Source organism: Amyelois transitella, chromosome 31 (assembly GCF_032362555.1).
Source record: "Amyelois transitella isolate CPQ chromosome 31, ilAmyTran1.1, whole genome shotgun sequence".
In the NCBI taxonomy this organism is placed as follows: domain Eukaryota; kingdom Metazoa; phylum Arthropoda; class Insecta; order Lepidoptera; family Pyralidae; genus Amyelois; species Amyelois transitella.
Window position 1 is genome coordinate 1,981,512 of NC_083534.1, and position 121,927 is coordinate 2,103,438.

Consider the following 121,927-nt stretch of genomic DNA (forward strand, 5'->3'; position numbering starts at 1 on the left):
GCTTAGACCTTAACAACGAGTTTTGATGTAGTTCTTTTTAATAGATAATGTGATTCAATAGGAAGGTTTTATTTATGTATAAATAAATACTGCCCGGGCGAAGCCCTGCGGGTCGCTAGTTGCAAATAAATGTAATACTTCAAATGTCTAAATTGCGCGCTCAAATTTTACGTACACGGTATAAATTGACGTCACAGCGTTTAGGAAATGTGTCATGGCAAGACTGTTAGACAATTGATTATGAAGTATTAGATCTTAAGATATACATATATATATATATATAGAAATACGTGTGTGAGAGCTGTTTTGTTGAAATTTTATCACTTGCACGATATGACAAATTGGTTAGTGAAACGTAGCGTAGGTACCGTCCACATAAAGTTGCGTTTAAAATTATGTATGTAAATATTTATTGTGACTAATTATGAGACAAATACGGCTACCCACAAAAGACAGTGCTAAAAAGTACGTGGGCTTAGTTGAAATTATTGTTTTGTCTATCAAATGGCATGCGGGCATGTTATTTTTTTGAAGATCACATTATAAGGTACTAAAGGCCGCCCGCGATGGATAGCCTATATGTTATTCTGGGTCTTCAGCTACCTACGTACCAAATTTCATAGTAATCAGTTCAGTAGTTTTTGCGTGAAAGAGTAACAAACATCCATACTGACATACTCACAAAATTTCGCATTTATAATATTAGTAGGATTTAGTAGAAGTAGCGAATCGGCGTGCCCTGCAAAAGGGTCAGAAGCTGTTTTACCGACGATCGTTTCGTCTAAAAACGGTTCAACGACGTAATTTTTCGTCATCGGAGATCGGGTGATATGACTTTTCATCTATGACCGATTCGTCGACGGGAAATTTGTAGCTCTTTTTATCGGCGAACTGTTCGAGAAGGGAAAAGTGTGTCGTCCAACCGTTTGTAGATTAATCGATCATGGTAAAACAGTTTCAGACATCTGCACTGTTTGGTGGCACGCAAGAAGTGTTATTTGTAAGTTTTGTACTGAATGAGAACCGCAGCTCTTTTCAAAATACAAGAGCACAAACAATTTTTTACTGATAAAAAGCTTTACTTTTGCAAATGTCGTACGTAAAAACAATTTCTTAGGCTGTCTGTGGTTTCACATTTGGTAAAATATATGAGTTTTCGTTTACATTGTTAGAACAGCTCTCCCCTCGTATAATTGGCACTTTTCCTAAAAGCGCTCTAGTGAATTACGTCTGCACGTCGCGAGGTATACCCGATTCGTTGCGTATGAGTTTAAACTATGTATTATAAAATAAATGGAAAATTTTAATGATAAAAACTTGTTTTTAATTTTTAATAGAGTGAAACTCTTTATGCGACGAAAGTTACCCTATTTTTAATACTCTTTGTGTAGAGGAAATTTCAAGAAGACGAAATTAAGAGAATATATACATTCCCCATAAGTTGAAATTGATAGTGAGTGTAAGGCTGGTTTTGCAAGCCCATCGCTTCAAGTCTTTTCTTTGATTGATTTGTAGCGGGAGCGATGATTCGGGAAATAGAACAGCTTCCAGATATTACTATCAGCGTTTGATCTATATACATACATTACAACTTTTTGATAATTCAACATTTTGAGAATACTCGTTCTGATACATACATACATAAAATCACGCCTCTTTCCCGGAGGGGTAGGCAGAGACTACCTCTTTCCACTTGCCACGATCTCTGCATACTTCTTTCGCTTCGTCCACATTCATAACTCTCTTCATACAAGCTCGGCGGTTTCGGGTACTTTTGACCTGACCCTTTACCAGGACGTCCTTAATTTGATCAAGACGTTCGTCTAGGTCTTCCCACTCCGACCTTTCCCTCCACACTCTCCTTGTATATCTGCTTAGTCAACCTGCTTTCATTCATCCTCTCCACATGACCGAACCATCTTAACATACCCTTTTCTATTCCTGTAACTACATCTTCTTTCACATCACAACATTCCCTTATCACGCTGTTCCTTATCCTGTCACTCAATTTCACACCCATCATACTCCTTAACGCTCTCATTTCCACTGCATTTATTCTGCTTTCATGCTTCTTTTGCCATACCCAACTTTCACTCCCATACATTAATGTCGGGACCAACACGCCCCTGTGCACAGCCAGTCGAGCCTTTTTGGATAGTTTCTGACTGCTCATAAAGGCATGCAAAGCTCCATTCACCATGTTCCCCGCGTTCACTCTCCTTTCAATATCACTATCATACTTGCCATCTGATGTAAACTTTGATCCTAGATATACAAACTCTTTCACTTGCTCCACTTTTTCTCCTCCAATCAAAATATTACATGCTGTCATTTCTTTCTCCATTTCAAAAACCAGTGTTTTAGTTTTACTTACGTTCACTTTCATTCCTTTCTCTTTTAAAGCTTCATGCATACAGTTTACCATCTCCTGTAACTCCTCCGCTGATGACGCCAGTATAACCTGATCGTCGGCATAGAGCAGACATTTGACGAGTAACTCATTCATCCTTAATCCACTTTTAGACTCTTTCAAATCTGTCAAACAGCTATCCATAAATAGGTTGAACAGCCACGGTGACGCAACACATCCTTGCCTAACGCCTTTCTCAATCTTAAACCACTCAGTGTGCGCTCCGTTTATCCTGACACAAGCACTCGAATCCTCATATAAGGATTTCAGTGCTCGTATTTAGAGACTGCTCACCCCATGCATAGAAAGTGCTGACCACAATTCATTCCTCTCAACTCTGTCATAGGCCTTTTCCAGATCTACGAATGTGCAATAGACTTTTTGACTCTTGGCCAAAAACTTTTCGGCTATGCACCGCAAGGAAAAGACCTGATCAGTACATCCCATTCCCTTTCGAAATCCCGCTTGAGCATCCCATATTTTGTCATCAGTTTCATTCCTGACTCTATTAATCAATACCTTAGCATACAATTTGCCGACGACGCTAAGCAGGCTTATACCACGATAATTTTTGCAGTCCAGCTGTGACCCTTTTCCTTTGTAAAGTGGCACGATAACAGCCTTACACCAATCTTTTGGTACTCGGCCGCTTCTCCAACACAAATTGAAAAGGCAGTACAACTGACTAGCCACTACGCCTTTTCCTGCTTTAAGCATCTCGACCGACACTCTATCACACCCAGCAGCCTTTCCCGCTTTCATACTCCCAAGTGCCTCCACAATTTCGAACATTTCAATTTCGCCTTCCATCTCATTCTCTTTTTCTTCGCTATAGCAGAAATCTCGTTCTGATAGTTCAACATTTTGCAAACTCAACATTATAAGCATTCAACTTTTCGGCCATACGAACTGAACAAGCTAAACGTGGTCTAGCAGTCTTCAAGACGCTCTAAACTTCAATGCTCTGTCTTCCCCGTAAGGGATATAGACGTGATTATATGTATATACTATGTATGTATCTATTGGCACACAAGAGGCCACGTTCAGCTGTTTGGCTCACTGATAGAATTGACATACATATGGTCACGTCTATATCCCTTGCGGGGTAGGCAGAGCCAACAGAGAATTGACATTCATATAAAGTGACAAGTGCTAGCCGGTCGCCTCTTCCCTATGGATGTCGTAAAAGCGACTTTTAAGACATCTAATGTAAGCTTCTATTTTGTCCAGACTGTACCAGCTGCTTCTCTACCCGTGTAGATTGTTAAAGTCGATCAATGAAAAGACTAAAAAAAACTTGCATTTTTAAGGCGATGAACTAGCAACGCGGACACTATTTGAGTCTCAAGCTCAACGTGACCTTTCAATATTTTTTAGACCTGACTCTATCTACCCCGTGAGGAAAACAGGCGTGATTATATGTATCTAAGTGGAAGCACATATTACGTTTTATCCATTACTAGCTGTGCCCGTGACTTCGCCCGCGTGGAATAGTTTTTTGGGCATAATTGAAACCCCACAAAGAATAATTTCCCCCGTTTTATTCCCCTCCTAATAGTTGCCGCGTGATGTTATAATATATAGCCAAAAGCCTTCCTCGATAAATGATCTATTCAACACAAAAATATTTCTTCAATTCGAACCAGTAGTTCCTGAGATAAGCGCGTTCAAACAAACTCTTTAGCTGTATAATATTAGTAATGGGGTAGCGTATGCAGGGCCAGCAGTCACAAACACTTTAAGGTCACGTTCAGCTGGACAGTAAACATAGCACTCCTTTTTTGAATTGGAGGTTAAAAACTTCGTTCAATTCTATTTAGTTTTTCGACCGGCTGATCCAAAATTTTCCGCTGTTCCACGGCCTCTTACAAAATGATTGGAAAAAAAAATGAAAAAGGTCGTCGGACAATAAGATGACGCAAGTTTCGATTTGAAAGTAATGTTTTTGCTGACGCCTTCAGGGCCGCGTTTTTTGTAAAGTCACAGCTGTAAAGCGACTACTCCAAAATAGTTGATAGTTCTCAACGTGTTCAAATTCAAAATTTTTATTCATTGTTATAGGATACTATATATCGCTTAACAATTGTTAAAACGTATGGTTTAACAACATTGGTTGACGTCAAATAAATTACTTAAAACTAAGTTTACTGCCGCTTCCAAGGCGTCAGTGCAGAAGAAGCGGTAACAAACATGAATATAAAATTTCGAAAATCACCAAGAGAGGATTTTACATACGTACATATAGTTACGTCTATTCCTTCCGCTGAGACAGAGCCAACAGTCTTAAAACCTGAAAGGCCGCGATCAGTTTTAGGGCTTAGGTAATGATAGAATCGAGATTCAAACAGTGACAGGTTGCTAGCCCATCGCATAAAAGAAGAATACCAAGTTTGTAAGCATATCCCTTAGTCGCCTTTTACGACATCCATGGGAAAGAGAAGAAGTGGTGCTATTCTTTTTTTTATTAGTGCCGGGGACCACGCGACACCGTTTTATAAACCGTTTCAGAACGTTTTATATAAAGACGGTTCGAATTTAAAGTAGCCAAGTAATACCTACGCAGTACAAAATTTCATTTTTTGCTCCATTACGTCAAAGCGCTAGCAATTTATCGTTTTTGAATTTCTATTCCGAAATAAAATTTGGTCAAAATTGCAGATAGGTTGGTACTTATCTAACCGATTTTATAAAAAAATTTATGCTATGTTTTATACAGTTAACATTATCACACACACACACAATCAGGTTTATATACCTTGCGGGATAGACAGAGCTTTTGACATTTATTGAAATGATTAGGTACCTGTACGAAAATTACATACAAAATTCAAAACGACCAAGCCTTCCATTCACCGTCACTAAATGCAGCTATATGCGAGGTAATGGCCGTCTAAAAATAGCATCAGAATTGAGAGAAGCTATTTATAGGCGTAACGGTAATGTTTGGAGTGAAAAAGTTTGGAAAAAAACGCAATCAAGAACTGGTTTTTGGCTGGTGGTTCTACAAAAAACGCATTGGGGCCGTACTACAAACTTGATTTGGTTTAGGTATAATGCGTCAAGCAGTATTGGACGCTACTTAAATAGAATAAAATTTAATTTGGCTTGACATTCGTATATGTCAATTTTGATTTGAACTTGAGATTTTACATTTAGGCGATGGATGTAGCTACTTTTAAGCTATTCGCTCTATCTACCCCGAAAAAAAATAAAGATGTGATATTGATATATTTATAGATATTCATAAATAATCATGCAATAAAACCACAGGATAGCTTGGACACGAATGACATGTATTTTCAAGATGCGCGCGCATGGGACGCCGCACCACAGATAAACAAGAACATAACAAGAAAGAGTTTGTATAACATTTCAAACTTCTTTGAACATATATATCATTCCTCCACACTTATTTTAAGAACCTGTTGAAAATTATGTACATTAATCATAATACTTATTAGATACATTTAAACTAAAAATAACAACTTGTTAAATTAGTAGATATTAATTACAAATACTTTCTGTAATCAACCCGTGGAACATTTCGTCTAGGGCGAGTGAGAGTTTCCGGCGGATCTACCACCGCTGCATCGCTACTGACGCCCTGCACTTGCTCAGAACTATGCTCGGCTGAGGAGTCATTTTGAATTTCAATGATTCTCTCACTTTCCTCCTCCTCACAATCTCTGCCAACTTCCCTGTCTCTATTATTTGTTACATGCTGAGGTTGTGAACTCATTTGAGTTTCATCACTTTGAGTTATCGCAGCCGGTTCTTGGGAAGAGACAGCAGTAACAGGACTCGAAAAAGAAACATCATCAAGCAGATGGCCATCAGCTACTTCATTCTCACCGCCGGTATAATTAAGCAGTTGATCAACATGTCTGATACAATATTCATCTAAACTATCTATAAAAATTTTGTACATTTTGTTACCTACTTTCTCTTTAATTATTCCTAGTTGCCAAGTTTCCATCCGCGCACTATACCATCGGCACCACACCTTGTCTCCTATACCAAACGATCGCCTACCCGGCACAGGCACTGAGCTGTGCTCTCTTTCCGATGGCAAAATAAGGTCGAGACGAGTGCGAAGTTTACGACCAAACATTAACTTGGCTGGCGTTTCTCCGGTGGTACAATGCACGGCATTTCTATAATTGAATAAATATCCTAAAAGATGTTCCTGAATTTCGCACAGACTTAAATTTTCTTTAAGTATACATTTTAACATCTTTTTACATGTTCTGACAGAGTTTTCGGCTTGTCCGTTACTAGGAGGGTGGTAAATAGGTGACGTCATATATTTGATACCATTTGCTGAGCAAAATGACCTAAATTCGAGAGAATTTATTTTCGTGTCGTTGTCAGATACTAAGACGTCTGGAATACCAAAAGTAGCAAATAATACTTTAAGCTTAGTAATTAAAGCGGTCGTTGAAGTTCCATTGTGCATATACAAACACTCCAACCATTTGCTATGTGAATCCACAACCACCAAGTATACCCTTTGCCCTATAGTCATATAGTCGATGTGTATGCGCTGCCACGGGCGGGCGGCGGCGGGCCAGGGCGCGGGCGGGTCGCGCGGCGGGGCCCCGCGCGCCGACACGCACGCCGCACACGCTCCCACCCAGCGCTCGATGTCACCATCGATGCCCGGCCACCACATTCTACTACGAGCATTACTTTTACTCTTGGTTATACCTAAGTGGGAATCGTGCAATTCCTGTAACATCTTATTTCTAAGCTTTGAAGGTATCACTATCCTATGTCCTCTCAAAAGACAACCATTTTCAAACTGCAAATCCGATTTACATTGGAAATACGGTAAAACAGACGTACAACTAATTTTTCTGGGCCAACCATATTGCAAATATTTTACTACAGTCATTATGGTTTCATCTTGTTGGGTCGCTAGTATGATATCTTTCAAGGCGGTAGCCGGTGACGCCGCGTCCAAAAATTTCAGGGCATAAAGACTGTCGACATCCTTACCATTTTCGTCGATTGACTTTACCTGTAAAGGAGCGCGTGAAAAAAAATCTGCTACTGCATTGTTTTCGCTAGATACATATTGTACTGTATAATTATAAGCCGATAATATAATCGCATACCTTTGCAAACGCAAGGCTGTAGTTATCGGTATACCGGACTTATTGTTAAATATCGATACTAGCGGCCTATGATCCGTTTTTAAAATGAAAGGATCATCACGGCCATAAAGATACTGGTGAAATCGCTTGACGCCAAATATAATGGCGGTCGCCTCTTTTTGAATTTGGCTGTAATTTCGTTCGCTAGCCGCTAGGGATCGCGATGCATATGCCAGGGGCCGCTCGGCGCCGTCAGCAGTCCGCTGAGCCAGCACCGCGCCGAGCCCGGCCGGGCCGGCGTCCACGCTCAGCACGAGCTGCGCGGCGGGGTCGAAGTGCGCCAGCACGCGCTCCGAGGCTAGCTCGCGGCGCACGGCCGCCATGCTGCGCCGTTGTCGCTCTCCCCACTCCCACGGAACATCACTTCGCAATAGCTCGTGAAGAGGGTTCAATAATGAAGACGCATTAGGGATAAAATTTCTATAATAGTTAACTACACCTAAGAACCTCTTTACCTCACTGACGTTAGTCGGGTCTGGCGCGTTTAGAATAGCCTTTACTTTATCGGGACAAGTTTGAAGTCCTTCCTTGCTAATAACATAACCTAAGTATTGTACGCTTTCCCTGAAAAACTCGCATTTTTCTTTTTGAAGTCTTAATCCAGCATCATTCAGCCTACTCAGAACTTCGTGCAGTCTCTTTAAATGAATATCCGAATCTGATCCGGTTATACAAATATCATCCAACCAGACACTTACCCCTTTAATGCCTGAAAGCAACGACTCCATTGACTTCTGAAAAATTGCCGGCGCGTTCGCCAAGCCGTAAACTAAACGAGTATATTTAAAAAGCCCTTTATGCGTATTAATTGTAGTGAGATCCTGAGACGATTCCTCTAATAAAAATTGATTGTAGGCATTTTTTAAGTCAATTTTACTATACCGTTCACCACCTCCAATTTTCGCGAACACTTCCTCTATACGAGGTAACGGATATTTATCAATAATAAGATCTTTGTTTAATGTAATTGAAAAATCACCAGCAATCTTGACTTGACCATCGCTTTTTAAAACGGGAACAATAGGTGTAGCGTAGTCAGAATGGTTAACGGGAACAAGAATACCTAACTTGACTAATCTATCAATTTCTTGTTCTACTTTTTCTCTGAGAGCAAAGGGTACACTACGTGGTTTAAAATATTTAGGATTGGAGTTATCCTTAAGCTGTAATTTAACTTTAAACTTATTAAACGCACCCAGCTCGTCACGCCACAAGTTCGAAAACTTTGCCAGTAATTGCTCTAACTCATTCTTATTTGTAACAGAGTATAAGCCGCTTGTTATCACTAAATTAAATGCAGACATAAAATCCCTACCTAATAGAGGAGGACCTCCATTTCTCACTACAAAAATCTTTAATTGCTTTTTTGTATTACTATAGAACACTTCAATAGTAAAATATCCTAAGGGAATTATTTTACTTCCATCATATAGGCACATTCTTAAATAACTCTGGTGCAATTTATAGGTTGAAAAATATTTTTCATACAATTTCTCGGAAATTACGCTATTACCAGAGCCTGAATCTAATTCCATGGAAATAATTTTACCACCTAAACAAACATCAATCAAAATTGGCTTATCGGTTACATACCTCAAATTAAAATTTTGACATTCCTCACAATTCAAGGCAATGTTTTCAGGGGCTTGATATTCCATTGTCGAATTGCAATGATGAATCTGATGGTCGGACGATTTTTTAGCCGCTGTACACACTTTCTTCAGATGGCCTTTGACACCACATTTCTGACATTTATAAGTCTTGTAGCGGCATTTCTCACTTGTGTGATTTTTTAATCCGCAAACCAAGCAACGACATGATATATCCGCTACGTCGCCGCGCGCCGCGCCGGGCCGCTGTTGATCGCCTCGGCCGGTTTGAAATTTTGCTCGCAGTATCGGCTCTTCCTTCAATATAGCAGATTCTTCTTTACACATGACTTTCGCCTGCTTAGCACAGGCCGCTTGCTCCGCTAACTCTATAGCCCTCGTCAACGTCAGCGTCGACGCATTTTGCTCAAACAACTTATCGCGTTCCGGGCCGGCGCCCAAGCCGAGGACGAAACGATCCCTCAGATTCGTTTCCAAAGCGGTGCCAAAGTCGCAATAGCTTGCCAGACCTCTCAGTCGCGCCGCCCAGTCTCCTAATTTCTCGCCTGGACTTCTACTAGCTCCGTAAAATTTCGCCTTGTCAACAAATGAGCCTTGTCTTGGTTTAAAATGACTATCGAGTAACTCAATTAATCTTGTGAAACCTAATGTGTCCAATTCCAAGGGATACGCTAAATTACGCAACAAGCGATATGATTCTTCATCAAGATGAGTTAAAAGAATACCGCTTTGGTTTTCTTCCTTAACGCTGTTGATCTTTATAAATTGCGTCAACTTACCCTTGAATATAAGCCATTCGCTTACTTTGTGATCAAAAATCGGTAAGTTCCCTAGGAATGCCATTTTCCTTCAATATTGTGGATAAATTGATCCCATTCGTCGCCAAATGATATATTTATAGATATTCATAAATAATCATGCAATAAAACCACAGGATAGCTTGGACACGAATGACATGTATTTTCAAGATGCGCGCGCATGGGACGCCGCACCACAGATAAACAAGAACATAACAAGAAAGAGTTTGTATAACATTTCAAACTTCTTTGAACATATATATCAGATATTTGTATGTATGTTGAGTCGAGATGGTGTCGAAAAATACCATTGTATATTACTAGTTTTTCTAAGTGGTTTCACAAGCGCGAATTTAGCGTCACCTTAAAGAATGCAGGTTTTTCGTAAGTCCCACGAGAACATTAATTTTTACTTTGATTCTCAATTCTATCATTAAGCCAAATAGCTGAACGTAGCCTATCATTATTTTCAAGGGGGCTCTGTCTACCCCATATGTATGTACCCATGTATGCTTTTGAAAAATGATGCAATACGTTTCAAAATTTCGTTATATTAAAACTATAAGCTATAATTCGTTTTTGTTGTAAAAGTTGAGAACGGAGTTCATTGAACCTTACTTTAACGGATGTAGCAACATTATAATATTAATATTTAAACTAGATTAACAACTTTTCTTGAGGCTTCCACCGCGTGTATTTAGTTTTAGTAAGAGTATATTTTGTTTGAGTCTTAACTTTTAACCACATCTCAAACTGAAATTTCCGTTTTTCCCGTTCTTGTGAGATTTTCGGAAATATGTGTCTATAAGTATGTTTATCCACGGATATTTAACTTTTTTCAGAGTTTCATTGAAATTGGGGCCTTGGGACCCCTTACGGGGTAGACAGAGCCAACAGTCTTGAAAAGACTTGTAGGCCACGTTCAATTGAGATTCAAATAGTTACAGGTTGTTAGCCCATTCGCCTAAAAAAAAGAATCGCAAGTTATAAGCCTATCCCTTAGTCGCCCTTTACAACATCCATGGGAAAGAGATGGAGTGGTCCTATTCATTTTTTGTATTGGTGCCACTACTTACTAAGTAAAATCTGGATGGAATCAGAATTGGAAAATCTTTTTCTAGTATTCTTCCTGTATTGAATGAATTCAGCCTTCAAAAGTAAAGAGCATTATTCCCAACATTTTCCAAATTTCAAATGACCTTAGAAAACCAGCTACAGTCATGCATAACGGAGATCTTTGTTCACTGGACAATATCGAGAAAATACCCATTATTCCTTGATCCCCAAGATGTAAGAGTTATCTTGAAAGCAAGTGTCAATGTAACTTGGACATTTAATTTGTAACCATGAAATTGTAACCAATTTATTAAGATCTTTAAATGTGTAATTACTATACAATTTTAAAGGTCAAGATACGGTAGTGGCTGTCGGATTGTTACTAAAAATAACTCCAGTACAGGTTTTTAATCTATTTTTGTATTAAGTGGAGGTTATAAATAATTAATTTCACTTTTTTTTTGGTGACTAACCTCATTTATGCTTCTTAAGAATAGTAAAATGCGATGGCTGACAATTCTGTTCTACAGTTTTTATCAGCGACTTATTTCGTGTTTAATAAAATATCTTATAAGCTAGAGACCCGCCCCGGCTTCGCACGGTTAGCATTTATAAATATAATCCTTCCTTAGAAATCCCTTTGATTGCCGTGTGGTTCCCGGCACCAATAGAAGAAATAATAAGATCACTCCATCTCTCTCACATGGATGTCGTTAAAAGGCGACTAAGGGATATGCTTATAAACTTGGGATTCTTCTTTAACGCGATGGGCTAGCAACATGTCAGTATTTGAATCTCAATTTTATCATTTAGCCAAATAGCTGAATGTGGCCTATTAGACTTTTCAAGACTGTTGGCTCTGTCTACCCCACAAGGGATATAAACGTGACCATATGTAAAACCCTTTTTCCAAGATGTCACACTCGGTTACCCTCATTTCACTGGAAAGGAACCCAGGGTTCGCTTGTGTTTACGACCTAAGTCAAGTTTTTACACGAAGCTCATCTGACCTCCGTAACTTTGCAGGAGAAGCCATAATGGATCATGGTAACATATCTTATAGTTGTAGCCTGAATGTCTTGATTTTCTCACGAAGTCACCGCAATAGCATCAGTTAGGTACCAATCAAACTAACATACGTTTCATAGAAAAGAGTTATTGGTAATGGCCGCGGTGGATTCGAATCTATGTACCTTGGAACGGGCACACTTTTTCGAGTCGTACACCTTTGCCATTCGACCACTATTAGTATAAATAAATAATAGCCTTCAAGTAAGTATGTATTTTAGGTTGGGGCCCACTTTCTAAAATTAGCATAAATTTATTGACTTTGTATTTATAAATAACGTAAAAAAAAACCCATGGGATTTTCCACTGTGAGTAAAAAATTTTTGTTCAACGTTAAAAGCGATTTCATAAGGTCCGTATTAATTATCTTATTATGAACTAGTCATTTATTTGTTTGTGCTGTAGTAACTTATAACTATGTGTTACGTTCGCGCCGTATGGTTTAAGGAATAATTAATCTTTACAAACTCAACCTGCAAGATGCTAGATAAATGTGCTCCTGTTGCCTTAGTCGCCTTTTACGACATAGATGAAGTGGTCCTATTCTTAAGAGCCGGTAACCACGCAATAGTCTAAATACACGTTATAAACTTGGGATACTTTAGCGCTAATACTTAATTAATCCAACCAGCTAAATGACCTTCGCTTCTTGTGCCTTACCTACTCTTTCTACCCCGTAAGGGATATGAAGACTTATGTGTGCGTTTGATATACGCAAGCGAAAACTACTCGTATACTAACAGTGAAAGCTATATAGCGCATTATATCAAACCTTGAGAACCTATGAAATTTTATATCAAAGTATCGATTCGAAAAAAAAATTCTATCTTCACGCAGACGCTGTGATATGAAATTTTTTACAACCTCCCCCCGCGCCCCTCCTTCGTCCCTCCGTCTCGAAAATCCTGGAGGGAGCGGCGAAAAAAGAAAACCGGAAAGTAAGCACGTAAAAATGGAGACGGGGATATAGGTATACCTTTATCTTCAGTCCGGGACATCGCACTTGTGAGAGTCTTACTAATATTATAAATGCGAAAGTTTGTGAGTATGTTAGGATGTCAGATGGATGTTTGTTACTATTTCACGAAAAAACTACTGAACCGATTACGATGAAATTTGGTATGTAGGTAGCTGAAGACCCATATAGGCTACTTTTTATCCCACAGTTCCCACGGGATTGATAAGGTTTCCATGCGGACGAAGTCGCGGGCGGCCTCTAGTTTCAAATATATTTGAGTAATGATGATTGCTGCATCTTTGCGATACAAATTAAAGTGATTTATAAAGAACCTAATCTATGTCTTTATAATAGGACCACTCCATATCTTTCTTCTTGTAGGCGATGGGCTAGCAACCTGTCACTATTTGAATCTAAATTCCAGGGAAAAATGGAACCAAATGTTGATGCATAAAAACTATGAATATTTCGGATCATCGGACAATCTTGTTTTTTTTTACAGTTGACATTGACCTGACATACATACATACATAAAATCACGCCCTTTTCCCGGGGGGAGTAGGCAGAGACTACATCTTTCTTTAGCTTCTTCCACATTCATAACTCTTCATGCAGGCTCGGCGGTTTCGGGTACTCTTGACCTGACATCCTGACGTATTCCACTTTGGGCACATCTTATGCCATAGTATCACTGACATGAATAATTACAAACATCAGTGACTAGAATAACTCTTCCACATTGGACACCATATCCACAGGTGCCCAATGTGGAAAAAAATTAAGATTTTTTTTTTATTCGCTTTTTCGGTCACTAATCGATTGATTTTTGAAATATTTTATACCAACAAGTGATATAAATATTAAAGTCAAGTGGTCAATGCATATTCCTACTGCATTCATTTCGATATTTCTAACCCACGCTAACAAACAATGGTGCTACAAATAAGTATATGCTAATGTGTGCGTCAATATTACAGTCGGTTAGTATGTAAACATACATACATATAATCACGTCCATTATCCCTTGCGGGGTAGACAGAGCCAACAGTCTTAAAAAGACTGATAGGTCACGTTCAGCTGTTTGGCTTGATAGAATTGAGAATGAAATAGTGACAGCTTGCTAGTCTGTCACCTAAATGAAGAATCCCAAGTTTATAAGCCTATACCTTAGTCGCCTTTTACGACATCCTTGGGAAAGAGATGGAGTGATCCTATTCTTTCTTTTCTAATGGTGTCGGATACCACACGGCACATGTAAACTTTTAAGTTTTTTATCTATATATTTTCTCCAATTTGCGGGGGACGGAGGCATCTAACTAAATAAGCGGGAAATTATGATACGAGTTTACGATATAATATCTTCCGTGTATCTGTTTTCCGTAATCGCAATCGTACACCACGTGGTCGTGACGTGTTATGCGAATGTATTGAAAATCGTTTGGTATTTGTAAGTATTATCAGCAAGGATCGTCCTCTAATAATAACTTTTACTTATGCTATTAATAAAAAAAAATTATTACTTATATTATTTCAAAGACATGTCTATTTAAAAAAATACTTACGTGATAAACTCCATTGCGATGCCATAATATTGATAAGAAAAAATCGCTCAAGACAGCCGTCGGCTGTAAACCGAAAACCTTCGGCTTGGGGAATAAAAAAGAAAAAATAAAAATGTCGTAAAAATGGCATCGAGGGGCAGAGGGGGTGGCAGGGTGCTCCTCAAACTTCCAAGCCAACAACGTTTCGAAAATCGATCACGCGCCTCGTCGTGTGTGTACAGTTTTGAATTTCGAAGAGAACTATATGAAAATTCCTATAAACTGCCCACGCAAGCCATTTGCGGCCATAGATACCTTGTAATAAAGGTGAAACTTGTCTGTTTTTGTTTTATTTGTGTGAGAAACACACACAGTTGCAGAGTTACCAAAATATTAATGGCGGCCTCGCCCGCTAAAATAGATTTTTTGTACGGCCCCTTATTTCGACAAAACGGAATTTGGGTTGGATCGTAAAAAAACCTTTTTCGGAACATTCTCGTATACATTTTTATGTTGTAAGCGAATTGGATATTTTCATCAGTTATAAGGTAGTAAGGGCGTCAATTTTCTTCATTCAGTTTTTCTTCAATCATTATGTACCTTGACACTTTTGGCTTCCCCAGAAGGTCGGGATGTTGACCATTTGCTTACTATTGTCTTGCCATTAGCTTCACACAGATATACATTGGAAACTCATCGAAGGTTCATGGGGTTCCCTCCCACTTCTTTTTTTCCTGATATCAATGACTTTGAGATTTTCAAGGCAAGAGTGAGTTACTTATTTAAATCATTTAACCATGCATGCACCACCTAAGACATCACCTTGCTTACATTCAGACAGATTGAGGCATTAATTATGCCTACTATCAGCCATACATACTCTTTACCTACTTCATTGTAAGTAATCCTAATATTATAAATGTAAAAGTTTGTAAGTAAATCTACCAACGTTATTTGAGGAAACAACACAAACGTATTTATAATACTTACAGATTATAAAACAGTTACAGAGATTCATAGTCCTAAGAATTCTAACTTACAATAGATACAATAATAAGATACATCAAATAAAAAGTATGCTACAATATACACGCGAGTGAAGCCGCGGACGTTAATGAATAATTCTTTTTCGTCAGTCGTGATTCCATGACAGATTTGATCGGAAAATCTTAACTTTTACAATTTGCGTGGAAAGGGAAGCAGATGGCACAGACAATGTATTTTTTTTCTTTTTTTTTAAGTTTTTTTTTATTTGTAGGCCAGCACGATACTTGACGGCACCACCCACCTATTTTAAAATATGATTAGGTAATAAACGACTTAGCAGTTAACCTGACTTGGTTTTGACGAGTCATTGAACGGTCACAATCTATTTTTAGAACATAGTTTCTTGAATATTTTAAGTTCAGGTTGGATTTTGGATTTGGATTTTGTATCTGTTACATTAAATTTTGTACTGTACTCGAATTCATAGTCTAACATTTAACATAGTAAAGCCAAGTTTAAATGAAAAGTTCTAGTAAATGCCTGACCATGACCATCAAGCACTCAATACCCGACGAGCTTGCATGGAAAGATTAATGACTGACAATAAAGCGAAATAAATATTATACGGCAAATCATGCTAATTTCTGTTCCCGCGGGAATTCCGGTAAATCATCTCTTAGTGCCTCCCTAGACCACATAAAGAACCTACACGCCAAATTTCATGTTTCTAGAGACTTTAGACCCAGCGGTTTTGGCCGCTGGTTGATATGTCAGTCAGTCATTCACTTTCTTCTTTTATATATTTAGATAAGTATTTGTTAATACTATTATTATTTGGGTTTAAAACTCAAACGGAGTCGTCAGTAAGTACACAAGTTTCCGGCCAAATCTCTTATCTTTGTTACATTGGAATTTTTGACCGATAACAAATAATGGTAATTGTTAAAATAATGCCAATAGCCAAAACTTACGTCCATTTTCCCATACGTACAATAATGATATACCTGCTATGCTTTACTTATTTTAAGTGCGAAAATTGGTCTGTTTGTTTTGTAAAACTTTCACGGCTGAATCGATTTTAATGAAACTTTTTTTTTACTACCTCTTCAGAGCATTCCATCTAACGTAAGTCAGACGATTGTAGGAATGATCAATTTTATCTAGTGCAACAAATAGTTGGTTCACGAGGTGATATTGCTGACTGGTTGATAGTTCGTGTCGTTTTCACCTATTTCCTGCCTATAGGATTGTGAACTCAACGTTGGTTGAACACCAGGAGGATGAGAATTACAGAAGGCACGACAATCTTTCTCGGCCATGATGGTAAGTAGATATGTAGTGTAATGTATACAAAGGATGTAAATGCATAACGTCTAATGAAGTATTTTATGTCAGTGAAAACTATCAAGTATAGCTAGGTACACATCAGCTACACATACAGGAAGCTGCGCATACATACACATTTTTATATAGAAAACGGCCGTTCACTAGCTTGCCTACCCTATCCTATACCTATAGTAAACATTATATAAAAACTTCAAAATAGTACGGCTTCTCACACTATGACGAGACATTATGCGATTATATAGCTGAAGTTGTATAAAGTAGAAAATACTATAAAGTCCAATATCGCCCGCACAGAATAGACGCCCGTCTCGTTCGCGCAACCGAATCGTTTCGAGTTTTCCCGTTCACGATCCAACTCAAAATACGCCAAAAATGACGTCGAGCCGAGCCAATGTTTCGAAAACAGTGTCTCGCGTTTCTTTCTACGGATACCGCGCGCCCACTCGCTATTTATTATTTGGAATTTTCCAAACGACTGATTACCGCTCGTAGTAAGTTTTACAAACAAATTCGTATCCGTTTCGTATTTTTCGCGATTAGCGCCAAATAGGAAAGACGTAAGTGGCCATGTCAATAGAGTATATTCTCGCTCAGCTGTACAGATTAACCGGCTATGAAGGGTGACCCCTTTTAGCAACTATTGTGTACGCGAACCTTGAATTTTCTATCAAGCCGGGTTGCGCATAGAAAATTCTGACAGCTCGGGACCGTCCACAAGAAATAATGTCGTTTTTATTACATTTTTTGATAAATTATTATTCTAGTTTCGATTCGGCGACGATCCAAAGGCCTTATCGATTTTCCTATTTAGCGCGCGATTGTATTTTGTACTTTTTCGAAAGGTCCACGGCGGGGAGTCTATGCGCTTTCGAAAAACATAAAAATTTTCACAGCAGGCGAACGTACGTGGAGCGCGCTGCCGTAAATTGCTAATAATTCAGTTGATTGCACAGTTACAGTGCCCGAATATGGGTTAGCGGCAAGGAATTCGAAGATCTAGCGACCATTGACTTCTGTGATATTTAAATTGTTTGTTTGTGTGTGTTTATATTTGTTTGTTTCATAGTTGTGTTGAGTGCATTCCGGCCGTGAAAGTGTGTGAAAAAATTGTGTTTTTGTGAAACTTATACGATGGAAATTTTCTTAGCTGAATGGATGTTAGGCGGTGGCCTTCCTGGCGCCGGTTACGGATGCTAATCTATCAGTCTTGTAAGTATTCTTAACTTTTCTAACATCTGTACTTCTAGGTCGACCTGTCAACACTACCCGAGGGGTATCAAACCATATAAATGAAATGCCAACAATCTAGTCTATTACACAAACTCTAATTTAAAAGGCCTTGAAGGGCACTCACATAGCTCAAAAGTAATATCACTTGTGAATGGAACACTACCACTTAAACGAATAAAAGAATTATTTTTTCACATCTACCCAATAACACTCTTATTGCTCCTTTGAATTATTATAGGGGTGATAATCTTTTAAACTCTTCCTCCTGGATTTACTAAATATTTTGTAAATGACCACACATTGTGTGAAATACTTCAAAAATAATTAAAAACAGCTGTTCTTAATATTTTGCTGCTAAGGGATTTATAATAGGGTAATGACTAATGTAGGAGATTGGAATGTCATATTAAAAATGTAAACAAACAAAATTTACCTACTTGAGCCATAATTCCTGTGGTAATTTAACCTTTTCCTGTGTCAAATTTCTTGATATTTAGTTTTAATATATTAACTTGATAGTTTAGTTTTTCATAGATAAAAATTATATTTTCTTTTTACCTAATTGGAATTTAGCCAGAGGTGTTGCTCCCATTGGTATTACATACATATAATCACGTCTATATCCCTTACTAGGGTAGACAGAGCCAACAATCTTGAAAACACTGAAAGGTCACGTTCAGCTGTATGGCTTAATGAAATTCAAATAGTGACAGCTTATAGTGACAGCTTGCTATCGCAACACTCACAAGAAGAATCCTTAGTTTTTCAACCATTCCCTTAGTCGACTTTTTAGAACATCCATGGGTAAGATACACAGTGGTCCTATTCTAAAATGCCAAGTAACACCCAGCAACCCTGGTAATTTCAGTGTAAGTTAAAAAGTCTAGGGTGGTAACATCTTTTACAATAGTTTTCTCAGCTTTCTAGTCAAATTCGACAAATTTATATTCAACTAAAGGCTTGACATCTGTGACAATTTCAAGATAAAAAGTGCCCTATGTGTTATTCCTGGTTATATTCTACCAGTGTACTTAATTTCATCAAATTCCGTGTAATAGGTTTTGCGTGAAATATTAACCTATGCACACACACCCTTGCAAACTTTTGCATTTTCAATATCTGTAGGACTAGATTTTGTTCATTGGTTTAGATGTGTTCATAGTTTGGTCATCTTCATTCTTAAAAGTGGTTAAGTTTTAGAATTCTATAGGTAGGTAAGAAAATTATTCATCATTGAGACCCTTCAATGATGCCCAAATCAACTATTCTACGTGGACAAAGTTGCGGGCACAGCTAGTAATAATTAAAAAAATATTGTTTTTTATGAATTCCCAATTTTAAATAGATTTATGTACAGTGTGTACTGAATTTTGATTTAGGTTCAAATCAAACTACAATTCATTACGAGGTTCCTGTGCCAAGCTCAAGCCATATGTTTTTATCATTCAGATAATTATCACTCCAATAATAAGCCTTCTCACGAAGTACTTTCTTTACATACTCTTTGAATTTTTGTTTAGGCTATCCATTGTAATTAACTTGATTAACATCACATTGTGTGCAAGTTGATAATACTTTTTTTTAATCAATCCAGTTCAGTAATTTGATCTTATGTTCTTTCTGATCATCATCTGATTGGCCCTGAATGGCGTGGCTTCGAATCTCGACAGTGATAGCATTTTGTCGTGTGGTTCCCGGCACCAATACAAAAAAGAATAGGACCACTCCAAATCTTTCCCATGGATGTCGTAAAAGGCGACTAAGGGATAGGCTTACAAACTTGGGATTCTTTTTTAGGCGACAGGGCTAGCAACATGTCACTATTTGATTCTCAATTCTATAATAAACTTATCACTACATATTATAAAGTAAAGCTCCCCCTATTTCCCTTTCTGTATGTACTTGCTAATCTCGGAAAGTTGTGGACGTATTTTGTTGCCTGAATGTGCAGGTTTCCTCACGATGTTTTCCTTCAACATCGCGAACACTATAAATTAAATAAATATATATTTGAACACTGCTTAATCGATTTTGATGTCCGACAAAATTCCATTGACATCCTGCATTGTTTCAGTTTTCATCAAAATCAGACTAACACAACGGTTCAAAAGTTATCGCGTTACAAACATACATACAAAAAAATTATTTTTGCTCCAAGTTCTTCACTACGTAGACTCATACTCGCTTGATCGTTTTGCTCGCTAGGTGGTGATTTTATTTCTTAATCCCACGAGCGAAGCCACGGGGCGCAACTAGTTTGAAATAATTGATACTTTTAGGTAATAATATTGCGGGATAACTTGCACATTCAGCCAAATAAATGTCTTAGAGACCCTGGACAGTACTCTAAAATTATCTTTTTAGGAACCACGATAATTGCATTTTTATGTATAAAAAATACGTAAAGCGTAATAATATTTGCATTTATATATCGTTGTACCTAGCTGAAATCTATTTTCGTCCAGTTTTAGAAAGTTTTTTTTTTAAATATTTAAATTAAACAGGTATTTAATTTATCGCAGACTATAAATGCCAATACACTCAAAAACTAGATTAGTACAAAAAATCATTCCTACGGGTGACGTAAAAGACGACTTTAGGATAGGCTTATAAACATGGTGTTTCTTCTTATAGGGGATCCGTTAGCAACCTGTCCCTATTCGAATCTCAACTCAATCATTAAGCCAAACAGCTGAACGTGGCTATTCAGTCTTTGTGAGACTGTTGACTCTGTCTACCCCGCATATATATGTATGTAACATTTCAGATGAACAAATTTAATTGATAACAATGTTTATTAGGCTTACGACCGTTATCGGAACAAAAATAAATAGTTAATCTAATGTGTGTATTCTCAAATACGTAGATAAACTTTATCTTTGACCGAATAGAAGAGCTACTTACGTTTTTCCAAATAGTTATTTATTTATTTTAACATTATTGTACAAAATACAATTAATGTATAGCAAAGGTCGGAGTGGGAAGGCCTAGACGAACGAATCTTGATCAAATCAAGGACGTCCTGGCAAAGGGTCAGGTCAAGAGTACCCGAAACCGCCGAGCTTGCATGATGAGAGTTATGAATGTGGACGAAGCGGAGGAAGTGTGCAGAGATCGTGGCAAGTGGAAAGATGTAGTCTCTCCCTACCACTCCGGGAAAGAGGCATGATTATGATATGTATGTATGTATAGCACTATTGGCGGACTTAATTAATGCTAGTAGCATTATCTGCCAGTAGTACCTACGTTCCATTAGTTACGTTTTAAAACAAGATTTTTGGTCATTAATTTTACATACTTATACATGTGATCGCGTTTATATCCCCTGCGGGGTAGACAGACTCTGGAGCAACACAGCTATAGTCATTGGTTGATATCAAATGAATTATTACTGGCTGTGCACAGGGGCGTGTTGGTCCCGACATTAATGTATGGGAGTGAAAGTTGGGTATGGCAAAAGAAGCATGAAAGCAGAATAAATGCAGTGGAAATGAGAGCGTTAAGGAGTATGATGGGTGTGAAATTGAGTGACAGGATAAGGAACAGCGTGATAAGGGAATGTTGTGATGTGAAAGAAGATGTAGTTACAGGAATAGAAAAGGGTATGTTAAGATGGTTCGGTCATGTGGAGAGGATGAATGAAAGCAGGTTGACTAAGCAGATATACAAGGAGAGTGTGGAGGGAAAGGTCGGAGTGGGAAGACCTAGACGAACGTATCTTGATCAAATTAATGACGTCCTGGTAAAGGGTCAGGTCAAAAGTACCCGAAACCGCCGAGCTTGTATGAAGAGAGTTATGAATGTGGACGAAGCGAAAGAAGTATGCAGAGATCGTGGCAAGTGGAAAGAGGTAGTCTCTGCCTACCCCTCCGGGAAAGAGGCGTGATTTTATGTATGTATGTATGTAATGAATTATTTTAAACTAAGTACACTGCCGCTTCCAAAGCGTCGGTGCAGAAGAAGCGCTAATAAACTGCACTGCAGCATTTTCTTCAATGACGTCAATTTCACAATTAAATAATAGAAATGTGGAGGAGAGAATACATTGTTATGATTAATTGAAATTGAAAATTTGAGTAACTACCTTTTAGCGCCATCTACAAAAATATACAGGTTTTTCGCAAATACCACGGGAACTATTTTTTTGTGGGTAAAGAACTTTATTTCTCAAAGAAATTTACATTTCGCTTACAGAGAAAACATTTAAAATAAATATGTACATTTGTTGGTGTGAGCATTCATATACATATTTTTAATAAAAATAAAAATAAGTGGGTAATTGCGTATATAGCCGCTCGCTGCTAACTTACTAAACACAAACACAAGACATTTTTTTACAGGATAATCTCTTATGTCCTTCTCCAGACTCATTCACCTTTTTGGCTTAATGATACAATTGAAATTCAAATAGTGACAGGTTGCTAGCCCATCATCTTAAAAGAAGAATGCCAAGTTTATATGTATACCTATCCCTTAGTCGCCTATTACGACATCCATGTTAGGAACCACACGGGCAGGAGTAACTTTAAAATAAAAAAAAGATTTTGATCACTGATAAGGCACTAAATTATTTGCATCTATTTTACACTAGCTGTGCCCGCGACTTCGTCCGCGTGGTATAGTTATTTTGGGCATCATTGAAGCCCTCAAGGATGAATAATTTCCCCGTTTTTTTCACTTATTCTATGGAATAAGTGCTCCTATCTTTGCTCCTTATAGTTGCAGCGTGATGTTATATAGCCCTTAAGCCTTCCTCGATTAATGGTTTATTCAACACCAAAAAGAATTTTTCAATTCGAACCACTAGTTCCTGAGATTAGCGCGTTCAAACAAACAAACTCTTCAGCTTTATAATATTAGTATAGATGCGATTTATTTTAATCGGCCGAAAATATAACTTAACAACCTATAGGTATTAGTTAGTCCACTGATGGACTAAGACCTCCCCAGAAATGAGGAGATTTTACTCATAGTCACCACTACTAGTATAGATGAGAGCGTGCTCAGAGTTACTTACCATTTTCTAATGTTTTTTTTTCTTTATTTCAATCGATCTTGTCTTGTATCACGTAAGTATGTATTACAACATTTATACAACAAAATCTATGCGTTTCTGCAACGACATCGCAATAACTGTGTGTGTATGTGCATAAAGAAAACGTAATTCTAAGAAATGCAATTGTCTGCGTTCGCTTGTGTGCGTACGGTGCGCGGTAAAAACGTACGCCGAAATAGACTAAGGGATAGTAGGCTTTTAAAAACAAAACGGTCGATATGAGCACCTCCTTTTTTGAATGACTCATTCGTATAGTCAAGTCTGTCAATCATCGCGAAGAAATTGACGCGCTCAACCAATAGCATCGATGAATCTAAATCGCGCAAACACTCATTGTTTGCGCGATTTAGATTCATCGACTTAGACTTTAGATTCACGGATTGGAGCATAAATACAAACTCCGACACATCATCGTCGGAGCCGCAGTTCCTCGGGCATCATTTAGCCTGGCGGAAGATCTTCCCTTTGGTGGCGGTCGAGCCGAATCATCGCTCCCGCTAGATATTAGTGTGGAACCATGATCACTAACACATAGTTACATGATCTCTGAAAGATGACACTCCGTTTTTGTTCAGAGTCATGTAACATCTAAAATTAAAACATGCTCTTAAGGAATTCGTACGGCGTGCCATTTCCAAAATTTAAGATTTTCACACACTAGCGTGAATTAAATATTAGTATGTTTAACTAAACTATAGTTATTTGTATAACATTTTGTGTACACATAAAAGGCCGCTCGTCCGAATAACGAATTTGTTGAAAATAACAGTTAACAGAAAAGGCGTCTGGAATATTATGAACTACTCTAGATTTCCCCCGCAGCTCGCATAAAAAGTACCTTATGTCCTTCTACGTCTCTCTCTCTCCCTCTCCCTCCCTCTCTCTCTCTCCCTCCCTCTCCCTCTCTCTCTCTATCTCTTTCTCTCTCTTTCATCTTTGTTAATTACCAGTTGTACTCTGTATAATGCTTCGGAGCCCGAGTTCCACTTTCCCACATTGATCTTTCGGTCTGCGGCGACTCCAGTTTTCAGAACTCTGGCTCTTATTCGTACTCTAAGCAATATGTGTATGCAAAATTTTATGTATATCGGTTCAGTGAAGTTCTTTTGATGTGAAAGACAGATAGACAAACACACTTACACCTTTATAATATTTCTGTGGGTAATTTTTTTAAAATAAAGTTAGCTTGTATACTACAAGGCACAAATGTACAAATGAAAACGTTTGGTAAAGAACGATTTAATAGAACCTACTCTTGATGAAATGGATATTTTGGTGGAAGGTCAGGTCAGAAGTACCCTAAACAGATGAGCTCGCATGAAAAGATTGATGAATGTAGTAGATGAACCAAAATTAGTATACATACAGATGTCGTAACAAATAGAACGATGTTGTTGTCTGTCAACTTCTTAGGGAGAGACATTTGATTTTATGCGTGTCACACCTCACCTGCTATTTTCTCAACCCGTCTGAGATAAATCAATTCGAAAAAATTATGTTTCTCATTTCGCTGTATGTTTTAATTGCTAATTAAAACGTTTGCGTCATTAATCGGTCAATTTTGATGACTTTTTTTTGGTTTCAAACTCTCAAATATGTTAGGAATGTTTACAGTTTATTTTTTTCGCACCTACATGTACATTGTTATTCCATTCCGCTGTCACAGTAATCTATACTAATATTATAAAGCTGAATAGTTTGTTTCTTTGAACGCGCTAATCTCAGGAACTATTGGTTCGAATTGAAAAATTCTTCTCGTTAATTAGAGCATTTATCGAAGAAGGCTTTAGGCTACACAACATCACGCTGCAACTATAAGGAGCAAAGATATAATGGAATATGTAAAAAAAATACGGGGAAAATTATTCATTCTTGAGGGCTTCAATGATGCCCCAAATAACTATTCCACGCGGACGGAGTCGCGGGCACAGCTAGTCAAGGTATATTTTACAGAGAATAGAATAGAATAGATTTATTTTCAAAATTGGATACAAGGTATCGCTTACTGACGTCACATAACTTAAATCTAATTATAACTACTACCACTTCCAAAGCGCATGTGTAGAAGAAGCGGCGGAACAAACTACACTGCAGCATTTTCATCGGACGTCAATTTACAAATATAGATCTCTTAAATCTAAATCGTGGACGAATGCACATTGTCTACATTAAAAAAACATGAACGAATGTAGAAAACATGAATGAATGTAGAGAAAAAAAAGTCTACCATCCCCTAGTCTATATCAGTTCACACGGACGGCACACTGCGGCGGGTGAAATTGAGATCGGCCGCGTATCTGTAATATAATGCCGCTCCCTTCGCGTTCAGTGTCTAGTTTTAACCGACTTTGGAATTAGCTGGTCTCTGGTTTAGCCGATTGCACCGAAAAAGATGGTTATCTATGCTATGTAGTTATACTAATATTATAAAGCTGAAGAGTTTTTTTGTTTGTTTGATCGCGCTTATTTCAGGAACTACTGGTTTGATTTGAAAAATTTTTTTTGTGTTGAATAGACCATTTATCGAGGAAGGCTTTAGGTTATATAATATCACGCTGCAACTATAAGGAGCAAAGAAATAATGGAATATATGAAAAAAAACGGGGCAAAGTAGTCTTCCTTGAGGGATTCAATAATGGCCTAAATAACTATGCCTCGCGGACGAAGTTGCGGGCACAGCTAGTAAAAAATAAAATCACGCGACGCTATCAGTCAAAAACAACGAAAAACCTGAATCGCGCAAGCAAAGATTTCACGGATTGGAGCTATATATATAACCTCCGACATAACATCGTCGGAGCCGCGGTTCCCCAGGCATGACACCTAGCCTGGCGGAAGATCTTCCCTTTGTTGTAACAGTATCTTTATAAAAAATTTAATTCCCTCCTCGAGTCTTCGTGTCTCAATATCAAGCAACAGATGGTTTTTCAAGGGATGGTAAAAAAAAAAAAATAGTTTCTAAGAATGTCTTCTAGTATTTTTCCACTCGATAAGAACCGAATTGCAAAACCACGAGAAATATCTGTGATGTCAGGTGGCGTTCGAGAAAACCGTCGTTTTGAAACACGCCCGGGCAAAAAGTGACAGCAAAAAACACTTGCGTATTGATGCAAATCTGAACGTTTTCCGACTTATGATGAGAGTTATTTTTCACGCTTAGAAAATTATTTCGTTTAATCACATCAAACAAAAATCGATGGATTTTTTTCTGTTTATTGTTGAATGGCATGTTAATGCAGATCTCAAACAGCTGGGTCTTTCTTCTTGGGAATTTGAAAATCTTCAGATTTGGAATTTGGCATGGTAGGTTCTTTTCATGGTCTATGCGTTACATGATTAAGGGATTTTCTCGAAATTACCTCGAGAACAGAAATTAACGAGATCCTTCATTTTACGCGGGTGAAGCTGCGAGGGTACTTGATTTTGGCATAAAATATTGTAAATAATGACATATACAGAAGTCTCAACTTATGTTGACGTTGTAAAAATGGGACCATCTGGGAAAAATATATTCTTTTGAACAGAAACATCATCAAAAACGGTCCATAATTTGCCAAGTAATGAGTTAAATAATACGTATCACATCGTTGTTCCTTCCAGGGTAGACAGAGCCATTAAGGAAAAGACTAAGGCCACGATCAGCTGCAGGGCTTTATGATGGAATTGAGATTCAAATAGTGGCAGATTGCTAGCGCATCGCCTACAAGAAGAAAGTTTATTAAACTTTATCTACATACATTCATACATATGGTCACGTCTATATCCCTTGCGGGCTAGACAGAGCCAATAGTCTTGAAAAGACTGAATGGCCACGTTCAGCTATTTGGCTTAACGATAGAATTGAGATTCAAATAGTGACAGGTTGCTAGCCCATCGCCTAAAAAAAGAATCCCAAGTTTGTAAGCCTATACCTACCTTAGTCGCCTTTTACGACATCCATGGGAAAGATATGTAGTGGTCCAATTGTTTTTTGTATTGGTGCCGGGAACCACACGGCACTTAAACTTTCTCTTGGTTGAATTAAACAATTACGAGTAACATAATGTTTATAGGTGCAAAAGAACGTAAGTACTCTTATTGTCAGGTTGGCTGGAAGAGATCCCACTTGGGGATAAGCCCGCCTTTATACTGTACTACTGTTTTATATTTGTAATGAACTCCTTTAGTGAACTATAGAGCATTTACTTACAGCAGATTTCAGTTCTCTTTTTTTTTGACAAATGCAGTAGTAGTTCAGGGTCAGTATAAAATTTGGGATAATATTATGGACATTTTTAGCAGTATTCATGAAGCTGTTGACTGAATACATGAATTCATACATTAATACACTAATCATGCATACAATACGATTCTTGATTTTTATTTTAGTGACAGCATTCTTTTTCCTCGTGTCGATGATTCAAATTTATAAACCTATAAAGGAGAAGGTTCTCAATTCGACTATACATATTATATATGTCTGTTGCACGATTACTCCTTTAATTATGAACCGATATGTAAAATTATTTTTTACGTTTATCTATACTAATATTATAAAGCTGAAGAGTTTGTTTGTTTGTTGAACGCGCTAATCTCTGGAACTGGTTCAAATTGCAAAATTATTTTTGGGTTTAACAGACCATTTATCGAGGAAGGCTTAAGGCTATATAACATCACGCTGCAACTATTAGGAGCGAAAAAATAATGGAGAATGTGAAAAAAACGGCGGAAATTATTCATCCTTGAGGGCTTCAATGATGCCCAAAATAACTATTCCAGGCGGACGAAGTCGCGGGTACAGCTAGTTTATATATATTAATTAATATATATTAAGATGAGAAATATATATTGTGTTAAAATTAAGGGAACCCTTTAAAATTTTAAACGCAAAAGTAGATTTATTGTTTAACTTGTTAAGCAATATGCACGTGATGGTGATCATTTTCAGTGGTGATAGAATAGAATCGGTAAGATGCCCGGTTAAAATTCGTGTGGCGCAAAAGTTCGGAGGTAATATTGCTCCAATCCGTTAAATATTTGTAATCGCGATTTAGATTCTTCACTGCTATTGGCTGAGCGCGTCATTTTCTTCGCTATGATTGACGGTTGTTGTGTGACATTTAGTGATGTCGCCATAATATCTCATGTTTATAAGCAATTCCCTTAGTCGAATTTTACGACATACGTGGGTGAAGGTATGGAGTGGTCTTATTGTATTTAGTGCCTGGAACCACACGGCTATATATACTCGTATTTTAATATAATTTCCAAAGCTATTCTCGTTATTGAAGGCGATTCAGGCGATGGGCTAGCAACCTGTCAATATTTGAATCTCAATTCTATCATCAAGCCAAACAGCTGAACGTGGCCTATCAGTCTTTTGAAGACTCATAAGCTCTGTCTACCCCGCAAGGGGTATAGACGTGACTATATGTATGTATGTCTAAGGCTATCTATGACCAACTATGGTAAAGGAATGTGCGTTGGATTTGTTCAAAATTGTAAACATTCATCTAAATCATGTCACAAACATTTTAACTGTTTTCTAGTTGGAAATGTGTGATAATCATATCTCGCTTACGTAATTTTGGAAACCGTGATAGCTGTGTCAGAGGTACAGGCTTATCAGCGGACATTCAAAATAGAGCGTCGCGGTCGCTGTGACAAATCGGACACTTTTAATAATGTCCGGTTTTTGCCGGTTGAAAAAAAAAAATTATGCCGTGCGGTTCCCGGCACTAATAGAAAAAAAAATAGGACCACTCCATAAATCTTTCTCATGGATGTCGTAAAAGGCGGCTGAGGGATAGGCGTATAAACTTGAGATTCTCCTTTTAGGCGATGGGCTAGCAACCTGTCACTGTTTGAATCTCAATTCTATCATCAAGCCAAACAGCTGAACGTGGCCTTTCAGACTTTTGATGACTGTTGGCTCTGTCTACCCCGCAAGGGATATAGACGTGACTATATATTATTTTTATGTTTTGCAAAAAAAAAGGTTCTAAGGAAATCGAAGGAGGCGTACGTCTAAAATTGGATAAATAAAGTAAATGAACATTTATATAAATAAGCGAAGGTGAAGAGAGTTATGAATGTGGATGAAGCGAAGGGAGTATGCAGAGATCGTGGCAAGTGGAAAGATGTAGTCTCTGCAAAGATACAATTCTGAAAAAGTAATGTATGTGTATGTAGTACACTAAAATTCCCAAGGCCAGTTGTAAACAGACAGTTAAATTTGACAGCCGACATTGTCAAACCTTTCATTGCTTGCCATGTAAGATATCAGTTAAGTTAGTCATTGGTACCTCAATCTCTGAAGCCAATAGTTGTATATATCGCCGTGTGATTTTCGGCACTTTGGAAATTAGAATTGAACCACTCCATATCTTTCCCATGTATGTCGTAAAAGACGACTTAGGGATATGCTTATAAACTTGAAATTGCTCTTGTAGACGATGGGGCTAGCAACCTGCCACTGTTTTGAGTTTCAATTCCATTGTTGAGCCTGAATGTGTAGCTGAATGTGGCTTTTCGGTCTTTTCGAGACTGTTGGCTATGTCTACCCTGCAGGGGATATAAACGTGACTATGAGTATGTAACATGTATGTAACTATCTATGCAAGTAGCTTTTTCGCAGGACTTCACTCCAGAGATAATTTTAGAAAAAAATTGTATTTGAGTAGCGTAATATATGAGTTACTAGAGGCCGCCCGCGATTTCGTCCGCATGGAAACCCCATCTATCCCGCGGGAACTCCGGGATAAAAAGTAGCTTATATGTTATTCTGGGTCTTCAGCTACCTACATACCAAATTTCATTGTAATAGGTTCAGTAGTTTTTGCCTGAAAGAGTAACAAACATCCATACAGACGTACTCACAAACTTTCGCATTTATAATACTAATAATAGGATTCTTAATATTCCTACGGGAACGGGTGTCAACGAGATTCAGTCGTTTTAAGGTCACAGACTAATTTAATTAGAATTATGGCACTGATGAATCAATTTAAAACGAACATATAAAAATAGTTCAATAACTGCATTGCGACTCTCGCTTCAAAATGGTGACCTAGTTTTCTTGGAACGTATTTGGAATTTCATTATTAATAACGGTGATTAATTAATTAATACCGCTCAAATTTAGACTTGCCTCATAATTGTATCATCACACCAAACACTTGAGGTGAGAATACAAACATCTTGAGGAAACCTGCACATCATGGCAACCACGTGTGACCACGATCCAATGAGAGTTGGGTTGCAAAGGTTGCGGAGGTCAGATGGCAGACGCTTCTTATAAAAACCTGACCTACCCAATACAGCATCATAGTCAAAATCGCACATCGAGTTTCTATCCAAAGAAATAATACTCCTTCTTCCTCCTGGCTTAAATCCCGGTTGTATCCTCACTTCCCTGAAGAGGAGCCCGGGGTATGCCTTTGACCATGGAACCAGGGTTAGATGAGTCAGGTTTTTATACGAAGCAACTCCCGTCCGATCTCCGCAACCTTTGCAGAGGAACCTCATCCGTATTGAATCGATTATGGTTACACATCCAGTTGCCTCAATGTGCAGGTTTCCTGACGTTTTCCCTCACAGTAAGAGCATCGGTTAGTATTCAAACTAATGTACATAACTTCGTAAATAGTCATTGGTACATTTACGAGGAACCCAATCCAAGATCCATGGTCAAAGGCTCACCCCGGGCTCCTCTCCAGAGAGGTGAGGATGCAACCGGGACTAAAGCCAGGAGTGAGACATACGAAGGTTTATCTTAAGATTGAGTTTCTTTTATATTTCTTGCTTTTTAAAGGGAACTTACATTTGTGTCGTGGTTATTTTATTTTTTTATTTTATTTCTTATTAATATTAGTTTGTACGTACCTATGGTAGTTGTAATACATCAGGAAGTTATGTTCTTTAAAAAAGTTCTATTTAAAATCGATTTTAAAATGATAGGTATGATATAAAAACTATGTAATACGATTGGCCGCTTTATAATAAAGTAATAAAAAACGTACATGTATGTAGTCACGTCTATATCCCTTTCGGAGTAGACGAAACCAACAGTCTTGAAAAGGCTGAAAGGCCACGTTTATGATGGAATTAAGATTCAAATAGTGACAGGTTGCGAGCCCATCGCCTACGAGAGGAATCCTAAGTTTGTAAGCCTATCCCTTAGTCTCCTTTTATGACATCAATGGGAAAGTTATGTAGTAGTATGAGTAGTCCTATACTTTTTTGTGCCGGGAACCACTCGGCGCAACGTAAAAAACGTAAGGAACATGTTTGCGGATATTCTAGTAAGAGCCAGTCTTTTCTTGAAATTTCCAGTTTGTCTGCGACACAACTATTTGTTGAAGCGGGAGGGTTTTTTGTATTGTTTGTCTTTTTTTTTTATTTGTTCATTGTAAAAATGTAATGATAACAACTGTATACGCCGTTGGATGAGGTACGTTTTTTTTTTTCAATATTAATTTCGAAAAAGGAAGAATTGTCGTACTTACTCGAATGTTTTTTTTTTTTTATTTGTTCTGTTGCATTGTTTTTGTGTTCGGATTCTAGGTCTAGATTAAATTCTTTGTACTTCGAACATTCTAAACGTATTTTTTTGTTTGTTTGTTTGTAAATACTTTGTTGTACACATAACAAATTTTTAGTAGTACATAGTATGATATTTAAAAAATCTACAATGGCGCGATTATCCCTATGAGGGATTTATTCCAGTCTACAAGGTATTTCAAAAATAATTTTTGTTCAGGTTTTTTTTACCGTGTTTCTCTCACCGATATTGTCGGTTTCAGCTTCAAACTATCTAGCGCCTTGTCCCTTGAAGCGACCAATTTTTTTTAAGGAACAGGTTTTACAATTTTACAGACACGTCTCATACAGAAAAATTATACTCAACGAAGCACTGTGGAATATGATAGAACAAACGCATATCAAAAATGACTTTTACCTCTGAAAAATATAAAGATACCTATGTACATAATTTAATAGTTCAAATGTTGAACTTCCTTATTATGTACCTTATTTTTTATTGCGTACATTATAAGTAAATGTTTTTTTATACCAAAGTTCAACTTTTATGCAGCTAAATATTTTACGTTCTTGATCTACCATTTTCAAATCCAAATAGCATTAAAATTTAAAGTGAAAGGTACAAAGTATTGTATATTTTTGGAAAGCTTGTCTATTGAAGATTTGAAAAAAATATATAATATTTATTATGTTATTCATACATATGAATATGAAAGTTTTAATCGTACCGTAGTAGAAAAAAGGTATCTTCGAATTTCGTCGAAGGTTTTAACACTTACCCACGTTTGCCCACGCTTTGAAAATGTTATTAAATTAAAGTACTAATACTTGTTTAAAACATACCTATATAAAAATTTGCTGCTACTTCCTGCTACTTACGAAGAAAATTAAAAATATCTACAAAGTACTCTTCGCGGGAACAAAATCAACAGTTGCGGTTTAATTGGTTGACGAGTCTTATCAATGCTTTGTATGTATATAGGTATACTTATCAACTGAATTTATTAAATTTGATAATTTTTGGTTTCATTTCCTTTGAGAAAATAGATATTTGAAATAATTCACACGGTACTAAATAGTATAAAAATAAAAGTAAAAAAAATATGTCTTCGTTACAAATTCAGTTTACGATTCGCTAAGTCCGGCAATTTTTTTATTATAAAATGCCACAGTTATAAAATTAATAAAATAAATAATATTTTATTTATTTTATATTATATAATATAAAATAATAAAATGCACATTCACAGTTTTCAGGTTACAAAGGTTTCCTTTTAAGAATACTTAAGTGATAGGAATAGAAAAGCCTTACAGGGTTTTGTCGTGTTATGTGTTGAGAGGTTTAATGAGAGCAAGGTCAAAAAATTTATTAAGAATTAAAAAAGAAAGCGGCATAAATTTCAGTTCCCTTTAAAAATTAAGAAATAATATTATGAAATTAATTCATTGCACAAAATACAAATGTATAGCACAATTGGCGGACTTAATGCTAGAAGCATTATCTACCAGTCAACCATTGGGTCTGATAGAGAACTTTATGTGGGGTCAAACTTAATAAATATATTTATACCTACACAAAATATAAGATAAAATAAATAATTATAATAAACATACATAAAATCTACAATACATAAACAATATACATAAATAAAAGTGCCGTGTGGTTCCCGGCACAAATAAAAAAAAAGAATAGGACCACTCCATCTCGTTCCCATGGATGTCGTAAAAGGCGATGGGCTAGCAACCTGTCACTATTTTTTAATCTCAATTCCATCAGAAAGCCAAACAGCTGAACGTGGCTTATCAATCTTTTCAAGACTGTTGACTCTGTCTACCCCGCAAAGGATATAGACGTGATTATATGTATGTATGTAATACCCTCGTGAATCAAGAGTCATCCAAATTGTTCCTCAAATAGTCTGCCGTTTTCCCCAAGACGTGGCCGTAAGACCAGCGCAGGCGGCTCCCCGTATCTCTTACTGATGTGGATTTGAACCTTGTTCCAGGTGAAAAGCGACGTGTGCCACCGGCCCACATTCAAGTACCAAACGCCCGATACCAAAGCCCTTGAAGGTGGACGTTATGAAAATGATGCCGCAGCAGTACTGCCTGCGATGGAAACACCACCACTCCAATGTGCAGAATATGTTCGCACAGCTGTTAGAGAAAGGTAATACTATATAGTGCCGTGTGGTTCCAGGAATCAATAAAAAAATTAAAAAAACTAAAATGTCTCCTAACTCCTCTTTCCCATTGATGATTTATTTAAAACTTTATCGCACCCAAAAAATGTACAAAGGGCGGACTTAATGCCGTTTGGCATTCTCTACCAGTCTTATGGTCACGTCTATATCCCTTGTGGGGTAGACAGAGCCAACAATCTTGAAATGACTGATAGGCCACGTTCAGCTATTGGGCTTAATGATAGAATAGAGATTCAAATAGTGACAGGTTGCTAGGCCATCGCCTTAAAAAAGAATCCCAAGTTTGTAAGCCTATCACTTAGTCGCCTTTTACGACATCCGTGGAAAAGAGATTGAGTGGTCCTTTTCTTTTTTGTATTGGTGCCGTGAACCACACGGCACTTCACCAGGTCGAACAAAACTGAACCGTAGGCTCCTCCTCGGAAAAACTACTAAAAACCAGTTTGAACCAATCACGAGCCGCGCCTATCGGTTTTGCACCAATCAGAGGACAGCTTTCCGTTTCGCTATCTACTTTCGTTTTGGCGAATTCGTACCATTGGGCCTCTCGTGGGAATTCGAATGCTGATTTTGAATGAGCCTGTTTGTTTCGCTAGCCGTAATTTGTCGATGTACGGTATTGGTTAAATTTGACATTAGTTTTGTAATTAGAAATTTTTTCTTTTTTTTTTTTAAATAATCTTACATATAATTAACGACCGTAGCGACTTAAATTGTTAACTTGTTAAGGTTAAGTAAGTTGAACCCTAGGTCTTACTTTACATACTTTATGCCTACTCTATCGGAAAACGATTGTATGTTTGCAAAAAAAGGAAAACAGAATTGGCTTTGGGTTTTACATATCTTTCTTTGCATATTGTATGGTCATGGCATACATACATACATATATAAATCTCGTCTCTTTCCCGGAGTTGGTGGTTTTAAAGGTAAACTGTTATATATTACGATATGTATTACGAATCTCAATTCTATCTTAAAGCCAAATAGCTGAACGTGGCCTATCGGTCTACAAGACTGTTAGCTCTGTCTACCTCGCAAGGGATATAGACGTGATTATATGTATGTATGTATTATGTGCCGTGTGGTTCCCGGCACCAATACAAAAAAGAATAGGATCACTCCATCTCTTTCCCATAGTGTCATAAAAGGCGACTAAGGGATGATAGGCTTACAAACTTGAGATTCTTTTTTTAGGCGATAGGCTAGCAACTTGTCACTATTCGAATCTTAATTCTATCTTAAAGCCAAATAGCTGAACGTGGCCTATCAGTCCGAGGACCGAGGACTGTTGGCTCTGTCTACCCCGCAAGGGATATAGACGTGATTATATGTATGTATGTATTACGATTAACGTAATACATACGACATACATACATACTTACAATCACGTTTTTCTCACCAAACGAGGTACCTAGACAGAGCTCTTTAAAAGACTGAAAGGAGAGTCCTAAGTTCATTAACTTTTTCTTGATTGACTTTTACAATCTGCACTTTAATCTGGTGGATGATAGAATTTTTAACTAGCCACGCTATTTTGTTATTAGCTGTGCCCGCGACTTCGTCCGCGTGGAATAGTTATTATGGGCATCATTGAAGCCCTGAAAAATGAATAATTTTTGACATTTTCCATTGTTTCTTTGCTCCTTTGCTAGTTGCAGCATGATGTTATATAGCCTTAAGCCTTCCTCGATAAAAGGATTGATTGAATTCTGGACTATGTTGTCGTATCAGCGTAGGAATTGACCTTGAAGTCCTAACTGTGGATGTAGGGAAGGAAGTTTGCAGAGATCGTGGCGTGGCAAGTGGCAAAATGTAGTCTTTGCCTACCCCTCCGGGAAAGAGGCGTGATTTTTATGTATGTGTGTATGTATCAGCGTAGGAGGCTTTGCTGCCCACCTCCCGCTTAATCCCCCAATCGCCTCTTACGATACCTACGAGAAGATAAGAGGTGGTGCTATTCTATGCTGTCGGCACCTGTTAATTTACTACCTTGCATAGTAGTGTAGGTGATTTTTTTTTCAATTTTCTAATTTTAGTCTCAATGCTAACTAAAAATAGACTCATTAGAATAATGTTTGAAGCCGTAAAATTGTATTTATTATAATACATTATCGTTTATGCATAAATTACTCGGTATGCCTAAAAGTTGATATGCATTTTTCTTATGTCAGGAAATTTTAAGGAAGTAAGTAGGTATGTTATAATAGAAAATAGGAGAAGAAAAAATCTTCGCAGTCTGAAAAAAAATCAGGTCATGTGCTACATGTCACAAAAATGTGCTAGCATACAATTTTATGGAGGTTCATTATAAGTACATACATATATTTTATAGCGTCCCTGAATAAAATGGTTGTGTCGTTCAGCTGTATAGCTTAATGAAACATTGAGATCCAAATTGTAACATGATTGTTAGTTAGAATTCCAATTTAATTAACAATATGTTATTGATACTTTATTTACTTTGAAGAGATTTGGAGATAGTGAGAATTTTTCATTTAGAACTTGTGATCTTTTACGACGTCCATGGCAACAGATGAATTTAAGTGTTTCAATCTGCCGACATGTCTGTTAATAAAATTGAATGCTATATATTATCGTCATTTTAAGAGTATTTCACACGTATATAAGTATTTTTAAATTGATCGTAGATTAATAAATAATCATCTGAGTTTGTTGCTAAGAAAGGGCTTATTTACAATTCTTCAATAAATATGTAATAATAGAATAAAATTTGAAGAAATAAATAAATATACGCGTATGTTTTCGGCAATTTTAAATAGAACCACTCCATATCTTTCCCATGGATCATATGTCATTGAAGATGTCATAAAAGGCGACTTAGGGGTAGGCTTAAAAACTTGGGATTCCTCTTGTAGGCGATGCGTTAGCAACCTGTCACTTGAATCCCAATTTCATTTTATCAGCTGAAAGTCTCCTTTCAGTCTTTTTAAGACTGTTGGCTCTGTCTAACCCACAAGGGGTATAGACTTGACTATATGTATGTATGTATTTTATTTTCCAGAAATCGTCTATCGCTTTAATATAAAATTAGTCTGGATAGCTCTTATTTCCTATTGACTTCCAGTAACACCGTTTAACACATAACCCATAAAGATTTTAGTAAGGCATTTGACCAAGTATAATGACTATTCATATGGTGTGTTTATTAATTTATTTATGTTTTTCTATTACAGAAAGGTTCTGCGACGTAACGTTGTACTGTTCCCCGAATTTTGCCACACAAGTGCCCAACAAAGATACTATAGACCCGCAAAACATACGCGGGGTGTCCCTCAGGGCACACAGGTGGGTCCGCTAATTATTATTAATTTTTTTATTGTAAACTTTTCTGTTGACTGAAATTTTGCGATTTGCTGTTGTAGAAACGAAATGTTTAAGATGATAGTATGGCGGACTTGATTAAATGATTTGGCCGGTAATGTTACCTAATTGGCAAAGATAATGTAAGTAGATTCCCTTGCACTGCGCCAAGGCTTTTTCAAAATATTTCTCGTACAAGTATTATCCTGTGTATCGTCCCCAGGGTGGTGTTGGCGGCATGCTCGGAGCTGCTCGGCGCGTTGCTCGGCGCGCACGAGGCGCACGGCGAACCGGTGCTCGTCATAGACGGAGCCGAGCCAAAGCATCTGAAAGCACTGCTGGATTACATGTATACAGGGGAGATGAACGTGCATCATGTGAGTGATTGATTCCATTGATTCTAATTATGATGTTATAAATGAGGGAGTAAGTTTAGATTCTAATTATGATGTTTTTAATACAGAAGTTTATTCGAATGTGTGTTTGTGTGCCGTGTGGTGCCCGGCAACAATTAAATAAATAATAGGACCACTCCATCTCTTTCCCATGGATGTCGTCAAAGGCGACTAAGGAGAGAAGGCTTATAACTAACTTGGGATTCTTTTTTTATGCGACACGCTAGCATTCTAACACTATTTGAATCTCAATTCTGTTATAAAGCCAAACAGCTGAACATGGCCTACCAGTCTTTTTAAGACTGTTGGCTCTGTCTACCCCACAAGGGATATAGACGTGACCATATATATGTATGTATGTATTTTCAAAATTGGTTACAAGGTATCACTTATTGACGTCACATCACTTAAATCTAATTATAACTACTACCGCTTCCAAAGCGCATGTGTAGAAGAAGTGGCAAAACAAACTACACTGCAGCATTTTCATCGGACGTCAGTTTACAACTATAGATCTCTTAAATCTAAATCGTGGACGATTGCACATTGTCTACATTAAAAAACATGAATGAATTTGATTCTAATTATGATATTATAAATAAGGGAGTAAGTTTATTTGATTGTTTGTGTGCCGTATGGTTCCCGGCACCAATAGAAAAAAGAATAGGAAAATACACACGGCAGATTTTCGCGTTGCATTATACTATTTATAAATAATGCAGGTATTAGACGCGCACGTAACACATTACCTTTATTTTATTCGGACACTAGCTTCCGCCCGTGACTCCGTCCGCGCGGATGTCGGTCTTCGCGTGGATGGTTTATTTCTCCATTTTGAGTAAATCTGACAATGACATCTTATTACGGCGCTGAATCTACTGCGGGTTAACGCAACGTGTGTTCGCGGTTCTACAGAACAACGTCTATGGATAAAACTGAAAAATTAAGATCTTTTTTTTTCTACGTATTTATTCAGGATATAATTTTTACCCAGGATAGTAAGATATAATTATACCAAGTTTCATCGAAATCGAACCGTTAGTTTTCACGTGATGCCTGAACATACAGACAGACAGACAGACAACAACCCTTGCTATTTATTTTTTCAATATTTTCAATGTACAGAATTGACTTGAATTGAATTTTATATGTATAGATTTCCAATCATGTTGATGACACATTCATGTTGGAATCACAACGATCCGTGGTCACCGAGCGACTTACCGGTGTCAGAGTTGAAGTTTACCGTCATCTTTTTGTTCCAGTCTCAGCTGGCTGGTCTTCTGAAGACAGCTGAGGAGCTAAGGATAAAGGGTCTCACCGACATTCGGTGGAACAATAAAGACGAACCGCCCGACTGCACCAGCGGTAAGTGACTTGATTCACACATGTAATGGACGCCAATATTCCAAGATTAAGTATCTTGATCAAATTAAGGACGTCCTGGTAAAGGGTCAGGTCAAAAGTACCCGAAACCGCCGAGCTTGTATGAAGAGCGTTATGAATGTGGATGAAGCGAAGGAAGTGTGCAGAGATCGTGGCAAGTGAAAAGAGGTAGTCTCTGCCTACCCCTTCGGGAAAGAGGCGTGATTTTATGTATGTATGTATTCCAAGATTGAAAGAAATGTGCCGTGCGGTTCCCGGCACCAATATAAAAAAGGATAGGACAACTCCATCTCTTTGTCATTGATGTCGTAAAAGGCTAATAAACTTGGGATTCTTCTTTTAGGCGATGGGTTAGCAACCTGTCGCTATTTGAATCTCAATTCGATTATTAAGCCAAACAGCTGAACGTGGACTGTCAGTCTGTTCAAGACTGTTGGCTCTGTCTACCCCACAAGGGATATAGACTTGATTATATGTATGTATGTGTGTTAAATGACGTGAAAAAGTGTGCATGCAACGACTTTCTGAATCTTTTATTTAAAATTCTCGTGTCACAATGTTCGTTCGCGTATTCCTCCGGCGAAACGGCTTGACCGAATCTCATGAAATTTTGCGAGCATATTGAGTAGGTCTGAGAATCGGCCAACGTCTATTTGTCATACCCCTTAGTGATAAGGGTTGTCCAGCCATAACATATTTTTTAACTAGAAATTACTTAAAAATCTTTACTAATATTATAAAACTTATTAACTTTGAGGTTGTTTGTTTGTTTGAACGCGCCAATCTCAGGAACTACTGGTTTGAATTGAAAAATTCTTGTGTTGAATAGACCATTCATCGAGGAAGGCTTTTAGAATGTGAAATAACGGGTAATATTATTCATCCTTGAGGGGATGCCCAAAATAACTATTCCACGCGGACGAATTCGCGGGCACAGCTAGTTATTTATATGGGAAAACAACGTTTGCCTAGACAAGCTAGAAAAATATAATTATTTTGATTTAATCCATTCGTAACTCAGGCGTGGTGACCGCAGTGCCTTCAGACGACAGGAGACCGCCGGAGAGTCAGCCGTCTCCGAAGCACGCTTCGCCCAGAGACAATAAAGAGCAGAGGAACGCCGAAGCAACTTCGGAGCTCAGGGCGTACGTCAAGAAGGATGGTGATGGTGATGATGTGAAGCCGGTAGAGAAGTGCAGTGTTAATGGTATGTTATAATGTTTGTTTGTTGTATTTGTTTGTGCCGTGTGATATCCTACTACTATTATAAAGGCGAAAGTTTGTATGGATGTATGGATGTTTGTTACTCTTTCACGCAAAAACTACTGAACCGATTACCATGAAATTTGGTATGTAGGTAGCTGAAGACCCAGAATAACACATAGGCTACTTTTTATCCCAGAGTTCCCGCGGGATTGATAGGGTTTCCATGCGGACGAAGTCGCGGGCGGCCTCTAGTATAATACGTATAAAAAATATAGACTCCCTACAATCTTTCAAAACCGAGTTACGTGACTATATTATTAAAAACTGCTCACTCTATGAGAATTAGTTTTTAGTATTTGTTTGTTCTTTGCTTTATTGTTTGTGCTTGTTATCGTTCAACCAAAAAACAAATTTATAATATACCCTAGATATTAATTACCCTTAATTAAATACAGGACTGCTGTTTAGTTTTAAGAACTTTTATCTCTTTTGTTCTCATGTAAGTGGATTTTTGTAATCTTTTTTGAGAATAATTTATTTATACCTGGTTCCCGCGGTGAAGTGCCCGGTTCGAATCTCACCTCGGCCATGTATTAATGACTGTTGTCGAAGTTGTGTACGTTAGTTTGAATACTAACCGATAATATTACGGTGAGGAGGGATAGGTGGCGCTAGTTTAGTCTCTTTTTTTAAAGATGGCGTTAAATTCGTCGCTTTTTGTAGATGGCGTTGCATGCGCCGCTTTCTAGATGGCGTTTATTCACGCGGGCGAAACTGCGGGTAAAATTTAGCGAATAATTAAAATTTGTGATAATTTCGTTTCATTATTTCCGTTTCGTTCACACGGATGTCGTAAAAGCCGGCCAAGGGATGAGCTTATAAACTTGGGATTCTTCTTTAAACCGATGGGCTAGCAACCTGTCACGGCGGGCTTTGTCTACCTCGCAAGAATTTTGACGTGATTATATGTAATTACATACATACTCGTACATAAAAATCACGCCTCTTTCCCGGAGGGATAGGCAGAGACTACCTCTTTCCACTTGCCACGATCTCTGCATACTTCCTTCGCATGAAGAGAGTTATGAATGTGGATTATATGTATTTATGTGTGATAAATTTATATATTTATATAAATAAATATATTCGTTTCACAGGAGGACCGCCGCCACTCATAAAACTACCGACTAAAGAGAAATTTTCGCCGCCGAAGAGGGACCATTCTGATTCGTAAGTTGTACGATGTGAATCGGAAAATCTCACTTTTTTTGTGTTCCCGCGGTAATTTCGGGAAATCTTATTTCTTACTGCACCCCATAAGGTGTGATGGGGGTGACCACATAAGGTCCAATTTTAGTACTTATCACTCAAACCAGCGGTTTTGGCTGTGTGATTATGTCAATGTTATGTATAAAATTTACATGTCACAATGTTTGTTCCCGTACTCCTCCGAAACGGCTGGACCGATTCTCATGAAACTTTGTGAACATATTGAGTAGGTCTGAGAATCGGCCGACCTCTATTTTTCATACCGCTTAGTGGTAAGGGTTGTCGAGTCTAACTTTTTTTTTTTAACTAGAAATTACTTAAGAATCTATACTAATATTATAAAGCTGAAGAGTTTGTTTTGTTTGTTTGTTTGTTTGTTTAAACGCGCTAATCTCAGAAACTACTGAACCGATTTGAATAATTCTTTCACTGTTAGATAGTCTATTTATCGAGGAAGGCTATAGGCTACATTTTATCCCGGATTTCCACGCGGACGAAGTCGCGGGCACAGCTAGTTATTTATATGGCAAAACATCTTTTGCCGGGACAGCTTATATATATTTGATATATATATATATAATATATATATCATAAGACACGTCTATATGCCTTGCGGGCCAGACAGAGCCAACAGTCTTAAAAAGAATGAAAGGCCACGTACAGTTGATAAAAAAAGTGACAGTTTGCTAGCTCAGCTGAATCACTGAACAGCGGTCTTTTCAAGACTGTTGGCTCTGTCTACCCCGCAAGGGATATAGACGTGACTATATGTATGTATGAACTTGTTGTTATATAATTTAAATATTGTTTCAGTGATACACCCAGCCCAAAACGACAACGGCTTATAAGCGCTACGGAGCATACTGACGACGAGTCGCTTTCACACAAATCGTGAGTCACACTAATAAATAATATTCATTGCATACATACATATGGTCACGTCTATATCCCTTGCGGGGTAGACAGAGCCAACAGTCTTGAAAAAATTGATGGGCCACGTTCAGCTGTTTGGCTTAATGATAGAATTGAGATTTAAATAGTGACAGGTTGCTGGCACATAGCCTTAAAAAGTATCCCAAGTTTGAAAGCCTATCCCTTAGTCGCCATTTACTACATCCATGGGAAAGAGATGGAGTAGTCCTTTTCTTGTTTTGGTATTGGTGCCGGGAACCACACGGCACATTCATTACAGAATCCTATTTTATTAAACTAGAAATGTTGGTATTTAGGTATATAATAAATATAAATAAGTGTATATTTCTTTTGTTTTACAATTTTTTAATATTTTTGTGACGTTCACCAATTGTTTGTGGTTTTTGTAACGTCTACCTTTTTTTTAAGAAAAACCATAAAAATATAAGTAATATTTTTATGGTTTTTCTTTGGTGTTTTTTTTTTTACTTTTAATGGTTACTCTGACATCCACCATGGGCCGCTCTGTCACCCAGGTACTTCGGAATAATAACAGAGGGGCCCGTACAACGTGTCACCGTGCCCAAGGGAACACTGCTCTTTCGCGTAATGTCCCCTGCTAGTAAAATGTCTCTTTCGCAGAATTACTCGTGCATATTGTAAAAGTCAATCAAGGGAAATGCTCATTAACTCTTACTTTAGACGATGAACTAGCAACAAATCCATCACTGAATTTAAATTTTATTATTAAGTCATCCAGCTAAGGCAAGCTTCCAGTCTTATTCAGTCAGTGACTATTTAGTGTTAGTCAATCAGTGACTATTTAGTCTGTGTATTCACAAAAAATTAATGTTAATTTTTTTTAGGGACAAAGACGGACAGGAATGGCAACACGGGAATTTGGTAAGTGCATTGTATTTATTATCTCGATCAAAATTTTTTTTTAACCTCTGCTAAAAAGGAATTTATGAGAATGATTTGACAAGTCCCATTATGTAAGTTAACAGATATCGCCTACTTTGACGTCAGAAGGTCTTCAAAATACAGATGTAAATCTAGTTCGGAGACCTCCAGCCCTTGGAATATGGTACGTGTGACGCTGTTTTGCTGTGCGGAAAAATATCTCTATTTCATTTTTTATTATGATATGAAACGGGACAGCGATAGTTTTTCGCGCGATATAAACGGCTTCGCGCGTCTAGTGATATATTTTAAATTAGCTTTTTCCCGCGACTTCATCTGCGTGGTGTCCATGCAAACATTCATCAGCTATTTCAATATCTTCTTCACCTTTTTTTGCAAAAAATCTACGGGTTTCTCCCTCACGGTTAACGCTGTCTCTGTTTCAAATTTCATCAAACTCGGTACAGTGGTTTAGGCGTGATAGCGTAACAGACAGACGGACAGAGTTACTTTCGCATTTATTGAATAGGGATTTTTAGGTGGCCAGTTTGCCGTTGCTACCTGTTTCAAAATAGTATAAATTTCAACAAAATGAATTGTTCCAGGACATATCGGCAGAACGCGTGGTGGGCTGGGGGGCCTCCCAGAGTGGGCGGTGGTCCTCCTGCTCCGACGAGGAGTGGGCCGACGCGCCCGCCGACATCGGATCCTTCCTCCACACCAGGCTGCGGGTGGGCGGCGACAGCGCGGGTGAGTGTTGTTGCTGTTGTACCAGGACGAGTGGTGGGCTGTGTCCACAAAGGTGGGCCGTGACCCACCTATTCGGACGAGGAGTGGGCCGAAGCGTACTATATCAGGATATACAGGGTGACTTTTAATTCAACTGCATAAATTTAACTGTTAAGTTTACACATCTAAAGGATATTAAAAAACGTTAAAAGAAAATTATCGGTTCATATTTCAGAAAGTACGAAAAAAATAAAAGTATCAAAATCCACGATCCTAAATACGTCATATCACCCCGGCCGGCGGAAAAGCGACGCGTAAGATTCAGAGGTCAACGACACAATGCATTCAGCTGAGCGATCTCGACAATTCTGTACATTACTTGATCTTGATACTAGAAAAATAATTTATTTTTCAGACATTTATTTAGATGTTTAGTTTTAATTTCTTTTTGTAGTATTGGTCTGTATTAAAGCGTGTGACGTATTTTTTGAGGGTTTTTTAAATGTGAAAATGACGACGTTTGATGATGATGAATGAAAAAAGGCTCAAACGGCTCAGAAGCATGGGTATAGTCTATGTTTAAAAGGATGCAGTTGTTTTAAATGTCACCCTGTATAGATAATGCTTTCATTTGAATAACTACACACAAAAATCTTAAGTTAATCCAAAAATCTTGCTCGGACTTAAATTAGTAGGTAAGTGTAAAACAAGCGGCGGAACCAACTACACTGCATCATTTGCACCGATTGTCAATTTGCAAATCATCTTTAACCATAAAAATACAAAGAAACTGTGTTCAATCAACATCTTTTGTGAAATTTAATTATATATATTTTTTTTTTTAGACGAAGAATCCAACGACAGCACGAACGCGGCCGTGCCGTCTGCGCCCGCGTCGTCCTCGTCCTCGGTGACGGCGGACGTCAAGATTGAAATAGCGCCGATGACTTTAACCAACGTCATTCACAAACGTGAGTTTCTCAGTGGATTTATAAGTTGATGTGTTATTTCTGAAAGTTTTGCATGCTAAATAATGTATTCGAAATTTTTACAGTAATTAATATTCGAGATTAAGAATTGACGATTTGGTGTTTTGTTTCCAGAGAAGTAGTTATGATTATAAAATGGCAACATTGAAAAATTATTTTTGTGTTGAATTGACCATTTATCGAGGAAGGCTGTATAACATCACGCTGCAACTATTACGAGCAAAGAAATAATGAAAAATGTGAAAAAAAAACGCGGAAAATAATTCATCCTTGAGGGCTTCAATAATGCTCGAAATAACTATTCCACGCGGACGAAGCGTCGCGGGCGACCCTTTACTAGTTTTGTATATCTACAAAATATCTCTATCTATATATAAATTGACATTGTTACAGCGACCATAGGCCCCAAATCGGGACCCACGGACCCTCGCTTCACGGACGTGATAAAACTGAGTGATTATCTGCAACACGGCCGCCGGCCGCAATTCTGGGAGGAGAATTATGTCAAAAGGGTGAGTATTTGAAGCTATACAAACTTTAAAAATCTCCAAGCATCAAAATTCATACGCATCAGCTTAATGAGCTGCTAGTGTGTTTAAAGTATATAATAATAGTAATAAAATAATGGAGTTTTTAAGAGTATTATTACAGGCTTATTAACTTGGGATTCTTCATTTAGGCGATGGGTTAGCAACCTGTCACTATTTGAATCTCAATTCTATAGTTAAGCCAAACGATTGAACGTGGCCCATCAGTTTTTTTAAAACTGTTGGCTCTGTCTACCCCGCAAGGGATACAAATTAATTTTTTTATGAATTATTATGTGACTCTTCATATCACTTAATAATTGTCAAATAAATTACTTAAAACTAAGCTTTCTGCCGCTTCTTCCAAAGCGTCAGTGCAGTAGTAGAAACGGTAACAAACTGCAATGCAGCATTTTCTTCATATGTACATAACTGTACATATGTATGTATGTATGTATGTAGCAGTTTGTTGTATGCTGCAGTGTAGTGTGTTCCACCGCTTCTTCTACACATGCGCTTTGGAAGCGGTAGTAGTTATAACAAAACAATCATGATTTGTTCAGGTGATGGAAGCGGTGCGCGTCAAGGAGTTGGAGATGAAACAAGCCGCCGAGATATTGGGAGTGAGCTACGGGACTCTGTACGGCCGTTACAGAGACGTGTACGGGTGTATCAACAGGCCTTACAGGTGAGATATAGTCCAATAAGTTAATGTTATATCTTTGATAATGATCCACACAATAGCTATCTATGCTAATATTATAAAGCTGAAGAGTTTGTTTGTTTGAACCCGCTAATCACAGGAACTAATGGTTCGAATTGAAAATTTGTTTTTGCGTTGAATAGGCCATTTATCGAGGAAGGCTTTAGGCTATATAACATCTCGCTGCAATTAGGAGCTATTAGGAGCGAAGATATAATGGAAAATGTGAAAAAAAACGGGGTAAATTATTGGCTTGATGGCTTCAATGATGCCCAAAATAACTATTCCACGCGGACGAAGTCGCGGGCACAGAATTAATTGTATGTATGGAGGTACATACAATCAATTCAAGTATGTAAAGGTCAAGGACAGGTGTACAGGTCACGTATGTAAAGGTTCACGGATAACAGCAGAATTGACCAAAAGATATCTTCGCTGTATATTTATACGTCATACATACCTGTACCTGGGCGACTGAACGGTGCTTAGTATTTTGTGTTTTTTGTTAAGTGTTTCAAATGACGTCAAAAAAAAAAGGACGAAAAATAGTAAAAACAAAGAAAAATTACTTATATTTCGTTGGGTATCGAACCTGGGACCTTTCAACTTGAAAGTGTTTTGTTTTTCCTCTCACTAATGTTATAATTATGGTTTACACAGTGCCGTGTGGCTCCCGGCAACAATAAAAAAAAAGAAAACGACCACGTGCCAGCCGTGTGGTTCCCGGCACCAATACAAGAAAGAATAGGACCACTCCATCTCTTTCCCAAGGATGTCGTAAAAGGCGACTAAGGGATAGGCTTACAAACTTGGGATTCTTCTCGTAGGCGATGTAGGCTAACGACCTGTCACTATTTGAATCTCAATTCTATCGTTAAGCCAAAAAGCTGAACGTGGCATATCAGTCTTTTCAAGACTGTTGGCTCTGTCTACCCTGCAAGACGCGATACAGACGTGATTATATGTATGTATGTATGTATGTATGTTTACACAGGACGGCCCGTGACTTCTGGCAAGCCAAGGGTCCATCGGAGGTGCTGGACCGGCTCCAGCGCGGCGACATCTCCCTGGATTCTGCCGCCATCTCGCTGGGAGTCAGCGTCGCCAACCTATCCTCCTACCTCGCCGACTTTCCCCTGGACAAAGGTGATGTTATATATATTACCAGAGGCCGCCCGCGACTTTGTCCGCATGGAAACCCTATCAATCCCGCGGGAACTCTGGGATAAAAAGTAGCCTATGTGTTATTCTGGGTCTTCAGCTACCTACATACCAAATTTCATGGTAATCGGTTCAGTAGTTTTTGCGTGAAAGAGTAACAAACATCCATACATCCATACAAACTTTCGCCTTTATAATAGTAGTAGGACTAGCGACCCGCCCCGGCTTCGCACGGGTGCAAAATTATAAATGTTATTATACACAAAAACCTTCCTCTTGAATCACTCTACCTGTTACAAAAACCCGCATCAAAATCTGTTGCGTAATTTTAAAGATTTCAGCATACAGACAAACAGACTAAAATAGCGACTTTGTTTTATACTATGTAGTGATCTATTAGCTGTGCCCGCGACTTCGTCCGCGTCGAATAGTTATACATTTGTCTATCTATTCGACGCGGACGATATTCATACATATTGTCACGTCTATATTCCTTGAGGGGTAGACAGAGACAACAGTCTTGAAGAGTGAATGGCCACGTTCAGCTATTTGGCTTAATGATAGAATTGAGATTCAAATAGTGACAGGTTGCCAGCCCGTCTCGTAAAAGAGGACTCAAAAAATTATTACCCTATCCCTTAGTCGTCATCCACACGGCATATAACGAAGTGCTTTCATAGTGAGTTGCCAAAATGCTTTAAACTCTCCATCTAAACATAAAAACATAATTGAAGTAATTGGCCTAAAAATACAGTAAAATTTAGTCAATTTTTTTTATAATCAAACATTTTAATTGACGAAGCAAGCATTGTATTGCAGAGTTCGAGCCGATCCCCATAGAGATCGACCCGTCGCTGAAGATGCGCCCGCGCACGTTCAGCGGGGGCGCGCCGCCCGCGCCGCCCGCCCCGCCCCCGCCCGGCAAGACTGATAAGAAGGCTAAGGTGAGCTTAGTATTTCATTAATCACGCGACTTCGTTTCCGTGGAAATTGCCAGAAATATTTTTTTTAGCGAATTGCAGCCTATGTGTAATTCTGAACTGTAATATTTATATATATAACTAGCTGTGCCCGCGACTTCGTCCGCGTGGTATAGTTATTTTGGGCATCATTGAAGACCTCAAGAATGCCACCGTTTTTTTTTTCACATTTTCCATTATTTCTTCGCTTCTGCAACTATTTGCAGCGTGATGTTATACAGCCTAAAGCCTTCCTCGATAAATGGTCTATTCAATGCAAATAGAATGTTTCAATTCGAACCAATAGATCCTGAGATTAGCGCGTTCAAACAAACAAACAAACTCTTCAGCTTTATAATCTATACTAATATTATAAAACTGAAGAGTTTGTTTGTTGTATAATGTAAAAAAAAATGGGCAAAATTATTCATCCTTGAGAGGGCTTCAATGATGCCCAAAATAACTATTTAACGCGAACGAAGTCGTGGGCACAGCTAGTATTAGTCTAGATTGCCTATAAATTATTGACGTTCGATGAAAATGGTGCAGTGTAGTTTGTTCCGCCGCTTCTTCTACACACGCGCTTTGGAAGCGGTAGTAGTTATAATTAGATTTAAGTGATGTGACGTCAATAAGTGATACCTTGTATCCAATTTTGAAAATAAATCTATTCTATTCTATTAAATAGACATTGTCAAAATCCCCAAATTATCAATTTGTCGGCAGCCATTACTACCCCCCGTGAAGAAGGTGGTTCTCGGCAGTTTGACCGACGAGGATCCCATTCCGGCTACGGTGATCGCGGCGCAGGATAAGACCGCTTACGGAACCACCACCGCTCCATGTGAGTCACTATGTCATATTTAAAGTTTTGTGAAAGAAAATTAATTTAAACATACAATACACTTCTTTATCACTTGTGGGGTATAGACGTGACTGTATGTATATAAAAGACTGATAGGCCACGTTCAGCTGTTTGGCTTAATGATAGAATTGAGATTCAAATAGTGACAGGTTGCTAGCCAATCGCCTAAAAAAAATTCCAAGTTTGTAAGCCTATACCTTAGTCGCCTTTTACGACATCCATGGGAAAGAGATGGAGTGGTCCTATTCTTTTTTCCATTGGTGCCGGGAACCACACGGCTTCCTGAAAGACATACCTAATTAGTTAAAGGTTTTTTCTCGTAGAGATTCCACTTAAGGGTAAGCAATTGTGCTGCGTTCTTTCCTTCGAATAATTAATTATAATTACCTACTTCTGGGAAAACGTAAAAAATTTTTTTTTTTATTATTATATTAACGCGTGGTGGAAATTCCTATAAAAGTTGCCTACGCCACTTGCGCAGGGTCTAGATTAGTCTATATCTGTGCCAAATTTTGTGAAAATCAATGTAGTAGATTTCGAATTTCGTTAATAACGTACAAAAAAAATACAAATATTTTCTGTTCAATAATGTGTGGATAATATTATTCCCCAGCTGGCAAATGGCCCTCCATCCGCGTGGCGAGCCTGGAAGCGCTGCGCGACCCCCCCGCGGCCCCCCGCGACGCCCCCGCCGCCCCCCGCGAGCCCCCCGCCGCGCCCGCGACCCCGTCCGCGCTGATGCGCACGCGCCCCGACCTCACCATCCTGCCCACGCGCAGGGACGACGACACGTGATCGTCGCACGCTGATTCGATCATCTAAGTGTGTTGTCAGTGACACCAAAAATATATAAACATTGCAAACATCAATGTATGTAAATGTTAAGGAACATTTGGAGAAGTATATGAACTTTTGCAGGTTATGTGTGAATAAATTACACATTTCATGACAGAATTACACCGAAAAGACAATTATATAATGTGCGTTTCTCGTTATAAATGTGTGAAAATGTCGTCGTATGAAGTGAGGAATGTAGAACAATATATTATATTTAGATAAAAAGTTAATGCGTTATTTTAATGCGACACTGACATGTTTGTTTTCATTGGAATATGTAGACAGTTCAGTGTTTATACTTAAAAAAAAACTATATATTTTGACTCATCCCATCACTGTTTAAATAAGTGCTTATTGATATTGCATTAAAAAAATTTATCGTGGGAAATCAACTTACTACTCTTTAAGCAGAATAGAGAAACTCTTTTATTTTTTAAAAGTCGGTTCATAATTTTTAATATAAAAAATTATAGTAAAATGCCTATTTTGTATTTGTTAAAATGGAATTTTGTAATAATATGTTATTTATTTTGCCTTTTTTTATTATTGTTGACTTGTAACTACAAGCCTCTATTTTTTTTATATTTTCAGTCATACTCGTATATGTATTTTTATATACACTTATCTCGTCTTATAATACACGACAGGTGATAAAATGTCGTACTGGCCGGAGGTCGTACAAAACGATTAACACTTCTCAATGTTAAACTATGACAGTTAATTAGATGTTACATTGTCGTTGTTAAAATGATTTGATTAAATTCGTGGATTCTCCTGTTAACGTTAATTTTGATTCAACTCTTATTTACAAAGGGTACAGTGAGATGAAGTGAAAAGTATACCACATTTAATGCGGTAACGCTACGAAGGTGGTATGCCTTATTATTAGGTCAACTATACAGAGAATTGATTTCAATAACATTTTTCAAAAGTATAGAGATCACATTATATAAAGTCGTCAATTTGGATTTAAAAAAAATTACCACATTCATAATTTACACAGATTACACAGAGTAAAAGTCTAAAATTTGTATGGCGCGAAAATATTTGAACGGTTGGGCCAATCAGAGCGCGCGATTTGAACCGCGAACTGAATTGTTATCAGGTATTACGAGCGAGATTGCTTGTGACATTTCGTAATTGGATTTGAAGTTTACCACTCTTGTTATAAAGTTGTTATTTCATTGAGTTTCCATTAGGTTTTGTCGTTCTGCCGAGGCGTACTTGTAACTGTGATGTGTGATCTTGTTTTTTTTTTGCCGATTTTATTTTTCATCATCTGCATTGCATACGAAACTAAATTGAATCTAACTGGCTGGCTGGCCAATTTTGAAATCCGAATTCTGTATAATTCCTTAATGAATATATTAGATTTTATGATAAAAAAAAATTGTTGCTTTTTTTATTATAGTCGTTGTAATTATGAACTAATTAAGACTCATATTTATTTACACGATGTTTTTAAAATGATTCAATACAATATCTTGAGTGTTTGCAAAATCGTGAATGTTTAAAATGTAGGGCTTAGATAAGACTAGAGCACTTGTTTCTCACGGGGATAGTCAGAGAATTATGTTCACTAGGTATCTATTATGACGCTCAGAAATTGCCTTGTATACTAAGAAGGCAATGCTGACATAGATACATAAGAGGAGATTCTATTTATTTTTATGTAAAATGGGCGTAGCTACGGTTTCTTAAAAAAGGGAACGGAACAAAATTATATTAATATTATCACACATAGATGTGTTTGTTCATATTATCACACATAGATGTGTTTCACGCAAAAACTACTGAACGCATTTTCATAAATCTTGCATAAAACAACGTAATAATAAGCAAGAAAAAACAATGCTTTTAACATAAACCCCATTATTTGGTAATTGACAACCAAATATTATGAAATGCAGAAAATTATTTTTCTTGTTCCGTAAAGTCACCCACACTTAGCTACGCCCATGAATAAAAATATAATTTTTAAGCGTTTATTAAATTTAGCGAACAAATCCAAGTATTGTTTTCGCCAAAATCTTATTTATAATAAGTTTTTGTTAGTCTTATTATTAAAGATTTTATATTATTTAAAAAAAATTGAATCAGGCAAAATCGTTGTTGTGAACTGAAGATTTTTTTATAGTTGAATAGTATTTTAATTTATATTATCGAATATTTGAGGCTGAGACGAGACAGCGGTTTTTTAGACGTGTTTTATGTTTGTTGTGTGTTTGTCTGTAACAACGGAGAGACGAAAGTAACTAAACAGTTTTAATTTGATATCGTAATATGAAGATATATCGTTATTAGTTATTGAAAATACTAATAAATATACATTTAATAATTAGATCATGATATATACTACGATCCCACAGACAACAAACTTATAACACCTCTCGTTTGCGTAGGGGGTTTTAGTTATGCCCTTAATGTTCTTTAGTATGTTTTGAATTAGATGTTTAATTTTAATATTTAATTTTATACTTGTTTTTTTTATATATAAAATATGTTATCAGCGCGTACAGAGGTTTATTTATAAAATAATTAGGACTCTCATTATTATTGTAAATATATAATTATTGTGTAATATCGTAGAAGACCAAATTAAAAACTTTGTTCATAGAAATTGTTTGTATGTAAGAAGTAAGCAGTAGTTTTATATAATTATATAAATGTCATAATTTGACTGACATGATGATTATAGTATAAGAATCGATTATAAAAATTATATTAGTTATTAATATAGTTTTAAAGAACACATTTCCATAGAAATTAGAATATTGTAGATTATAAATGGAAATTAAATATAAATACATACATATAATATATAAACCTATATCAGTAACACAGTACTATAAACAACTTATTTTCACGTGACATTTTGAAAGTCCCAGCGGCCTATGTCGTGGTTTTAAAAACGACCAAGAGATGGCGCCTTGGGACCAACTACTGAAAGTTCCGAAGATCAATGAAATTTGAATAAACAATAACTTTTGGTAATATCTGTTAATTATAAGCATTTTAAGTAAAAAAAAATTTTTGGTTTGGTAAAAATAAGATTGCAAAATTAGTGACGATTTTGACTGTACGTAATTAACAGACAGTTATTTTTCTAATAATAATAACATAAAAGACAAAAAATAATGTCATCGTACATTAACTTTAAGCTTATACATATAAAACATACATACATATAACAAATATTTGTATACCTATTACATTATATAAAACCGTCTTAGTTATAGGATAGTTTATAAAAGAAAATTATATTTATACAGTCACTTGTTCCTCTCGTATTACGTAGGTTTTTTCGCACAGTGGCGCCATATTGTATGTATTATATTTTTAGCAACGAGGATATTTTAAAAATACGAACACGAGCGACGCCGCGTTTACCGCGCGCAAAACTATCGCTGATTCCCTTTTTATTATGACCAACAGAACAGAACACAGACAGGCACAGATTGCGCTAGTTAAGCGTTTGTGCTCGTGTCACTGTCAAATGGAACATGTTGTCATTCTGGTTTAAAAAAAAAATATAGGAGACCTTTTATTCTTTTTTTTTTCAAATAAGGTTAGGCCAATTAGAAAGAGATTTCTTTCAGCACGCCTCCGTCGATTAATTTGTATGAAAAATGTAATACATATATTTTTTTCATCTGAACTTTCTTCAGTTTCTTTTTACCTTATTTCTATGATAAGATCTTTGGTATGTTTAAGATCTGACAGCTGCTGTGTGACATTTTTAATACCCTCATTTAATTGCATGTTAAAATGTATCCTTTATATTTTGTCTTGCTTCTTACAAATGTTATTTATTAAATTAATTCTGAAATACGCCTGCCATCTTTCAGCCACTAGCGCCACCTACTGATATGATTTACATTTAATCGATAGTTGAATGTTAAAACGAATTTTAAGAAAATATTTCTTCAAGAGCCGTCTGACATCTTTCAACGGACCTCTGACATCTTTCAACGGACCTCTGACATCTTTCAACGGACCTCTGACATCTTTCAACGGACTTCTGACCTCTTTTGAAAATCTTAAACGCACCGTTAGACACTCATCTCTAGCGAGTTGAGACGTAAGTGTTTTCAGCTTAAAATTCGTTTGTATATAAATTTAATTTTAATTTTTCAACGCGGTCGTCCGCCCCTAAACCCACCCTCTTTATTATATACTCTGTCCAAAATTAATTGGATGTACTCGGTACCAAATTGTATATGTAGCTAATTAATTGTTAAGGTAATGTTATGTCGTGTTGGCGTGGCGTTCTTTATTTTGATGTACAGTCACCACAACGTACCCAAATTCACTGTATAGGTGTTACAGCGTCGTAGAGTTCCATGCGTGGTAACGTAATATGCGGTTGAGTGTACTTTTTCGTTGCAGGACGTGTCTTGGTCCGCTTTTAAGGTACAACAGGGAGTCTCACAATTTCCTTCAGCTTCCCGGTTATTTAGTTTTTTTTTAATGTACACTTAGCGTCAATAAAATGTAGCCACACCGGTTAAACTTGCATTGGATGTTGTGTTTTCCGCCGTTGACTGTACAAAAACTGTAAAGGTTTTGTCATTATTTAAAGAAAGAAAATTATGATGTTACATCGATAGATGACAGCAAATTGAACACGGTAAAAAAAATTTAAAATTATATTAGAAATTAGCAAACTTTGTTTATGTACTCTTAACTTAATTCTCTTAACTTAATAACTCTCTCTTAACTTAATTCTTATCTTACTCTAAATCTTAATTCTGTAACTTCAAAATAAAGAACGGCATCCCAATCCAACTGCAATTTTATGTTATTAGACTCATAGATTAATTTTCTCTGAAGCGAACGTGGATAATACTTGAAAATGATCGACGTTGTTTATTTTTAACTTTTATATACTTATACTATTAAAGAAATTATGATGATGGCGAGTGCCGTGTGGTTCCCGGCAGGGGAACCTAACCCGTATTTGATCTATCATGGTTACACATCCATTAACCTGAATATGCAGGTATCCTCACGATGTTTTCCTTCACCGTAAGTGCATCGGTTAGTATTTAAACTAATGTACGTAACTTCGAAAAAGTCATCGCTACATGGCCGGGGTGGGATTCGAACCTGTCCCCTTTTTGCGCATAACGCATTTTAACCGGGCAACTTACCAATTCGACCATCGACGCTCCACTCCGACAACCTATTGTAATGTAATTTATTAACTGTTTTTTTTTACATCTCATTTGCCTAACCTCAAAATGTTTCAGGTATTCACCACGTTGGTTTCAGAAATTGTAATTGTTTATTTAATGACAAGTCGCATGTGCGGTTCATACTTTTGTATGACGTGTTGTTAGTTTATACTGAGTTAGTTTGTGTAAAGCGACGGACAGACACTAAGATGAGAATGTGCGTAGATAAATAAATTTTAGATGTAGAATATCTATATTTGGCCTTATAGTGTATGTAAATTATATTATGTGAAAATATTTAAGCTATGTATAGAATTGATATTGGGTACTGCATATATAATCTGTATTTTGGTAAGATTAGGTTAAAATTGGATCAATAAATTTATCAAAATATATTGGAAAAACCAAAATTGTTTCGAAAATCGAGATTCAAGCCCATTTGATTTAGTGTCAAGAACTGTTGGCTGAATTTTCCTTAAAATAAAATTTTTGGAGAGAAAAGCAGCCAGCCTTCTTGTCACCTGCGAAGATGAATTATTGTTAATTGAATGCCAAAGATTTAAATGGTAATCTTTATGGGTCGATATTTTATCGAAATTTGTGTTTTATGTATATTTTTATTTGTGTTTTCGTCCGCCGCTAGTGTACTGTCGGCAAAATAATTATATTGTTAGGAAATTTAAAAATAAAACGTTTAATCAATATTTCTTTTTTTATTTATTTTTCTGACTATATTGCTACAAATATCATGTCTTTATCCCTTCCGGGGTAGACAGAGCCAACAGTGTTGAAAAGACTGGAAGGCCTAATTCAGACTATATTCCTGTTCCTCTACATTATATCCAAAAAAATATAGATTTTTCTCAAATTCCACAGTTTCTTTAGTTTTTACCGGGATTAAAGGTACCCTATGTCCTTCTCCAGACTCTTAATTATATATACGTGATATTTCAAGAAGATTCAGTAGATAACAAGTAAAGAAGTAACAAACAAACAAAAAAACTTACTTTCGCATTTTTGAGTTGGGATCACATTATCAACGGTGAAGCTACGAAAAACGATTTGAAATAAAAAATCAAAATAACTTACCATAATTGTTTATTATCTTAAAAATTATTTACATTTTATTGCTACAATGCTCACTCGGCTATGTACCGATACACATTGTATTTTAGGTCCCACATTTATAACAAAGTTTTTTACAATATGACATTACAACCATAGTCATGTGCCGATCATTATATATAACAGTCTCATAAAACGTCACATTTAGAATCTAGCAAATTATACTATTTATAACGATACAGGTATAAAACGCGCACGTAACATAGGTACCTTTATTTTATTGCTGAAGTTTCGAATCATGGTACAATTACCCGCGGTCACCGAGCGACGAAAACCAGCCGGCTACTGCTCCGCCTGCACGGATCATTGTGACACGTTTGTTCATGTGTGTCAGAATCGCGGGTGTACCTCACGGATTTAAATATCTGTTTTGGATTAAAAACGTACCTGATGTGTACCTCAGTGTACCTATCCTAAAAATACCTCCTTCTATGTAAACTTTTTAAATAAAATAGGTACACCCGCCATCCTGACGTCAGGACCGCGGGTGTACTACTAGTTAGCATATGTAGGTAAGTAAACTGTATATGTAGATTTGGTACCTTTTGTGTACCTGCAGAAACAAATATTAAATAAATAAAAAATATTGAGGGTACTGACAAAATGAAAAAAAATTTTTTTGACGTCGTTTTTAGGGTTCCATAACCAAAGGATAAAACTACTAAGTGATTACCGCGATTCTGACATACCTACATGTTTTTTCGAAACGTCCGAGATAAAATAAAGGTAGGGACGTTACGTGCGCGTTTATCATTCATTCATGTTTTTTAATGTAGACAATGTGCATTCGTCCACGATTTAGATTTAAGAGATCTATATTTGTAAATTGACGTCCGATGAATATGCTGCAGTGTAGTGTGTTCCGCCGCTTCTTCTACACATGCGCTTTGGAAGCGGTAGTAGTTATAATTAGATTTAAGTTATGTGACGTCAATAAGTGATACCTTGTATCCAATTTTGAAAATAAATTTATTCTATTTTAATAACTGTATTATTTATAAATAGTATAATGCAACGCGAATGTTTAAATTCGGTTCTAGAAAATTAGTTTCCTTATATTGTGACGTCAGCCATTTTATGTGACCATTATATTAAAAGTCACATAAAAAATCACTTTCGGTGAATGTGATTTTTTATGCGAATCGTTCATACAAATAAATTTTGTCATATCCATAGTTATGTATCGTTCCTGACGATCACATACATATGTCTTAAGCCAGGTCTACACAGGATCAACAAACATTTGCAAGCCTGTTTGTTGGGCCGGTGTGTTCGTGGCTTAACACGCATATTCATCACATTTAAAATAGTGACTCCTGAGAGTGTAATCATACCTTAGTAAGTCTTTATAGACTCAAAGAGGGCTTTGTTGAAAAACTTGAGATCTTCTCCTCAAGATTAGGTTAACAAAAGTTTGTGTGCAATAAAAATAAAAAACATACATATAATCACGTCTATATCCCTTGCGGGTATACAGAGCCAACAGTCTTATAAAGACTCTGATAGGCCACGTTCAGCTATTTGGCTTTAAGATAGAATTGAGATTCAAATAGTGACAGGTTGCTAGCCCATCCCCTAAAAGAAGAATCCCAAGTTTATAAGCCTACCCCTTAGTCGGCTTTTACGACATCTATGGGAAAGAGATGGATTGGTCCTATTCTTTTTTCTATTGGTGCCGGGAACTTCACGGCAATTAAAATAAAAAAGAAAATATCATTTACAATTTCATTGGGCAATGAAATACGAGTTTGTAAATGATCAATGTACGTCAAAAAAAATTCTTTGTTTCATTTTAAGAATGTTATTTCGAAAATTTCGTATTGTGTGGGCGGGCATTTTGAATAGGACCACAGATGATGCTAGCCCGATAGAGGGAATAACAAATGTGCCAATTTCTACAGCAGAATGTAAAAGTCGACCAGGGCAAATAAACATTTTTTAACACTTTTTTGAATCGCGATTCATACAAAGCGACAAGTCGCCAGCCAGAGTCGCATAAAAAAAAAAAAAAAAATCAATCCCAAATTATAATTTAGTCATATTTCTGAAACGTATTAACGGGTTTGTTCATCAAGTCTTCCCCGACAGTCATGATGAGCCTCTGTCTGCCCGGCCGCTGCGGCGGTATCGTGACGTTGTGTTGACGCTGAAGATGCTTCTTCCAGTAACACCGGCGTGTGAAGTGCGAGTGACAGATGTCACATTCGAAGCTGTTGGTGAAAAAAATATTTGGGAATGTTAATAAAAATCAATTGTTGTTGTAATTATATTATATGTAAGTATTTGTAAATATTATATGTAAGTATTTGTAAATGTTTAATAAACTAACAATAGGTTAAGATTTCATTGTTACTAACAAAAGTGGACTCTGTCTGAATAAAGAAATATTATTATATTATTTAAAAAAAAAAGGTGTGGTTCCCGGCACTATTTGAAAAAAGTATAGGACTCCACTCCATCTCTTTACCACGGATGTCGTGAAAGGCGACTAAGGGATAGGCTTATAAACTTGGGATTCTTCTTTTAGGCGATGGGCTAGCGACCTGTCACTATTTGAATCTCAATTATATCACTAAGCCAAACAGCTGAACGTGATCGATGACTGTTATCTCTTTCTACCCCGCAAGGGATATAGACGTGATTTTGAGTTATGTTATATTATACTAGCTGTGCCCGCGACCGCGTCCGCGTGGAATAGTTATTTTGGGCATCATTGAAGCCCTCAACGATGAATAATTTACTCTGTTTTTTTCACATATTCCATTATTTCTTTGCTCCTAATAGTCGTAGCGTGATGTTATATAGCCTAAAGCCTTCCTCGATAAATGTTCAAATTCAACGCAAAAAGAATTTTTCAATTCGAACCAGTACTTCCTTAGATTAGCGCGTTCAAACAAACAAACAAACTCTCCAACTTTATAATATTAGTATCTATATAGATAAAATTTAAATAAATAATAAGCAGAGATCGGAATAGGTAGATTGAATTGGGGTCAATGAACTGAAACGTATATATTAATATGGACATGCCGCCGTCCGGGATTGCGGGATTTGTAAATTATTAAGATTTTTTCCGGAATTTTTACAAGTGGGATGAAGAATATATTAGTGGTAGCTGTTTTCCCCCGACTTCGTTCACGTAAATTGTAGTTCTATGTTACCCGCGGACAATGTAGTTTACTGTAAGTGTAAGCACAGAAATGGAATCCCGGAAAAGAGGCTTATCCATGTTATGCTTTCTATGGTAATTCATGATGCAAGTACATAAAATCAATCTAACTATTCCTATCTATGATAATAAGACATAGACAAATTACCGTTTGACATCGTTATGCGAATCTAAATGCCTGTTGAGTTTAGTCGTGTCGTAGAACTTCTTGTCGCAGAGGTGGCACTCGTGCGGCTTCAGACGTTCGTGGAACCGACGGATGTGACAGAGCAGATTCGACGACGTGTAATAAGAGGCGGTGCAGAATTCGCACTGGAATCGTTTTGTGCCTTCAAAAAAATAAATGGGAATAAATCAATTGAGCGATTGTGCGAGCGTTTCTTTTTGTCCTCAGTCCGATTTTATACAATACTAGCGACCCGCCCCGGCTTCGCACGGGTGCAAAAATTATAAATGTTATTATACATAAAAACCTTCCTCTTGAATCACTCTACCTGTTACAAAAAACCGCATCAAAATCCGTTGCGTAATTTTTAAGATTCAAGCATACAGACAAACAGACTAAAATAGCGACTTTGTTTTATACTATGTAGTGATGTTCAGTTTTCTTTCACGTATGTACGTAAAAAGTGCCGTGTGGTTCCCGGCACCAATACAAAAAAGAATACGATCACTCCATCTTTTTCTCATGGATGTCGTAAAAGGCGACTAAGGGATAGGCTCACAAACTTGTGACTCCTTTTTTAGGCGATGGGCTAGCAACCTGTCACTATTTGCATCTCAATTCTATCATTAAGCCAAATAGCTGAACGTAGCCGATCAGTCTTTTCTAGACTGTTGGCTTTGTCTACCCCACAAGGGATATAGACGTGACGATATGTATGTATGTACGTAAAAAGATGTAAGATTAATACTTAGCACCTGGGTGACCCGAGTGTTGTTTTTTATTGTTAACTGTTTCAAATGAAAAAAAAAAGAATATGACCACTCGCATGTCTCTCCCATGGATGTCGTTAAAGGCGACTAAGGGATAGGGTTGTGAACATGTGTTGAGGTCGTGTTTATGCCACGTGGAGTAATCTCAGTATTTCTCAGCGTCAGTCAGTCAATGAGCAATGTATGTACCTCTGTGCCTCAGTATGTGCTTGTTGAGGTCGTGTTTATGCCACGTGGAGTAATCTCAGTATTTCTCAGTGTCAGTCAGTCAATGAGGAATGTATGTACCTCTGTGCCTCAGTATGTGCTTGTTGAGGTCGTGTTTATGCCACGTGGAGTAATCTCAGTATTTCTCAGCGTCAGTCAGTCAATGAGGAATGTATGTACCTCTGTGCCTCAGTATGTGCTTGTTGAGGTCGTGTTTATGCCACGTGGAGTAATCACAGTATTTCTCAGCGTCAGTCAGTCAATGAGGAATGTAGGTACCTCTGTGCCTCAGTATGTGCTTGTTGAGGTCGTGTTTATGCCACGTGGAGTATTCTCAGTATTTCTCAGCGTCAGTCAGTCAATGAGGAATGTATGTACCTCTGTGCCTCAATATGTGCTTGTTGAGGTCGTGTTTATGCCACGTGGAGTAATCTCAGTATTTCTCAGTACAGTCAGTCAGTCATTCCGAGCAAAGAAATCGGCTGAGCTTATGACTTTTTGAATTGCTGCGGCATAGGTACACCTGCTTAGAGTTAAGTTATATATTTTTTTTAAATTATTTTATGTTGTATTTGAGAAGCTTGTGTTCGTTATTTTAATAAAAATTAAAAACTAACAAAAACAAACAAGTCAGTCAATGAGGAATGTAGGTACCTCTGTGCCTCAATATGTGCTTGTTGAGGTCGTGTTTATGCCACGTGGAGTATTCTCAGTATTTCTCAGCGTCAGTCAGTCAATGAGGAATGTATGTACCTCTGTGCCTCAGTATGTGCTTGTTGAGGTCGTGTTTATGCCACGTGGAGTAATCTCAGTATTTCTCAGCGTCAGTCAGTCAATGAGGAATGTAGGTACCTCTGTGCCTCAGTATGTGCTTGTTGAGGTCGTGTTTATGCCACGTGGAGTAATCTCAGTATTTCTCAGCGTCAGTCAGTCACTCATTGAGGAATGTAGGTACCTCTGTGCCTCAATATGTGCTTGTTGAGGTCGTGTTTATGCCACGTGGAGTAATCGCAGTCTGGACACGAGAACTGAGGCGGCAGGTGAGACCGGCTGTGGGTGTACAACGAGCTTCGGTGTAGGAACACTTTGCCGCATATCTGTAAAAGACACATACATACATACATACAATCACGTAAACCGAATTTACAGACAACCGATTTTTTTTCACTCAAGGTATTAGACCTTTCGAATAAATATTTTGTTAAAAATATTCTAGGACTAGCTGCGCCCGCAACTTCTGCGTCGAACAGTTATTTCGGGCATTATTGAAGCCCTCAAGGATTAATAATTTTCCCCGTTTTTTTTTTCACAATTTCTATAATTTATTTGCTCCTTATAGTTGCAGCGTGATGTTATAGCCTTAACCCTTCCTCGATAAATGGTCTATTCAACTCAAAAAGAATTTTTCAATTCGCACCAGTAGTTCCTGAGATTAGCGCGTTCAAACAAACAAACTCATCAGCTTTATAATATTAGTATAGATAGTGCCGTGTGGTTCCCGGCACCAATGCAAAAAAGAATAGGACCACTCCATCTATTTCCCATGGATGTCGTAAAAGGCGACTAAGGGATAGGCTTACTTGGGACTCTTTTTTAGGCGATGGGCTTACAACCTGTCACTATTTGAATCTCAATTCTATCATTGAGCCAAATAGCTGAAGGTGGCCATTCAGTCTTTTCAAGACTGTCGGCTCTGTCTACCCCGCAGGGGATGTAGACGTGACCATATGTATGTATAGATAATCTAACCTCACATATAAAAGTCTCCAATGTGTCCAAATGTAAGTCCTTGTCGTGATCCTCTCGCAGTTTCTTGGTTTTGAAGTTCACGCGACACGTCTCACAGTAAAGCGGGTCCACTTTCTTCTTTAGCGGCTGTGACACTCTCTTTTGGACAGGGAGTGACTTGAGTTTGATACGAGGTTTGCTGAAAAAACAAAATAGTAATTTTATAAGGAGTTTTATGACTGGATGCCGTGTGATTCGAAGCATTTTTGGATTAGGACAACTTAATAACTTTCCAATGGATGTTGTAAAAGTCGACTAAGGGCTAACAAACTTGTTATACTTTGTGCATGCTTTTTGTATATTTGAATTTCAATTTCACCATTAAATCTTACAGTTGAACAAAAACTTCTAGTATTTTCAAGACTGTTGACTCTGTCTACCCTGCAAGCGATATAGACGTGGCATGTATATACAATTAGTTTTTTTGTACTATTTCTTGTAACTGTAAATTTCTGTTTTATCATGATATAAACAAACTAAAGATAAAATTACCATTTCATGTCTTCCTTCTTAATGACAACCTCCTTTTTGACTTCCAGCTCTACATCATGCATTTCAGTTCCACTTGTTTCATCAAAACAGTCATAGTCGTCTTCCACCTATAACAATAATATTTCTGAGTCATATAATAAGAATTAAAAAAAAAATTCAATTCGAATCAGTAGTACCTGAGATTTGCGCATTCAAACAAACAAACAAGCAAACTCTTCAGCTTTATAATATTAGTATAGATAATAATGCCGTGTGGTTCCCGGCATCAATACAAAAAAGAATAGGACCACTCCATCTCTTTCCCGTGGATGTCGTAAAAGGTGACTAAGGGATAGGCTTACAAACTTGGGATTCTTTTTTAGGCAATGGGCTAGCAACTTGTCACTATTTGAATCTCAATTCTATCATTAAGCCAAATAGCTGAATGTGGCCATTCAGTCTTGTCAAGACTGTTGGCTCTGCCTACCCCGCAAGGGATATAGACGTGACCATACGCATACAAAGTCGCGGGCAACCGCTAGCTTACCTCCACTTTGACGTTTTGCATGAGCAGTTTCTGCAGGACCTCGTCCGTATTGATACAAGTTGTTTTGAAGTTGTACGCAACAGACAGGTTTGTATAACAGCCGCAGCATATTCGCGACGGCAATTCCTCCTGCTGGGTAAGCTGAAAAAAAAAAAAAAAAAAATTATAATAGTCTATGTCTACATCCTATCCTACTAATATTATAGATGCGAAAGTTTATGTCAGGATGTCACTATGGATGTTTGTTGGTAAAGGGTCAGGTCAAGAGTACCCGAAACCGCCAAGCTTGCATGAAGAGAGTTATGAATGTGGATTAAGCGAAGGAAGTATGCAGAGATCGTGGCAAGTGGAAAGAGGTAGATTTTATGTCAGTATGTATGTATGTTTGTTACTCTTTCACACAAAAACTACTGAACCGATTACAATAAAATTTGGTATGTAGGTAGCTGAAGACCCAGAATAACATACAGGCTACTTTTTATACCGGAGTTCCCGCGGGATTGATAGGGTATCCGTGCGGACGTTATCGCAGGCGGCCTGTACTTTTTAATAAAAATAAAGAATTGTATTTTTGTAATGAAATAAACTAAAAAACAAATGAAATTATTTCAAAAATTATTTCATCATTTAAAAGCTACCTACATTAATCAAAACTGAGAGAAAGGCATATTAATATTTGTTTGAAATAAATTAGATTTCAGATGCATTTATCAATATTTAAAAAGAAATCAGGGAAATAAAAAAATAAGGCATGATCTGGCTACATGGATTGATTATACATATATTCATACTAGCAGTGCCCGCGACTTCGTCCACGTGGAATATTTATTTTGGGCATCATTTTCCATTATTTCTTTGTTCCTTATAGTTGCAGCATGATATTATATAGCCTAAAGCTTTCCTCAATAAATGGTCTATTCAACGCAAAAAGAATTTTTCAATTCGAACCAGTAATTCCTGCGATAAGCACGTTCAAAGAAACTATTTAGCTTTATAACACAAACAAACTATTTAGCTTTATAATATTAGTATGAAAATATGAAAAAAAAATATTAGTATAGATAAACAAAAAACATAATGTGTTTTTAAGTGCTGTATTATTTTAATGTGGAATTCTTCTTATAAGTGCCTTTCTCAGAATCTGTTAAATCAAGGGCTCTGACCACCCAATAAATGTGAAGGATGTGTTGTTTGTCCATACCAAACAAAAATTAACTGTAATTAGGTTTAACCACATTTGGTACATGGATTTAAGTTTTATCATAGTTATACACCACTGTTTTCTGCCCAGCCATATTTAGAAATTAACATAAAATAACTTACTTTTAAACCAGTGCAAAATTCAATTTGATTAATTATATTGGATTCAATGTTGAATATTTCTTTCATATTTGTACCATGAGCCATGCACACTCTGCAGTAGTCTTTCATCTGGTCTCCTGCTAATAAGTCACACATTTTTGTATCCATTGCACTGTTGTGGTCCATTTTTGAAAACAATTTCTGAATTTGGTCCCTTTTCCATTGATTCAAAAGTTTTCTAGACCAGATATTGCAATTTTCGAAAGTGTAAACTAAAACTATATAGAGCAATAATAACCCCCAAAAGCAATAGTTTAGTCACATAGTATTATTTGTACACTATTTATTTATTATTATTTAGACTATCTACATATGTAAATAAAAAATAAAATAGAAAGTCCGAGGTTGATATTTAACAGTATTGACAGCTTTTAATCAGCATGACATTGACATTGATTATACATTAAGAAGGTCTATGTGGTCTATGGATATACAAATTAATAAAAAACGTCCATGACTATACATAATAAAGAAACAAAAGAACGCGCCAAAAATAAGATTTTTGATCTTGCAATATGCTTCACTAATAAAAACTTTTAAAAGATGATTCTATGTATGTCGGAAAATATAATGGAAGTAGGTAACATAAATAAACTAATAACGATTAAATTTGGTTGGTATTTACTTTATATTAATAGTCGCTATAAAATCACATAGCCTTATCGTTAAATGTTACTTTATCCCAAACATCGTGGTTAACGTCACCTGCTTCCGTTCCGGTACAGAATGTAAAAGTCAATCAAAGGAAAACCAAATACGCTAGTACGCTTGTCTGTGACACCGGAGGTCCTTGGTTCGAATCCCGGTAGGACATGATGAGAAAAGATCTTTTTCTGATTGGCGTGGGTCTTGGATGTTTATCTATATAAGTATTTATTGTAAAATATGGTGTCGTTGAGTTAGTATCTCGTATCACAAGTCTCGAACTTACCTCAAGGCTAACTCGATCTGTGTAATTTGTCCTGTAAATATTTTTTTATTTATTTCCCAAAACCTACTCCCCTTATTGTACAATAAGTACCTATTTATAATCAGTAACTGTAATTCAACTGATGTTGTACTTGTGATTCTACTTGTGATATGCAATAATAATATTTTGAATTAAACTGAACTGATTCTTTTTCTGTGATTCTTTTTTAGGCTCCAGCAACCTGACCCTATTCGAATTTCAATGCAATGATTAAGGTATATAATTCAAAGTAATAACATCATTTTTCAAAAGCGTATATGTTAAGTGTGTCGTATTCATACTATAATTGGCTGATTTGGGGGGTGACATTTATGATGTTTTGTGAAGTAGCCACAGTAAGTTTATTTGTTTGCTTATTTATTTGTGACTATTGAACCAATGTTTTGAAATTACGCGTATATATAATTAAGTGTCTGGAACAGAATATATGGTACCTATAAATTAAAGTGCCCATGGGAAACCTGTATTCTTTAGAGGGTTGCACTAAATTCGCGCGGGTGAAGACGCGGCAATAAGTTATTACTATAACGAGGAATTAATAAAACTCTGGATAAAATAAGCTCATTAAGGAGGTTGATTGCTACAATGAAGAAATGAAAAAAAGACAAACAAAATTATTGTTTATGGTTGATTTGATTTTTGAAATGTCAATCGATGCTGACAAAACATCGCCGTGTTGTCGCACCAAGTTTCATAAGTAATTTTAAATTCATTTGATAGACTTTATCAGTGTTATTTTGTGTTGAACGAGTCAACCTTCGCAGCCGCGGACTTCTATTATGTGAGTTTTATTATATATATTCACCACACCCGGCATATTTACAAGTTTATATTGATAAGAAAAGATTATCTATTAATACGATTTCCCTATTGATTTGTGTGGATAAAACGATTGTTGAGATTTCAGCTCATCAGTGATTGCGATAATACGATTATAAGTAGCGATATCATTTATATATTTTGATATTGTCGTATAATTTATGCGCGATCTCTTAATGTTTTCACTTGAATGGATCGCTTAGTTTGACATACATTTCCTATTGGAATCGAATCAGTTTTTACGCTACTTTTTGTATATTTTTTTTTCTTTCCTTAGACTGGAATATCTTCTAGAAAGATAATGAATCTAATAAAGTAGTTACTGTTTGTGTTTTATTTTTAGCAACTTTTGAGAAATAGGTTTGTAGGTTAGTATTATTTTACTAAGATTCGTCCACACTTTTGCCCTCACCAATACCCAGTACCCAACACAAATAAATAAATTTTGTGATCATCACTACTATGGCAAATTTTAAAAATAAATTTTGTTAAGGTTGGTTACCCTATTTTACTTCTGAATAACAAAGTCTCATTATAAATAAAGTGTCAGTGTTCGAATCGGCAAGGTGCTTGGTTAAAATGTGTGATACGCATAAAGGCACAAGTTCGAATTCCACCTCAGCCATGTACCAATGACTTTTACGAAGTTATCTACATTACTTTGAATACTAACCAATGCTCTTACGGTGAGGGAAAACATTGTGAGGAAACCTGCACATTCAGGAAACTGAACCGTAACCATGATCGATCCAATACTGGTTAGTTATCTGTAAGGTTGTGGAAATCAGATGGGAGTTGCTTCGTGTAAAAATTTGACTTACCTTATCCGAGATCCACTGTCAAAGGTATACTCCCGGCTCTTCTCCGGAGTGGTGAGGATGCAACAGGGAGTTAAACAAAGAGGAAGAACTAATCTCATTATATATATTTATATTTCATTAAGATATGGCCTGTGGTTAAACCTTTCTAGCCCCCCTATAGACTGTTACAGTCATTCAAAGAGATGGAGTGAGGGAGGGATTATAAGATTTTCATAAAATTTTGTGAGCATATTGAGTAGGTCCGAGAATCGACCAACATCTATCTTTCATACCCCTTAGTGGTAAGGGTTGTCCACCCTTAACATTTTTTTTTCAACTAGAAATGACTAAAAAATTATTTATATAGCAATACAATGTCTGCCGGGACAGCAAGTTATAAATAAAAATAGAGTTTAGAAATTGAAACCTGACTATAATACACTCTAAAAAGTATGACACTAGAGAATAATCTTGGCTGAAATTATTATGTATAAACTAGAAAAATATACAGATTAAGTATATGGATTTCGTGAAAGGCGACTAAGGGATAGGCTTAAAACATATAATCACGTCTATATCCCTTGCGGTGTAGACAGAGCCAACAGTCTTGAAAAGACTGATAGCCCACGTTCAGCTAATGATAGAATTGCGATTCAAATAGTGACAGGTCGCTAGCCCATCACCTAAAAAATAATCCCAAGTATGTAAGCCTATCCCTTAGTCGCCTTTTACGAGATGGGAAAGAGATGGAGTGGTCCCATTCTTTTTTGTATTGGTACCGGGAACCACACGGTACATGTAATGTACACAACTTAATAAAATAAAACAATGTTCGTGAATAAAGGAGCAGGACTTGTCTCGACAGGGTTTTAAACAAGGACGCCTAGCCCCCGGGCCTTATAGAAGTCGTCAAGCGCGTTCTTCCTGATACGGCGACCTGCGACCCTCGCTATCTTCAATGTCATGTCAATGACGCCGCGTCCCCGCGTGACCTGACTTCTTGTTTTCGCGAGAGTATTGTATTATTGTGCTCATATCATGAGTGGTAAACCTGCAGAGGCCATCATCACCCATGATTCTACCAACCCTCAGGATTTCGTTGCCGAGTCATGTTCGGAGTGCGCTGCTAGAGCGTTTGCTCTCTAACAGCGCAGCCTTTTTTCCTAAAAATCCCTGCAAAATCTATTTAGTTTCCCTTTAGTTCTGTATCAGTCAGTCCCCCCCCTATTCTAGGGAGGCTGAAGGTACAAGTTACGGCTCGTGTAGCCATTCCATTGTGTTACGAGAACGCAACGATACTAGATTTTATAATAAATACTTATAAACATCCAAAATAGATAAACATCCAAGGCGCAGGCCAATCAGAAAAAGTTATTTTCTCATCATGCCCTGGCCGGGATTCGAACCCGGGACCTCCGGTGTCAGAGACAAGCGTACTACCGCTGCGCCACATGCCGTCATAGGGTAAGGCCAAGACGAATGTACAGTTCCATGCAGAGCAACTTGATCGTTGTAGGGTTTTGCTTGTATGAACAGAGGTCATATTTCCCTGTATGCGACTGTCTCTAATCTTCGCGTGGCCTGGAGGCCGCTTCCCGACTACCTGGTCTACCTACAGAGTCTTCAGTTTTACCATTGGTGCGAATATCATCTTTAGCGACGCCAAGCCGGGATTTCTTCGGTCTGCGGGTTGTCTATGCCCGGCGGAGGTACCATAGTCAGACATTTGTTCCCCAGTTTAGTCTGCAGTCTTCCGCAAGACATGCTTAAAACGACTTTCGTCAGATCGCAAACCGGGTTAGCCTAGAACCAAGTCTGGAATAGGTTTATTGTTGTGGTTTATTTAGCTTAGGTTTTGTACTTCGTGAGTTATCCTAAGGCGCTTCTTACTTTCACGATGTATAAATTGACTGGGCTTATTCTATTTTGCCAGAATTAACGCTAAAACCAATCTCTGTCCTAGCTCGGGGTGTGCCTTTGACCATGGGACCTGGATTGGGTGAGTCAGGCTTTTACACGAAGCGACTCCTATCAGACCCCCGCAACCTTTGCAGGGGTATCTTACCTAACGCATATTGTATCGATCATGGTCACACACGCTCGGCTATTTGGCTTAATGATAGAATTGAGATTCAAATAGTGACAGATTGCTAGCCCATCGCCTAAAAAAGAATCCCAAGTTTGTAAGCCTATCCCTTAGTTGCCATCCATGGGAAAGAGATGGAGTGGTCCTATTCTTTTTTTCATTGGTGCCGAGAACCACACGGCACGCTGTTATGTTTAAAAGAAAATTAATACTAATCTCTGGATCATGTTTAAAAGAATCAAAGTCTACACATTAATCTGCATAAAATTTTCCAAATGTGTTTTTTTTTTCATCTTTAGTTCATGTTGACCTCGAAGCAAAAATCTCATTTTAACCTTTAGCAGGTATTGTTTGAAACGTTTTTAAATTATTATTTTTTATTATATAACAACATTGACGTTAGTATCGGTAAATAAACGCTTCTAGGTAATGTAAAAAAACGGCCTTGCGGTTTCCTGCAGATTAAAATAGGACTACTTAAATTTATGGGCCGTGTGGTTCCCGGCACCAATAAAAAAAAAGAATAGGACCACTCCGTCTCGTTCCCATGGGTGTCGTAAAAAACGACTAAGGGTTAGGCTTATAAACTTGGGATTCTTTTAGACGATGGGCTAGCAACCTGTCCCCATTTGAATCATAATTCATTTTATATTATAATTATTCATTAAGCCAAACAACTGAAAGTGGCCTATCAGTATTTTCAGGAGTGTTGGCCCTGTCTACCCCGCAAGGGATATAGACGTGATGACGCCAGTCGCACGATATATCTGAAGAAATGTTTGCAATAGGAAACGTATTTCACGATAAGCCTCCTCAACCTTCGTCGACATTGGGAGTTATCTTCCAGGTCTTAGGTCCGACATAGCGGTTATAATGTCATGTGAGGTGTCAGTCAATCCACGATTTGAATTTTGATATTATCTGTGCCTATAAAAAAAAAAGGGAACTGACAGATTTTTTTGTGTATGTCATCTTCGTACTTCGTACTTGTTTATACCGTGCCGTGTGGTTCCCGGCAACATTATGAAAAAAATAGGACACCCGCATCTCTCTCCATGGATGTCGTAAAAGGCGACTAAGGGATAGGCTTATAAAATTGGGATTATTTTTTTAGGCGATGGGCTAGCGATCTGTCACTATTTGAATTTCAATTATATCATTGAGCCAATCAGCTAAACGTGGCCTGTCAGTCTTTTCAAGACTGTTGGCTCTGCGTACCCCGCAAGGGAAAAAGACGTGATTGTATGTATGTATCGAATATCAAATGTCTCTCCGTAGTAGTAAGTTAGTCGCCTTTTACGACATCCATGGGAGCGAGATGGAGTGGTCCTATTCTTTTTTTTTATTGGTGCCGGAAACCACATGGCTTGGTGTTTGATTATGATCATACTTCAAGTGTCTGTGCCAAAAAGTGACTCTCATTTCATAAGACTTCCTTCGACACTTAAGGGGAAGATAACCCAGTTCGGATAATAGTGACGTTATTTTTTTTTTTTTCAACTATTGATCGATGATAAAATGTAAGTTTAAACTGTAGAAAACAACAAACTGTTTTTGCACTACAATGTCTAAACAATTAGTCCTAATAATTGAAGTCGCCTTATATCACATACGCACCAACAAAATCTCATTTTAATAACTTCACAGTAAAATTGTATTTTTAAACATTATAATTTTTTTTAATTGTATTTTTAAAACATTTTTTAGAGCTGGGCCCATAATTAGATCATACATATTTTAATAATGAACAATAATCGAAAACATAAAAATATAAATAGTTATATCAACTATCATTAAGTGTTTTCAATAAATAACATTAGAATGTTTTTAATCATTCACCTGGTGTAAAAATTCGTACACATTTCATAAAAAAATGATATAAACTGACCTATGAGTCAGTTCAACTGCCTAAATTTGAAAGATCACACCGGGAGGGAGATAACAGATTGATATCTCTTGCATAATACACAAAAATAAGAAATAGGCCTTATCAATCCGCATGATTCTCACGGTCACCTAAATATTATAATAAAACCTGATGATAACGGTTCATGCACCCATCAGTGTAAAACCACGAGGGAATCAAGAGGTCGTATGCGCTAGCGCACATTCGAATTCGAACATTTGAATTCAGTTCTCTGCTGGCAGCCGTCCGACACGGTCGCGTCGCTCGTTCGAATCCATTTCGCGTGTGTTCTAAACGTGATAAAGATCAGCTCGTGATAACTGTCCTTATTGTTGGCAGAAAACGGCGGGCGTCTCTCTCTCTAGTGAGTGTGATTTTGGTTTATGTTAATTCCTATATTATTTGGCGTTTCAATTTCCTATGTAAATTGGATCGCGTGATCGCGCGGCGAAAGTGGCCGTGTTGTGTCTGCGGCTTAGTTTTGTATAGAGTAAATTTTTTTTTCTTAATGTTTAGAAAATATATTCAAATTTGTTGAGAGATTGATGTTTCATCGTACTAACTCTTAAACAGCTTAACTAAATTCGGCGAAACTTTGTATTCGTATACAGAAACACAACTAGTTAATTTTATTATGGACATAGGTGCCATTTTGAAACTGCCCTGATAGAGAATCTACAAGATTAAAAAAAAAAAATATCTGGGGCAGGCACGGCCGTTGCCTTCACCAAGCAAAGAAGTGTATCGTATCATCCTTATCATGAAGCAATTCAGGCCCTTTTCGGCCCAAATATAACCTCTTCCTGGATAAGAAATTTGATTTTTTCAGTTGCTAAGCAGATTGCAGATTTTCCTTGATTATTTAATTAAGGATAAGCGTTATCAATAAACAATTTAATCATCGATCAACAATTAAGGAAAATATTTCTAATCCAATTCTTCGGTTTCCTTGTAAGTTCAATAAAAAAAAGGGATTTACCACCGGCTCAAGACACAGGGAAAAAATAACAACACTTATAACGACATTATTGTATAAGTAAAGCTTTGATATTGTAATTAAAATGATTGATTGATGAATGATTTAAAAATCATTCAAGTGTTTTCCTGGTTGCACTACATCCCAAGCAGTGTTGTTTCAGACCCTGGAATCTGAATTCCGTAACCCAAAAGCTTGACCAAATCTGAAAACGCTAAACACTTGCGACAAAAAATATCATTTGCTAAAAAGAAAAGAATAAAAAAGCCTTAAAAGGGTTATTTTAGATTTCTTTAGCCTCAAATTTGGAAACGCTTGTCGCGGCAAAGATTCAGCCAAATTCTACAGCATCAGTAATAAAGCAGCTGAAACTGTAGAACATCAACAAAACGAATCATTTATTGATGTTAATCATTATCCACTTAAAATTTAAGTTACTCTCGCTTCAAAAGCACAAGTACCTATAGTAGATGAAGAGGCAGCGGCAAAAATCTACATCAATTTACAAATTAGGATTTTATATCTAATCTGCCTGTAACACGGTTATGAATAAATTCAATGCTATAATTAAGTTAGTATTGATGACACGATAATCTCGTCGAAATAACGACATATTTCATCAGTGGATCCTGAACAAACAATGATTAACATCAATATTGACGCAATACAAACAAAAAACGTCATACTCGTACAATGTTCAAAATACGTCAGATGATGTTAAATTTTAATATTTGAATAATAATCCGTAAGTTAACGAAAACAAAAGCATTATTGGGGATACTAACTTTGTGTAGTCCATCTCGTTCCCATGGATGTCGTAAAAGGCGACTAAGGGATAGTCTTATAAACTTTGGATTCTTTTAGTCGATGGGCTAGCAACCTGTCACTATTTGAATCTCAATTCCGTCGTAGGGCCAGACGGCTGAACGTGGCCTATCGGTCTTTTCAAGACTGTTGGCTCTGTCTACCCCGCAAGGGATATAGACGTGATTATATGTGTGTAACTTTGAATAGCTTGTGAGATATCGATCAGATATTTTATATTGGGAATTCTAGTGTGTATGGCTATAATACTTCTGCCTTTTCGGATCACGGATAAAAATTTTACATTTTTGTACACTTTTTTTTTAAGATTATCAGAACAATTAATAGTTTCTCTTTGGTCCTCTTTTAAATCATATTTCTTATAAATACATCGTCCTGCTACAAATCATTCAAACTGCAGGGTTTCTTTCCACATCTATGAAGCAAACTTGTTTTGGCCCGGAGTGAAAGTTCTTAGTGTCAACTAAAATATTATATTTGTTCTTTAATTTTTAAAGAATCGCCATGAGCCAAATACCTCTTATATGTCTCATACTCATTTTTATTTCTTTTTTATGTTTGACTAGCTGTGCCCGCGACTTCGTCCGCGTGGAGTAGTTATTTTGGGCATCATTGAATGAATAATTTTGCCCTTTTTTTTCACATTTTCCATTATTTCTTCGCTCCTAATAAATTGCAGCGTGATGTTATATAGCTTAAAGCCTTCCTTGATAAAATGCCTATTTAACGCAATAAGAATTTTTCAATTCGAACCAGTAGTTCCTGAGATTAGCGCGTTCAAACAAACAAACTCTTCAGCTTAATAATATTAGTATAGATTAATAGATTATCAACATCAATTATTTTCATTTAAAGTTTGTTATGTCAATTACATGCACACACATTCACAAAATCACGCCTCTTTCCCGGTGGGGTAGCCAGAGACTTTCACTACCTAAGTCTTTCCACTTGCCACGTTCCCTGAATACATTTTTCGCTTCATCCATATTCTTCACTCCCTTCGTGCTAAGTTCGTAGAGTCCTGATACTTAAAAAAAATATTTCTACAAACTACTCAAAAAAAATTCTTCATTTTTACCAAATATGTACGCATTTGTGCAGTTTCATTTTATGTAATTACCTAACGAGTTATAAATTTAGAAATCGCATTGTTTAATGCTTTCTGAATAACTTATATTAATTGTGACGTGGATTAATTCATTAATTACTTAATTATGTTGATTCATAACATTAACTACGAGTACAAGTGATAACTGTATTACTCTCAAATTTTATGCTAAATCGTTAACTTGCTTACCCTAATTAGCATATTATACTTAAACGGGTTTAATACCATTAATTTCGTTATTTATACTAGCGACACGCCCCGGCTTCACTCGGGTAAGATTTATTGATATAGAAACTTCGTCTAAAATCACTCTTATCTATTTAAAAAAAAACTGCATCAAAATCCGTCGTTAAGTTTTAAAGGTTTCAGCATACATACAGAGAGACAGACGCGCGAAGAGACTTTGCTTTATACGATGTACTCGTGGTGATAAATACTAGTTTTATATATCACTACATAGTATAAAACAAAGTCGCTATTTTAGTCTGTTTGTCTGTATGCTTAAATCTTTAAAATTACGCAACGGATTTTGATGCGGTTTTATTAATCAAAAAGATGCGAACATATTGTAATCAAAAAGATGCGAAAGAGGTATTCAGGGATCGTGGAAACATGTGGTCTCTGTCTACACCACAGGGGAAAGAAACGTGATTTTGTGAATGTACCTATGACATTGTTAAGAGCGAAAGGTAAAGTCTATAATTACGAGGTCAACAGCTGGAACCCAGGAAACTGTGCTAGGTAATATAGGTATGTGCTAATGCACTAACATGATATGCGATACATATTTGACATATTTATTGTGCGGAACGCACGTTTTATTGGAAGTCACGTCAAGGTGGCGTGTTTATGTCACGGTGACCCAGAAAATGAGAACCTCTTAAAGGGCTCCATGCCCAGAGGGTTAAATTGGAACATTATTACTGTAAACAGCTGAACGTGGCCTATCAGTCATTTCGAGACTGTTGGCTCTGTCTACCCCGCAAGGCATATAGACGTGATTATATGTATGTATGTATTACTGTTTAGGTGTGCCGTGTGGTTCCCGACACCAAAAAAAGAAAAGGCCACAACTCCAAAAAATATGTATATTATGTGCAACTTAAATAGTATCATAAACATATAGTCACGTCTATATCCCTTGCGGTGTAGATAGTCAACAGTCTTAAAAAGGCTGATAGGCCACGTTCAACTGTTTTGCTTAGTGATAGAATTGAGATTCAAATAGTGACAGGTTGCTAGCCTGTCGCCTAAAAGAAGAATCCCAAGTTTATAAGCCTATCCCTTAGCCCTTTACGACATCCATGGGACAGAGATGGAGTGGTCCTATTCTATTTCTAATGGTACCGGGAACCACACGGTACCATCATAAATGATCCATCATTCTTATTACATCACGGTTGCCCCTGGGTATGAGCTTTCAGTCCGCGTAAAACCATGATCCATACAAACATACATACATAAAATCACGCCTCTTTCCCGGAGGGGTAGGCTTCTACTTTCTAAGTCTTTCCACTTGCCACGTTTCCTGAATACAACGTTTCCTGAAGAATGTACCATGATCCAGTAGTAGGCAATTCAAGAATACTGAAGCGAGAAAACATTTAAGACTTTTTTTTATGTTCCTAGGCTTTTTAAGTCGTTGTCATAAGACGTAGAAAAGATTTTCGTCCATCACATATTTGTTTTTGATAACGCAACAGCTGAACGTGGCCTTTCTCAGTCTTTTGATGACTGTTGGCTCTGTCTACCCCGTAAGCGATATGGACGTGATTCTAAGTTATGTTACATAGTTGTTTGACTAACATCTTGTGGAACATGACTTGATTTTTTTTTCAGTTACTCTCGTTTATGTTAGTAGGTATATAACGTGTGTGAACGGACCTTTGATCTCTCCGAGTGACGTCCTTTATGCTTTCAACGACACGCTTGCGTCACTAGTATAAAATACCTAGTATTTTTGTATCCGGTAACACGACGGTGACACGTATTTTCGATATAAATACCGAACTAGTATAGATCCTATGTTGTTAACACATGTCATTTGAATTGGATGGAATGTTTACAAACAGTTGTTAGGACCACGTCATAAATAACTTAGTATTTTATTTAATACGATACGATAGCACAAAAACGAACAGTATTTTATTAGTTTTATATAGCCACAAAAAGTATTATATTTTTTATACGTAATTTTTTTTAACTAAGTTATTATTATTTTTTTGAATGATGATTGTATAATTTTTTTTATGAAATACATTGTATAGAATTTATTTTGCAAGTATACGAGTAATTTTAATTGGACTTAGTAATGAATGGTTTTTATATTATTTAACATTATTCGTTAAGCTAACAAAGTTAATATGAGTTGGGATTTTCGCCCGCGACTAATTGATAATGTAATTTTAACTGGTTCCGTGGAGATACTCTTACGAGTTCTGATTTCTTATGATACCTTAGAAACATACGCCGCATGTTGGATTTTATCTCCCTTCTAATTGTTAAGCATGTGTTGCGTCAGTCAGTTATATTGATTTTGTGAATGAATCCAGAGTTTCTTTATCATGATGAATTAAGTAATCAATAAAAATAAATTACTTTTAATCACTATCGCTATCTCAATTCGATTGGTGGTGTGATTGTTAATGAATCATTTTGGTCGTAAACTCTTTTCGTGTTTAGCAATAAGTTTCCTAGGTTCAAAGGTCGAAGCGGATATATCTATTATGTTAGCTTATTGTTCTTTGTTCTGAAAATATAAGAGACTAGCTGTTGCCCGCGACTTTATACGCAATCTTACATAAAAACTGAACCTCTGTATTGCCCCCTTAGACCGGGGAGAAATTGTTGTATACCCGTTTTGAAGATGGACCAAGCCTAACACATCAGAGAAAACCCGTATTTAAATCGAAGCAATAGTTATCGCGTTATGCGGTACAAACATACTGAAAGTAATTTTTTTTTGTAAAGTTTTTTGACAATATCTTCAAGTGCAGACATCGGTCAGTTTAAATCTATTTAGATGTGTCTTCGCTTGACAAACTAGAGTCAAAGAAAACTGAAACTCCTTGAATTTTGGTGTATTCAGAAATTATCATTACAAAATTGTTTCTAGTTAAAGCGCGTAACGCCGGTCAAAAATTGCTAAAAGTAAAGTAAGTTTTTTACAAAGACAAAGATGACAGTGACAATTAGTACCATCGCAATAATACATTTAGTTTTTTTTTTGACAAAGGCGTCATTGTTTTTGAGCATCTTTATGCCTAAACAAGATGGATACACAGTCTTTTGGTAGCACACACCATCTGGTTAGTTTGGCGCCTGCATATTTTATTATTGTTAATCACCTGTATTGACACCTGTAATGATAGTTTGTAAAAATATTAAACCAAATTTTTCGCGGTGCTTCGCTAAGAATTCCACAAAATAGTATGTAACTCTTAAAATTTTTATGTCTTTTTTTATAATAATTTGAGTGCGTTTGAGTGAATTTGAGCTCAATCAGCATGGCAGTATGCAAGATGAAATGTGTACAAAATTGTAAACAAATCTTTTCCCTAGAAAATATTACTATTTTGTACAGCACTATGATAATAGAATGTATTGTATAATATATAACATTTTAAAACAACACCTATTTTTCTCCGCACATTATCACGAGAAAGAAATAATTTATTTAAAAAATTGTGACAAATATTTCAAAACCAATGAATTTTCAATAATTGAATTTTTAAATCTTTTGTTTCTTAAACAATAGCACTTAAGATGAAAATGCGTCAGTAACCTAGTATCTTCAACCGAGTACCCGAGTACGTAACAGGTAACGAGTATTGAGTAAAAAAATAAAATACTAGTATTCGTGACCCCTCGCATGTCACCGCTGTATTGAATAACGTATAAACGGAATTAATTATAAATCGTACAATACATTTGTTAGTTTGTTACGACATTTAAATTTACATAAGGCCGCGGTGCGATAGACGTTAGAGAACAATGTTTTTTTTTAAGTGAAACATGATGGATATAAGTAATACGTGTTGAATATCGATATTTTTTTTTTGTGTTTTGTGCGTTGTTGTTTGGAAATCGTTAACGAGTGAATAAGACAGCGTTATCGGTTGTAACGTTTTTGAGGTAACAAGTCAAGTGCCTATTGTATATTCTGTGGTAATATTTATCCTTACTCTTTTCCACACACACACTGACTAAGGTTTTTATATACATAGATATTATTACCTCTGTAATAATATGCCTTGCGGGTTAGACGGAGCCAACAGTCTCGAAAAGCGTTATAGGCCACGTTCAGTTGCTTGATTGAATTGTAGAATTGAGCTTCAAATAATGACAGGTTGCTTGCACATCGCCTAAAAGAAGAATCCCAAGTGTTTAATGCCTATCCCTTAGTCGCCTTTTACGACAACCATGGGAAAGAGATTGAGTGGTCCTATTCTTTTTTAATATTGGTTCCGGGTACCTCACGGCAATGTCGTTACAATGAACAATACTGTTCCTGACGAGGTAGATAGAGTCTCCAGATAAGGATAGCAAGTATTGTGGCGCTATTCACGAATTTTTATTAGGCTTATCTCTTACCAGGGTTCTGCATAGGTACCTTAACAGCTGAGTTATTTGTTAACGCTGACAACACTGTTTTCTCTCATTCTTTAAGTCTAAGGTTTTTCTAAACATTAAGTAAAAGAGAGAATATAAGGATCATGTAGAGATCATGGCAAGAGGAAAGATGTGGTCTCTGCCTACCCCTCCGGGAAAGAGGCGTGATTTATGTATATACATATGTATGGAGAATATAAGACATGTCAACTTTCGTGTTAATTCCCAGTAGTTTTTCTCCTGAAAATTACCACCTGATTGAAACCCCGGGTTACAATTTAATACTAAATAGATTCACGTATACGGATCCACGATTCCCCACCAAATTGTGGTTGAACGACTTTTATAAAAACGTATACTTATTCGTGAAAATCAAAACTATTGTTCGGACAGCGGCGACCTTGCGTCAAGAATTTGTTTAATTATCACAACATTTGAATACAACATTTGTGCCGTGTGGTTCCCGGCACCAATACAAAAAAGAATAGGACCACTCCATCTCTTTCCCATGGATGTGGTAAAAGGCGACTAACGGATAGGCTTACAAACTTGGGATTCTTTTTTAGGCGATGGCCGAGCAATCTATCACTATTTGAATCTCAATTATACCATTAAGGCCAAATAGCTGAACGTGGCCATTCAGTCTTTTCAAGCCTGTTGGCTCTGTCTACTCTCTCTTTTTTCACATATTCCATTATTTCTTTGCTCCTTATAGTTGCATCGTTATGTTGATATAGCCTAAAGCCTTCCTCGATAAATAGTCTATTCAACGAAAAAAGAATTTTTAAATACGAACCTTAGGAAATTCCTGAGATTAGCGCGTTCCAAACAAACAAACAAACTTCAGCTTTACAATATTTGTACAGATTAAGCCATCCAGCCAAACTTTTTATTGTCCTTTTGGATATCACGGGTCTATATACCCTGGATTTTTAAAAGGCTTGCGTGGGATATAAATCCAACATGTAGAGGTACTTTGGAGAAGCTGATGTTATGTTGTTCTCCTGCTAAAACCCGTTCCCGGTCATATTAATAGATGATATGTCTATGAACAGGTCTCGGCAGGAGGTGGAGCTATTACAAAATAAGGAAAAGAATGATTGGGTTATAGGGCTGACGTTATTGAAGAAAATGATGCAGTGCTGTTTGTTACCCTTCTTCTGCACTGACGTTTTTGAAGCGGCAGTACACTTAATTTTAAGTGATTTATTTGACGTCAACCAATGTTGTGAAACCAAAAGACATGACAATTATTAAGTGATGTTGAAATCCTACTAATATTATAAATGCGAAAGATTGTATTTCAGGATGTCAGTATGGATGTTTGTTACTCTAACACGCAAAAACTACTGAACCGATTACGATGAAATTTGGTATGTAGGTATCTGAAGACCCAGAATAACACATAGGCTAGACATTTTTTAACTCGGAGTTCCCGCGGGATTGATTCCACGCGGACGAAATTGCGGGCCGGCCTCTAGTGTCCCATAATAATGAAACTGAATTTGAACTTTTTACAATTAAATAAAGACTTGTTACATGTTAAATGTTGTACAGTAATAGGTACCTAAGACACGGCAATTGGCCGTTCACATCGAGACGTGTTACCGGCCGGGATGAACGACCGTGCCACATAATATGGCGGCCTTGATCTTAACACGCCGGAAGGCTGCAGCCGTGGTAACAGAACGCTTAGTGACGTCAGCGCGCGCGTTAGGGCGCATACGCAGTGCGTATACGTGTAACTGTGTATACATATAAGAGGAGAAATGTCTCCGAATACATTAATTAACATCTTATTGTATATAAAATTCTCGTGTCACAATGTTCGTTCCCGTAGATACGCCTCCGAAACGGCTTGACCGATTCTCGTGAAATTTTGTGAGCGTATTGATTAGTTCTGAGAATCTGCCGATATCTTTTTTTCATATCCCTTAGTGATAAGGGTTGTCCACCCTTAACATTTTTTTTAAACAAGAAATAGTGCCCTGTTGTTCCCGGCACCAGTACAAAAAGAATGGGACCACTACACCTCTTTCCCGTGGATGTCGTAAAAGGCGACTAAGGGATAGGCTTACGAACTTGGGATTCTTTTTTTAGGCGATGGGCTAGCAACCTGTCACTATTTGAATCTCAATTCTATCATTAAGCCAAATAGCTGAACGTGGCCATTCAGTCTTTTCAAGACTGTTGGCTCTGTCTACCCCGCAAGGGATATAGATGTGACCATATATATGTATTCCCATTGCCTAAAAGAATAATCCCAAATTTATAAGCTTATCTTTTAATCGCCTTTTACGACTACCATAGTAAAAGATGGAGTGGTCCTATTCATTTTTTTTCCTATTCCTTTTTTTTCTATTTTATATCCTCATGAGGGATATTATTGATTTCAAAGACGTCAGGTACATTCACAAAGACGTTGGTATATCATCCTAAATGAATGGGAGTGATTGTATGTAACGGGGCGAAGGTCGTTCGTATGAAAGGACATCAATTGAAGACTTGTCATTGTTCACCATTGGGTTAGTGTCGCGTTTGACTCGATTTTTTAGCAGATATATCTATCTATCTAAATATATGTATAGTCACGTCTATATCCCTTACGGGGTGCACAGTGCCGACAGTGTTGAAAAGACTGATAGGTCACGTTCAGCTTTTTGGCTTGAATGTGGAATTGAGATTCAAATAGTGACAAGTTAGCAGGACAGGCTAGCCCATCGCCTAAAAGAAGAATCACAAGTTTTGAAAGCATATCCCTTAGTCGCCCTTTACGACATTCATTGGAAAGAGTTGTACTCGTATTGTTGTACTCATTTGAATTTGAAGAGATAGAGTGATCCTATTCTTTTTTTTTATTGGTGCCGTTAACCACACGGAAAACACTCTTCTTATTTTGTGTACAATATTTATATTTTAGTTCCTACATTGAAAAGGCATTTTAAATCCTACACGATCTTACGATATTCAACGTTCAAAGTACAGGTGTAGCGGATCATTGAGAAATGAAAACCAGTTTTGACATTTCAAAAGCAACAATGCTTCTTAGGAAATATAGTCGGTATTTTAAAATAGCAGAATCAATAATGTCCTTATTTCGACTAATGAGGCGAAAGTGTTAGCTGGTTTATTGTTTTGTTTAGGTCAGAACGCTTTAAATATTGAGCCCTTTTGAGAAATATCTTTATGAAATTGGGTGAAATGAAAATTACTCTGGGTACCTTTTCATCTCGTAAAAGTTCTAAGTATATGCGATATCTTATGCTCTTATATATTATACTAGCTGTGCACACGACTTCGTCCGCGTGGAATAGTTATTTCGGGCATCATTGAAGCCCTCAAGGATGAATAATTTTCCCCGTTTTTTTTCACATTTTCCATTATTTCTTTGTTCCTTATAGTTGCACCGTGATGTTATATAGCCTTAAACCTTCCTCGATAAATTGTCTATTCAACGCAAAAAAAAACTTTTAAATCCGAGCCAATAAACTAATAGATAATGAGTATTTAACAACAAAAAGAAAACAAACAAACAAATTTCATTAAAAAGGAATAACACAAATTTCTAGCAGTTCGTTTAAACTCTAAACTCTCGCAACTTTTCCCGCGGATGCCGCAAGGCGTGCGCGAGCGCACACGTGCTGTGATTGGCCGCGTGCTGTGGTGAGGCATCGCGCGATGATCTGACGGGCCCGTGTGACGTCACCACTACCAGTTTCAGTGCGCCGCAGGTGATAAAGTTAAAGCCAATAAATTTAATCATCCCTAACTTCTCACTTCAAATTCTGGCTTCGTATTATGTTACAAGGCTTACGAGCGTGGTATGGCGTAAATATTGGTACAGACATGTATTATCGCGTATTATCCCTTACAGGGTAGACAAGAGACACTCATGAAAAGACTGATAGGCCACTACCTTTTATTTTGTTTTTGATGGGGAAATTCATATTACGGACGACCTTCCGATACTTGACCCGGGAGAGTGTGGAACTCCTGGTGCGCCAGCTTACCTAACACTAAAACCCTTCCAATGCGCTTTTCTTGCCATCTTTAGGGCATCAAGGGTCATCATGTACCACCACGATGCCCTTTGGCTTCCCGGCCGGGTATCTTGCTGTTATGAGCGGCCAGTCAGTTGCTGGCCGTAGTGGTCGAAGCGGTAAGGTGCCCGCTTAAAATGCATGATGCGTAGAAAGGCACAGGTTCAAATCCCAACTCGGCCGTGCACCAATGTCTTTGAAAAGTTATAAACATTAGTTTTAATGCTAACCGATGCTTTACGGTGAGGGAAAACATCGTGAGGAATCCTGCACATTCATAAAACTGGATGTGTAACCATGATCGATCCAATACGGGTTAGGTTTACCTGCAAAGGTTTAAAATTTCATATTTATAAAGTCACTAGCATCACTATTTTACCTGCAGCTACGCTCGCGCGAATTTAGCGCCACCTTCATAAAAATACAGAACAGTACTTAGTTTTTACCGGGGTGAGATGAGTACCCTATGTCAAAACTTTAAGAAGATTGATTCAGAAGATAACGCGTGATGAAGAAACAAACAAACTTACTTTCGCATTTGTAATGTTAATTGGTATTCTCGTCCTTTGTTCCAAAAGTGCTCTTCTAGATAATATTTCTTTAAACTAGCGCCCCGCCCCGGCTTCGTACGGGTAGCATTTATACATATAAACCTTCCTCTTTAATCACTCTATCTGTTTAAAAAAAACTGCATCAAAATCCGTTGTGTAGTTTTAAAGATCTAAGCATACATACATACAGACTAGGATTAGATGCGCGATGCGACTTTGCTTTATACTGTGTGATGAGTTATTAAATGACTTTTATTTTGTTCCAGATAAAATCGACAGCCATATGACGCGAGTTTAGTATAATTTAGCAGAAAACAGATACACAAACAAAATGTCCTCCAAAGCTATATACGAGGCGACAGGCAAGGACCTTATTAACAGGTAAGAAGATTTAATTGGAGTTATTAAAACTTGAAGTACATACATACATACATACATATAGTCACGTCTATATCCCTTGCGGGGTAGACAGAGCCAACAGTCTTGATAAGAGTGATGGGCCACGTTCAGCTTTTTGGCTCGATGATAGAATTGAGATTCCAATAGTGACAATGTTTGGACCAACACGCCCCTATGCACAGCCAGTCAAGTCTTTTTGGACAGTTTTTGACTGTCTCTCGCTTGTAATACCAGACAATTCACTTCTCGGATTCAAATGTAGCGCTCTGAAAGACTCAACCGATAAAAAAAATGCGCCATACAAAAATTCAAATTAATAGGTACATTTTATTCATTATTATAGCTTTCATATCACTTAATAATTATCATATCATTTGGTTTCACAAAATTGGTCGACGTTGACGTCAAATCAAATTACTTAAAACCAAGTTTACTGCCTCTTCCAAAGCGTCAGTGCCGAAAGAGCGGTAACAAACTGCACTGCAGCATTTTCTTCAACAGCGTTCAACTGACTGTTGCGCAAAGTTGAGATACTCTGGTGTAGCTATGAAAAATGGATTACTATTGACGTCAAATAAAATACTTTAAACCAAGTTTACTGCCGCTTCCAAAGCGTCAGTGCCGAAAGCGCGGTAACAAACTGCACTGCAGCATTTTCTTCAACTGCGTAACTTATTAAAGTTGAGATACTCTGGTGTAGCTTTAAAAAATGGATGGATGGATTACGATATTATATCATTCCAGGCACATACCGCCGGGCACCGCCCTGGTGCCGTGTCGGTTCGTGACCTTCGAACAGAGCACCGTGTGGGAGGACGAGGTCGGGAAGAACCCGTGGCTCACCAAGGACGTACGTATTTGTTTGTTTGTTTGTTTGTTTGTAATACTATATAAATATATACGGGACAAATTACACTGATTGAGTTAGCCTCGGAAGTAAGTTCGAAACTTGTGTTACGAGATACTAACTCAACGATACTATATTTTATAATAAATACTTATATAGATAAACATCCAAGACCCAGGCCAAACAGAGAAAGTTCGTTTCTCATCATGCCCTGGCCGGGATTCGAACCCGGGACCTCCGGTGACACAGACAAGCGCACTACCGCTGCGCCACAGAGGCCGTCACTGATATCTTTATTGCATAGAGATTTACACAGTAACGAGAAAATAGTACAAAGTTATAAAATTAACAAATCACTAGCAATGGCGGACTTATCCCGTGAAGGGATCTCTTCCAGTCAACCGGCAAAACAATAATGAAACTAGATAATTCAGTAAAATGTATTATACGTATTTACTTGTTTGTTTTTTTTTTTTTAATTTTTTTTAGTGATTCGAGTGGCTTGACAATTTGTGAAGATCGAAGTCTGATATGTATATCTACATACATACATACCTATAAACCTTTGTATATACCATCTTATAAATCTTTTTATATACCATGTTCTTTTATTGACTTGAGTACTTGACAATTTGAGAAGATCCAAGTCTGATATGGATATACATACATAGATATAATCACCCTTTCTATATACCGTGTTGGGGTAGATAGAGCCAACGGTAAAGACTGAAAGGCCACGTTCAGCTGTTTGACTTGATGATAGGATTGAGATTCAAATAGTGACAGGTTGCTAGCCCAAAATAAAAACTCCAGGTTAAGGGATAGGATAATAGCCTGTCCTTTTTACTAAATTCATGGGAAAGAGATGGAGTGGTTCTATTCGTGGGGGATTTCCACATGGTTATTATTTCTTGGTGTAAATTCCAAGTATACAAGCCCCTGCCTTAGTTGCCTTTTACGATTTTTTGTCAGGCAGCCAATATATAATTTTTCCATTTTGAATTTCCAGCCGCTGGTCGTAAAACCTGATCAGCTGATCAAGCGTCGCGGCAAGCTTGGCCTAGTGGGGGTGAACAAGAATGCCAACGAAGTGAGGAGATGGCTCTCGGAGCACATGGGGAGGGAGCAGCAGGTCGGCGCGTGCGCAGGCAAGCTGAGGCACTTCATCATTGAGCCATTCGTCAAACACGATCAGGTATGAAATAAAGAATTGTGATCTTACTAAATAGTCGTATATTCTCTATCAGTGCGTTTTCAGTTGATATATTTGCCGACATTCGTTCTTCCTTTCCCACTTTTAACTCTGAACAACTTTTGAACGACTCAACCGATTTAGATCAAACATATTAAAGAACATTCGTACGTAAATAAACATTTATCTTAAAACAGCTAATTTGAAATCACTTCATCCGTTTGTGAGCTATCACGACACAGGCAGACAGACACGTCAAACTTATAACACCCTTCTTTTTCCGTCGTGGGTTAAAAACTGTTCACATCACTTGAGATGTAAAAAATTGTTGAGTTATTATATTATATTGAAAGAAAAAAAATATATATCACAACATAACGTACCACTCCAATAAATCTCTCCTCACACGGGTCTTCTGGAAGAGTTTTCTATTGAAATACTCTTAATTAGCACCTTTGTACTAGAATTACTGAATTAAAAGTTTATTTGTATAATTTTATGTACGTAAATAAACATTCTTGTTCATTCTTTTCCAGAATGAGGAGATGTACCTTTGCATCCAGTCCGGCCGGAGGTCGGACACCATCCTGTTCCACCACCAGGGCGGCGTGGACGTGGGCGATGTGGACGCTTTGGCAGTGAGGCTGGAGGTGAGATTTGACATAAATAGTCACGTTTATATCCCTTGCGGGGTACACAGAACCAACAGTCTCGAAGAAAGGCCGCGCTCAGCTCCATGATGGAATCTACATTCGAATAATGACAGCTTGCTAGCCCATCGCTTACAAGAGGAATCTCAAGTTCATAAAGCTTATCCCTAAGTCGCTTTTTACGATATCCATTGGTGAGAAATCACAGTGGTTCTATTCTATTATAGTAAGAGCCGGATAATATATGGCACATTTTTTTTTGGAATTCGTTTACACCAGGGCTTAACTACGTACTAATTACGTACCAACTACGTACTAACTAAGTACCAACTACGTACCAACTACGTACCAACTACATACTAACTACGTACCAACTACGTACCAACTACATACTAAATACCTACGTACCAACTACGTACTATCTCAGGTATAATTAAATTTATTGCTGCAACGTGTACGCTAGCCCCTGTGTCAACGAAAAAGTAACTAGATATTCTCATAATACTTTACATTATATGTTGACGGACTCCGTGGCGCAGTGGTTCTAAGCCCGGCTAGGGCATGATGAGAAACGAAATTTCTCTGATTGGTCTGGGTCTTGGATGTTTATCTAAATAAGTATTTATTATAAAATATATTATCGTTGAATTAGTATCTCGTAAAACAAGTCTCGAACTTACTTCGAGGCTGACTCAATCTGTGTAATTGGTCCCGTATATATTTATTTTATTTATTTGAGTATAAGGTCGAGCTTTTACGAATTATAAATTAATTTAATCACGAACGTAGGCGTATAACTTCCCTCTCTTTTTTGAGGTTAACCGCAGATGTAACCGGTTTGGGGTTAGTCCAATTTTAGATAGATAGATAGATGAACTCTTTATTGCACCATAAGAAAAAAAAACAGAAAATGATTTGTCCAAAATCATTATATCTTATAATGAATTCCATCGTTCGTTTCAGGTACCCGTCGACACGTTTCCCTCCGGCGAGGAAATTGAACGCGTCCTGCTGAAGAATGTCAAGTCTCAGTCCGTCAAGAGGTGATTATATCATCTTTTTTTTGTTATAACTTGCTTTACAAAAAAAGAAAGGTGTTTCTCAGTTTGTTCTGCATCTTTGTATGTTTTTTTCCGACATTATCTCGAGTTTTGCTAAGCCGATTTTGATGCGGTTTTCAGAAAAGTGTTTGGTTACACTTAGGCGACGATTACATCAAGCTTAATAAAGACTATTTTTACAATATTTATGAGGGCGTGGGTTTTGGCCATAGATACGAGATCCAGCAAGTAGCCGCTAGGGGATAGAGAGCTACTTGACTTTAGTGAGCGCTGTAGTAGTTTAAGGGCGAAAGCCCTGGGCATGATATAGGGCTCCCGGGGGGTGAAGAGGGGCGCTGGGGAGACTGCAGCCGCACGACGTCATCTATATTTCAAATTCCAACGAAATCGTTAGAGCCGTTTTCGGAAACGCCATTACAAACATATATACATACTGGCTGTGCCCGCGACTTCGTCCGCGTGGAATAATTATTTTGGGCACCATTGAAGCCCTTAATGATAGAGATGTATTAGTTGTATTAGTCTCTGCTTTCTCCGGGAAAAAGGCGTGATTTTTTAATGTACTACCTATATGTATGTATGTAAAATAGTATAGCATTAACATAAAATTGCTTCGACAGATTTCTCAACCATTTTTATTTTTTGTTCCCTTCCAGAATACTAACAGTGTTCATCCACTCCCTGTACAAAGTCTACGTGGACCTCCACTTCACTTACATGGAGATCAACCCCATAGTAGTCACGAACGAGAGGATCTACCTGCTCGACCTGGCCGCCAAGCTGGACCAGACGGCTGACTTCATCTGCGCGAAGAACTGGGGCGAGATCGTGTTCCCCCCGCCGTTCGGCAGGGACGCGTACCCGGAGGAGGCGCACATTGCCGATCTGGACGCTAAAAGCGGGGCCAGTTTGAAGGTTGGTGTTGATACTATGTTGGTACGGTACTTACCCCCCCCCCCCATCATCATTTTTTGAATGAATGAATGATTTATTATGCATTGCATGAGTCATAATACAGTTGTTACATTTGTTTTTAGCACTTAACATTCAGCCGCATTCTTAGCTGTTGAAGAGAATAGTATGGATTTATTTTCAAATTGGATACAAGGTATATCACTTATTCGCTTAGATCTAATTATAACTTCATACTGCCGCTTCCAAAGCGCACGTGTAGAAGAAGTGGCGGAACAAACTACACTGCAGCGTTTTTACTCTGTTCTTCATTCTTACTTTGTCTTTGATCTGCATACTTTTACTTAAACGACCATAGCTATATATGTATGTCTATGTATATGTAGTGACACTGACATGAGAATGCTAGATAAGGCGTCAATTTGAAGCTTGCTTCAACGGTTAGTTGTAAAATTTGTTGGTGGTGTGATTCCCTTTGAGACTTTTTATCCCAGAGTTCTTGCGGGATTGATAGGGTTTTCAATGCGGACGAAGTCGCGGGCGGCCTCTAGTTAATATATTAATCTATACTAGTATTATAAAGCTGAAGAGTTTGTTTGTTTGAACGCGCTTATCTCAGGAACTACTGGTTCGCATTGAAATATTATTTTTGCTTTAAATAGACCATTTATCGAGAAAGGCTTTAGGCTATAATATAACATCACGCTGCAACTATTCGGAGCGAAGAAATAATGGAAAATGTGAAAAAAAAAACGGGGAAAATTATTCATCCTTGAGGGCTTCAATGATGCCCGAAATAACTATTAACCACGCGGACGAAGTCGCGGGCGCTCTCTAGTTAATATATATATAAATAAATAAAATAATAAACACATTAATATTGTTTCAGCTGACTGTGCTAAATAAATCCGGCCGAATATGGACAATGGTGGCGGGCGGCGGAGCATCTGTCGTCTACACCGACACCATATGCGCGTTAGGTGAGCCGCTTGTCTGTTTGTTTGTTTGTTTGTTGTCACTTTCATCATAAACTTTCATGTGCCGTGTGGTTTCCGGCACCAATACCAAAAAAAAAAGAATAGGACCACTCCATCTCTTTCCCCATGGATGTCGTTAAAGACGAGCGACTAAGGGATAGGCTTACAAACTTGGGATACTTTTTGATGGGCTAGCAACCTGTCACTATTTGAATCTCAGTTCTATCAAAAATTCAAAAAAATTCAAAATTTTTATTCATTACCATAGGATACTATATATCGCTTAATAATTGTCAAAACGTATGGTTTAACAACATTGGTTGACGTCAAATAAATTACTTAAAACTAAGTTTACTGCCGCTTCCAAGGCGTCAGTGCAGAAGAAGCGGTAACAAACTGCACTGCAGCATTTTCTTCAACAACGTCAACTTCACAATATCAATTAAACTTAGAATAGAATATCATTAAGCCAAATAGCTGAACGTGGCCATTTAGTATTTAAGACTGTTGGCTCTGTCTACCTCGCATGGGATATAGACGTGACCATATGTATGTATGCATGTATAACAAATAATCGTTTCACCACCAGGCGGCGCCTCTGAGCTGGCCAATTATGGAGAGTACTCCGGCGCACCGACGGAAGGTCAGACCGCTGATTACGCCAAGACAATATTCAGCCTCATGTGCAGAGAGAAACATCCTAATGGCAAGGTGAGTGTTGTGACCGAAACTAATATTAGACCAGTCTTTCCCAAAGTGGGCGATAACGCCCCCTTGTGGCCGCTGCAGGTCTCAAGGGGGGCGGTAAGAGACCCAGAAAGAAAATGGGGGGGCGTTGTGTAGAGGCATTGTGTACATATATAGGTCACAATAATTAATTAAACTGATTTGAAGTTATAGTGGTTTTTAAATAGGTGAAAAAATGGGGGCGCTAAAAAAATATTTATTCTCAAAGTGGGCAGTAGACAAAATAAGTTTGGGAATCTCTGTATTAGAGGGTAGTTTAATAATAATTACGGCAGTACCAGTAAAAGAATAGGACCAGTCCATCTCTTTCTCAAGGATGTCGTAAAAGGCGACTGAGGGATAGGCTTATAAACTCGGTAAATGAGACATTATTAAACATACATACATAAAATCACGCCTCTTTCCCGGTGGGGGTAGGCAGAGACTATCATTTATCATACTAAGTATTTGTATTGATTTATTAGAGGGTAAGTTACTTTAATAATAATAATAACGGCAGTGCCGTGTGGTTCCCGGCACCATTACAAAAAAAAGAATAGGACTGCTCCATCTCTTTCCCACGGATGTCGTAAAAGGCGACTAAGCTTATAAACTTAGTAAATGTAACATTATTAAACATACATATGATCACGTCTATATTCCTTGCGGGGTAGACAGTACCAACGGTCTTGAAAAGACTGAACGGCCATGTTCAGCTATTTGGCTTATTGATAGAATTGAGATCCAAATAGTGCCAGGTTGCTAGCCCATCGCCTAAAATAAGAATCCCAAGTTTGTAAGCCTATCCCTTAGTCGCCTTTCACGAAATCCATGGGAAAGAGATGGAGTGGTCCTATTCTTTTTTTTGTGGTGCCGGGAACCACACGGCACTATGTATGTAACGAAAAATAAAAAAGCGGCAAGTCACTGTGTTATTTAATCATCATACGTAAGTATATTACATACATTATGATTTCAATCATCAGGTGTTGATCATCGGCGGCGGTATCGCCAACTTCACCAACGTGGCGGACACCTTCAGGGGCATCATCACGGCGATGGAGACTTACAAGGACGCGCTGATACAATACAATGTCACCATTTTCGTGAGGAGAGGAGGGCCTAATTACCAGGAGGGGCTCAGGTGAGCGATTAGTTAGTTAGTTAATTTACCAGCTTTTACCGTACATACATACATACATAAAATCACGCCTCTTTCCCGGAGGGGTAGGCAGAGACTACCTCTTTCCACTTGCCACGGTCTCTGCATAGGTACTTCCTTCGCTTCATCCACATTCATAACTCTCTTCATGCAAGCTCGGCGGTTTTGGGTACCTTTGACCTGACCCTTTACCAGGACGTAAATTTAAATTTACGTAATTTTTGACCTTTTGCCGTAATTAGTCTTTTATTGGTGAATAAAGATAGTTTTTTTATTTTTTTTTTGTCTTCAGTTTTTTTTTTTATATATATTTCAATTCAATTAAAAATCTTTATTGCATATAATTTTCATGTTATGCGTCTAAGAAGCAGAATTTTAATTTGAACAACTCCTTTAACACAAAATTAATCATTCATTCGTTCATTCGTTCATCAATAAAAGCAGCTTCGCCCGCGCATTTTGTATTGATTTATTAGCGTCACCTACACCTACCATTAATACACTGAATTTAGCGCCGCCTACAAAAGATAACAGGTTTTTCGCAAACCCCACGCGAACTTAAATATATAAACGCAATTTCTTTTTGCCCTCATGATAGAATTGAGATTCATATAGTGACAGGTTGCTAGCCCCACGCCTACAAAAAGAATCCCAAGTTTGTAAGCCCATCCCTTAGTCGCCTTTTACGACATGCATGCACAAAAATATGGAGCGTTCCATTTCTATTTCCATGGTGCCGTGGTTCCACACGTTATTTCTATTTTCAAAAATCATTTTTAATATCGTTACAGACAAATGCGTGAAGTCGGTCACCGCCTGCGCATACCCCTGTACGTTTTTGGACCGGAGGCCAACATGACCTCGATCGTGGGCCTGGCGTTGGGCCAATCGGAGATCCCCAAGGAACACCAACTGGACTACGCGCCCACTAGACTGCCGAGGCCTGAGGCTGCGGTGAGTGGCCTTGATATACTTTGATACTGGAATAGAATAGATATATTTTCATAATTGGAAACAATTTTACTAGAAAAAGTTATTATATGTAATAGACATAGTATAATGTAATAGACATAGAATAGTAATAGACATGGATACTGTTATTTTACTGGTATAATAATATTGTATGACTCAGTGGATCCAGTGGACATCCCTGAGGAGCACCAACTAGAGCATAAGACTGTAAACTGACTCGGATAAAAGTCATTGTCAAATTAGCGGCGGGACTAATGAACGTCCTTGAGGAACACCAACCAAGTCCAGCGAGGCTTGATATTATGAAAATAAATTTACATAATTATTGTAATACAATTTTGAATTTTGCTTCATTTTTATGTAATACTATAATACACCCGTGATAGATAGATAGAAGCTTTATTCACTATCACAATACATTTGTTTTGAGAGCGTCGGGGGAATCGGTAAGGTGCGGTTAAATACGTGTTGGGCATAAAGGCACCGGTTCGAATCCCACCGCGGCCAAGTACCGATAACTATTTTCGAAGTTGTGTACATTAGGAGGCATTTACAAAGGAGAACATTGTGAGGAAACCTGCACATTAAGGCAACTGGATGAGACCTTGGAAAGAACTCTTTTTTATATTCAGAAGCTTTAATGATTGTGAATAGTTTAGTAACGTTCCTAATAATCAGGTTTCTCATTTCTATCAATCTTTATCTTCAAATATAATACGTAATTTTTTTTTAAATTGTTATATTCAACATAATAGCCGCCTGCCCGCCGTTTTATATCTATACTAATATTATAAAGCTGAAGAGTTTGTTTGTTTGTTTGAACGCGCTAATCTCAGGAACTACTGGGTCAAATTGAAAAATTCCTTTTGCGTCGAATAGACCATTTATCGAGGAAGGCTTTAGGCTAACTAAAATATAACATCTCGCTGCAACTATAAGGAGCAAAGAAATAAAGGAAAATGTGAAAAAAAAACGGGGTAAATTATTCATCCTTGAGGGCTTTAATGATGCCCAAAATAACTATACCACGCGGACGAAGTCGCGGGCACAGCTAATTATTTTATTCAATTGCGATGCCCGACAGGGTTCATATTGTACCTACATATTTATAAGCAGTAAATGTAATTCAACTGATGTACTTTACGACGATATGCAATAAAGATTTTGAATTTGAATTGTTTACAGCCAAAAGTGGAACTGGACATTCCGAAACTGGACAACAAACTATTAGACCTGGTTTGTTCTCAAGCACCCACCAAGATGGATTTGGGCCAGGGGTCACCGGCTAAGCCCCTGTTCACAGACAGGACGAAAGCAATAATATGGGGCATGCAGAACAGAGCTATACAGGTGAGATATCTGTTACAGATTTGATTACAGGTACATATAGATTTACAGTACAGGTGAGATAACTGTCCAGAATGTAATTTTTGCCGTGTGGTACAAAAAAGAATAGGACCACTCCATCTCTTTCCCACGGATGTCAAAAAAGGCGACTAAGGGATAGGCTTATAAACTTGGGATTCCTCTTTTAGGCGATGGGCTAGCAACCTGTCACTATTTGAATCTCAATTCTATCACTAAGCCAAACAGCTGAGCGTGTCCTATCAGTCTTTTCAAGACTAGTGGCTCTGTCTACCCCGCTTGGGATATAGACGTGATCATATGTATGTAAGTAACAATACATATATATATATATATACGGAACAAATTACACAGATCGAGTTGAGAGTTAGTTAGTTAGAGTCAAGAGCTTACCCCGGGCTCCTCACCAGAGTGGTGAGGATGCAACCGGGACTATAGACAGGAGGAAGAGGAAGATAATGATAGATGCCATGACGACGTCCATGGGAAAGAGATGGATGTATGTATTTATTTATTATTATTTATTTATTGTCGACGACATGTTAATTAATATATATTTTCTGTCCGCCATGCCCAGGGCATGTTGGACTTCGACTACATATGCCGCCGCGCGGAGCCTTCCGTGGTGGCCATAGTGTACCCCTTCACCGCCGACCACAAGCAGAAATACTACTTCGGGAACAAGGAGGTCTTCATACCTGGTGAATACTTGGTTTTTACTGTACTTGAATTGAATAGAATTGAGTTGTTTTCAAATTTGGATACTATGTCCGCCGACCACAAGCAGAAATACTACTTCGGGAACAAGGAGGTCTTCATACCTGGTGAATACTTGGTTTTTACTGTACTTGAATTGAATAGAATTGATTTGTTTGCTTTGGATACTAGGTGTCACTTATTGACGTCACGTCGCTTAAATCTTATTGTAACTATTAACGCTTCTAAAGCGCATGTGTAGAAGAAGCGGCGGAACAAACTACACTGCAGTCTAAAACTACATTAAAGTACTTGTCTAGTATGAATATATATTTAAACAAAGAAAGTGTCAAATTAAAGAATAATAATATAACATATATCAGATTAATTTTTCTGAAACATTTTACTGAATAAAAGGCGGTATATGTTTGTTATTGTATATAGGTGGCTCTTTGATCAACCGCCATACTATATATATTTTATACATATAATAACGTCTCTTTCCCTTGCGGGGTAGACAGAGTCAATAGTGTTGAAAAGACTGAAATGCCACGTTCAATTTGTGATGAAATTGAGATTCAAATAGTGACAGGTTGCTAGCCCGCCTCCTACAAAAGCAATTCAAAGTTAGTCTTCTTTCACGAAATCCATGGGAATAATATAAAGTTATTCCATTATCCTCCTTATATTATAAATGCGCAAGTTTGTTAGTATGTTAGGATGTCAGTATGGATGTTTGTTACTCATTCACGCAAAAACTACAGAATAAAATTTGGTATGTAGGTAGCTGAATACCCAAAGTAACATATAGGCTACTTTTTATCCCGGAGTTCCGTGGGATTGACATGGTTTCCATGCGGACGAAGTCGCGGGCGGCCTCTAGTAAAATATAATGTTTCGTTCCACAGTGTTCAGCGATATGGACGTGGCGATGCGTAAACACCAAGAGGCCACCGTTCTGGTGAATTTCGCGTCGCTACGATCAGCTTACGATAGCACCATGCAGGTAATTATATACATACATACATAAAATCACGCCTCTTTCCCGGAGGGGTAGGCAGAGACTACCTCTTTCCACTTGCCACGATCTCTGCATATTTCCTTCGCTTCATCCACATTCATAACTCTCTTCATGCAAGCTCGGCGGTTTCGGGTACTTTTGACCTGACCCTTTACCAGGACGTCCTTAATTTGATCAAGATACGTTATTATATCTATACTAATATTATAAAGCTGAAGAGTTTGTTTGTTTGAACGCGCTAATCTCAGGAACTACTGGTTCGAATTGAAAAATTATTTTTGTGTTTAGTAGACCATTTATCGAGGAAGGCTTTAGGCTTTATAATATTACATCACGCTGCAACTATAAGGAGCAAAGAAATAATGAAAAATGTGAAAAAAAAACACGGGGAAGATTATTCATCCTTGAGGCTTCAATGATGTCCAAAATAACTATTTCACGCGGACGAAGTCGCGAGCACTGCTAGTATTAGACTAGTATAGAATTGATTAATTTTCAAAATTGGATACATGGTATCACTTATTGACGACACATCTGAATTTTCATTCATATAGCTGAGAAGTAAAGCTTCAATCCACTGTTTTAGCTATTAAACATTTGTCACGTGTAGATGGCGCCACATGTACACTCGAATTGAAAACCTCCGCATTCGACATAGGTTTACAATTATGTCTCATTCTTTTTTCAGGCGATGCAGCACCCTCAAATCAACACGATAGTCATCATAGCCGAAGGTATCCCTGAGAACATGACGAGGAAGATCATCAAATTGGCTGACACACGAGGCGTGAGTGACATTCACACAAATATATCTGTATCCCTTGCGGAGTAGACAGAGCCATACATACATACATATAGTCACATCAATATCCCTTGCAGGGTAGACAGAACCAACAAAATTTAATATTAAAACACGAACGAAATGTTATCTAAACGAGGCAACGTTGACAACCATCCATCCATCCAAATAGTGACAGGTTGCTAGCCCATCGCCCAAAAGAAGAATCTCAAGTTTATAAGCCTATCCCTTAGTTAGTAAATGGAGTGGTCCTATTCTTTTTCCTATTGGTGCCAGGAACCACACGGCACATATTATAAGTTTTTATTAACCTTTATTTACCTTACCTTTTTTTTACCTGTATCGATGTTAGTAATCATGTATGTATGTTTGTTTGTAATGTAAATATATAAATACTAGCTGTCCCGGCAAACGTTGTTTTGCCATATTAATAATTTTTAAGTAATTTCTAAATTTGTTAAGGGTGGACAACCCTTAACACATATAGGTATGAAAAATAGATGTTAGCCGAAACTCAGACCTACTGAATATGCATGCAAAATTTGGTTAAAATCGGTAAAGCCGTTTCGGAGGAGTACGGAGACAAACATTGTGACACGAGAATTTTATACATAAGATATATACTAGCTGTCCCGGCAAACGTTGTTTTACCATATAAATCATGTTTACGTAATTTCTAGTCAAAAAAAGAATATGTTAAGGGTGGACAACCGTTATATTTATAAATTTATTTCCACAGGTGAACATAATAGGCCCTGCGACTGTGGGCGGCATCAAGCCGGGTTGCTTCAAGATAGGCAACACGGCCGGCATGATCGATAATATTGTGGACAGCAAGCTGTACCGGCCTGGAAGGTGAGGTGGCGCCCAGCGTGGTGATTGTGGGGAAAATTTTCCCAATTTCTGGGGAGTGTGGTTCCCGCGGCACCAATAAAAAATAGAATATGACCACTCCATTTCGTTCCCATGGATGTCGTAAAAGGCGACTAAGGGATATGCTTACAAACTCTGGATTATTTTTTAAGGCGATGGGCTAGCAACCTGTCACTATTTGAATCTCAATTCTATCATTAAGCCAAATAGCTCAATGTGGCCTATCATTATTTTCAAGACTGTTGGCTCTGTCTACCCCGCAAGGGATATAGACGTGATTTAGATGTTCTGGGGAGACCTTAGATCAGCGGTGGACTAAGGTTTCCCCAGAAATTGGGGAAGTTTACGGTTTTAATATTGTTCAAGTGAAAGCAGCCGCGTGGTTCCCGACACCAATAGAAATAGGACCACTGCATGTTTTTCTAATGGATGTGGTAAAAGGCGACTAAAGGATAAGTTTTTAAACTTGGGATTCTTCTTAGGCTAGCTATCTGTCACTATTTGAATCTCAATTCTATCATTAAGCCGAATAGCTGAACATGGCCTTTCATTTTTTTCTAGATTGTTAGCTCTGCCTACCCGCGAGAGATAAAGACGTGACTATAGGTATCCATTTTGAGAAAGTAATACGTTGACGACAAATATAATTATTTATTTTATAATTTCAACAATGCACACCAAATGATTATACAAAGCGGAAGGAAGAACAAGTGTTGCCACAAACAAAATTATTGTATTAATTTTTTTAATTAAACAGAGCTTTTTAGGTACTTTGTATCCTATTTTTAAATAAATCTTATTTCTACGTGTGTGTACGTCAAGATTGCGGGCATAAGAAAGCTTTATTTTGTTTTACTGTTTATATATGATAATTAATAGCGCTGTAACTAGCTGGAGGGGTAGGCAGAGACTACCTCTTTCCACTTGCCACGATCTCTGCATACTTCCCTCGCTTCATCCACATTCATAACTCTCTTCATGCAAGCTCGGCGGTTTCGGGTACTTTTGACCTGATCCTTTACCAGGACGTCCTTAATTTGATCAAGATACGTTCGTCTAGGTCTTCCCACTCCGACCTTTCCCTCCACACTCTCCATGTATATCTGCTTAGTCAACCTGCTTTCATTCACCCTCTCCACATGACCGAACCATCTTAACATACCCTTTTCTATTCCTGTAACTACATCTTCTTTCACATCACAACATTCCCTTTTCACTCTGTTCCTTATCCGGTCACTCAATTTCCACATCCATCATACTTTTTCAAATTCATATATAAAATTAAATAATGCCACCCAATCCACGGTCAAAGGCATACCCCGGCCTACTCTCCAGAGTGGTGAGGATGCGACCGGGACTAAAGTCAGGGGGAAATGATGAAATTGAATAATTAATATCTGTTTAAGAAAAAGTTTCTGTTAAAGAAAAAAGAATAGGACCACTCCATCTCTTTCCCATGGATGTCGTAAAAGGCGACTAAGGGGTAGGCTTATAAACTTGGGATTCTTCTTTCAGGCGATGGGCTAGCAACCTGTCACCATTTGAATCTCAATTCTATCTTAAAGCCAAACTAGCTGAACGTGGCCTATCAGTCTTTACAAGACCGTTGGCTCTGTCTACCCCGCAAGGGATATAGACGTGATTATATGTATGTATGTATGTGATATCTGTTTCAGCGTTGCGTACGTGTCACGCTCTGGCGGCATGTCCAACGAATTGAACAACATCATATCGAAGAACGCCGACGGGGTATGCGAGGGGGTCGCCATTGGTGGGGACCGGTACCCTGGGACCACTTTTATTGACCATCTGCTGAGGTAAATGAACCCACATTTTGTACTCGTAGTTGCTGCTTGGAACGGTGAATGAATTTTCATAATAGGTTCAGTTTTTTCAAGGTTGTACGCATGGCCTCTGTGGCGCAGCTGTTGTGAGTTTGTCTGTGACACCAGAGGTAAAGGGTTCGAATCCCGGTCAGGGCATCATGTGAAAAGAACTTTTTCTGATTGGTCTGTGATTTGGATGTTTATCTGTATAAGTTTTTTATATAATAAAATATAGTATCGTTGAGTTGGTATCTCGTAACACAAGTCTCGAACTTACTTCGAGGCTAACTCGATCTGTGTTATTTGTGAGTTAAAGATAATAGAGTTGTGTACATTATATTGAGTGCTAATTTTCTCTTATTTTAGAATCTTAGCTCTTACGGTCGATGCGTGTAAACATGTTTTTTTCTAATTTTTAACCGCCTTCAAAAAAAGGTGGTCCTCAGTTTGATTTGTATGTTTGCACGCGTTCCGCTGAACCGCGATGCGATGATTTCATGAAAGTGTTTTTTACACTTAAGAAGATGATTTTTTTTATTTAACATTTTACCGACTTTAAAAAAGGAGGGTGTCGATTTAAGATTTAGCTGGTTTTGACAAGATGTACATATATATAGATAGATAGATAGATAATTCATTTATTTGATTTGCTACACACGATTTACAATTTCATATGAAATACAAATTAATAGGGTGTGGAGTTGCAGCAATACAAAAAGGTCACAACTCAACGAATTTATTGCTATAGAGCAATACGCTGATTTTCAGTTATGACCTAGGTGCTAGTGCAGGTCATTCTGCGTACGTAACAAAAAAATCCTACTACTATTATAAAGGCGAAAGTTTGTATGGATGTATGGATGTTTGTTACTCTTTCACGCAAAAACTACTGAACCGATTACCATGAAATTTGGTATGTAGGTAGCTGAAGACCCAGAATAACACATAGGCTACTTTTTATCCCAGAGTTCCCGCGGGATTGATAGGGTTTCCATGCGGACGAAGTCGCGGGCGGCCTCTAGTAAATATATATATATACCTACCTAATCCCCCCCCACAGATACGAGGCGGACCCCAACGTGAAGATGCTGGTGCTGCTGGGCGAGGTGGGCGGCGTGGAGGAGTACCACGTGTGCCGCGCCATCCGCGACGGCCGCCTGCGCAAGCCCGTGGTGGCCTGGTGCATCGGCACCTGCTCGGGTGAGGGCTGTTCACACTGTGCTTACGTACATACATACATACATGCATACATACATACATGCATACATGCATACATACATACATATATACATGCATACATATATACATACATACATGCATACATACATACATACATGCATACATATATACATACATACATGCATACACACATACATATATACATAAAATCACGCCTCTTTCCCGGAGGGGTAGGCAGAGACTACCTCTTTCCACTTGCCTCGAACTCTGCATACTTCCTTCGCTTCATCCACATTCATAACTAACTCTCTTCATACATACAGACTGCATGAATTTTTAATTTTTAATCGTTTTCATTCCATTGATGATTATTTAAAATTGTATAATTAGTAATTTTTTAAATTATTTAATTTGATAATAACGCAATGTTATTATAAAACAATATTAACATGCCATACTTCTGGCGGAACATGTAAGATCACATATAGAATAGAATAGATTTATTTTCAAAATTGGATACAAGGTATCACTTATTGACGTCACATCACTTAAATCTAATTATAACTACTGCCGCTTCCAAAGCGCATGTTTAGAATTTTCCCGCGGGATTGATTCCACGCGGACGAAGTCGCGGGCGGCCTCTAGTATACAATATACATACATTCATATGGTCACGTCTATATCCCCTGCGGGGTAGACAGACCCATAGTCTTGAAAAGACTGATGGGTCAAGTTCAGGTTTTTGGTTTGATGATATAATTGAGATTCAAATAGTGACAGGTTGCTAGCCGACCGCCTAAAAAAGAATTTCAAGTTTGTAAGCCCATCCATTAGTCGCCTTTTACGACATCCATGGGAAAGAGATGGAGTGGTCCTATTCTTTTTTGTATTGGTGCCGGGAACCATACACATACATACATATGGTCTATGTCCCTTGCGAGGTAGACAGACCCATAGTCTTGAAAAGACTGAATGGCCACGTTCAGCTATTTGGCTTAATGATAGAATTGAAATGATATTTATATGTATATATATATATTTTTTAACTAGCAACCTGTCACTATTTGAATCTCAATTCCATCATAAAGCCAAACAGCTGAACGTGGCTTATCAGTCTTTTCAAGACTGTTTGCTCTGTTAACCCTGCAAGGGATATAGATGTGGTTATATGTATGTATGTATATATATATATATATTTTTTTTTTTTGGAACTTGCAGACATGTTCACCTCGGAGGTGCAGTTCGGCCACGCGGGCTCCCTCGCCGGCTCGGCGCTGGAGAAGGCCGCGGCCAAGAACGCCGGGCTGCAGTCCTACGGCGTCACGGTGCCGGACTCCTTCGACAGTTTGGGAGACGCCGTCAACCAGGTACACACACACACACACACACACACTGCCCTGGTTTAACTAAAATGCCGTTATCTGCCAAATCCTTGTTTTAAGTAAAACGTCAAAAACTGCGGTAAAAATTTAAACTGTAGCCATTCATCAATGAGAACGCCTATTTATGACTTAAAGGTACCAAAAAGTCGTATATACAGATCGAAAGAGATTTTCTTTTCTTATTTTACTGGTAAAAAAAGGTGTAAATCCTGATGTCAGATAACGGCATTTTAGTTATACCACGGCAGCACACACATACACACACACACATACATAAAAGTACAAAACGCTGATTTTCAGTTATCACCGTTTGACGTAGATGCGGGTATTAAAACAAATAGTAAATACATACATACATAAAATCACGCCTCTTTCCCAGAGTTGTAGGCAGAGACTACCTCTTGCCACTTGCCACGATCTCTGCACACTTCCTTCGCTTCATCCACATTCATAACTCTCTTCGTGCAAGCTCGGCGGTTTTGGGTACTTTTGACCTGACCCTTTACCAGGACGTCCATAATACACACAGACATATATATATATATATATATATATATATATATATATATATATATATATATATATATATATATAATATAAATACACTTAATGTTATAAAGCTGAAGAGTTTGTTTGTTTGTTTGAACGTGCTTAATCTCAGGAACTACTGGTTCGAATTAAAAAGATTTTTGCGTTGAATAGACCATTTATCGAGGAAGGCTTTAGGCTATATTATATCACGCTGCAACTACATATAAGGAGCAAAGAAATAATGGAAAATTTCAAAAAAAAAAAACAAGGAAAAATTTTCACCCTTGAGGGCTTCAATGATGCCCAAAATAACTATTCCACGCGGATGAAGTTGCGGGCACAGCTACTACATATATATTTAGTGTCAGTCTGTACCTAAAATATAATAATATGTATGTATGTGTTTTTGATTGCCGTGTGGTTCCCGGCACCAATACAAAAAAGAATAGGACCACTCCATCTCTTTCCCATGGATGTCGTAAAAGGCGACTAAGGGATAGGCTTACAAACTTGACATTCTTTTTTAGGCGATGGGCTAGCAACCTGTCACTATTTGAATCTCTATCGTTAAGCCAAATAAGCTGAACATGGCCATTCAGCCTTTTCAAGACTGTTGGCTCTGTCTAGCCCGCAAGGGATATAGACGTGACCATATGTAGGCAACCTTCTTGCTAGATGCTATAGCAACAGTTGCCATGGTTTGGTTAGAAGCACCCAAAATAAGATAATTCATTTGCAACAAGGTCAAAAGTACCCGAAACCGCCGAGCTTGCATGAAGAGAATGTGGATGAAGCGAAGGAAATATGCAGAGATCGTGGCAAGTGGAAAGAGGTAGTCTCTGCATACCCCTCCGGGAAAGAGGCGTGATGTTATGTATGTATGTATTTGCAACAAGTGCCTTTTTTCTTAGAGCTCTTAAGGTAAGGTTAAGGTTCTCTTTCCTACACATATGTATGTATGTATGTTTTTAATTTGACAGGTGTACAAGCAGCTCGTGAAGGCCGGCAAGATCATCGTCAAGGAGGAGGTGGAACCGCCGAAAGTGCCCATGGACTACGATTGGGCAAGGGTGAGCGTGGCTTTGTTATATAAATATATATGTATATATATATGTAAATAGTATGACAAATATAAATATAAAATCCTACTAATATTATGAATGCGAAAGTGTGTGAGTATGTCAGGATGTCTGTATGGATGTTTGTTACTCTTTCACGCAAAAACTACTGTACCGATTACGATGAAAATTGGTATGTAGGTAGTAGTAACATATAGGCTACTTTTTATCTCGGATTTCCCGCGGGATTGAAAGGGTTTCCATGCGGACGAAGTCGCGGGCGGCCTCTAGTATATTAATATATACGGGATAAATTACACAGGTTGAGTTAGCCTCGAAGTGAGTCCGAGACTTGTGTTACGAGATACTAACTCAACGATAGTATATTTTATAATAAATACTTACCTATATATATAAACATTCAAGACTCACGCCAATCAGAGAAAGTTCGTTTCTCATCATGCCCTGGCCGGGCTTCGAACCCGGCACCTCCCGTTATCACACACAAGCGTACTACCACTGCGCCACAGATGCCGTCTTTTCAGATAATTTTTTATTATGAAATGGAAATATGATAGTTATTTTTTAAAATTATTAATGTATAGAAACTGGGCATTATCCGTTTGGCATAAAGTTTGTGAGTATGTCAGGATGTCAGTATGGATGTTTGTTACTCTTTCACGCAAAAACTACAAAACCGATTACGATGAAATTTGATATGTTAGGTTAGGCTGAAGACCCAGAATTACATAATATAAGCTACTTTAATATTTTTTAACATTATTAATGTATAGAAACTGGGCATTATCCGTTTGGCATAAAGTTTGTGAGTATGTCAGGATGTCAGTGTGGATGTTTGTTACTCATTCAAAAACCTATTAAGATGAAATTTGGTATAAACATAGGTAGCTGAAGACCCAGAATTTTATATTTATTTTTATTTTATTTATTAGGCAACGCAACAGACACTTAACTAATAAGATACAAGGTTTCTTAATAACTAAAATTGTTCCAACTTAGCATTCTAAACGCGTATGCGCAGTTGCTTAAGCTTAATAACTAATATAAAACTTGTTATTGAGCATATATATAGGCTACTTTAATTATTTTTTTTAATTATTAATCTATAGAAACTGGGTATTATCCGAAAACCGGCCGCCTTCATCAGCACTATATGCGACGAGCGCGGTCAGGAGTTGAGCTACTGCGGGGTGCCCATCAGCCAGGTGCTGGAGAGGCAGCTCGGCGTCGGCGGCACCATCAGCTTGCTGTGGTGAGTGGTGGATACGTCACTTGCGGGGTAGACAGAGCCAGCAGTCTCGTAGAGGCTGGAGAGTCACGTTCAGCTGTGTTAATAGTGGAATTGAGATTCAAATAGTGACAGGTTGCTGGCACGTCGCTTGAAGGAAGAATCTCAAGTTTATAAGCATATCCCTTAGTCGCCTTTTACGATATCCATGGGAAAGAGATGTAGTGGTCCCCTTATTATTTTTTGTATCGGTGCCGGGAACCACACGGCACTATTTCTATAAATTTTTTGATCATATCTCATTTCGTTTACCTGCCTTATGTTTTACACAAAGCCAGGAGTAGATTAAGTAATCTATACTAATATTATAAAGCTGAAGAGTTTGTTTGTTTGTTGGAACGCGCTAATCTCAGGTTCGAATTGAAAAATTCTTTTTGCGTTGAATAGACATTTATCGAGGAGGGCTTTAGGCTATATAACATCACGCTGCAACTATAAGGAGCGAAGTAATAATGGAAAATGTAGAAAAAAAAACGGTGGAAATTATTCATCCTTGAGGGCTTCAATGATGCCCAAAATAACTATTCCACGCGAACGAAGCGTCGCGGGCACAGCTAGTATATATAAAATATAGTATATGTAAATATATACGGAAAAAATTACTCAGATTGAGTTAGCCTCGAAGTGAGTTCGAGACTTGTTAGGCCACGTTCAGCTATTTGGCTTTAAGATAGAATTGAGATTTAAATTGACAGGTTGCTAGTACACCCCCTAAAAAAGAATCCCAAGTATGTAAGCCTATCCTTTATATAATATACTAGCTGTGCCCGCGACTTCGTCTGCGTGGAATAGTTATTTATGCGCATCATTGAAGCCTTCAAGGCGAATAATTTTCGCCTATTATTTCCCACATTTTCCATTATTACTTCGCTCTATATATAGCCTTAAGCCTTCCTCGATCAATGGTCTATTCAACGCAAAAAGAATTTTTCAATTCGAACCAGAAGTTCCTGAGATTAGCGCGGTCAAACAAACAAACAAACTCTTCAGCTTTATAATATTATTAGTATTGATTATTCCGCTTTATAATATAAGTATAGATTAGTATAGATAATATATGTTGTTTTTTCAAATACAGGTTCCAACGGGAGCTGCCTGAATGGGCGTGCAAGTTCATCGAGCTGGTGCTTATCGTAACGGCCGACCACGGGCCCGCCGTCTCCGGGGCGCACAACACCATGGTCACCGCTAGAGCTGGGAAAGATTTGATCTCGTCTGTTGTGGCTGGATTGTTGACTATTGTGAGTCGATTTATATACATACATACATATATACATACATACATATATATATATATATATATATATATATATATATATATATATATATATATATATATATATACATACGTACATACATATTTATAGTCAACCGCTAGAGCTGAGAAAGATTTGATCTCCTCCATCGTGGCTGGATTGTTGACTATTGTGAGTCGATTTATATATGTTCATACATATTTATAGTTAAGTCTATATCCCGTTAGACAGGGACAACAGTATTGTAAAGACTGAATACATACATACATACATATATATGGTCACGTCTATTTATTTTTTTATTTCAAGCATCTGGACTCATACAAATTTTGTTAGTATACATATTACAGTAGTTTAAAATCTAGGGTTAGTAATTACAATATATCCCGTTGCTGGGTAGAGAGGGACAATGGTATTATAAAGACTGAATACATACATACATACATATGGTCACGTTCTATATCCCGTGCGGGGTGGACAGAGCGAACGGTCTTGTAAATACTGATAGGCCACGTTCAGCTGTTTGGCTTGATGATGGAATTTGAGATTCAAATACACGCTGCAACTATTAGGAGCGAAGAAATAATGGAGAATGTGAAAAAAAAACGGGTTTATTTATTCATCCTTGAGGGCTTCAATGATGTCCAAAATAACTATTCCACGCGGACGAAGTCGCGGGCACAGCTAGTTTTGTAAATAAATATATTCTATTCTAACATTGAGTTTGTCCAGGGCGACCGGTTCGGCGGAGCCCTGGACCGGGCGGCGGCGGACTTCTGCGCCGCCTACGACAAGGGGCAGCACCCCCAGGAGTTCGTCAACGAGAAGAGGGCCAAGGGGGAGCTTATCATGGGCATTGGGCACAGGTGAGACCGCTACTGGACTGCGTTGAGATTATAGCATGTATCTTTAGTTAAATATTATTTATGCACACGCCTTACCGCTCAAAAATTCATATCTCCTCTCATGGGTCTACTGACAGAGATTTCTTTTGAAATAAGTAGCACCTTTGTACTATAATAACTGTATTGAATGCTCCTGTTTATAATTTCGTGTACATAAATAAATAAATAATAAATAGGAAGTATAGTTATTAAAGTTATTTATTCCTACAGAAGGTAAAATGAGAGGAGAGGAGAAAATAATCAGTTTTAAATGTTTATATTATGCAACGTAAAAATTAAGAACCTTTGACAATCAAAAATTATTTTTGACATTATCTCTAACAAATAACATCTTGGCAACCGTTGCTATGGCGTCTACCAAATAGGTTGCCTACAAGATCACTTCGTGGATGGATGTTTTGGGCGGTGGTAAGGTTAGGCAAATAAATTAATAATCTATACCTACTTATATTATAAAGCTGAAGAGTTTAAATAAATAAATATAATATACGGGACAAATTACACAGATTAAGTTACGAGATACTAAGTAAGGTTTTAGGCTATGTATAGCCTAAAACCTTCAGGCTATTATATGCTATATATAGCCTTCTATAGAAGGCGTACGTGACCTTTAAACTAGCCTCACTCTTAGCGTCCAAATCGGCTATATATCTTATATATAAAACTCTAGTGTCACAATGTTCGTTCCCGTACTTCACCGAAACGGCTTGACCGATTCTCATGAAATTTTGTGGGCATATTGAGTAGGTCTGAGAATCTATTTTTCACACCCCTTAGCGATAAGGGTTGTCCACCATTAACATTTTTTTGTTTAACTAGAAATTACTTAAAAAATATTTATGTCCAAACAAAGTTTGCCGGGACACCTAGTATAGGTGATACTAGGATAGTATGTAGTATAGAATAAGTAAGTACCTATAGATAATAGATATACTAGTATAGGATATACTAGGTGTCCCAACAAACTTTGTTTTAAACGAAGCGGTCGCATTTAAAATTACTAATATTATAAATGCGACCGCTTCGACCTTCGAGCATTGATGATTATCTTCATTCTTTCATATCTTCATCATTCTTTCATATCTTCTTATTTATTTATTTATTTATTTATGTACACAAAATTATATACAGGAGCATTTATTACAATAATTCTAGTACAAAGGTGCTACTTATTTCAAAAGAAATCTCTTCCAGTAGACCCATGAGAGGAAAAATGAATTTTAGAGCGGTATTTTATTCTTCATTCTTTCTTAACGTATCAGGGTGAAATCCATAAACAACCCCGACTCTCGAGTCCGCGAGCTCAAAGCGTACGTGACCTCCCGCTGGCCCGCCTGGCCGGTGACCCGCTACGCGCTGGACGTGGAGGCCATCACCACCCGCAAGAAGCCCAACCTGATCCTCAACGTGGACGGCATCGTGGCGGCCGCCATGGTGGACATGTTCAGGCACTGTCAGCTGTTCACGCCGTGAGTGGATTTCGTGTCATTCATTCATTTAAAATGTGTTGATCAGTTTATTTTGTACCTGCTACGCATAAAGTGAAGCACTTGTAAACTAGATATTGATGACATAAGAATATGAATAGGTATATAGGTATAATGACAAATGACGTTTATATAAGTCGGTCTGTATGAATTGTACGTATAAACATACATATATATAGTCACGTCTTTAACCATTGCGGGGTAGGCAGAGCCGGCAGTCTTGAAAGACTGAAAGGGCCGTGTTCAGATGTGTAGCTCAATGATGAAATCGAGACTCAAATAGTGACAGGTTGCTAGCCCATCGCCTGACTAAAGAATTCCAAGTTTTGTGAGCCTATCCCTTAGTAGCCTTTTACGACATCCATGGCAAAGAGATGGAGTGGTCCTATCCTTTTTTTTTATATTGGTGCCGGGAACCACGCGATCAATATATTTAGAGAAGATTAGAACACAAAATGAATAAAATCCTTAAAAAACGAAATCTTATCGTACATATTACGTCAACTTAAAAACGTGAGAGAGGTAATATAAATATAGAGGAACTATTAATTGTAGTCTCTGCCTACCCCACCGGGAAAGAGGCGTGATTTTATGTATGCATATATGTATGTAATATAAATTACAATTTATTCCTACTTCACACAGCGAGGAGGGCAATAACTACATAAAGATGGGCTCTATCAACGCGCTGTTTGTGCTTGGCCGGACCATAGGCCTCGTGGGCCACTATTTGGACCAGAAGAGGATGAAGCAGCCGCTGTACAGGCATCCGTGGGACGACATCACCTACATGTCGCCGTTAAACTAAGTTAGAACCGGTTTGAACCGGTTCGCGGCGGTTTGGGGCCGGTTACAAGCGGTTATGGGAGCTGGGTTCTACTTTGTGAAATTCATAAAAAGGTTAATTGCTCACGCTTACGCTTATACAATCATGATTAATTTGCATTCACTGTGTTTATTAAATAATTTAGAAAGTAATAGTATATAATTTAAAAAAATCATTTAGCATAATAATGAGTTGACCTAAAGAGCGTTTACGCATAATTCTCTCCCAACATTCATTTATATTATAAACCTTCAATAAATAACGTTAATTTTAACTAATGCTTATAAATTTTATAAGCATTAGTTAAAATTATCGTTATTCCAAACTATCGAATTTTATTTTACATGTGCCTATATCTCTTTACGAATCTAGTAAATACCAGTTTCTATAACACTGTAACTGGTTCAAACCAGTTTCATCCGGTAATTTTAATTCGTACAACAATGTATGCATCGGCTTGTGCACGTTTGAGTGGATTATTTGATAATTTTACACGCAAATAATAGCATTATTTTGTACGAATTTAAGTTTCAGGGTGATATTTTATTTTTTTAAGTTTAGCAATAATATTAGCGGGTTAAATGTTAGCGGGTCGGAAGTGATTGTTCTTAAGTTTATAAATGTATGTATGTATGTATATAATATACAGCGTTACTTTTGATCATCTGTTAACCTCGCACGGGTGGATAGCTGACATCTTTAGCAACAATTTTTGTTCTACGACTTTTGATGAAAGTCAATAAATTAATTAATATATATATTTTTTTCATACACCTTTATACCGCCGACAACCTTGTTCGAATATGACTTTGTTTATTCTTTTTTTTAATACGATGCCCCAAGAGTTATAAACAACTGTATAATTGTATAAATATTTATTTTTATATGAAATAAATATAAATTTGAATGAATTATGAAATGTCGTTGAACAAACATTGTCGCTTATGATGTCAGCTATCTATATGTGCAAGGTTTATAGTAAATTTGAAAGTAACCCTGTATAATGAGAGATAATTTCAATTTTGATAACTATTGCTGGGACGCTGATTCTGTTCTGAAGGTTTATTCACGAACGCTGACAAAGTATATATCGTATCTTATTCCTCCTGGCTATTTATTATATTAGGCCTGGGTTGCATCCTTATCACTCTTGAGGAAGACCCTGGGTTACACGTTTGACCATGGATTCTGGATTGGGTGCATCTGGTCTCAACCCTTGCAGGGGAATATAACCCGTGTTAGATCGATCGTGGTAACACATCCAGCTGTCTTAATGTGCAGTTTACTTCACGATGTTTTCCCTTGCCGTAAGAGCATTGGTTAGTATTAAAACTAATGTACATGAATTCGAAAATAATCATTGGTACAGGTCGAGGTGAGATTTAAAAACCCGATGACTTCCACCTCTTTCTATCTTTCAACTTAACTGTTTTGTTAGTAAGAGAGGGAAGATACGATATAGACATTATCACTCGCGAATAAACCCAAACATGATGATAAGATTTGGTATATATATATATAAAAATAAATGTTCAATAGGGTGTATGTTGCAAGTGGGCTTACGGCCTTTCTCATTCCATTTCACTATTACTTAAAAATGTTATTGTAACGCAAACGTGTGTGGATATCGCTTGACTTCGACTTGGCAATAAAAGAAAATCATTATATCACTCCTATTTTCCACTTGCCACGATGCGGACCTACTACTTTATTGCTATTGAACAATTTAACAGTCTGAAATTTCAGTCTTGCGATGTCAATGCGTTTGCGCAATGTAGTTATTTATGATTGTATTGTTGAAAACGTGTTCAAATAAATAATTGTGAAGGAATTATGAACGTGGAACGTGGATACATCTTGTTAAAAATTAGTGTTTTAGACGGTTTTGTTGAATACAGTCTAAAACTATTATACTATACATCTTATAATAATCTCTAGTTATGTAACATACGTAAGAACCATTTTTATGTTTTAATCTATGTGAAATAGGCATTAGTAAAAATTAAGAAATAAAATAAAATGTGAAATTATATTTATGCCAAACAACAATTATGAGAAACGTTCGACCGTTTCAAAATTAATAAAAGTCGTAAAAATTTATTTGAACGCGTTCATTTTACCTTATAAGTACAACATAGATCTGCCTTAGCTAAATATATGTATACATTAAATATATATCATCTGTTATATGTCCGTGAACTTGTATTTTTTATTAATATTTTATGGTGAGCGTGTATCTTTATGAAATATGTAATTGATATTTTTGTGACAACGAAAACAAAAATAGCTGAGATCAAATATATCTAAGATTTATAATAAAATCGAGTAATTTTAAAAACACAAAATGATTTTATAACTTTATGATTTCTTAGTGTTGTATAAAATCTTATAATTACAAACATCAAAATTAGGAAAAGTGCGCAGCTTAGAGAAATTGCTTTTTGCATAATTATATCCTAAATATATTTTTAGACAAAAACTGTATGATGGGTAGGTAAGTACTCAAAAATGTGCGCTATTAAAATTTTATAAGAAAAATATTTAAAAAAATAAGAATAAAAATTATAATGCACCAATTAGATAGTCCAAGATTAAACTTGTAATATGGTCTGTCCATTAAAATATAGAGAAAATAATAAATACTGATTTAGGGTTCCGATTGGGTTCCGTACATTTTTTTCGCATAAATAACAGAACGTATAAGGATTTTTAGCATAATTATCGTAACGCATAAAATGTTATGCGATAAGAGGATTATGCCAAAAAATATTTAGGGACTCAATATGGACCCATAAAATTATGAGGAACGCAGGGTTTAATATGTTTTTGTTGTTAATCTTCTCAGAATGACTACTGGCACATAAGATTTTTTACTCGTTCGATATTACCCAGATGAATTTATTCGACACAAGCGGAAACCTTTGTTCACCTTGGAATTAATTCATATTCAAAGCTTATTTAATCTTTCAGTTCACAAATTTTTTATAAAATTATTAAAAAATTTTTTACATATAATTATTTTTACTTCTCATCATTTATTCATCAGGTCATTCTTCTTCCCAGGTGGACAAAGTTGAAAAACCAAAATTATTGTTCCCTTAACGAATTTGGACTATTAGACGCACTAAATGTCGAAATTAGGGCCTAACTTTCACTGTTATTAGTAGTCACAAAGTTGTCATAGATATAAGTAGAAATATTAAATATATATATAATTATCTGACGGTAGATATTTACGTATGTTGAACAAAGCTAAGTGAACAACAACTAATAAAAATAGGTATGTGTAGCCTTGTGTATAATCGACCTCGTATAATAATTTAGGTCAGGCACAGGACCCCGGGCTCTGAAACATCATTAAGAATGCAAAACACACTTTCGAATGTGTACGACAAACTCATTCCATGAACAATATTTTATTTTCCTTCATATAAGTTTCTTTTATACATTCTATATATGTTTTGAATTAATTGAAAATATTTTTGTCAATATCTGTCGTCGATCATATTTGCAGAAATAAAACAACTACAGTATAGTATGTGTGCGTTAAAACTTGTGTTAATAATGTAAAATGACAGATTTTGTATTCAAGAAGTTCCCGGTATTCGTAAGTTTCCAGGATTATATTTCCATTTTTAGTTAAATATTATTAGAATACATTAAATTTTGATAAAGTAGAGATATCACATATAACTATAGTCTTATAAATTAAAAACTGCAGTGAAAATCTAAATTTAGGTTAATTTCTATATATTAGGTTCACACAAACATTATGTTTTTACTGTAAATTGAATACAAGTAGATGTAAGTACTACTTATATATTGACGACAAACCGTTGTTCTTACATCACGCATAATTCAGAAATGTATGGAATATATCTATTTTGTCAAAATTATATCAAAATATACATGTATCATTTGAAAATTAAAGTATGTCATTTGAAAACTTACGCATACAGGGGCATGTTAAACTTTTGTACAAGATAATTCTTCTTTTTTTTAATTTTGACGGATCTAAAGAGTACGTTTCGCATAATCAGCGCGGGACAAATGTTATTGTATAATTTAAAATTTTCTACGTTATTATTTCTCTAATGTCCTAATTTATTGGTATATTTGTGAAAATGGTTGGTATCTGTAAATATTTGAAATTTGTCAACTTATTTAAATATATTTTTTAATTACAGCATTGCTTTGTTTTATTTATTCTTGAGACTGAACTAGAAGCGTTCAGTTCGCCAAAATTATTTACCTTCATAAAAAAAGTATAAAGATATTAATTTATAGAAGTTCGAGACTTGCAATAAGTTATACTTACGATTGATTGATTGTACGGTCGCGTTCATAATTGCAGTCATAGTTCGCAAAACTTTATAGCTTGCAGTCACCGCTGTCACTCACACATTCACACAAATAACACAATAAACAACAAGCGGTTAAGCGTTGGGTAACGCGCCATCAAGAAGAGGGTAGTGTAAAAAGTCGACCGCTCAGCGACCGTCGTCCGCTAATCAACACAGCGACACGCCACACAGCGAAGATCCATGGTGGAACAGTACGAAAATAATGGCTTCATACCGACCAGAACATTTGCGGAACAGTTCGACACATCAGTGGTTACTGTTCGTCGAGTTTGCACCGTGAGGGACTATTCCACAGACAGCCAGCAAGAAAGCCGTATTTATCCGAAATAAATAAGCAAAAACATTTAGAATTTGCTCGGCAGTATTTGGATTTTGACTGGAACACGGCGATATTTACGGACAAAAAGTTCGTTTACGTCATCGCAACACGGTAGGCTTCATTTATGGCGAAGAAATGCAACTCGGTATGAAGAAAAAAATATTGTGCCAAATATGGAGTCTGGACGCATATCTGTAAATATGTGGGGCTGAATGAGTGCTGCTGGACCTGGGGAACAGGTGTAGATAGCAGGATGCGCTACAGCTGCTCATTATGTGCAAGTGCTGCAAGAAACCATGTTACCAACTGTGCGGTGTATTTATCCGATTGATGATATGCAATATCATTTGTGCAAGAAAACTACCCTGTGTATCGAGTCCATATAGTGCGTGAAAGGTTCTGCCAGTTTATATTAAAACTACTACTTAGATAGTATTTTAAGGACAGCTTCAATATCTTTTCTTTATGAAAACGAATAATTAAGCTGTAACCTTAATAACAGGAGATAGGTAAATTAGTGTAATATGCTGTATGTATACCTTTATATAATCATCAATATGTAAACAAAACTATAGGTAAACTGTTTCAATAAAATTTACTAATTTTAATTATTGAGTGTTTTATTTTGCTCCCTCTTGTTTAATATTTCTTACTGATTTCCGTGTTTGAAGACACGGGTATCGTAATTCTTAGATATCAGTCAGTTAGTTAGTCAGTCAGTTACTTAGTTCAAATGGCACCTTGAAACATTAAAAATTGTCAGTAACAATATATATTTTTTTTAATAGACAGAAATTCCTTGAATAACTTCGGAATCCGCTAGTAACTAGAACAAGCGAGTGTGAGCAAGCGAGATTATCTAGTATATCTTAGATCTCACTTGCACAAACGAAGTAATAAAATTGCTACCCAATAACTTTCTAAGGAACCACTACCTATGTTAGGGTCGTGTGCAGACAAACTTTCAACTTTATTGAAATGACATAAGTCTGGCAGTCGCAGGCTTCCCTCTATAGGCAAATCTTATGCAAATAATGAGAGACGACGATATCTCGATCGACAATTATCGGGCCCAGGGGGCTTAGACAAAGTAACATTTTGAAAACGATGACGAAGTTCGGCAATATAAAAATGTATGGGATGACATAAGCCTTCGCTAAATCACGTGATCGATCGAGATCGATAACAAAATTGGTAGACAATGTTTACATTCATGTCGAAAACGAAGCGAAATCGTCAATTAGCGAATTGTTTATTCGCCTATTTCAATACAAATGCGTAGCCAAGCGGCACTTTTGACGTTCGCTTTCTCTTCAGGAGCGATCGTTCGATTCGACATGTGTTCGCCATAATAACGAAAGCTTGGGGGCTGTCGATATCGCTACAAAATGGCCGAAAATTACAGTCAGCTGTGATTTGTGTACAAGGGCTACGTTACGTTAATACAGTTTTATTTATATAAAAATGCATTCTTTACGTTTATTGTGGGCTGCACATAATGAGAATACCTGGGTGAGGCGTCAAAGGCGATTTTCATCAAGAAGACATATGGAAACGATTGAAGATATGCCGGAATTGTTGTTTATACAACATAAATAGTAATATCCATGCTAAATTTTAAGTAAATCTATGCAGTACGTTATGATTTAACCCGGACTTATATACAGACAATAATTCTAAAATTATATTTTTGGGTTTGATATCGAATGCAGATCACGCCATAAGTACCTATTCTTTAAAAAAATATTCAGTGTACTATCTTAACTTTTCTATTGTTTTTTATTATGTGTATAAATAGATACTCAAAAAACTAAAGTAGCTATTACACCCCATTTGTTTAGATATATACTTTAAAATTAGGATATTTGTAAATAAGTTTTATAAAAAATTGTTAAATTGACGTATTTGTAGAAAAGGCTGCGGTGAAGTTTGTTGCGCCGCTTCTTCTTCACCTGCGCTTTGGAAGTCGGCGGTAGACTTAGTTATAAGTACATTTTTGACGTCAATAAGAGATGTATTGCATCCAATATCCAATATTGAGAATAAAGATTTCATTTTCATTTCATTCATTTTCATTTTCATTCAATACTAAAACATATACAAAACTGCCTTATTTATGAGAATTTCAGAGCTAGATTTTATTAATTCACTATCAAAACGACATACCAACAGCATAGTCCACATATACTGGATCATCTTCTTGAGCAACAACTGCAGATGATTGAGAGGGTGCAGGTACAGAAGATTGAGGTCTCTGAAAAAGTTATTAAGTATGTTGATATTTATTGATATTTATTGAATATGTATATACTTAATTAAATAGTATACTGTTTTATCTAATTATATATGTGTAATGGCTAAAATTTTTAATTTCTAATATTCAAGTACAATATTTATTCAACAAGATTTACCTAGTTAGTATTGATTTTTAGCTAATAATTTTGTTACATGAGTTACTGGAAAATAAGGTTAATACATACACTAAATCCAAGCTCTTGTATAGTCTTGTCCTTCCACTGCTGTTGGGCCGATTATAGCCAGAACCCTTTTCTCCAAATGCGACAAGGATTTCTGGCTAGCCGGTCCACCTCCAGTCCCTCTGGCATGTTGCCGCAAGGTCAGACCTTTTTTCTTTGTCTTGGATTTTAAATCGACCCATACCTTTTTGGAATTATCAGTCATAAGTATGCATACAACCACATAAGTTGAAAATTGGTAACTCCACTGGACCGAAAAATTCCTAACATCCGTGTTACATCTTCTTGCACATATGTGATAATAATATATGATATTCTAGGTGCTTGATTTGCACATCAAAGCAGATTGTAACTTGTGACTTTATCTATACCAGATCCACATCCAAATTGCTTGGCATGTAATATGTAGAAAAGATTATTAAATGTAACTAAATATCTGAGTAATTTCCATAGAAAGAACTTATAATCACAAGGACTCTTCAAATACGGCTATTGGAATAGAATTGCTAGTCATTACTTACTTTTTTACCACTTGTCTGTTGTTTTGTTGACACCACCACCAACGGAATTTAATATATTAGTAAGATCAGACCATAATTGGTCTGACCGTACTCGACCTTGTGCCCCTGCAACAGGCCTAGCCAGGTCCCCATGACTGTAACATAAGCAACGGTTCAATACACAAATGCTTCATTGATATTATCGCGTCATTGTTTACATTAGCGATTGAAGTGGTACCAAAGTTTTGTACGATTGAATCTAAAAGAAATGGAAAATAACTTGGATTTACCTACCTTTCCATATACTCCAGTAGAGTTGAGAGTTGTTCGGGACTTGCCCTTACCCTAGAATCCATTCTTTAACACTAAAAATAACTATATTTATTTTGAACAGTTACAATCACAATGATTCTATTTAATTTTGAAGAAATCTACGTAAAAACTATGTAAAAACACTCTTAATAATTTAACACTATCAAAGTTTTGCTATAAGATTATTAAAAAGCGTCAAGAATTAATAATATCAATTAAAAACGACTCACCATACTCACAGTAAACACTCACTTAAACTTTAGAATAATCCCGCTTTGTTTGTTCCAATTTGAAACTGACAGCTAAATTTTCGGTACCATAGCCAATATTCGTTTGTTTATCGAACGATCCGTTCGACACAACGATCGCGACAATTGCGTTACATTGGCTAGGAAATGTTTATCGTTATCTCTAAGACGAAAAAGAACTTCGACATCGTTTCGTTAAGAAGCGATACTACATTGTCTAAATAAATAAAAAAAAAAAATAAATAAAAATAAAAATATCTTTATTCACTCCACAACAAAATTGACGTGGATACTAATAGAAATCAAAATCTTAATACTAGTTAAGTTTAAGTAACATTGAAGGAGATAAGTTCTAGGGTTTTAAGATAATACGAGTAATAATACCATATAAAATGATCAATTTAGATGTGGAGATCTGGTGCCAACACTAGGCGTCAAAAACACCTGTATAGCAGGTCACCAGGTCCCCCCCCCCCCACGGAATATGGCACATAGGTATTAAATCTACGAAATGGTACAATAATTACAAACAAGTTTTGCGTGATAACCCCTGCATTCAGCCCTAAGACGTTAGGTCTTGGCATCAGTAAGATCGGTGTTACTACTGAATGCAGAAGCCAGACATTATACACAAGGCTACGCTATGTACATACTTATAACTATATTTGAATAATAAAAATTCTTTAACACTTAGATTCCAAGAGAAATCGTCGAAAGTAAGGAGTAGTCAAACTAAAGGATGAAGCATATTCTCTGTTTCTTCATAAGAACAATGTAGAAGCCAGTTCGTAACAATTTTTTTGCATGAAAATTTGGTCAATGCGACAATAGAAAGTTTTGCATTGAGGTTTTTGTATAGAAAATGCCCTATAAAGCCAAAGAATCGATTGGAAAACATAGTATTATATTTTGGAAAAGAGAGTTTAAGTCTGTTGTTACGGCCCAAAATATCAGGATGATAAGTTAATGTTGAGTGAAACTTCAAAACAGTGTCTAAAATAAATAGTTGTCTCACGGTAAGTACCTGCCATTCATTATATAGGTCAGATGTTGGGTATCGAAAAGGTTTAAATGCACTTACTTTGAGGACTGCTCTTTGAGCTCTTTCGAGTGTTATAAGATTAGTGACAGCAGCTCCGCCCCAAGAGGTTATGCAGTATGTGATAATGGATTGGCATAGAGCCTTATAGGTCATTTTTAGAACTTTCATATCGGCTACAGGGCGAAGTAGTTTAAAAATATATATCAATTTTCTCACTCGAGAAGATAATAGAGAAATATGTTGTTGAAAGGTCATATTAGAGTCAATTGTAACACCTAAGTATTTAACCGTGGTCACTCTCTCCAAAGCTGGGCAACCACAAGCTAAGGACTCGCAAAGTGGGGACGAGAAGTTATGTGAAATTATCTTATGAGTGCCTGTACTCGGGAGATTAATATTTCTCATACTATAGATCATGTATGATGACTTTGTGGTGTTAAGTGTTAGAATGTTCTCTGCAAGCCATTGATTAACTCTATTTAAGCCTAACTGTGCGGATTTAAATACTTCGGGCCAACTATCTCCAATGAAGACAAGTGCAGTGTCATCAGCAAATGACAGTACGTTACCATTCACAAGCTGAAGGTTTGTAAGGTCATTTATGTATACTAAAAAAAAAAGGCTAGGGCCCAATATGCTGCCCTGTGGGACACCAAAATGTAGGGGACAATCAGAACTGAGATGGGGACCAATTTTGACAAGTTGTCTACGGTCGGTGAGGTAGCTACGAATGCCTAAGCCCCCAGTTCGGACATCGTTGATAACCGTCTCTTTCTGTTTTGTTATGTTATATGTCATAGAATAATAAACTGTTTTACTTAGTAATCATTGGTATTAAAGACCGTATTCATTTGAAGGAATATTTATTCTTTTTAAATATGCATGTGTGTGTGTATCTAGTGGAACCACAGTGCACGCTATTTTAACCCGTAAGAATTTTAAAACTATGACTGCAGATATGAACGCGATCGTACATATAGCAACTTCATTTTATTTATATAGATTTATAAACTCTGACAATGTTTTTTCAAGCATTGTGAATTAATAAAAAGAATGACACAATATACAGCAAACACCTACAACATTAGTATTGATAAATGTTGGATATCTGAAAAAAACTTTTGTTTGATAAACAGTCAATCGTGAGTAACCTTAAATGATACTAATTGAAATCGTCTGCCACATTTTTCTGGAGTCATAGAATTTTAAAAAGCCATAAGTGCAAAAGGCACCTTTGAAAATCCTCACCTCTCTCTCATACTAATATTATAAAGATTTCCCTTAGAAATTTATTCAAAAGTACCCTATGTTACTTCTGAAGGGTTTGTGTGACTCTCTGCCAAAAATTATAAAAATCGGTCTAGTAGTTTTTGAGATAGCTTATTCTTTACAAAAAAAATAATCCTCTCTAATATTAGTATAAAGTACAGATGGAAAATATATAAAAAAATATAAGATGCATATTCCGCCGGAACAAGTTGTGCAGTTCCATAATTAAATGCATTATTACGCATTACCTACATGACGCATACGACGAACGGAAACCTGTTCAAGGTTCAAAAACAACTAAATCCATACGTAATATATACAGAGCCAATGCCTGAGTACCGATGGTAATTGACCTCCTATTAACAACCTTGCTTGCATTGTCATTCCGCATACTCAGTTTACAAACAACTTGAGAGGCGACAATATCTTTTTAAGAAAATAACTTACCTACATGAATTGACATTGTATTTACCAAATTCAAATTATTAAAAAAAAAAAAAAAACATTTTCTAGAAAAAGTTTGTGTAACGATACCTATTTAAAAACAACAAAAAAAAAGTGTCAGTACAAAGATATTTTTGCGTCAAATTAGTGAATATATTGTTTTAAAAATGCTGCCGTCGTCTGCCGCTAGATTATCACAGTTCGTCACCATGGTCAGGATGCCAGGAGTTATCGTTAATGGGTGTATTGCTGATCAGCAAATGATTGCTAATTCGCAGAACATTTTATGTGGTAAGTAGATAACCTTTGGTCTTTTCTTTATATTTTTTACTAGCTTTTGTACGGGGCTTCGCTTAAATAGTATCTAATTAAAATATGCTAATCCTCTACTCGTGAAGGTCTCTTCAGTCTGTGCCAAATTTCGTCAAAATCGGTCAAGAAGCTTTTGGGTTTATACGTTTCAAACAAAAACACAAATCTATGGGTGGTATGGTATAAATATGGTTTATAGGGTCCCGTATCCAAAGCGGGACCCTACCACTAAGACTCGGTGTCCGTTCGTTTGTCAGCTGTTACTCGTGAACAGTGATAAGTAGTTATAAGTATTAAGGTATTTTATTCGAAGCTGTCACCAATATACAAATAAAATAGACATCCTATTTTGATAGTTTCATGTGCAAATTAAACAAAGGTTCCATTGTTTTGGAAACGTGAATTTTTGCCGTTTCCACAGATGGTGCGCACGCGCCAAGTGTTCCCCGCGTAGGTACGCACGACTCGCGCTTATGCGGTTTTTATTATATCTCATTATTGTTTCCTGTCATGCACCTTCTTGTGTGCAAAGGGAATTTTTGGTGCATAAGTTCTTTCCATTGCGTCATAAGGTCCTGGATTCGATTCCCCGTCTGATCATGTCAAACTTGATTGATTCCATTGACTTTTATATTACATTGAATGATTATGATTGTCATGGTTCTTGGATTGTAACACTAGATTTAAATTTAAAATACGTTGTTTTTAAATTCAGTAAGACGAGCCTCGAAGTTACTTTAGGACTAGAACCATTTGTTACCATTGTACTGTTAAAGATTAGGCTAGGACTATATAATTACTTGGGATTCATCATTTAGGCGATGGGCTAGCAACCTGTCACTATTTGAATCTCAATTCCACCATAAAGCTGACACACAGCTGAACGTGGCCTATCAGTCTTTTCAAGACTGTTGGCTCTGTCTACCCCGCAAGGGATATAGACGTGATTGACATGTATGTATGTAGGTATTATTAAACCTTGCAAAAACCGTTGAGCATATAAGTAGTATAGTATAGTAGTAGTAGGTCATCACGGTTGCATCAGGCCTGCCTGAGTTTTCAGGAGCGTCAAGATTGCACTAAGAAGACATCCGAGCGGAAAAATCAAGGAAAAGGGTGAACTTGGGGTTTTTCTTCTCGGCTATATTTTTTTATTTAAACTTTATGTATGTATAATGTAACAGTCCGGTGTATGGGACGCGTGATGCGGTTTTTTTGCGCAGACTATCGCTGTCCCGCTTCAGGTCATAATGAAAAGCGAAACATGGATAGTCTTTCCGCGAAATAAATTGCGTTGCGCGTGCCTTACTACCTACAGGGAGAGGTGGTGGAAAATGAACCTTTGGACCAAATTGAGATACCGTGAAGCACTGAATCTCAATTACATCGCATTTTTACTTATTCTATATTCTTTTTCTGGTGTTTGTTTTTTAGATAAATCCAAAGAATCGCCTGCCATAAAGCCAGAGAACACAGTCGATCAATGCGCAGACGCGGAGACCGCAGTTTGGCGGGATCGCATCACACCAAAAATCAAGATGGCCGCCACTCCTGAAGCTAGAAGTCTGAGCAGTCTTTGATTTAGTCGTTAAATATTATTACACTTATGTTCTGATTTTTCTACTGTCCAAATAAATGTTTTGTTAACAACAC

General features: G+C 37.2%; 4 protein-coding genes and 1 long non-coding RNA gene across 11 annotated transcripts; 2 read left to right on the forward strand and 3 right to left on the reverse strand.

Annotated features, from left to right (window-relative positions):
• Positions 1–5,805: 5,805 nt before the first annotated feature.
• On the reverse strand, positions 5,806–10,042 carry LOC132903827 (uncharacterized protein K02A2.6-like). The gene is made up of 3 exons (XM_060953086.1): positions 6,918–10,042; positions 5,943–6,131; positions 5,806–5,832 (listed from the first exon to the last, which is right to left on the reverse strand). Exons 1-3 carry the CDS (start codon positions 10,017–10,019, stop codon positions 5,806–5,808), a joined length of 3,318 nt encoding a protein of 1,105 aa, XP_060809069.1. The 5' UTR covers positions 10,020–10,042.
• Positions 10,043–17,307: 7,265 nt separating this feature from the next.
• On the forward strand, positions 17,308–55,983 carry LOC106137524 (protein tramtrack, alpha isoform). 6 transcript variants are annotated; one of them, XM_060953211.1, is made up of 18 exons: positions 17,308–17,421; positions 17,884–18,139; positions 33,743–33,906; positions 37,135–37,246; positions 37,485–37,638; positions 38,922–39,024; positions 40,064–40,249; positions 41,406–41,478; positions 42,331–42,408; positions 43,296–43,332; positions 43,938–44,082; positions 44,907–45,032; positions 45,444–45,562; positions 46,141–46,265; positions 47,275–47,426; positions 48,261–48,385; positions 49,127–49,244; positions 49,879–55,983. In XM_060953211.1, exons 3-18 carry the CDS (start codon positions 33,819–33,821, stop codon positions 50,058–50,060), a joined length of 1,923 nt encoding a protein of 640 aa, XP_060809194.1. In that variant the 5' UTR covers positions 17,308–17,421; positions 17,884–18,139; positions 33,743–33,818; the 3' UTR covers positions 50,061–55,983. The 6 variants fall into 6 exon arrangements, with proteins under 6 accessions (XP_060809194.1, XP_060809192.1, XP_013193823.2 ...); XM_060953209.1 differs by having other exon boundaries at positions 17,358–17,421; positions 17,824–18,139; XM_013338369.2 differs by having other exon boundaries at positions 17,375–17,487; positions 17,773–18,139.
• A 400-nt stretch (positions 55,984–56,383) lies between these two features.
• On the reverse strand, positions 56,384–65,229 carry LOC106137525 (transcription factor Ouib). Its single transcript, XM_060953340.1, has 7 exons — positions 64,846–65,229; positions 63,523–63,663; positions 62,997–63,103; positions 62,466–62,643; positions 61,672–61,813; positions 59,722–59,902; positions 56,384–58,614 (listed from the first exon to the last, which is right to left on the reverse strand). The coding sequence occupies exons 1-7, from the start codon at positions 65,008–65,010 to the stop codon at positions 58,437–58,439; spliced, it is 1,092 nt and encodes a 363-aa protein (XP_060809323.1). The 5' UTR covers positions 65,011–65,229; the 3' UTR covers positions 56,384–58,436.
• Positions 65,230–66,499: 1,270 nt separating this feature from the next.
• LOC106137522 (ATP-citrate synthase) lies at positions 66,500–113,176 on the forward strand. Of its 2 annotated transcripts, none has more exons than XM_060953082.1 (25): positions 66,500–66,635; positions 83,843–83,957; positions 84,720–84,825; positions 85,832–86,017; positions 86,551–86,664; positions 87,628–87,707; positions 88,382–88,640; positions 89,527–89,617; positions 90,204–90,325; positions 91,327–91,484; positions 92,294–92,456; positions 93,660–93,824; positions 94,417–94,540; positions 95,444–95,541; positions 96,245–96,343; positions 97,095–97,210; positions 98,905–99,045; positions 100,115–100,254; positions 101,452–101,600; positions 103,127–103,216; positions 104,335–104,477; positions 105,592–105,754; positions 106,502–106,635; positions 107,937–108,143; positions 108,807–113,176. In XM_060953082.1, exons 2-25 carry the CDS (start codon positions 83,908–83,910, stop codon positions 108,967–108,969), a joined length of 3,261 nt encoding a protein of 1,086 aa, XP_060809065.1. In that variant the 5' UTR covers positions 66,500–66,635; positions 83,843–83,907; the 3' UTR covers positions 108,970–113,176. The 2 variants fall into 2 exon arrangements, with proteins under 2 accessions (XP_060809065.1, XP_013193819.2); XM_013338365.2 differs by lacking the exon at positions 66,500–66,635 and adding an exon at positions 71,623–71,829.
• A 3,500-nt stretch (positions 113,177–116,676) lies between these two features.
• Positions 116,677–117,412, reverse strand: LOC132903905 (uncharacterized). Its single transcript, XR_009657513.1, has 3 exons — positions 117,212–117,412; positions 116,942–117,012; positions 116,677–116,802 (listed from the first exon to the last, which is right to left on the reverse strand). It is a non-coding gene; the product is annotated as an uncharacterized LOC132903905 (long non-coding RNA).
• Between the last annotated feature and the right edge of the window lie 4,515 nt (positions 117,413–121,927).

Coding starts and splice junctions, on each gene's coding strand:
- LOC132903827 (XM_060953086.1), bottom strand. CDS start 10,019: ATGGCATTCCTAGGGAACTTACCGATTTTTGATCACAAAGTAAGCGAA. Junction 6,132..6,917: donor ATATGACTATAGGGCAAAGG/GTATACTTGGTG, acceptor TCACAACCTCAG/CATGTAACAAATAATAGAGA. Junction 5,833..5,942: donor CTAGACGAAATGTTCCACGG/GTTGATTACAGA, acceptor AATTTTCAACAG/GTTCTTAAAATAAGTGTGGA.
- LOC106137524 (XM_060953211.1), top strand. CDS start 33,819: ATGAAAATGATGCCGCAGCAGTACTGCCTGCGATGGAAACACCACCAC. Junction 45,033..45,443: donor AACCAACGTCATTCACAAAC/GTGAGTTTCTCA, acceptor ACATTGTTACAG/CGACCATAGGCCCCAAATCG. Junction 49,245..49,878: donor CGGAACCACCACCGCTCCAT/GTGAGTCACTAT, acceptor ATTATTCCCCAG/CTGGCAAATGGCCCTCCATC.
- LOC106137525 (XM_060953340.1), bottom strand. CDS start 65,010: ATGGACCACAACAGTGCAATGGATACAAAAATGTGTGACTTATTAGCA. Junction 63,104..63,522: donor TGCAAAACGTCAAAGTGGAG/GTAAGCTAGCGG, acceptor TTATTGTTATAG/GTGGAAGACGACTATGACTG. Junction 59,903..61,671: donor GCACATATTGAGGCACAGAG/GTACCTACATTC, acceptor ATTTTTTTGAAG/GCACAAAACGATTCCAGTGC.
- LOC106137522 (XM_060953082.1), top strand. CDS start 83,908: ATGTCCTCCAAAGCTATATACGAGGCGACAGGCAAGGACCTTATTAAC. Junction 86,665..87,627: donor CTTTGGCAGTGAGGCTGGAG/GTGAGATTTGAC, acceptor CGTTCGTTTCAG/GTACCCGTCGACACGTTTCC. Junction 104,478..105,591: donor GGCACCATCAGCTTGCTGTG/GTGAGTGGTGGA, acceptor TTTCAAATACAG/GTTCCAACGGGAGCTGCCTG.